Source organism: Vombatus ursinus, unplaced genomic scaffold (assembly GCF_900497805.2).
Source record: "Vombatus ursinus unplaced genomic scaffold, bare-nosed wombat genome assembly UNPS02014821.1, whole genome shotgun sequence".
Classification (NCBI taxonomy): Eukaryota; Metazoa; Chordata; class Mammalia; order Diprotodontia; family Vombatidae; genus Vombatus; species Vombatus ursinus.
In genome coordinates this window covers 31673160-31817338 of record NW_020954599.1, presented here as the reverse complement: position 1 = coordinate 31817338, position 144179 = coordinate 31673160, and the positions used below count along the sequence as shown (strand labels likewise).

At 38.4% G+C, this 144179-nt stretch overlaps 1 protein-coding gene and 2 long non-coding RNA genes across 6 annotated transcripts in view; 2 read left to right on the top strand and 1 right to left on the bottom strand.

Annotated features, from left to right (window-relative positions):
* IRF2 (interferon regulatory factor 2) overlaps positions 1–36391 on the bottom strand; it is a 133414-nt gene extending 97023 nt beyond the window's left edge. The window contains exon 1 of one of the 3 annotated variants that reach the window (XM_027837400.1): positions 36195–36391. Coding sequence is in view for 2 of the 3 variants with exons in the window: in XM_027837399.1 (XP_027693200.1) it covers positions 34775–34781 (7 nt within the window). In the remaining variant the exon portion in view is untranslated. Of the gene's footprint in view, positions 1–34774; positions 35079–36194 lie in introns of those variants that run through there. The other 2 variants (XM_027837399.1, XM_027837398.1) reach the window with 2 other exon arrangements.
* Positions 36392–69787: 33396 nt separating this feature from the next.
* LOC114024486 lies at positions 69788–73080 on the top strand. Its single transcript, XR_003566904.1, has 3 exons — positions 69788–69898; positions 70347–70451; positions 73021–73080. It is a non-coding gene; the product is annotated as an uncharacterized LOC114024486 (long non-coding RNA).
* Positions 73081–74070: 990 nt separating this feature from the next.
* LOC114024485 lies at positions 74071–133536 on the top strand. Of its 2 annotated transcripts, none has more exons than XR_003566902.1 (3): positions 74071–74349; positions 79517–79595; positions 131952–133536. It is a non-coding gene; the product is annotated as an uncharacterized LOC114024485 (long non-coding RNA). The 2 variants fall into 2 exon arrangements; XR_003566903.1 differs by lacking the exon at positions 131952–133536 and adding an exon at positions 83401–83798.
* The last annotated feature ends 10643 nt before the right edge of the window (positions 133537–144179 follow it).

Below are 144179 nucleotides of genomic sequence, written 5' to 3'. Positions count from 1 at the left end.
AGTTGAGAATCTCTGTTTTAAGCATTTATAGTCAACTGCTGATTGTGATTTCTACAGTAAGACTTCACAGTAGCCTTCATGCTTACAAATCAAAATCCCTAACCTTAGCATCAAGTATATAATGAAAACTATTCAAGGGGGGGTTGGAGATGTAGGAGGTGCTACATAGAGGAGAGAGTTCCAAGTAGAAAGCCTAGACTATGCATGAGAGAGGTTGCATTATGACCTTAGGGTCAGTAAAATATGATGTTGGATAAGATGGCTTCTGCAGTCTTTTCCATCTCTAGGAACTTCAAACTTTAAGATTCCATGGTTCTCTATGTTTCTGGAAAGAGTCTTTGGTGTTAATTAAGTTGAAGCAAGATCCAACTTCCCACTGAGGGTTCTCCAGAGGTGAATCTATGGGAAATAGCTCCAAAGTCTAGACCTTGCTGTTCTTCCTGTTTCCTGAGCAAGAATAAAATGTTTGTCCCCATCTCTAAAAGCAGATGAGTCTCCATAAGGACACTATACAGCAGGGGTTCTTGGCTTGGGGTCCATGAACTTTAAAAATGTTTGTTTTGATCAAATTTATTTCAACATACTTGTAATACTTGTCTTCCTTTGTAATCCCATGTATTTTATTGCAAGCATTTAAAAACATAATTCCAAGAAAAGGTTCATAATTTCATCAGACTGCCAAAAGGATCCACGCCACAAAAACTTGTTAAGTGCCACTGTTGTACAGGGAATTCAGAATTTTGTGTAAGGGTGAAACCAGGGCAGGAAAGGGAAGCAGAGGACGGCATGTATGCAACACAAGAACTCATAAAACTGGATGCTATAAAAAGGAGCGAGTTCCCCTTTTCCCTGGACCCTTTCAAGATGAGGCCCGGTGACTCTCTGCAATGGAGAAAAGATTTATACATTAAGAGGGAGACTGGACTCCATGACTGAGTAGGCCAATGTTTAGGAACACACTCTATGCACATGTATATAGCACACATAGTATGAATTTGACAAATATTTGCTGAATGAATGAATATAAAGAAAGGAATAGCAGAGGAAGCCAGTATTGGCTAAACTTCAGAATTTCCTAACCTTTAGAGACATCCTCACTCTTCCTGGCTCCTTGAACTCACGACCACCCCAGCATTTACCTTTATATCCTACAGAGTACCTAGCACCCTGCCTTACATTTAAGAGGGCTCAAAAAATGTGTTGAGTGAATAATTGGCACTGAAGCAATGGTGTCCAACTTGAATAGAAATAGGAGATGCAATAGGAAGCATCACTGGGTGTTGTATACCTCTGCATTAGAACACTCAGACAGAGAGAATGACCAAATCTCAATTATAATTTCTGGACCTCAGGGTCAAAAGTGATGCTTAAGGTGAAGCTCCATATCCACAGTGACCACATTCTATAAAGCAAAAAACAAGACCTATAATGTAAGAAAATGGATGTTGTTTTGTTTTCGGGAGAAAAAAAGTCTTTGTTAAAAAGTAATCTTTTGCCTTGAAATTGAGTCCTACAGCCAAATGATTAACTGAGATGGGGCATCTGAAGGAGGTATGAGGGTTAGGGCCTCTGTTTACCACCAACGCAGCATTAGGGAACTACTTACCAAGGCAAGAATAAAGGAGCTCACTACCTTATTGGAAAGGTTTTGGACCCCATCACAGACCAAGATCTTATGAAAAAGGTCTGGGACTGAAGGCAGAAGACTTGAATTTTTGTTACAGCTCTTCTATTAACTAGCTATATTTAGTTATCTGAGAAACTGAACTTTCTAATGAACTAAAGACAAACAAAAGAGGCTCAGCAAACCCAGTCTCAGACACATGACACTTACTAGCTGTGTGACCCTGGGCAAGTCACTTAACCCCGATTGCCTCACCAAAAAAGCAAAAAAAAAAAAAAAAAAAGAGGCTCAGGAATCAGATACGCCACATCATGGTCCTGTACCTTGGTCTCTTCATTTATATAACAGGAATCAGGTCTGACCTACCTTCTTTACAGAGTGAAAGAAAAAAAATTAATAATGATATGAGAACATAGATTTTTAAATGCTCTGACAGTTAAAAGTCCCCTATCAAGAGGCCCAAAGCTGAATCAGATCGGCCAAAAAAAATAAAACTTCACACCACTGACAAGTTTCCTACAAACTGAAATCTCTCCGTGGGAGGTAGACACAAACACCAGACCCATCACTGGCATAGCATTCAGATAACTGGGCCAACCCCATTTTACAGCTATACCTTGTTATGTCACTGTGGTCTTACAGACTCAGCCTCTACCTCTCACTCCTCTATTAAAAGTTTATTAAATTTGTTCTTCCATCAGGGAACATTTCCTGAGATTCCACAACATTTATGGTTAAATGCTGATAAAATGTATTCCAATTTAAGAATGTAATTCCAATGAATTATATTGACAAGAAAGGTCCTTACTATTTTAAATGGAAATTTCCTTGACCTATTATATATGTCTTATTTGTTTTAGACAACAGTAATTTATAGAAATGCCTCTCAAAAACATAACTAGAGAGAGTGAATTGCTTCAATACTCGTATAGGAAAATAGGATTATAGATTTAGAACTGGAAGGGACCTCAGAGGTCATGAAATCCAACCCCATCATCGTGTGAGTGACAGGGAATGAGGAAACTGAGTCCCCGAGAGAGGAGGGGACTTGCCCAAGGTCATACAGGTAATAAGTGAGAGAGGCAGGATTTGAACCCAGTTTCTCTGACTAGAGAGCCAATATTCTTCCTACTGTGATCTCTTCTGCTGGCACTCATCCCAATAAAGGAGGCTATAACCCATTCAGGCATGTCTTTCCATCCTGTGTCTCAATTCTCATTCATGTTTTTCCATAAATAGTCCACCGAGGTTCTAACTAATACCCCCATCAGGATGCCATCCATTATCCCTCACTCTCCAGGTATAATTTGCCCACCTCCTTGCTATACATAGCTTCGACGCAAATAAGAGATCAGATCAAGGACCTCTCTTGAGTCTAGCACACATCTTTCTATTTTCCCTTCTTCATCTGCACTTTTTTCTTCATTCTCCTCATTTTCTTCTCCTTTGCCTCCTTCTCCCTTTTTTTTTCTTTGAAACTGTGTTTCCCTATCTTACTCCAGCTGATAGATTAACACAATAGGCAGTCCATCTGACTTCAAGCCATCATCTGGGCAATAGGAATTTTTTATCTACTTGGCTCTTCCTGAGCTGACTGTAAGGCTGATTTGCTCTGATCTGGGAGGGGTCTGTAGCATTCCAGAACTCAATACAAAAGCACAACGTCCATTGCAAATGGAGGCATCAGGAGAACTCCACTACTGTGATCCTTCTTTCATTTGGATAATGCTTGAGATGCCTTCTATGATGCCGATGAACACTTTAAATAAACTAAAGTAATAAAATAAAAATAAACAAACTTGGATCAGTGCCCATAAAAATACTCAGCAGACACTATAAAGTTAAAATGAAAATTTCACAGAAAAAATTTCAATGACATGCTTAATATTTAATAATTTAATATTTAAAGACATATACCAGTAGGAATTTAAGGGGGGGGGGGGGGTGGGGGAAGAGGGGAAGGAGAATCGTAAGTGTTGAGACTTTTAGTTCAGCACAAACCATGTGCCACACAAAAGATTTAAGTTATGATCAGCAATGACTATGCAGTCGAACAAGATGAATCTCTCTGTTCTCCAAACACAATTAGTGGAAAGTCTATGTAATTCCACTCCTATCATAATGGATTTCTAATCCCATCACTCTTTCTTTGTGTCTTCCAAACATAGAAAAATATACCTTGTTATGTCACTAAAGCCAAACATATATATATATATATATATATATATATATATATATATATATATGTCTGTGTAAACAGGAAAAGCCAAGTGAAGAACTGGGGAAATCATTTGAATAACCCAGCTCAAAAATGCCTAGACGATTTATGTGTATTTGCTACCTATATTCACTAAAAATAGCAGTTCAGCAACCTATTTCACTGTGAACATGCAGAAGTCCTAAAAGACATTTGTTTGGTTTTTATTTTGAATTATCATAATTCAGCAATTAAATTATGCTACTCAATTTAATTTTAATAAGATCTTCAATAAAGTTATAAGCATACTGATAAAAGAAGGAAGAGGAGCAATCCCAGTGAATTCATTCAGTTCAATCAAATAATCCAGAGACTGATGGTCTCCAACTTTGATAATGGAGCTACCTATTTGGAGTGATTCTGGTGCAGGATGTGCATGACTGGTCCACTCTTTGGAGTAGAAGACTTTAGAGAAACATAGAAAAAACAAAAATTTGAAGGAACCTCAGAAATCATCCACCATGGTACAAAACATGAATTTTCCCTATTCGATCCCTGACAAATGGATGGTCATCTGCCTTCTCTTCGAACACCTGAAGTAACACTTTGTGAAAGCTATTCCCTTTTAGAACAGCTATAATTGTTAGGAAGCCTTTTATATTGAGACTGCATCTGCTTTCCTGATGTTTCCACCCAGTCAGTTCTTGTTATGCCCACAGGAGAAACAGAGGATAAAAACAATCTCTTTTCCACATGATGAGCCTTCAAATATTTGAAGTCAGCTATTATACTCCTACCTCTTCTTTTATGACATGGTCTTTGGATTCATATCTTTCCAGACAATGGATACTCGCTTGGAATTTAACATTGCTATCCAAATTGTTACAAATCTTCCCCCATCTGTGTCATTAACAAAAACACAAGGTATCAATGACAGATCCCTTTAGATCTATTTGACCCATTCTCAATCTAGATAGATTGTGTTATAATTCATCTCATGTCTCCACAGCAATCTAACAAGCCTGTCCAAAGAGGAAATGAGATTGAATGGTTCTAACTTATTCTTATGATACCAATGATGATGGCTAGTGATCACTGATTCCCTTTCAAATTGTTCAAAAAACATCATTCTAATAAGCTATGCTAGAATTTTGCCCGGGATAAGCAACAAAGCTCACTGTTCTATAGTTTAGAGAATCTATGGTCTTTTTCTTTGATGGTAGAAATAAATAAGAGTCCCAACTCTCTTCAGTCTTTAGCTTTTATCACTACACAGGAATATATTAATCTTTAATATCTTCTTTATCTCCATATCCCTAAGGAATCTTATATAAGCATCTTTTCTTCCATCACAAAGTCACAGAATTTTCAAGGAAGAAGAGAGCTAAGCCAGTCCAACAATGAGTCAGTTACAAGGTATAGGCAAGTTTTTGCTTATTTTACTCAAAGTATCTGGTGAATCTCTTAGTCATTCTCATTGAGTAAGTCCCAGTGGCATCAACTAACAATATCCATAAGTATTGACTCTCTGATATGATAGCATCTCAATGAGTCATCCATTCAGTTTATGCAAATACCGGCAGATGGGGTTTTCTAAACTCCAACAGCCTTCTTAAAGCTCCTTGTCCTTTTCACCCTTATCTTTATTCTGTATTAGATTTCTTGCCAGAATTACACAGATTATTCCTCTACCATGCACTTCACTTTACTTACCACCACTGTCTTAAAAGAATAAAACAAGATAAAGCAACTACTCATAGCAGTTTTGCTTTCTGTTCCCTGTTCTTCCTCTATATTATAAACTGCTGACTGTCATTCTCAAATATAAATCCGGATCTTTCCAAAAGCATCAGTACCACCCAAATGCTAAGCACTACTGAGGATTACTAGGTACCTTTCCCCTTCTATCAAATCTCACAGGTCAGCTGAGCATTCAAAACCTTTGAAATGCCTTCCTTGGGCCAATAATTTTTAAAATGTATTTACTGACAAGTATTTAAAAAAAGGCCTCCAGTTAAAAAGTATGATTTTTAATTATTTCAGAATCAGTAAGCAGAAATAGCAAAGGATTTGGAGCCAAGAGGGCTTGGTTTAAATATTGGCTCTGCTACTTTCTGTGTGAACTCAGGAATCCTATTTAGCCTTCTTAGGTCTCAGTTTCCTCATTTTTAAAATAAGAGTGTGCACTAGATGATCTCTAAAGTCCCAATTCTAAATTCTCTGTGTTCTCAAAACACTCTGGTGCTTTTAACTACAATTTTTTAAAAAAAACTTTTCTTAAAATACTTTTTTTAAACTCTTTTTTTGGTCTGTTTTCTTTTGCAACATGGCTAATGTGGAAACGTTTTGCATAACAGCACATGTATAATCTGCATCAAACTGCTTGCCTTCTCAAGAAGGGGGGATGGGAAGGAGGGAGAGAATTTAGAACTCAAATTTTTAAAAATTAACATTAAAAAATTTTGTTTACATGTAATTGAGAAAAAATAAAAATAGACAACATGGACTCAAAAAAAATTTTGGCTTAAAATACAGGAAACCCCATTTTCTGCATTGTACTACTTCTTTAATTTAGCACTTTTAACTGTAAACTTTTCTATCCCTAATCACAGTCTTGGTCTTAATCGTTCTCCACCTCTAATCCATCCTCCATACTGCTGCCAGATTAATCTTTATGCATAGATCTGGTCATGTTGCTATTCTGCTCAAAATCTTTTCTATGGCCTATTGAACAAAATTCAATAAGTTCAAAGTTCTCCTCTGCCAGAAATTTTAGACACTCTACAAAGCAGTACCATCTTACTTTTCTAACCTTATCTCATATATCTACTAAAGTGGTCTGCTTTGTGTTCTCCCCATACCCCAACATGCCCAGTGCCTTTGCTATTTCTTATGCTGTCTTGCTTTTCATTTTTTCACATATTGAATTTCTAGACATCCCATGATGTTGTTGCTGTTTTTCCATCATTTTCAAAGAGGATCAATGACATCATGAGGTTGATGTCTTAACTCATGGGTGGACTGGATATAAGTGAGGCAGAGTGGCATAAAGTGATCAGCTTCCCTCTTTCTCCCAGACTCACTGAAGTGCTGTGGCAAAACAAAAGTCAGGATAACTAGCAATGGCCCAGGATGCAGTGGATGACCTTGGCATCTTTAATATCTGACCAAGCTTTAAGCGCTCCACAGTGTTTGCTTCAGCCACCTTCATGGCCATGGGAACAAATTGTTCTCATCTACCCATTCGGCGGGAGAAGTCTTCACATGCTCAGGGTAGACATCCCCCTAACTCACCTACAGGTCTGAAGGCCTGTCAGTTACCCTGGTTTGGCCCGTAGGTTGAGACGGTTTTATGAGGACGTGGCTGCTGTGCATGCTACATGTTTCTTGGAGACACAGGTGAAAGGTGGACACCAAAGGTGGATGAGCAGCCCTGAAAGGGCTAGGCAAGCCCTCCCACCAGAGGTGCTGGTCCTCCTAGAACACCTCATACACCCCAGGCATCCCATAAAGCCTAACTCAAATGCCAACTTCCACAAAACCTTCTCTCATCCCTACTTCTCATAATAAACTTCCTTCTCAGGTTGCACATAGCCCTCTGGGGAAAGTGGTGGATACACTACACTTAGCCATCACTAATTCTTTATTCTCTCTATCCATTTAATCTGGAATAGTCTCCTCTTCAAGTTCCCCCTACCTACCTATCTTTTAAAGGCCCAATTCAAATGCTACAATGTCCATGAAGACTTCACTGACCTTTCCATCTGGAAGTTTCTTCCAGAACTGAATCTCCTAGCATACTCTACTACCTTTATGCATTTATGATATGCTAATTTGTATTATATTACCTATGAACGTAAATTATTTCCTCTACATAATCATAAACTACTTAAAAGTAGGGACAACTTATTTTGCATCTCCCCCAGTATCTTAGAGTATTGCTAATAGTATACAAATAAATCCAAATCAAGAGACATTTATTAAGCACCTACTACATAGCAATATGATATAGTGGAAAGAGGGCCAGCCTTGGGGATCAAGAAGACCTGGGTTCTAATTCTGCCTCTGACACATACTAGCTATGTGACCATGTTTCTCCTCAATAATATCTTTCCTTCACTTCCCACATGCAAGTCACTCTTACCAATGTGCTACAGCCTACTCAGGCATTTTCCCTATTCGGTTGGTTATAACTTTTGATTCTTTCAAGAGCGTGGTGCACAGTGTCTTGTAGCATTGACATAAGAATAACAGTGAAAGATGAGCATAGCCATATGCCATCACTTAAAACAACTGCACAATTTCCCAAATGTTATCCAGTCTGATCTTTTCCTCCTACTCATGTCTGGAAAAATGGTATTTTAAAAACTCAATAATATCTTGATTCTCCCATTTAAGTCACACAGAGTAAAAGAATGTGCCCTCAAGTTCTGTGAGGAGAATATTTCCCAGTAACTACTGCCATAATGAATGAAGTTGAATTTTCCCACTTCACAAAAACCCAGGAAAAGAACTAGAATGAGATTTTTTTTAAACTGTGCTTCTGAGATTGTCTATACATCATAAAGTGGGGCATCAAAGTAATTACAAGGATTGTTGAAACAAGACAATCTATTATAAAAAAGAAAAAATTGGCCCAAATTATCCAATGTGGCTTTTTGTGTTAACTGAAATTCACTAGATAACTAGAGTCCTCCATTTTATACTGAACTTATAGACAGTCATGGTATCTTTAAGCTCACAAGCAAAATAGAAAAAAAAATAGTAAGAAAATATGCATGGGGGGGGTCTCTTACTATACCTGTTAGTTGTCACAAGGCCATTCCCCTCAAAACCAAATGGACCCAGTGTGTTTCAGAAAAAGGATATAACTAAGAGTTGACAAGGGGATGGAAACAGTGAGTCATGATAGCCGGGGGGAAGCTAAAAGAGGCTTAAATTAAAAGGTTTTCTTAGTTGCATAATTCACCAAGTTATTTAATTCCCTGCTTTACTTGACCATGAAAATTGGGCCACTTAGTCAAATCAACAAGTATCTATTAAGCACCCACTTTGTGCCAGGCACTGTGCTAATCGCTGGGGATACAAAGGGCAAAAGGCAATCCATTCTCTCAAGGAGTTCACAGTCTAATGGAAAAGACTACATGCAAACAACTCTGTATAAATAAGATAAACATAAATAAAAATAAAGATAAATAAAGATAAATATATGAGAAATTAAAGACAATCCAGAGCATAAGAACAATTCAATAAAAATAGCTAAATGCAAGTTCTATGCCCAATGTGTGGCTGGATGAATGAATGAATGGAATGAATGAATGGATGGATGAATGAATGGAATGAATGAATGGAATGGATGAATGAATGGAATGAGTTAATGAATGAATGGAACAGCCAAAATGAAAACTTTTTTTCTCCTTCAAAAGAAGAATTTTTTGCTCTAATTATTTGTTCATTCATCCAATAAGCATTTACTAAGCACCCACTGTATGTAAGGCACTCTGCTAAAGGCAAAAGTCACCAAGGTAACAATGAAACAGTATCCTTAAGGAATGTGCTTTCCATTGGAGGCAATGGATGCCAGGTAAGAATAAATCAAGGTAGTGAGTGATAGAAGCAAAGGAAGGACCCAGATCAAAGGCCTTCTCTAAGCATACTGGGGGGGGGGGGGAGATACTTAGGATCACATGGTTAGAGGTCCTACATTATTTTATAAATGAGGCCCAAAGAGCTTATAAGTAATTTGCTCCAAGTCACACAGGACATAGGCAGCCAAGTTTGGATTCAAATGTAGGTCCTCTGACTCCAAATCCCATGGGGATCAGAGAATTAACAGGAAATTATCCAGGTATTATAATTCCCTCAAGTTTCTGCCTCATTTTATCTTCCCTTAATTGTTTTTTTTTTGTTATGGATAGAGTCCAAAAAAGCTTATTAAGTTCTTATAGCCACAATTTATTTAAAAATTCCCAATCACCATTTGAAGATAAGCAAATAAAAGCTTTTAATCATATGAAAAATTCTGTAATATTTACTACTCTCCAATAATAAATATTCTGACCTCTTTCTATTCTCCCTACACTTTTATATACCCCCGATCATAAACGTAGCAGAATATGGGGAGCAGCAGCAACACCACAAGGTCTTGATACTATCTAGGGAGTTCCCCCAATTCCAGACCGGTCTGCGACTTGTGCAAATGCATTAGAAGACCAAAGATTTAGAGATGGGGCAGTAGTTAAAAGTAATCTACTGCAACACCCTCATTTTACAGTTGAGGAAACTAAGGCCCATGGAGGTTAAGTGACTTGGCCAAGGTCACACAGCTAGTAATTGGAAGAGCTGGGATTTGACCTCTTATCCTCAGACTAAATCCAGCACTCTTTTCAGTACCTTCCACTTTGTACACATATGATTAATACCCATTTCTCCTACTTGAATATTGATAGCTATTATAAAGAACAGCAAAAAAAAAAAATAGAGAAAGTTTTAGGTTTTCTTAAAATCAGTCACTTTTCCCTAAAACCTAAATCTCCTCCTAACTTGCCTATCCCTGGCAAGTAGTCCTGGTAGTGTCCTTTGCCCTGGACCCACTCTTGGAATCTAATCTCGATGATTTTATCCTCTCTGCCTTATGAGCTGTCCCAACTATTAACTCTAAATCTTATCAATTCTCTCTCTTCCATCTATCCTCTCCTTTCCAATCTCAGTGCCACTACTCTAGCTCAGGTCCAAATTACCTTTAATCTGGACCACTGTGATAGCCTTCCAATGCACCTACTCCATTCCAACTCATCTGACACAATGGTCAGATTAATCTTCCTAATACCCAGATCTGAACACGGTCCTTCAGAGTTCAAACAGTGAGTCCCCATTACCTGTCAATATACAAGACCTTTCACAATATGCTATAATTTATATTTCCTTACCAGTTACCACTACCAGCCTTCATGTATCCTATGCATTTGTCAATTAATAACCAATCCTCAAACAGGTCCCATGTTTTCATCATTTCCATTTGTCCAAAACTGTCCCCTTCCAAATTCTGCCTATTGAAATCCTCCTCGTCATCCTTCAAGACACTGCTTAGACATCATCTCTTCTGTGAAGCCAATTCTGATCCCTCCAGCATAAAAGGTTAGCTCCCTCCCCCTGAGTTTCTTAACATGCTGTATCACTCTTACAGTTATTTTCTATTTTGCGTTAGTTATTTGAACATGTCATCTCCTTTCATCAATAAGCATTTATAAAGCACCTACCATGTGCCAAGCACTGCCCTAGAGGTCAAGGATACAATGAAAAAAAAAATTAAACATTCTCTGCACTGTAGGGCCTACATTTTATTCTACTAGATTATAAATTGCATCTTTGCAGTGCTTTACATATTGTAGGTGCTTAATGATTATTTATTGATCTGAACTGAGCAATTAATTTAGTTTTTAAAGTCTTTTATCCAAAAGACTTTTGTGAACTGATGCAAAGTGAAGTGAGCAGAACAAGAAGAAAGTTGTACACAGTAACAGCAACATTGTAACAATGATCAACTGTGGATGGCTTAGCTATTCTCAGCAATACAATGATCCAAGACAATCCCAAAGGACTCATGATGAAGCATGCTATCCACCTCTAGAGAAAGAACTGATACTGTCTGAATACAGACTGAAGCATGCTATTTTTCACTTTCTTTCTTTTTTATTTGCATTTTCTTGTACAAAATGACTAATATGGAAATGTTTTATATGATTATGCATGTATAAACTATATCAGATTGCTTATCATCTCAGGGAGGGAGGGATAGAATTTGGAACTCAAAACTTTTTTTAAAAAATGTTTTTAAAAATTGTTTTGACATGTAATTGGGGGAAATAAAACATTATTTTTAAAAAGATTAATTGAAAATAGAAAAGAGTCTTTTATCCAAGAGAAAGGTTAGTCAAAATTTCACTTTAGAATTATGAGGGGGGTGGAGAAATGCATGAAATTGGGTTTTTAAATTTCTGCTAATTACAAGTTTTTTATCTACTTAAAAGTCCTTAAGAACTAACATACAGTGTTTATGTTGGAAAAATACAATCAAGAAAGCTCTGACACACTGAGCAGCTGGGAATTTCTTTGCTGAAGGGTTGGTTTATTCTTCATTATTCTAGCTGCTGGCCTCATTAAGATGATTCATCTTACCCTGCAAAAAAAGACTACCTAAGCATTTTTTAGGTCTTGCAAAAATAGGTTATTTCAGCTATGGGTATATAAATCTTTACTCTCTAACAATTAAATTAAAGCAGATTGCCTTGTACACAGTAGGCACTTAATAATACTGCCTGAATCGAATTTGTTTGTCAAATAGGAAGCGTGAAAGCTATCGTACAAGGTTATTTTGATCATTAGAATTTTGTAGACAATCCATTGTTGCAGGTCATAAGCTATCTGGTACCCTCTCTCATTTTTTGTCCAATTCTTGTCCATGTCTTTCCATAAATTCTCTATAGAGAAGGTTTTCCTCTGATGCCTTTAAGATCTAAGGCATTTATATGCCTTAATTCTCTTGAGCTATCCATCAGTTGTCTTTCCACCTCACCACATGACTACTCTACCACATTTTCTAAACCTATGTGCCTCAACAATTCCCTTTATTTCACTGGCAAGTCCTCACTATGAACTCAATCATTTACTTAGCATCAATAGGAAAATGGCATTAAAGAGACTTCATTTTATAATAATATACTTTTTTCCACAATTATACAATAATGTATATGTTGTTAACGTTAAGGCAAATCATTGTTTTTGTCTGAGTAGCTCCTTTCCTTACAGTTTAACAGCTTATTAATTGCACACCACTGCTGTTAGTCCTCATTAGGTAAGTTAGTATACCAAAAGATAGGCTGCTAAGTCATTATTTTGTTGTTATTGTTGTTTTTAAATGCTGTTTTGTTGTTTTTAAATGCTGCGACAGGCTCAAAGAGAGAGTAACATACACACTCAGTTGGGCATAGAAATTTATCTTACCCTATAGAAAAGTAGGAGGTGAAGGAGATAAGAAAAGGAAGATGGGGGCTGATAGAAGGAAGGGCAGATTGAGGGAGGTGGTAATCAGAAGCAAAATACTTTCAAGAAGGGACAAGAGGAAAGAAGAAAGAGAAGGATACACGAGGGGAGAAATAAGATGGAGGGAAACAAACAGTAATCATAACTGTGAAAAAAATTTTACAACAAGTTTCTCTGATAAAGGCCTCATTTCTCAAATACATAGAGAACCAAGTCAAATTTATAAGAATACAAGTCATTCCCCAATTGATAAATGGTCAAAAGATGCGAACAGTTTTCAGATGAAGAAATCGAAGCTATCCATAGTCACATTAAAAAAAAAAAACCTCTCTAAATCATCACTGATTAGAGAAATGCAAATTAAAACAACTCTGAGGTACTACTTCACACCTATCAGACTAGCTAAAATAACAGAAAAGGAAAAGTATAAATGTTTGAGGGGACATGGGAAAATTGGAGCACCAAAGCACTGTTGGTGAAGCTGTGAACTGATCCGACCATTTTGGAGAACAATTTGAAACTATGCCCAAAAGGCTATAAAACCGTGCAATATTAGATCTGTACCCAAAAAAGATTTATATATATCTCAGTTGCTTTTGTGCTAGCAAAGAATTAAAAACTGAGGGGATGCCCATCAATTGGGGAATGGCTGAACAAGTTACGGCATATGATTGTGATGGGATACTATGATACTATTGTGCTATAATAAATGATGAGCAGGATGATTTCAGAAAAACCTGGAAAGACTTACATGAACTGATACAAAGTGAAGGGAGTAGAATCAGGAAAAGGGAGTACGGAATAATAGCAATGTTGTATGATGATCAGCTATAAATAACTTGGCTATTCCCAGCAATATAATGATTCAAGACAATTCCAAAGTACTTGTGATATAAAATGCTATCTACCTCCAGAGAAAAAACTGATGGAGTCTGAATGCAGAGAGAAACATACTGTTTTTTTTAAACTTTCTTTATTTTTCTTGGGTTTTTTTTTGTCCGTGTTTTCTTTCACAACAAGACTAACATGCAAATATGTTTTGCATGATTACATATGTAGTTAAATATAAGAATTTGGAACTCAATTTTTTTAAAAGAATGTTAAAAATCGTTTTTACATATAATTGAGAAAAATAAAATACTAATTTTTTGAAGATGCTGGGACAAAAAGCAAAAGCGATCATAACTCTTTGTACGCTAACTATCTCTTATGTAGAACAACAAAACCTAATTTTGTTCAATAAATAAGCCATCATGTTCTTAAGAGAAGGTAGAAATGTACTAGGGTTTAGCTGTAATGTATAAAATTCTGGTGCATGGTATGGTTGATGGTTTTGTGGGAAGGTGGAAAAAGTAGTGAATTTGGAGCCTGAGGATCTAGGTTGAAATCCCAGCTCTGCTACTTACTAACCAGATGACCTTAGGCAAGTTATTTCACCTCCATGGGTCTCAATTTCCTCATCTGAAAAATAAAGAGGTTGGAGTAGATGATTTTATAAGGAATATTCCAAATCCTGATCCTATATATTGCTGATGCTGAGTCATTATTATTATGTGATTGTGTTTATATAATTAGATATATATAATTTCCATATAATTAGATATTACATATATTATATGTATAATGTAATTATATATAATTGATTTGATCTGAACATAAAATTAGAAATATGTATTGAGTGCTAAGACACTCTTCCTACCCTCAAGAACTTAAAATACATTCATTTCTATGTACAGCATTATGCCAGGCCCTTTGGCGATAGAAAGAAGTATAAGCCATTATCTCTAACCTCCAGGAATTTTTATCTTTCTCTCAAAACCTGTTCCCTCTTTTGATTTCCCTACCTCAATGGCAATCATTCAGTCACAATGGAAACCTCAGTGTTATCTCCTATTGTTCATATCCAGTCATTTAGACTCCAAAGGTAACTCTCCAGTGCCCTCATCTGCTCTCACTGCCTTCACCAACCCTCAGCCTAGCCTCCTTAGCACTAATTACTCTAGGTCTTCCCACCTCTAATCTCTTCCCTCTCTAATCCATGTGGTACACTGCCCTATGAACAGATTTCTGTTGTTGTTCAGTGGTTTCGGTTGTGTCTGACTTGTCACGACCTCATTTGGGGCTTTCTTGGCAAAGATATTGGAGTGGTTTGCCATTTCTTTCCCCAGTTCAGTCTCCTCTTAAAATCCTACAGTGGTTCTTAATAAAGTTCAAGGTACCAGACATGTCCTTCCATCCTTATCTCCCTCTACTTTCCTCCAAATAGTCTACACTTCAGACAAAATGGACTCCTTACCATGCCCCATAAAGAATTTGTCCCCTTGTGCTTTAGGGACCCCTCACTCCCAAGCTCCATCTTTTGAAGCCCAACTCCAATGTCACTTCCTCTTGTATCTCCAGGAGGTGATTCTTTCTCTCCCCTTGGGCCTTACAACAGCACGTTGCACCTCTGTCAGGTATTTAGGTCTTCTTTGTTTTAAAGTGATTGATCTACATGTCCTGACCCCCTATTAAACTGGAATCTTCATCAGGGTAAGGACTAATTCTTATTACCTAAAACAGTGCTTTATGTATTACAGACATAATTTTTTTGGTATTACCAACATGAAAGTACTTATAATCTTTTGTGGGGAGATAATTTGTCAATGCACTTCAATGACAGCTTACCATGGGCTATGTACTGAAGGTAAGTGAAAGAAACTAACGCATATCCTCCCACATGAGGTCCAGCCTCCTCTCATTAGTTATTAGCATGTTCCCCCTCTTGAAATTACTTTACATGACTTTGTATATACTATGCATTTACTTATCCTTGAACACGTGCTCTCATAGACACAACAGAATGAAAACCCCTGAAGGGCAAGAACTTCTTTGTTTTTTGGCTTTGTATACCACCAGTACCTAGCATCAGGCCTTTCACATAGGTGGACATCTCTAAGTGTTGCTGAATTGATCTGAATTGAATTAGGGAAAGAGCAGAAGACTGGCATCCAAAGGGTTCCTAATTAATATTTCTTTTTAGGTCCATGACTAAGTACCCTGTAGCAAGAGTGGACTCACATTAATTACCATATAACCTAAATCATGAAAAACAGAACTCAGCTTTCCATCCCAAACCACTTTTCTTCCAAACTTTCCTGTTTCAGTCAAGGACATCTTTAACCTTCCAGGCACCTAGGCTCATAAGCTCAGGGTCATCCTCAACCGCCTCATGCAATCTCACCCCAAATATCTACCTAATCTCTTGCCAAATCTTATCGATTCTTTACCTATGCAACATCTCCCATATCTGTCCCCTCCTCTCCACTCACAGGGCCAGCACTAGAGTTCAAATATTGATCTTCCTGCCTCATGTCTCTTCTCTGCACACTTCCATCCAAGCACCAGGTCACATCTCTACTTTATAATAAACTTCACTGGCTCCCTCTTACCTTTAGGATCAAATAAATGCTTTGGCATTTAAAGTCCTTCACCATCCTGATGCCAACCTATCTTGCCTTTCCAGTCTTACACATTACTCCCCTTCTCATACTCCACCATCCTGTCAAATTAGCCTTCTTGCTATTCTTCACACATTCAATCTCTCATCTTTTTAGTTTTTGCTGTCTCCTATCCCTGGTATTAGACCTGTGTCCAAATTCTGCCTCAGACACTTCCTAGTATGACCCTAGGCAAGTCACTGAACCTCTGTTTGCCTTTATCCATTGGAGAAGGAAGTGGCAAACCACCCCAATATCTTTGCCAAGAAAACCCTACAGACAGTATGGTCCTCAGGATCACAAAGAGTCAGACACAACTGAACAACAACAATCCCTGGAATGTACCCTCTCATCATCTCCATCTCTTAGAATCCCTTCAAAATTCAGCTCAAAATACCTACCACCTCTGACATGAAGTCATTACTTATTCCACAAGCTGCTACGGTCTCTCTCCAAAAAAAAAAAAAAAGTATCTTTAATTTCCGTTGTATACACATGTTGTTTCTTCAGATTATAAGGAGCAGGGTGGGAGTGGAGGGAAGGAATAAGCATTTGTATAGTGCCTACTATGTGCTATGCACTTTTTATAAATATTACCTCATTATATCCTCATGACAACCCTTCAAAGTAGGCTCTATTATTATCTACATTTTATAGTTGGGAAAACTGAAGCAAACAGGGTTAAGTGACTTGCCTAGAGTCACACAGTTAGTAGCCAGATTTGAACTCAGTTCTTTCTGACTCCAAACCCAGCGCTCTATCTGCTGTGCCACCAGGTGCCTTCCTGTAAGTTCCGCGAGGGCAGGGATGGTTTCAATTTTGTCAGCATCCCCAGTGCCTGGCATATACTAAGCAATGAATAAATACTTGTCGACTAAAAAATAGTTGTAAACTTTTGTTATGGCTTGCTCCTTAGGGTCTGGGGGTGTCAGTCACCACTCAAACTACAAATATTTACTAAGTGCATAACATTCCCACGGGGTGAAACAAAAAATCACTTCCATTGCAGCTACCTAGCATAATCAAACAACTGTTTAACATACACATTGCCTTCCCTTTCTTCTCCCTCTACCCCTGAAATCATATAAAAATATGGGCTTAATCATCCGTGGAAATCTTCCCAGAATGAGATTATTTATAAACAGTTGCTGAGAAACTTTTTCTCCCAAGAAGCTACCAAATCTAAATGTAAACTACTGTAAAATGAACTGTAATCCTGGAAACTATAACATGTGAATATCAAATACAAATGCAAAGAAGATGGTTTACACAGTCAAGAAAAGGGGGTGTATGGGGAATTAGAGAGCAAAAGAGTTTCTTCAGTGTTTCTACAAATCTTTTCAGGAGTAGGGGAGCTCTGATTTTTAATGACTACACCAGTGGCATAGAGCAGAATATCCTTACAGTGAAGAAGGATACTACTCTAGGATACATTAGCTACATGTGAATACCCTTGTAGCAACCTCTAAATTATTTTTTCCTGATTCTATGATCATGAAGCAACTTTCTGATTTGTTTTGCTGTTTGGATCCACCCCCCAAGAAGAGGATAACATTTATAAATGATGGGCACTGATATCTTCTCCAATAAAGGCATCCTAATTAGCATGAATCCATTTCCTAGAGCTTTATCATGATCCTTATTAAGTTGATAAAATGAAGTTTCTGTATCTGAAAATCTGAGGATATGAGACTGGGGATTGGACTGGAACCCCTGGATTCAGTTTAAAACTTGTTGGCATCTACCATCTTCAGTTAAAAAACTGGTGCCCATAATTCAGGACTGGTTCTTTATGAAAGTGAATTACAGGATCTTCACAATCTTTGCCTCACCTTATGCTCCCAATAAGGGCAGCTAGGCGACATAGTGGATAGAGTGCCAGGCCTGAAGTCAGGAAGATGAGTCTTCCTGAGTTTAAATCTGGCCTCAGACACTTTCTAGCTATGTGACCCTGCACATATCACTTAACCCTGTTTAACTCAGTTTCCTCATATGTAAAATGAGCTGAAGAATCCAATATCTTTGCCAAAAAAACCCCAAATGAGGTCAATGAAGAGTCTGACATGACTGAAAAACAACTGAACAACAACAAAAGGGGAGTTGAATGAGATGGTTTTTATGGTCCTTTCCACTCTGAAATTACTCTTCAATTCTGTTCAACAAAGCTTTATCAAGTATTTATTACTTGCAAAGCACCTCAGGATGTATGGGTTGTTCAACAACAGCTAAACTACAGCCTCTGCTCTTAAGGAGCTTAAATCTAAATTAAGGGGTAAGATGATAGATGAATATGGTGGGTGTATACAACCTATAGTTCTTTACCAACAATGATTATGTCATCATGGACAGGCATGACTAAAAAAGAAGGTAGGTTGGTCATGTTGTGAGAATGAAACAAGACAAGAACAAATATCCAAACCCATCAAGAAACAAAAGACTTCCAAATTTTGGCCAATCATTCACTTATTTTAGGGTGGCACGTCTAGATCTGAATATGGCACAAAGTGGGAGGAGGCAGTGTCAGCAGTATATTAGAGCGTAAAACTGCACTAAGACTTTTGGAACACCCTGTATAGGAAAAGAGATAAAATGTAAAGCATTTTGTAAACCTTAAAGGACTGTATAAATGTTAGTTATTGTTATACTAAGACGTGGCCTAGAAATTTGAATAGGGTTCACAAACACCACTTCTTTTAAATTAATTGTTCTCTTTCCAATCAACCTTCTCTTCTGGAGCTCCTGTGACTCTTACTTCATCATTTCTAAGAATGTTCTCTGGGCTTCTTTTGGCAGTATCATATGTCCTCATATGTATCAATCAACATTTATTAAGTGCCTGCTATGTGTTGGGCACTGTGCTAAAAGTCAGGGATACAAAAGAAGTAAAACAAAAACAGATCCGGCCCTCGAGGAGCTTACAATCTAACAAGGAGCTTACAATGTAATAGGTAGCTGTCCTCCTGCTTAACAAGTCATCTTTTGGATACAATACTCAGAATACAGCAGCCTTCTCTATTGTTCTTGTGGGCCGACATAAGTCAGCCTCAGTACCTCTGGTCAAGGAGTCCCTAAGCACCATGGCTTCTCAAATCTCTTAACAATCCCATTTCTATGGGCAGTGGATTACTCCCATTGCTCCTTGGAACCAAAGAAGTTGCTCCCACCTGTTAGGGTCTAGCTATACCCTTTTGAGGAAAGTTTTTAGCCTATTTCATAGATACAAGCCTTCAGCAGCTCCTCCTCTTCATTTCCTGCGTCACATCCTAAATCTTCTAATCTCCTGATGCAAGTTAGGATTCACCTCTGCCTTTTCAGAGTCTTTCTCTTTGAAGTATTTTAACCCTTCCCTCCCCTTTCCTCCAATCTTTCAAAGAATTCTTTTTTCTCCTTGGTATGCTAAAGTATAGAGGGGTATTTTCCCAGCTTTTTCATTTTCTCCTCTAGTTGAAGGGAAACTTCCACTTTACATATATATAAATAAATATACATACACACACACACACACACACACACACACATTGCTATCAGTTTTTCACTGGCAAACAAAACAACATGCAATCTCTTCAGGTCATTGCAAAATTCCCTTTGCCTTCCACACCTGCTAGAAGCACAAGCTTCCCACCTATTGTTATTCTTGTTAGCTGGCCTTGTGACTAACTCTATGGCAAACTGCTATGGCCCACTGTCTGTTTGCAATGCATCCCTATTGAGGAGAGAGAGGGGGAGGAGGCTTTAGAGTTGGTTTCCAGGTCTGTCTCTCAATATTACTGATGCACAGTGCCTTGCACAGGGAGTGTGGGTTTGAGTTGTTAATACAAACAGAATCTGTTTTCAGCTGCACTATTCCTGAGGTTCTCCAGCAGAAATCTAATTGTCAATCACTTGGCATCTCTTCCTATTTCTCTTGCCCATCAAACTTCATTCTGTGCCATATTCAAATCTATATGTGCTAGACTAAAATAAGTCAATTTAAATTAGGAAGTCAGATTAGGAAGTCTATTGTTTCTTGATGGGCTTAGATTTTTATTTTTGTTTTGTTTGGTGTTTCTGGTTTTATATATTTGCAATGTAATTTGTTCACACCTCAGTTTGAAGTTAAAAAAAAAAAAGACTAAACTCCAGTTGACAGTTGATTTAAAAAAAAAAACCTCAACTGCCAAAGAGAAAAAAATCCCCTGAGGGACCAAGGTAAAACTGACAAACTTCACTATTAAGATTAAAAAACAAAAAACAAAAAAAAGAACAACCTCAGTGTAGAGAGCGGGGGAAAGCCTCCATTCAGGCTGAATTTAAAAAATAAAAATAAAAAAAGATTGTGGAAGAAAAGGACATTAACCTTTTTCCTCTTTCCCACTCAAGAAAAACATCTCAGCAAGGTCTCCCCCTACCATAAGAAGGCAAACTCAGATTTAAATGAGAATTAAATTAAAAGTTTCTCCTTTCTCCCCATTCAAAGGAAAGAACTTCATTCAACTAAGGAAAAACAGGCCTATAATTAAGAAAAAAGACTAAAAGGGGCAGCTAGGTGGCACAGTGGATAGAGCACTGGCCCTGGAGTCAGGAGGACCTGAGTTCAAATCCGGCCTCAGACACTTGACACTTACTAGCTGTGTAACCCTGGGCAAGTCACCTAACCCCACTGCCTAGCCAAGAAAAAGAAAAAAGCTTAAAGAACACAGGGTATAGGAAAAGGTCTTCAAATTGATTTGATTCCCTAGTATGGGAGACTAAGATCTCAACTCTGGAGGCCTCATCACCAAAAATGAACATTAAAAAAAGAAGAAAAAAGGACTTTTGTGATGCCAGAGATGAACAAGACACAAACAAATTTAGAAGAAAATAACTCAAAAAAATATATAATCAAAACCACAAAGAAAAAAATAGCTTCCTCACAAGAATAATTAGAATTCTTTGAAGAAATGATAGGAGCACAAAAAAAGATACAAAAGAAATGAGAGCTATGGAGGATAGAGAAGAGAAAATGATTAATAGCTTAACAGAAAAGGAACAAAACCTTACCAAGTAACAAATTCCCTGAAAATCAGACTGGATCAAATGGAAATTTATGGTTCCAGAATGCAACAAGAATTCTTAAAGCAAAGTCAAAAGAATGAAAAATAAAAGAAAAGCAACTGACCTGGAAAACAGATCAAGGTGAGATAACTTAAGAGTCACAGGATTACCTGAAATCCATGAGGGGAAAAAAAAGCTGCATATCATATATTTTTTTAAAATTGTGCAGACGTAAGAGAACAAGGAAATGTGAAAATAGAAAGAACTTACCAAACACCTCCCAAAAGAAACCCGGGAATAAATACTCCCAGTAAATAAATAAAAACTCCCAGGAATGTCATTGCCAAAATCTAGAACTTACAAATGAAAAAATACTATAAGCATCCAGAAAGAAAAAAACCAAATTTCAAGAAACTACTATCAGGATCACCTGAGATTTACCAGTTACCATTTTGAATGAGATATTCCAAAAGGCAAAAGACAAAGGTCTAAAACAAACAAAAAAAAAACTTACTCAGCAACAGAGAATAATCCTAGGAGAAAAATGAACCTTCAGTAAAACATTTTCAAATGTCCCTGACAGAAAAAAAGACAGTGTAAAAAGAAACTTCAAAATAAAAATATGGAAGTGAAGAAAAAATAAAAATGTAACTATAAGTGAACAATATGAAGAGATTTTTTAAGGATGAATTGTAAAAGGGTTAATGTCACAAGAGCTTATTGAGACAGACAAGTGAGAGAGAAGATCTATAAATAGTTTTGTTAAGTTTTGAAGATATAAGAAAAAAGAAAATGGCCTGGGTAAGGAAGATATGTTAAAAGAAAATGGGAGAATTTGTTAAGATACATAAATGGGTTGTGCAAGGAGAACACAAGGAAGAATACAAACAGTTTGGTGTACAAATACTTTAAATTCAACAGAGATACTGATAAGAACAGGAAGTGGGGAAAGAAAGATGTAAGAGAGAGGGTAGATTCAGGGAAGAATTAGTCATAAGTAAAACAAACAAGCTTGGAGAGGGAATAGTGAAGAGAAGGTTAAAAGGGGGGGAAAAGGGCACTAATGAACTAAAAAAAGATAGAATGGTATACAATAAGAAAAAGTATAAGGTAATAAGAGAATGGAGAGACATAAATGATTAAATAGCATAACTGTGAATGTGATTAATCCATTATAAAACAGAAGAGGCTAGCAGAATGTACTAAAAAGCAAAATCCAACAATATGTTCTTAGCAAGAAACACACTTGCAACATAAAGACTCACACAAGGTTAAAATAAGGGGTGGGAGCAAAATCTATTATTATGCCTCAGCTAAAAACAAAAAAAGCAGAGGTAGCAATGATAACTTCAGACAAAGCAACGGCAAAAATACTTAACTAAAAGAGATAAAAAGAAAAACTGTATTTTGCTAAAAGGAAAGCCTGACAATGAAGTTATTTCAACATTTAACTCATATGTACCTGATATTTTAACTTCTGAATATTTAAAAGAAAAACTAAATTACAGGGGAAACAAACAAACTATAATCATGAGGCACCTTGATTTATTCATTAGCCTTACATAAATCTAACACACACACACACACACACACACACACACACACACACACACACACAAAATAAATAAGAGAGAAGTTAAGGACCTGAATAGAACTTTAGAAAAATTAGATATGATAAAGCACTGGTGATTGTTGAATGGAAATAGAAAGGAGTGTACATATTTCTCAACTGTAAATGTTTTACAAATTCCATCAGGACTGAGGAAATAAACTCTCTTACAAACAAATACAGAAAGCAGAAAATTATATTGAAGTTGGTCACTAAAAAGATTAAAAAAGCAACTGGAGACTAAATAAATTATCTTAAAGAATTGTTGATTAAAAGAACAAATCATAAAAATGATAGATAATTTCATTAAAGATAATAACTATAATGAGATAATATTCCAAAATTTGGGGGATGCAGCCAAAGCAGTCCTTACAGGAAAATATCCCTAAACACTTTCATTAACAAAACAGAGGAAGATCAGATTGATAAATTGAGAATGTAAATAAAAATACTAGAAAAACATCAAATTTAAAAACCACAATTAAACATCAAGATAGAAATCCTTGAAATCAAAGTAGAAATTAATAAACAAAATTAAAAAGAAAAAAATTAAAAATTAAAATAGGAGTTTGGGGTTTCTTAGGGCAAAAATAGAATAGATAAACCATTAGTTTTTTGGTTAAAAAGAAGAAGAAAACCAAATTACCAGTACTAAAAACGAAAAAGGAGTTCACAATTTAATAAGAAATAAGGCATATTCTTAGAAACTATTTTGCTCAATTACATGCTAATTAAAAAACCTACATGAAGTAAATGAATATTTTAAAAATATAAAATACTCAAATTAAAAGAAGAAGAATGAAATAAGTTAAACAATCTGATTCCAGAGGAAGAAATTGAAGTAACCATAAAGGAACTTCCAAACAAAAAATGGATAGACAAATGAATTTTATCAAATATTCAAAAAACAATTAATTGTGATATTACATAAACTGTAAAATCACACACACAAACGGATTCCCAACAAATTCCCACTAGGATGCAAATATGATCTTGACACCTGAACCAGCGAGAATCAAAACAGAAAAAGAAAATTATATCTCTAATGAACATAGATGAAAACATTTTAAATATTAATATTAGCTAAAAAAGCTAAAACAACATATAACAAGGATAATACACTATGACTAGATTGGAATTATATGAGGGATTCAAGGTTGGATCTAATATTAGGAAAACTATAAGCTCAATAAACCACATTAGTCACAAATTGAAAAAAGATCACATTTTCAATACATGCATAAAAAGCTTCTGACAAAATACAACATCCACTTCTGTTCAACATGATTAGAAAACATAGGAATAAATGGATCTTTCCTTAAAATGATAACTAGTATATATCTCAGACTAAGAGCTACCATTGTTTGTAATAGAAATAAACAAAAATCCTTTCCAATCAATTCAATGGTAAAACAAGGATGTCCATTGTCACCTCTTCCATCTGACATAATACTAGAAATTCTGGCTATAGCAATAAGAAAAAGAAATTGAGGGAATAATCATAATTCAAGAAGAAACATAATTTTCCCTTTTTGCAGATGTTAAGATGGTATGCTTTAAAAATCCTTAAAAGTCAACTCAAAAATTAATTGAAACAATAATTAATGTCAGCCGACTTGATCAATCCACACAAATCATCAGCATTTCAACATAATACCAGAAAAACCTCCTCACACATAGAAAGAGAAATTCCATTTAAAATTACTATACAATGTATGAAATATTTGAGAGCCTACTGTCCAAGATACATTGAAGAACTATAGAAATACATTTATAAGCAACTATTTACAGAAATACAGACCTAAATTAGAAATATATTAACTTCTCATGCATAATCAATAATAAAAGTGACAATATTACTTAAATTAATTTACTTATTCAATGCCATATCAATTAAACTACCAAAGAATTACTTTAAAGAACTAGAAAAAAAATAATACTGAAATTGATATGGAGGAGAAAAGGGCAAGAATCTTAAGAATGATAATAAAGAAATGGGAACAAAGGGGGCCTTGAAGTGCCAGATCTCAAACTATAACAAAAAGTAGTATTTTTTTTTAATTTGGTCAAAAAATAAAGAAATCTATCAGTGGAAAAGATTAGATATATACACAACATAAAGAAGCAAATGTATCTAATACCTCAGTGTTCAATAAACACAAAGACCTCAGCTACTGGGATAAGAACTTATTATTTGACAAAATGGCTGGGAAAATTGGATAGCAATATGGAAGATATTAGATTTAGACCAACACTTCATACCTTAAAGCTCCAAATGGGTACCTGACCTAGATGTAAAGGGCCATATCAAAATCAAATTACAGAAATATGTAAAAAATTATCCACCCAATCTGTGCATAGGAAAAAATGTTTTGAAACCAAACAAGGAAAAGAGAATCATAAATGATAAAATGAATAATTTAGATTACATAAAATGAAGGGTTTGTACAAACAGATCTAATAGAGCTAAGATTAAAAGAGAAATGATTAACTGGGGGAAAAATTAAGCTGCAATTTTCTCTGATAAAGGTATCAATTCTATGATATAGATAAACAGATCAAGCTAAATACAACACAGTATGTATGTATGTGTATAGAACTGAATATATATGTATATATATATTATATATACATATATATTATATATATACACACACATATTATATATATACATATATATACAATATATATATATATACATATATATATATATATATGTCTGTGGAACTGTTCAAATTTATAAGAAAAAGAGCCACTCCCCAATTGCTAAATTGTCTATGGAGACGAACAGGTTGTTGTCATAAAAAAACAAACAAACCCAGGCTATTAATGCTCTAAATCACTACTAATTAGAGATATGCAAATTAAAACAATTCTGAGATTCTACCTCAAAACTGTCAGTGTGGCAAAGATGATAAAAAAAGAAAAATGATAAATTTTGGACAGGACCTATGGGAAAATAGCTACTTTGATATACTGTAGGTGAATCTGTGAATGGGCACAACCATTCTGGAAAGCAATGTAGAATTATACTCAAGAAGTTACTCATTAGTGCATACTCTTCAACCCCCTTAATATCACTGCCAAGCGCATACCCAAAAAAGATCAAAGAAAGAGGAAAAGGTCTTTTACGTGCAAGAATATTTATAACAGCTCTTTTTGTGGTGGCAAAAAAACACCTGGAAACTAAAGGGATGACCATCAGTTGAGGACTGGCTAATTAAGTTGAAGCAAAGAAATAGATGCTTTCAGAGACATAGAAAGACTTGGATGAACTAAAACAGAGTAAAGGAAGCACCACCAGGAGAATAATTCATACTATATCTTAAAAGTGAACAACTTTGAGGACTTTTATAATTGAAGAATGAAATGAGCAGAACCAGAAGAACAATTTTTATGATGACAACAACACTTTAAAAAACAAACTTTGAAAGCTGTAAGAACTATGATCAAGAGAATGACAGTTCATGATTCTAGAAGGCTGATGATAGAACATTTATCCACAACAGAGAGGTGGTGGATTTAGGGTCCCTAATGAGGGACTCTGTGTGTGTGTGTGTGTGTGTGTGTGTGTGTGTGTGTGTGTGTATTTTATATGCAGCCATTGAGAGAATATTTTGCTTGACTAAACATTTGTTACAAAAAAAAATTTCTTTTTTTTTAATAAGGTGCACAATGGAGGGGAGAATAAATAGATTTCTGTTCATTTTTTTTTTAAAAGAGAAATTGGGAGGGGGAGGTGTGCTATAGATGTGTGTTTCCTGCACTTTCAGATGAGGTCACTGAATTATTAATTTTACTTAGCTGTTTAACTTTGTTATAAGACCTCTCACAAAGTGGAAGTAATCTGTAAATGTTTGTAATGTAAAAACAGAACAGATTAACGAAAAAAAAAATTAAACCCCAACAACAATACAGAATATAGAAAGTTGGAGCTGAAAGGAACCTTAAAGCATCATATGTCAGAGCTAGAAGACTTGGAATATAGCAGAATGCCAGAATTTAAAGGGGCTTCAGAATGTAGAATGTCAGAGATTGAGTAAAGAGACTTTAAGAAGTTAGAAGGGCAGGGAGTTAAAGTTGCAACAGATCTTATGATATATAGAGTGTTAGAGCTGGAAGAGAACTGAGAATATAGAATTTTAGAGTCAGAAGAGAACTTATATGATGATGATAGCTAGAATCTATTAAAATTAAAATCTGCTATTAAGATTCACAAAACACTTTACAAATATCTCATTTAATGCTCACAAAAACCTCTCAGAGGTGGGTGCTATTATTATCTCCACTTTAGGGATGAGAAAACTGAGACACACAAAGGTTAAGTGCCTTGTCGGGAGTCACATAGCTAGTAAGTGTTAGAATTTGCAGGGGATTTAGAACAACAAATACTCAAATAGAGAATATAGATGTTAGAGCTGAAAAGGACTTTAGAAATTACCTTATCTATCCTCTTATTAAAAACAATAATCTAAAAGAAAAAAGAAATTTGATGTCCACATCTTTTCTCTGGATCTGAATTCAGGTGTGAATTTAAAGGCAGAGATGACAAATCCAGTCTCTTCTACATGTGGTGTCACAGCTTAGATATTTAGAAATGGAAGGAACCTTAGACGATGAAAGACTTAGGCACCAAAAAAGTACCACACAAAATTGATACCTCTAACCTAGCTCCCAACTTTGTCCAAGTTACAATAAACAGCACTACTTTCCTAACTCACAAAAGCTTACGGATAATCTCTTAGGTGAGTCATTATCACTACGTAAAAGCAGCCTGTCCAAAGGGTCTTTGGAGCAAGGCTACTCCAAATTATCTAGTCATTTTCTACTTCATGGTAATAAAGTTATTTAAAAATTAAAAGTATAATTTATTTAAGCACAAGATAAAATGTCTAGTTGCTAAAGATAATGATGAAGATTTTCAGGGACTCATTGAGATATATCCGAAATATGTCATTGTACTACTGGCCTCCTCCACCAGAGGCCTCTCTTGATGTGGTTCATCATAGTGTGGAGGGGGCCATCTCAGGGCGCCCTGATCTATATCTTGCCACTGGACCCAGATGGCTCTGGCGGACAGATTGAGGCTGGTGACTTTGCACAGCCCTCCCTCACTTAAATCCAATTCACTTGCAAGTCATGACATCTCCTTCCTGATGTCATGGTCCTCTTCAAGAACAAAGGACAAACAACAACCTGTGAGTAGTAGTAGCTGCCCCATTGGGGATCCAACTGGCAATGAAGTTCATTGGGCAATGAAGTTCCTTCATTCCTTCCTTTCTTTTTTTCCTTCTTTTTCTTTCTTTTTTCTTTCTTCCTTCCTTCCTCCCTTCCTTCCTTTCTTACAGCTAGATTTCTTTTTTATGGACCATGCCTTAAACCCAAATCACTCTGGTTCTCATTGATTGTCCAATAAGAGGTCCCAGACCAAGCCTCACTTGGTCATTTTTTGGATTCTGATGGCTCAGAGTGAGTGTAAATACCAATTATCTCTATTTTGGTCAGAAACCCAGGGGGTCTTCCCATCTCAGACTGATTATATTTTTTTTTTGACTAGGTAAAAAAGGCCATTCTTTGCCTCATTTTCACCTAGTCTTAATCACTGAACGGGGTGTTGCCTCAGACAGACTGAGACCTGAGGAAGACCTTAGCTTAAAAAGGCCAAGCACAGCAACCAGGGCCATCTCCAGTCTTCCTGATCTACATCTTGCCACTGGACTAGATGGCTTTGGCAGAGAGAGTGAAGCTGGTGGCTTTGCACAGCCCTCCCTCACTTAAATCCAATTCTTCTTCCTGATGTCATGGTCCTCTTCGAGAAGAGGACCTCGAGAAGAGGACAAACAACACTCCAAATCAACCAGTCATTCTCTACTACATAGCAATGATAATTCTCATTTACATAGTCATTTCTGTAGGACCTTAAAGTCTCCAAAGACTTTCCTCACAACTGCTTTGTGTTATGTTTTCAAAGTAATATTCCAGTTTTATAGGTGAAAAGATCAAGGTCACACAGGTCTCACCTTGTAAGATCCGTGCACCCTTGGGGAACCCTTTTCCCTTTGATAAGTTTCTCTGGGAACCTACATTTTGAGGAAGTGCTCAGGTCAAGACTTTAATACCATACCCAAGGCAGCTTCCCTTTCAGCCCCCTTTACTGTGACGGCTCCTTCTATTACAATGCACTGTCTTTCATTTTTATTGTCCTGGCATTAAGCATGGTGCTTGGTACACAGTAAACACTTAATAAATACTTACTGACTTAACTGGGATACTGACCTAAAGTGTACCAGTCTTTCCACTAAAACAAGCTGCTTTAATAATTTCCCTTAAGTAAATGTGCCTGCTTGCTAGCTTACCTCTATATTCCAGGCATTCAGGAGACATCATTTTACTATCCACCTAGACTGTGGCTATCTTCATTTTCTCTGTCTTCAACCACATTCCCCTGTCCAGGTGTCAGAAAAACCCTCTCCTTTCATCTTTGCTAGCTTTTCTCCCTCTCTCCATAAATCCATTTTAAGCAGGGGAAAAACTACCTCAAAATTGCAAAGCATTTGACAAAATGCCATACTATATATATGTATATATGTACAAGTGCTGTATATCTGTTTAAATGCTCAATCCTTTGGGCCATATTCTGTAGGATGTCTGATCCAATCAAATGTTCATTTTGCATCACAAACTGTGAACTCAGAAAAACAATAGTTAGTAGGCTTGAGGAATAGAAATAATCATATTCCAGCATTGGTTCTCAAAGTGTGGTCCAAGAGACACCCTACTAGACCCTTTCAAAGGGTCTGTGAGGTCAGGACTATTTTAATTTCTATAGCATTTTAAGGTTCACAAAGTATTTTACTTCATCGGATCCTCATACTATCGCTCTATTGTCCTTATTATTATCATTATTATTATTACTATTATCATTATTATTATTATTTTAAATCATTTTAAAATGAGGAAACAAACTGACAGAGGTTAAGTAACTTGCCCAGGGTTGCTACTAGGTATCTAAGTCAGGAACTGAACTCAGGTCTTCCAGACTCCAGGCCCAGTGCTATCTACTACACCACCTAGCTATCTCTAATAATGCTAAGATGAGTTCATTTCCAACATAGTAACTATAAACATATGTAAACCACAAAAACAAAAGCTTTTTGGGGGGCTGTCAATAATTTTTAAGTGTAACGGGCTCCTTGAAAACCAGTGATACACTGCCTTTCTTTTACAACCCCTATAGGCCTAGCAGAATGTTAGGCACACAGTAGGCTTAATTTAAAGAAAAAAAAAAAAAGACAACCCTCAATTTAATCTAATTGAATTGAGTCAAATCAAGTTGAATATACATTTTTTCCTTTTATTTAATTTGTTGTACAAGTACAATACAGTACCAACAGTTAGAACTCTATAAATAGTAGTTATTGTTACTAGTAATGATAGATATTTATAAAGTGCTTTAAAGTTGGCAATGTTGAGATTGTATATATTATTTCATTTGAGTCTCATAGCAACCTTGTGAGGTAAATGCTTAAAGGTACTATTATCCCCATTTTTCAGGTAAGAAAACTGAGGCTCAAAGAGGTTAAAAGTAATTTGCTAATGGTCATGCAGCTAGTAAATATCAGAGGCTGGATTTAAAACCAGGTCTTCCAGACTCCAAGTCTAGCACTGTATCCACTATGAAAGTAGAGCAGACATCTTCCACAAAACTATAACTAAAACATTTTTTTTCCTGAGCCAAATAGGTCTCACCATTAAGACAGGTCTAGTAAAAATTCAAATGGGATGGGAGACATTCAACTGTCCATTCCTCCCACTGACAGGTCAAGCTGGAAAGCACCCAGGACCTGGGACACCAATGCAGACAAAGAGGCTCCTCACTCAACCTTTAATTTTCTTTTTTTTTCCCGGTAGACAATGAATCCCCAAAGCCTATAAAAAGGGAGTTTGAGGCTAAAACAAAGCAACAACAATAACAAAACTGCTCTCTTCACAAAGAACCAGTCTCACAAAACAAATCTCCCTTCCTGCTGATCCTTCTCAACGGAAGAGCCAAAATTTCCCTCTCAGCCACAACAGTATTTTCTTTTCAAGGCAGGTTGAACCAACACTATCAAAACTGGTTAGTGATGTTTACATATCAATTATTTAAATGATCAAGGGTTACAAAATCAGAAAAGGATCGACTGCTTTGGTTCAATAGTGTACACACAGAACCAGGGACAGAGAAATTTAGACAATAGAATTTTAGCTATTCAGAGTTCACTAGGGAACATCTCATCTAGCTCCCCTATTTTGTAAATAAGGAAACTAAACCCAGAGAAGTTATACAATTTCACCACTGACACAAGCTAGTTATGGCAAGATCAGGGCTAGAACACAAGTATCCAGACTCCAAGATCAATGTTCTTTCCCCTGATTCATTGTCTTAGTGTCCACAGTAATTTGACCAAGTCTGTTCAGCAGGCTTTGTAAAATGTCAAGTTCAAATGAGCCTGATTAATAATAATGAGATGATGATGATGATGATGGGGGACTCCCCCCCCAGTTCCTATGCAAGCTGGAAGACACCAAAGCAAAGGAACAGAGATGGATGCTATCTTTCATTTTAACATGAGAAAATTCAAACAGTCCTGTATTTCATAATTAAACATTTCCCTTGATGCATTTACATAAAACACTTCATGCTTAATTCTTTACTGTCTATATTTACCCATAGAGAGCAAAATTCTTCCAGTTCTAAATTTTATGTTCAATGTTATAGCCAGGGAAAAATAAGCATTTAATCCAGTGCAATGTTTATTTTCCTGTGTTCTACAAGTACCTGGATTTGTTACTTTAATGATACCTGATAGGATTCTTCAAAAAAAAAAAAAAGAATTTAAGGAATTAATTCCTTTAAATAAATAACTATAAGAAACCAAACCCATTAGGCAATGAGAAAAAAATAAATGCAGATCAAATGCTGAGCTCTCCAAAATTGAGGAAGGTAGTTTGTATTAATCTGTAATTAGTGGTAATGCTTTATGATATTTACCAACTAAACCAAGCAGTGCAGATGACAGAGCAAGGCAGAATGGGGATAGTTCTTATTATGACATCATTGTTCAGGAGCCAGAAATCTGTAGACATGGTGCACAATGCTATCATTTCATTGTGACAACTCAATTTTCTGCCATGGCTTGCCTCAGGTGTACCTGGTATGATTATGATGGCATTTCTAATGTCAGTCCTGAAGTACAGAATGATCTCTTTATTACTTCCAAACCCAAGAAAAAAAAGTGAAGGAGTTGACAGGGATCTTTATTACCAAAACATGTTACCTATGTCAAGTGGAAAAATGAAAACCAAAATCCAATTTTGCTCTAACATAAAAGGTCTTATTATAGCAACACACATCACAGCAATTATACATTATATACTGCTACATTTTAGGGCTTCCCACTGCACTCAACTTCTTGCATAACTAACCTATAAGTTATAATCACTCACTAATCACAAAGTCCTGGTCTTTGCTACTGAAATCAATAACTGTTTTTTCTAAGATTATCAGTTGAAGTTGTAAAGATTTAACTAGCTGGAGTACTCCTAGAAAAAGTACAAAGGTAAATTAAAAATTAAATGTCAAACATCCAGCTTGGAAAGAAATGTATCTCTAGATGGAACATGACATTTTAAGAAAACATGAATGGAAATGCATTGTCAGAGGCTCTACCTGGAATAGATGGCTAAAGGTTTTTCAGAACTTAGCCAACTTTAATGCCTGCATGTCACCAAAAGCTGACAACTATCTGGGAAAAAGCATTAGCTCTCACATTGGCAGTTTTTCCCTCTTAATAGTCTTCCTTCATGACTTTACAAGAAGCTAGCTTCATAGTTACTGATTGGTTGGTCTATGTTTGGATGATACACATGAAGATACCATTTTTAATTGAACAGGTCACATTTTTTTTTGAATGCCAATTAGACTTTATTTAGCTCAATGAAAAGTTGAGACCATTTTCAAAGCTGAAGAGGCTAGTCTCCAAACAAAGGGCTCACAATAAGAACCAGTCATTTAAATAACATACACACATTTAGGCAGTTATTAGAATGTTGGTATGTAAGAGCAAACAAATTAAATATGAAATAGCCTAGCTTCTTATCAACTATCTTCATATAGGACTTGTGACTTTTAAAGTAGGATTTTGTCCTAGAAAATAGAATAATAATAATAACCAGAGGATGAGAGAATAGTAAAGATACCTGTCGAGCTCTTAACATTCTATGAATTCAGAAATTGGATAGTCTGTGCCCCACTCCACCCCCTTTTTTGTGTGTGGATCTGGAATTTCATCCCTGTGAGAATTCTAATGTGGAAATTCCTTCCATCACTGTGGAACAAATCAGCTATAACTTAACAGTCCCAGAGAGTTGCCTGGGGAACTGGGAGGATAATTGATTTGTCTACGGAATGTATCAGAGGTAGCACTTGAACACAGGTCTTCCTGGTGCAGAGGCAACCTTCTACCCACATCAGACTGCCTCCCTATGCTCTATGTTGACTGTCATATGAAAAGCATTTCATGTGTCCAGCAGAATGCAAGGTTCTTGAGGTTCTTTTTGTTCTCTGTAATGCCTTGCACATAGCAGAACATAAGAAAAAAAAAAGTTTGCTGAATTGACTTGTCTAATGGTGAGGCAGCATCATCACCTCTCAGCAACATTCTTTTCAATATTTTGTTACAACCTTCTCCCATTTTGGGAAGGACCCCAGACCATCCATTTGCATCCTTCATTTTCTGGACTTGGCCACCATTCCACATCTCCTCTGCTCCCTGACCCTTCTGTTTCCCCTCCCCTCACCCTTTGACCTCTGTTTTTATGAGTTTTTCCAGGGCCCACACACTGAGGGCTAGGATTGTATTTTCCACTTGTACTTGTACCCCTAGACCAGACCCAGTGTCTGGAGCATGGAAGTACTTAATAAATGCTAGTTGATTGGCTGATGGATTATCATTCCTCATACAAGTTAAACCTCCATCATTCCTGGAGGCCTGTTGTAGTGTGACAGCATCTAAATTCTTTGAGAGTGGAGAATTTCATTTATTGTATTTTTATTCCCAGCAACCAACATGTAAATGTTTGGGTCTGTTTTTTCTTAAAGATTTTTTTTTTTGTATGAGTATCTCCAGCACGTACCTGATCACAGTAGGCATTAATAAATACTCATTGATTCACTGATAATAGATATAGCAATGAATTTGGAATCAGAAGACGTTTATTCTGCAGTGGGATTCAAACACACTGGCTTTGAGTTGGAATCCTGGATCTGCTATCCTCTGTCTTTGGATAAATTACCTAAATCCTCTGAGCTTCAGTTTTATCACTAGCAAAAGAGGTCCTCGACCTTTTTGTGTGTCATAGTCTTTTTTTGGCAATCTGATGAAGTCTATATTTTTTCTATATGCCTTTCTCAGAATAATGCTTTTACATAACTGAAGGAAATGCTAAATCCAGTTAGAGTATTAATGAAATTAAAGATGTAACTTCTTCCCATCCTGGTTCTCAGAAGCGGAAGGGTGGCCTAAGGACCCCAGTATAAGAACCCCTGGACTAAATGATCTCAGGTCGCTTCAAACTCGAAAACCTATGATCCCAAGACTCCAAGGTCATAGGATTTTGTTTAAGGAGTTGACAGAGATCTTTATTACCAAAACATTAGACCATTAGGTTCCGAGGAAAATTAATGGATGACTGAAAGCCTGACCACAACCTTACTAATTCCTGAAAATCAACAACAGGAAATCCAGCTGTCCTCCACCCTCGCTCACCATTCATCAAAGGCACATCCAATCTGATCGGCACTTGGAGAAGGAAGAGGCAGCCAGCCAATGCCTGGGCCACTCTTAATTAGACTGGAAATGCCATTGCTTTCCCAAACCGATGGAGCTTCATTTAAGCACAGGAAATTCCTCTTTTCCCCTTCCCCACTTCCCCGCAGCCCTAGGGCTACCCTGGGGAGGCAGAAGAGCTAAGCATACAGGGTTAAATTTGGAGAAAGACTCTTTTCTCATGCTGGAACTGGGGCAGGGGCAGCAGGCTGGGCAGTGCCCCTCACCCCCTCAAGCAGGCTCTGGTCCCGCCGCCAGGTGTCCCACGCTTGGGGGCAGCTGCTGAGTACCCTGCTCCCTTACCCGGCCCGGCCGGCTCCTCTAGGGCCGGCCTCGGCGCTGGCTCGCCATTGGCCCGCGGGGCCATCCGGCCCGGCCCGCCAGGCAGTGAGCGGGCCCGGGAGCGGCGCCCGGGCAAGCCGGGAGAAGCGGCGGCGGCTCCAGGGTAACCAGCGCCTCTCCCTGCGCGCGCGGAGCCAATGTCAAGTCCCCCGCACCCGAGCCCCTGGGGGAGCTTGGGCCTGTCCCGGCTGCGGTCCCTGGGCACCCGACAAGCTGCGCCCCACGCGCGCGGCGGGGCCTAGCCCCAGGAGCCTGTCGTCTCCCCTAGGTCCGGGGGCTTGAGCCCCATGTCGCCGCTCAGGCAGCCGAACCGGGTCCGGGCTGACCCCCAAGCCCGAGGGCAGGGCCTGGGGGAAGGACGCAGCGTCCTGTCCCCGGGAGCCGGGCGAACAGAGGCCCAGGGCAAGCTCCTCCGGCGGGCTCACCAACTGTGCCAGGGCGGCTCGTCCTCTCCCCGCCCGGCTGGCAAGGGGAGTAGAGGCCTGGAGAGCGACGACCCTCGCCCAGCCCAGAGCCTCCGGGGCAGCCGGACAGATGTGATAGTCGACATGGCCCCGGCCCAAGGACACAACCCCACGGCGGGGACGACAAGCGGGGACGTGCAGCTCAACCTCCGTGTCCAAGGAGGTTGAGAGGCTCAACCTCTCAGCGTCTACAAATCCAAAAGTGAAATTAAACCAACACCACCACCTCCAACCTCCTCCTCCTCCTCTTCCTCCTCCTCCTCTGCCTCCTCCTCCAAGCACCCCGGGGAGCGACTGCAGAGGCAGCAGCTTCCCCTAAAATGCAGAGGATCCACCTTCGAGATGAATATTCCGGGGCCAGGGCATCTCCTGCCACAACATTGTCAACCCCCTCCCCCGCTCCCCCGCACACACAGAGGACACACAGACCCACGTACATGTCTTCATAGACATGCCCCCTGCGAGAATCCCCCAAACACACCAGCAGACATAGAGAGACAGCCCCTCGCAAAGAGACACAACCATTATTTGGAAAATAAATAAATAAATGTTACCTCTCTCTCACTGTGTGCTTGCTTGTTCAAAGCTACCCGTGTAAACCCTGCACAAGTGTTGCTTGGGTTGTGTTAAAAAAAAAAAAAAAAAAAAAAAGGAAAATGAAAACCCGTCAGTGGAAATAATCGCAGGAGCAAAACTAAAAGTTACTCCCTCGGCTTGCCTGAGAACAGTCCAGATCGAAAGCAAAACAAGGAGAGGAAACTGCAAAGAGCAGAGGCTGGAAATCCCCCCCTTTCCTCCTCCTTCCTCCTCTCTGCTCTCTCCGCCCTCCTCCCTCCGCCCTTCCTCCTCGGCCCTGTTTGTTTCGCCTTGTGCAACCGGGGAGGTGGGGAGAGGGGGGTTGGGACTGGGGAGAGGGGGAGGAAGAGGGTGGAAATCGGTCGGCCCAGGGAGAGGTGCGGAAGTTTGCCGCCGCCTCTCATTGGCCTACGGGGCTGCTTTCATCATTTCTCAGAAAAGTCAATTTCATTTTCACTTCCTTCCAACCTGCAACTGCAACACATAGGAGGGGGAGGGAAATCGAGAGGTTTCCATTCAGGCCACAATCAAGAAGCTGTGGCAGAAACTACCCGGCATCTCCCTCCCTATCTGAAGTGACAAGGTTTGAAAAGAGGGTGATTTGGCGAAGAGGGTGATCTGGCGAAGAGGGTGATCTGGGTGGGGCTTAGGGGAGGCAAGAGACTATTGTGTTTGATGAGGATACTGGGGGTTTTGTTTGGTTTTTGTTTAAGAACAGCAGATACTTTCTTATTTGGTGGATAGGCATCCCAATCATGGCAAACTAGCAGCTCCAGGCTTGCTCCTCCTGTGGATTCTAATCCATCTTTTCCCATAAACCCTTCCTGGAATTCTTCCTAACTGGATGATCCTTTTCGTATCTCCCGGGTACCAGTCTATCCACCGCTTAAGCTGTGCATCTCTTGTCTCTCATTCTTGCTTCTTTCCCATCTAGATAGGTCTTTTCTAATGTCTTTTAAACTGCTCCTGGGGACAAATCGTCTTTAGTGTCCAGTCATAGCCTATGTAAACATTTTGTTGCTGTCATGTTCAGTCGTGTCCTACTCTTCTTGATCCCATTTGGCAAAGATACTGGAGTGGTTTGCCATTTCCTTCTCCAGTTCATTTTACAGATGAGGAAACTGAGGCAGAGGGTCACACCTGTCTGAGACAAGATTTGAACTCAGAAGGATGAGTCTTCCTGACTTCTGACCCGGCACTCTATGCACTGCACTTCCATGCACCTTCTTTTTCTTGCCTTTTCACTTCTAATGCTGATTCTTCGGTGTTCGAGATGTTCCTTTCATGGTTTGCAGTCATATAGCAACCCCTGAAGGATTTTGGCGTTGAGGTGGTGGGCTTTTTGTAGCAGTGGATAGTTTGGAATCATTTAAAGCAGTTTGCAATTCAAGGAGGCCTCCCAGAGCATTGGCTGACGTCAGAGGATCTGGTTTCACATCCTGCGATACTAATTACCTGTGTGAACTTGGGCAAATCACTTAACCTCCCTCGCCTCAATTTCTTCCTCTGTAAAATGGGGTAATAGCACCTATGCGTAAAATAACATATGTAAAATGCTTTGCAATCCTAAAGATGCTATAAATGCTAGCTATTATCATTATTATTGCCCGTTAATGGTATAATATGATGGACTACTGACCTAGCTCCAAGACATAGCTTGGACAGTTTTTTCTGCTCTCTGTTTCCCCAATGTCGATGGTAAGACCAATTTTTTTTTCACATTCCTGTTAATTTTACTGACAATGGCTTTGTAACGCTCCGGGACTCGATACAATTTGCAATGCAAATAGGATTTGAAAAATCTCACCATCAACTGACAATCCTGTTTGGGATTAATAATAATAATTATAATGACTCAAATTTATGTAGCACTTTGAGGTTTGCAACATGTCTTATTCTATATTTCATTTGATCATCTCAGAAATTCTATGAGGAAGATGTTATTATCCCCATTTTACAAATGAGGAAACTGAGGCTGAGAGAAGTTAAATGACTTTCTCACATTCATGCAGCTGGAAAGTCTCAGAGTCAGAATTTGAACTGACTCCAAAGCAAGCACTTTTCATGTATGATGCCATGCTCCAAGACACTGGCAAACACTGTAGACAAACATGCTTCTCCCTGTTTGATACATCATTTGATCTCAATATTAAGTGAATCATTGAACAAAGTCATCTTTGTAGTTATATCTATCATAGAGTTGTTTTTTTTTTATTGATTATGATGTACCCTTGGGAGGTACCTTGTCCAAGCAGAGCCTTCAAGACTGTATTTGCTTTGCTGAGTCAAATGCTTTCTTAAAATTGATAACCAAACAAATAAAAAACTTGTGGGATCTTATATCTTCTAAACCTCAGCCTGTTGTGTAACTAAAAATGTGCTCTGCTGCAGAAAACTGTCCACACAAGTCTGTGCCTTTCTAACGTTTTTGTTGAGAATATTCTTGATGCGTAGTATAGGGTGGGGAACCTTTGGCCTCAAGGCCACTTGTGGCCCTCCAGGTCCTCAAGTGAACCCCTTTGACTGAATCCAAACTTCACAGAACAAATTTAATTCTTATGAAGATTTTATACAGATGAAAGAATGGAATAGTCACTGCTGAAATTGTACGGCCAGTCTGGATCTCATTATGGAATTATACAAGAAAAGTAGTTAAATTGTCTTTACCCTTTGTCTCAGCAATCTCACAATTGATTATATCCCTGGAGGAAGTCAAAGACAGAAAGAAAGCTCCATTATATACCAAAATAATCCTATGTAGTAACAAAGATCTAGAAACAAAGTGAGTTCCCACAAATTGGAGAAGATGGGGGGTGGTAACCTATGGTATATGAAGTAATAGAATATTATTGTGCAATAAGAAATGATGAATAGGAAGAATTCAGAGAAACATGGAAAGGTCATGAACTGATACAGAGAGAAATAAGCAGAACAAGAGGACAATATACACAATGACTACAAAAATGTAATAGACAAAAAGCCCATGAAGGGACAGAAGAAGTCTATCTCCCCTCCATCACTAAGAAGCTGGAGGCTCCTGGGTCACAATATTGTATACCTCATCAGATGTGGTCACTGGATTGAATGTTCTTCATTTGTTGTTCTTCTTTATCACAAGAAAATGATCAAACTGAGAGGAGATAGGGAAGGGGTTTAAATGACTGCAGTAAGGTGATTAAAACAAAAAGAAATTAAGAAATTACTTCAATGTGAAGACAAAAGGCATCAAAATATTTTTGAATAAATAAAAGGAAAAAATGGCAGGGGTAGGGAGGGGAAGGAAAGGTTTTGTAAAGATGAGAAGTATCAACAGCTACTCAGTTGCCTTATTTTGTCATTAAAAGTACTGGCTGTGATCTTCAGTTTCTTTTGGAATCATTATTTTCCTTTTTTGAGGTGTCTTGAGAACTAATCCCTGAATGATTTTAAAATTAAATCATCTCAGCACAGATTTCTTCTGTATATATTTGGTCAGGGTCTAGCTGCTCATCCTGATTTCATGGTCTTAAATTACCATTCCTACTTCCCTGCTCAGTGCATCAGGTACTGAGGTGGTAGGGTATAACTGTGTTAATCATACTAATATTGCCCATGAGAATGGAAGATTGTCTAAATGTGAATTATCATTATTCAAATGCCAACAAATCTGTTCCTTTTGTTTTCCTTCTGAACTCTCATCTATGAAATAACAAGGCTTAGCTGTATCTCAAATCTAGCTCCTGTTCTTCTGAAGAGATGGAGGACTGCCAGGCCTTACTGGCAGTTCTGACACTGCCTCCTAATATCCTCCAAAACTTAGAATCTGCCTTGCCCTACAAGATTCCTGAGAGTGGGTTTAACTTCATATGCAATCTAAGGATCTTTGAACCTTACCATCTCACCATCGCTACCTTTAGAATTTGCTGGCCTTTTCCATCTGCCCTACAGCTGAGCTTTCTTTGTTGTGTTGTTTCCCTGAATTAGACTATGAACGCCCTGAAAACAAGGCATGTGCCAGTTTTTCTCCTTGTATTCCCAACACCTAGCATAGTGCTTGACACATAGTAGGTACTTAAGAATTTTTTTTTCATTCATTCATTGTTGCCTCTGACTATTTTTTAGGAGGGGTGTGTGTGTGTGTGCGCGCGTGCGTGCGTGCGTGTGTGTATGTATGAGGGAACCCTGCTACTATTTAATCCTGCTCAGTAATGTTTTTCAAATGAGGTTGTACTCTAAATTAGTGTCGCTCTTGACTGCCAATGTAGTACCATTTGGCAAGTTTTCTAGCTGAGGTGGTTTCTGGATGCTTTCAATATCTACCACATGGTAATTTTTTTTATCCATTTAACATTTATAAAAAGACAAGGGTTCTCAACCTTTACTTTTGTCCATTTCCCATTTTTTTCATAGTTGGCAGCTTGTTTTAAAAGGTTGGATTGGAACTAGTATAATTAGAAGCTCTTTACCTAATTCTCTTATCTTTTCTCTAATTCTCTTATCTTTATCCTTTCTTTTAATACTACCTGAACCTGTTCTCTAACTGTGCGGTGATCTGAACACATATAATTTTGAATGATTCCTATATTTATGTGTACTGACTTTTAGGAGATACTCAATTTCATTTTATGTCACCACAACCAGGGATTTTTAACTTTCTTTTCATTTATTTTATTTTTATTTATTTTTATGCAATTGGGGTTAAGTGACTTGGCCAGGGTCACACAGCTAGTAAGTGTCAAGTGTTTGGTCTGAGGCCAGCTTTGAACTCAGGTCCTCCTGACTTTAGGGCCGGTGCTCCATCCACTACGCCACCTAGTTACCCCTAATTTTCTTTTTGTAAAAAGTATTCATGATATAGACATCAGCCTACAAATCTTTGGCTCTTGTCTGCTTTCATCCTGAGATAGATTTTTCAAGATATCTTGAACTAACCTCCCCAGAACTACTTTCACAATAAAGTCATATGTTGACATGGCTTAGAACACCTTGTCAAATTCTTCATAGAATTTGTCTTTTTCATCTCCTGCAACTGCTATTGGTACTTACTGTTGTTTAGTTGTTTTCAGTCATGTCTGACTCTTCAAGACCCCATTTGGGGTTTCTTGGCAAAGATACTAGAATGGTTTGCCATTTCCTTCTCCAGCTCATTTTACAGGTGAGAAAACTGAGGCAGTTAGGGTTAGATGACCCCTTTTGGGGTTTTCTTGGCAAATATACTGGTGTGGCTTGCCATTTCCTTCTCCAGCTCACTTTACAGATGAGGAAACTGAGGCAAAAGTTAAATAATTTGCCCAGTGTCACATGGCTAGTAAGTGTCCTAGGTCAGATTTGAACTCAGTAAGATGAGTCTTCCTGACTCCAGGCCCAGCACTCTATGCACTATGGCGCCACCTAGCTGCCCCAGTTTCAGTCATGTCCAACTCTTCATGAACCTGTTTGGAGTTTTCTTGGTAGCGATACTGGAATAGTTTGCTATTTCCTTCTCCAGCTCATGTTACAGGTGAGGAAACTACGGAAAACAAGGTTACATGATTTAGCCAGTGTCACACAGCTAGTAAGTATCTAAGGGCACATTTGAACTCAGATCTCCCTGACTAAGCCAAGTACTCTATCCACCTAGCTGCCCCCTAGCTGGAAACTTACACAATAGATGGTCTGTTGGATGGACAGCCTTTGCAGCCTGGTGAGAACTTACATTCTACTGTCACAGCCCTTAAGAGGCACTGGATTGTGACTTTGGTAAATGTAGAATAATAGGATCTTTATGAAAATAATTTCCAATATATTAAAAATACATCATTCTACATCAAACTGATACAACTAATGGAGGAAAATAACCACACAAAATACACTTAACTGCAAAGACAAGAGAGTATCGGTTTGGCTGTTCACAAAGAGAATGAAACAATGTGAGTTCTTCGCTCTTTGTTGCTACAGTATTGCGCATCACTGAGAGGGCTGAGAGCCAGGGCACGATCAAGAGCACTGTATCAATTTCAGCTCTTTACTGGCCATGTCCACTTGCCATTTCTGCGACCATGGACAGGCAAGTCATGTGACCTCTCCAACGCAAGACTTCTTCATTTGTAAAATCCACAATCATTTGTTAGGAGCTTACTGGTGCTCAGGGACAGACACAAGAGATAAAAAGAAAGATAAAAACAGTCCTTGCCTTCCAGGAACTCACATGGGAGAGACAAACATGAAAATAAATGCATACAAGATATATGACATGGGGTGTATGGGGTATTCATGGACGACTGACGCTTCTGGTGTGAGGGCTGGCAGAGCCCTTTATGAGGCTGCCCATCCATCTTTGGTGTCCATCTGTCATCTAACTCTCACCTGTGGCTCCAAGAAGCTATACCATGAACAGCGGCCACATCCTGTAAACTGTCTTGGCAGATGGGTTAAACCAGGTTGAGTATAACTCACAGAGTGTAATTCACATTGGATGAATTAGGGGGATGTAAAGATTTTTCCCGGCAGAATGGGTGGATGAGAACAATTTGTTCCAATCGCCATGAAGGCGACTGAAGCAGAAGCTGTGGAGCACTAAGAGCTTGGTCAGACATCAAAGACACCAAGATCTTCTACTGTATCCCAAGCCATCTCCGGTTATTCTGACTTTTGTCCTGCCACTGGGCTTCAATGACTCTGGAAGAGATAGTAAGGCTGATGACTGTGTGCAACTCTGCCCACTTAAATCCAAATCATACACAAGTTAAGACATCACCTCATGATGTCACTGGCCTTCTTCAAAAATGAAGGACAAACAATAGTAGGCATTTATTAAGTGCCTACTGTGTGCTGGGCACTGTGCTGGTTATAGCTCAAATGGGAGAGACAAACATGAAAATAACAAAATGCATACAAAGGCAATAATGAGACAGCTCTTCTCCTCAAAGATGTTGTATTCTCCTGGGGGAAACAACCTTCTCACAGATAGGAAAGAGCAGGGAGGAACACACGCATGCACGAGTCCACACGTGCATGCACACACTCAGGACAGTTGCCTTGAGTGCAGTACAAATTACTTTGTTACAGGTACAAGTATTAACAAGGTTCCAAATTAAATTAGAGGTACACAAAAGTCAGCATCCCACATTGTCTAGGTTAGGAGATAAATTCCACTTCTAGGTCCCCTGGTTTTGATTATATCTGTCCATTTACTTAGATGCCAGAGACCATTCCTGTGCCAGGACCTGTTTTTCCTAAATATACAAGAAAAAAAGTATTTGTTCTCTTTCTATGTCCACTCTACTTTTAGCCCCTAAGAAGGAAGCAAAGTTTTGGTTTTTTTTTTTTTTTCTTGTTTCCCTTTGGCCAGTGAAGCTCAAGGAAATCAGTAACTCTTGTCTGGTTCCTAAGGAACCTCCAATCAGTTAGCACCTCTTTCTTTCATTTACAACATTCTGCAGGATTTGCTTGCTCTAGAAATCAGCCTGGGCTATTTCTTGCTCCATTTGTCATGAAATGATCTTAGAGAGGCCAGAAAATCCTCAAAATATCCCTCCCTCAGTATCTAAAAGCCCCACTATTAAAGAATCAATCTTTTGTGTTATCATTGTTCTCTATTCTATCAGTCTTCTTTTTAAATGAAAATATTCCTAAGATTAATGTCATAGGTCATTAACATGTTAATATGAATTAGTTTCTCAGATCCTCCTGCAAAAAGAAAGACAAGTAGCATGAAAGCACTGAGGATCTAGAAGAGGGCTAGCCAAAGTTCCCCCTTCTCCTTTTCCCTCCCCTCATGCAAAATTCCCAACCTATTCATTTTTACCTGCACATTTTCTTAGGAACTTTTTTCCCTTTAATTTAAGGCTGAAATTCTTACCCTGGGGTCCATGGCCTCCTTTAGGGGTTGGGGGAAAATGCCTTTTTATTTCACTGTAATTTGTTTCCTTTATGTACTTCATTTTATGCATTTAAAAAAAATTTAGACTTAGGCTTCACAGGATTACTAAAAGCATCCATGATGTTCATGACATGAAAAAGGTTTTGTACCCATTGGAATGCAAATTCCCTTAAGCAAAACAGTATCTTAAGTTGTTATCAGCTGTTTACAAAAATTGTTGTTTTTCCATCTTTGCATCTGCAGCAAAAGGACAACAGGTTGAGCCCAGAATTGAATAGAGGGAAAAGTGGGCTGGCTTGCATTATGGAAATTACACAGTGCTTTTAGTCATCCTGAACTGTTCCCAAGAGAAAGACCCCTTTCTTCAACATGAACATTCTTCCCATGATGCTCCACAGTTGTGAATCACAGAACATAATAACATCTGAGGAATCCAAGTTTCAGGTGACGCAGACGGGCCAGTGTATTTCTAAAGATGATCTCTGTCTAAAAAATAGCATTAGGGGAAATGTCTCATTAGCATTAGAGGAAATGTGTCCTCAGAAGGAGTGAGTAAGCCAGTCCTTGCAGCAAGGATGAGGTATAAAAGACAGACAGTCTGAGGGCTCAGCTGGCACCCATAAAATGTACAAAGTTCATAGGATTTTATAGCAGTGAAGGACCACTGAGTCCAACCCACTTATTTTACAGCTGAGAAAACTTTGACCAAAGAAGCCAAGCAATTTGCCCGCAGTCATATAGTTAGTGAGTATCTGTAGCAAGATTTGAACCCAAGATTTCCTGACTCTTGAGTCCATTAGCCTATCCATTACATCACCTTCCTAGAGAAAGGCCACCAACAAAATAGATCATATCATAATCCAAAAAGAGGTACAGCCTATAGCCTATCTCTGATACCCCTAGTCTCACATAAGACAGGCTGCCTCTACAATAGACACTGGAAATGCCTTCTTTTCCTAACGCCCACACCCTGCCAGGTCCTGGTAATTTCCTTGCCTGTGCTAGTACTTCCTCTTTTATTCAGCAGGACCTCCCCACCCCCCACCCCAAGCCAATAGTACTCCTCCGACTGTGGTTTCAGAAATGGTGAACCAAACAAATTTGCCTAAACAAGAATCTGCCTCCTCCCTATAAAACCCATGAACCTCAGCTGCCTCAGTCCCATAATATCCCTTCACCATGCTGGCCCCTTCTCCCACTGGTAAGTTCTTTCCAACACTTTCATTTTGGTGACTGGCCTAAGCTGGCCATGCTTCCATTCCCTTCCCTGCTATGCTTTTAACTCTCTCTAGACTTAACCACCGAAGCACAACTGCTTCACACCCTGAATCATCCCTCTCTCCCCAACATTCCCCATCTCCCATTGGTGTTTTCCTTCCAAGACCTACATTTTGGAGATAAGACCAGACTGGCTATGCTTCCTTTCCCTCCCAGCTGTGTTTCTCTCTCTCTCTTTCTCACACCAACATGTGCAGTCGTTTATATTTGTATCTCTGGGATCTAGCACAGTGCTTGGCGTATAGTAAGTGCTTAATAAATGCTTGTCACCTTGTCTTGCCTTGCAAATAATCATTACAGTTCTGAATCTGGCCCCCATGTGTCTGCCACTGACATGTTCTTCCTTTCCGTTCTGGCCAGGCCCTGGCCCCGTTGTATTCCTCCTCCCACTCTTGCTTCTCTATCCCTGGCCCCGATCTGTGCCGGCCCTCCCTCCACAAGCACATGGTCCATTTCCTGCTTCCCTTCCCCAGTTCCACAGCCAAATTTGCAATTCCTAAAAATCTCTTTACCTAGAGGTCTGCAGAATGTTTCACTTAGGTAAAGGAAAAACTATCTGTATTAATGATGGGGACAAGGGGTGGCTCTGTGAATTACCTATGGAAAAACACGCATAGAGAATATAAACAGGTGGGAGGAGGGAATTGCGGAAAGACAGCAGAATAAGGTAAGAAATTACCTGGCTCTCCCAAATTCCCCCCCAATATAACTTAAAATAATGCCTCAAAGTGAATTTTAGAGTGACAGAAATAATTAAAACTTGAGATAAAGTAGTCATCCAAACTAAGACAACTTGGAAGGATGTTAGGAAATATCTGACCTACCCGGATGATGGTCTGTACAGGAGTGAAGTGCATATACCTACCAGTAAAAAACAAGCAGCTCTGTTGGGGGGCAGGGGAAGAGACAACTGTGTCAGGAGCAACTAATGCTTTGAAAACTTTTTCCTCACAGGGTGTAAGGGGGTGAGGGAGTCCAGCAGTGATCAGGGAAGATTGTGGGAGGGGAGGAGACCTCCTCTGGACACAGGACTGAGAGGCATTGGTCAGACATAGTCCCAGGCTGTGGCTGTGGGTAAAGAGGAGTGCGCAGATACGAATGAGTACAGTTGCAGAGAGGCAAAGGTCCTGCTGGTTGTGGTCATTCCCAGGAAAGAGGAGTCCCTGGTTTCAGTTACAAGGCAGAGGAGTAAGCTGATATTTGCAGCCACCTGGGAAACCTCAGGGAGCAGGAGTGTTTGTGATAGCAGCCATGCTGGGGGCTCTGGTTGTGGCTCAGGGGAGAGAGAAATATGTGAGGTCACACATAGACCACAGCATGAACCAGAAGAGAAGTGACCACACCTAGCCTTCCTGTACCTCATAGCAAATTGGAAGGACCAAAAAGTCAAAGACCCCCAAACAGAGCTCTGAAAACAGCATAAAAATCCTGAAGCTTGAGATATTATCCCCCACATACCAGGAGTAGAGCCCATCTGTAACATAAATTTAATAGCCAAGAAATAGGCCCTTGTTTAAAATTGAGTAAACAACAGAGAAAGAACCTGACCATAGATAATTACTATGGTGATAGAGAAGATCAGGGTTCAAACTTAGAAGAAGACAATGAAGTCAAAACAACTACTTGTCAAACTTCAAAGAAAAATTGTTAATAGTCACAAGCCCAAAAAGTGTTCTTGGAAGAGTTTTAAAACAATTTTAAAAATCAAATAAAAGAGATAGAGAAAAAATTGGGCAAAAAATCAGAGTAATGCAAGAAAATCAAGACAATTATGAAAAGAAAGTAAACCAACTGGAAAAAGAAATCCAAAAACTAAAGAAAATGACTCCTTTAAAATTAGAATTGGGCAAAGGGAAACTAATGACTTCATAAAATATCAAGAAATAATAAAACAAAATTAGAAGAATAAAAAAGTAGAAGAGAATATGGACTATCATTAGAAAAACAACAGACCTGGAAAACAGATCAAAGAGAGATAATGTAAAGAATTGAAAGTCATGATTAAAAAAAAAGCCTATGCTTCAAGACACTATGCTTCAAGAAATTATTAAGGAAAATTGCCCTGAAGTTTTAGAACTAGAGAATAAAATACAAATTGAAAAAATCCACTGATCACTGCCTGAAAGAGATCCCAAAATGAAAACTCACAGGAATATTATAGCTAAGTTTCAAAGCTTCCAGGTCAAGGAGAAAATATTACAAGCAACTTGAAACAGTTCAAATATTGTGGAGCTACAGTCAGAAAACACAAGATGTAGCAGCTTCTACCTTGAGAGACCAAAGGGCATGGAATATGATATTTCAAGGAACAAAGAATCTGAGTTAGCAGCCAAGAATAACCTACCCAGCAAAGCTGAGAGTAATCTTACAAGGGGGAAAACTGATATTTAATGAATTGAAGGACTTTCAAGCATTCTTAAGGACCAGAACTGAACAGAAAATTCTATTTAGAAATACAAGAGTATGGAAAAATATAAGAAGGTAAACATAAAGACTAATCATAAGGGATTTAATAAGTTTAATATGTTTACTTCTTATATGGGAAAATGATATTGGTAACTCTTAAGAATGTTATCATTACTAGGGTAGTTAGAATATACATAGATAGAGGGCTTGGAGTTGAGTTGATTATGATGGGATGATCCTACAAAATAAAAGTGTGTAGGGAGAGGTAAAATGAAGCAAATTATCTAATATAACAGAGGGGTGAGTGGAAGAACTGTTATAGTGGAGGGGAGGATAGGGTGAAGGATGGGTAGCACAGTAACCTTATTTTCATTGGAACTGGATTAAAGAATGAATAACATATACATCTAGTTGGGAATAAAAGTATTCTTAACTTACAGAGAAATAGGAGAGCAAGGGAATAAGATAAGGGAGGAACTCTTAGAAGGATGTGTGGATTAGGGAGGCAGTGGTTGGAAGTAAATTATACTTCTTTGGAAGGAAAGGGTAAAAAGAGAGAGAAAAGGATAAACAGTGGGAGGAAATAGGATGTAGGGAAATACACAACAAATCATTATCATTATGAATGTGAATGGTAAGAATTCATCCATAAAATGTGAGTGGATAGCAGAATGGATAAAAAATGAGAGACACACACAGAGTAAAAATAAAAAGCTGAAGTAAAATTTATTGTGCTTCAGCTGATGTGAAAAAAAAGCAGAGGTAACAATCATGATCTCAGACAAGTTAAAGCTAAAATAGATTTAATTAAAAAAGATAAGCAGGGAAACTACATTGTAGTAAAAGGTAAAATAGATAATGAAGTGCTACTAATAGTAAACATACATGTACCAAATGCTATAGCATCCACATTTATAAAGGAAAAGGTAAATGAATTACATGTGGAAATAGAAAGGAAACTTGTAACAGTGGGGAACTTCAGCCTTCCCCTCTCAGAACTAGATAAATCTAACTGAAAAATAAATATGTCAAGGCAATGAATAGAATCTTAGATAAGCTAGATATTATAGGCATCTGGAGACAACTGAATGGGAATAGATAGGAATATACCTTTTTCTCAATGATACATTACACTTTTACAAAAACCTATTATATACTAGGGCATAAAAATTTTATAGTCAAATGCAGAAAAGCAGAAATATTAAATGCATTCTTTTCAGATCATAATGCAGTAAAAATTGCAAAGGGCCATAGAAAGATAGATTAAAAATTAAAACAAACTAATCTTAAAGAATGAGTGGGTCAAAGAACAAGTCATAGAAACAATAGATAATTTTATTAAAGAGAATGATAATAATGAAACAACATGCCAAAACTTATGGAATACAGCAAAAGCAGTAATCAGAGGGAAATTCAGATGTCTAAGAGCTTACATCAATAAAATAGATAAAGAGCAGATCAATGAGTTGTTATGCAATTTGAAAAAAAACTGCAGAAAAAAGAAATTTAAAATCCCCAGTTAAAAACCAAACTGGAAATCCTAAAAATTAAAGGTGAAATTAATAAATTTGAATGTTAAAAAAACATTAAATTAATAAATAAAACCAAAAAAACCAATAAAAATAGATAAACTATTGGTTAATATGATTTTTAAAAGAAGAACAAAATCAAATTATTAGAATAAAAAATAAAAAGGGTGAATACATCACTAAAGATGATGAAATTAAAGTAACTACTAGGAGTTATTTTACCTAATTATATGCCAATAAATTTGAAAATGTAAGTAAAATGGAAGAATACTTACAAAAATATAAACTGCCCAGATTAACAGAAAAAGAAATAGAATATCTAAACAAACCTACTTTAGAGAAAGAAATTGAACACGCTATAAATGAGCTTTCTAGAAAAAAAAGTATCAGGACAAGATAGATTTACAAGTAAATTCTACCAAACATTTAAAGATGAACTAATTCCAATATTAAATACATTAAATGGAATAACAAGCAAAGGAGTCCTACCAAACTCCTTTTATGAAACAAACACAAATAGAGAAAGGAAATTATAGATCAATTTCACTAGTGAATATTGATACAAAAATCCTAAATAAAATGCTAGCTAGGAGACTACAACAATATATCACAAAGATTATACATTGTGACCAAGCGGGATTTATACCAAGAATGCAAGTATGGTTTAATATAAATTATTAAAATAATTTATTACATCAGTAACAAAATCAACAAAAATTGTATGATTATATCAATAGATGCAGAAAAAGTGTTTGACAAAATACAACACTCGTTCCTAACATTTGAAAGCATAGGAAGGGGCAGCTAGGATGGAGCACTGACCCTGAAGTCAGGAGAACCCGAGTTCAAGTCCGGCCTCACACCAAACACTTGACACTTACTAGCTGTGTGACCCTGGGCAAGTCACTTAACCCCAATTGCCTAAAAAAAAAAAAATCATATGAATACATGGATTTTTCTTTAAAATCATAAGAAGAATCTACCTTCGACCATTAGCAACCATTATCTGGAACAGAGATAAGCCAGAATCCTTCCCAATAAAATAAGGAGTGAAATAAGGATGCCTATTATCACCAATATTATTCAATATTGTACTAGAAATGCTAGCAACAGCAATACAAAAAGAAAAAGAAATTGAATGAATCAGAATTGGTAAAAAAAAAACTATTTCTTTTTGCATATGATATGATGGTATACTTGAGATTTGACTAAAAAAAAATCAAAACAATAATTTTAGCAAAGTAGGAGATAAAATAAACCCACATAAATCATCATCATTTCTATATTCATCCACAAAACCCTGCAAGAAGAGATATTAAGAGATATTTCATTTAAAATAACCATAGACAATATAAAATATATGGGTATATACCTGCCAAGACAAACCCAGGAACTATATGAATATAATTGTAAAACACTTTTTATATAAATAAAGTCAGATTCAAATAATTGAAGAAATATTAATTGTTTGCAGGTGGGCTGAGCTAATATAAATAAAAATGACAATTCTACCAAAAATAATCTACTTATTCAGTGTCATCCCAATTAAACTACCAAAAGTCACTTTATTAAGCTAGAAAAATAATAACAAAATTCATTTAGAAGAACAAAAGATCAAGACTATCAAAGGAATTAATGGGGGGGAAATTTAAAGGAAGGTCTAGTAGGACCAGATCTTAAATATATTATGTCAGTAATTATTAAAATTATCTGGTCCTGGCTAAGAAATAGAATGATGGATCAGTGGAATAGAATAGGATGAAATATACAGTAGTAAATTATTATAGCACTTTTGTGTTTGATAAAACTTGTTTGATAAAATTTGATTTGATATTTGATAAAATTTGTTGGGAAAACTAGAAAGCAATCTGACTGAAACTAAGTATAGACCAGTATCTTACACCATTTACCAAGATAAGATCAAAATTGGGGCAGCTAGGTGGCGCAGTGGATAGAGCACCGGCCCTGGATTCAGGAGGACCTGAGTTCAAATCCAGCCTCAGACACATAAAACTTACTAGTTGTGTGACCCTGGGCAAGTCACTTAACCCCCATTGCTCAAAAACAAACAAACAAAAAAAAAAAGATCAAAATGGATACGTGACCTAGACAAAAAGGGAAATATAAGTAAAACACAACACGAAACATATTACCTATCAGATTTATACATAGGAGATGACTTTATGAATAAACAATAGAGAGCATTGTGAGATATAAAATCGATGGTTTTAATTACATTAAATATAAAAGATTTTGTACAAATAAAATCAATGTCACCCAGATTAAAAGGAAAGCAGAAAATTGAGGAAAACATTTTATAGACAGTTTCTTAGATAAAGGCTTCATATCTCAAATACATAGAGAACGGAGGCAAATTATAATATAAATCATTCTCCAGTTGATAAATGGTCAAAGGCAGTTTTTGGAAGAAGAAATCAAAGTTATATATAGTCATATGAAAATGCTTGAAATCATTATTGATTAGAGAAATGTAAATCAAAATAACTTTGAGATATCATCTCACACCTATCAGCTTAGCTAAAATGATAGAAGGGAAAAATGACAAATGTTGGAGGAGACGTGGAAAAATTAGGACACTAATACACTATTGATGGAACTGTGAACTGGAATTATGCCCAAAGAGTTATAAAACTGTGTATACCCTTTGACCCAGCAATACCACTATTAGGATTGTTTCCCAAGGTGATCAGGGAAAAAAGAAAAGAACATATAAGTTCTAAAATATTTATAGCAGCTCTCTTTGTGGTGGCAAAGAACTAAAAATTGAGGAAATGCCCATAAACTGGAGAATGGCTGAATAAGTTTTGGTATATGATTGTGATAGAATACTACTGTGCTGTAAGGAATGATGAGCAGGTTGGTTTTAGAAAAACATGGAAAGACTTGCATGAAATAATGAAAAGTGAAATGAGCAGAACCAAGAGAACATTGTATACAGTAACAGCAATGTTGTTCAAAAAATAACTGTGAATGACTAATGTTCTGAGTAACATGAATATTCAAATTAACTATGAAGGACTTATGGAGGAAAATGCCATCCACCACCAGAGAAAGAAAGACCTGATACATGGAAGTATGTGTTGTGTAGTTTCATATACATATCTGTGTCAAATGTTGGCCTTCTGTAGTGCAGGGTTGGGAGGGAAGGAGAGAGACAGCCCAGAACTCAAAATGTAACCAAAAAAAAAATAAGAAGAAGAAGAAAAAAAAACACACATAAAAGTTGGAAACAACGAGAAGGCTATGAGATTACCTATGTGGATTGAGTGCTATTTAAAGCACTACATAAATATTAGCCAATATCATGGATGGGCTCACATGTCCATTTAAGCATTGGAGAAGTACAATATCCCCCAAACCAAGTGGAATGTCTGAAGTAGGTGCTTAAAAAATATTAGTTGCATCAAAATAATAGCTAGCATTTATATAGTGCTTTAAGGTTTGTAAAACACTTAAGGAAAGAAAAAAAACCAAATATTTATTAAGCACTTACTATGTGCCAGGCATTATGTTAAGGGCCCAACAACTGTGGGAGGTAGGTGCTTTTGCTATCCCTATTTTACAGTTGAGGAAACTGAGACAGACAGAGGTAATTTACTTAGGGTTACAGTTCTGAGCATCTGAGTCCAAATTTGAACTCAGGTCTTCCTGACTCCAGGCCTAGCTCCCTATCCACTGCGCCACCTAGCTGTTTTATAAATAGTATATAATTTTATACTCACAACAACCCTGGTAGGTAGGGTACTATTATTATCCCTATTGTTCTAGAGGCATTATCCTCAATTTTGAAATAAAATAACCAAGATTCAAAGAACTGAGGTGACTTGTCCCATGGTCACATCGGGTTGAATTTAATGCACATTTTATTATGAAAGGGTTTCAGCTCCTTCTGAGAAGCAAGTTTTCACATTGGGCAGGATAGAATAAAACAGTTAATAAGGAATTAAAATTGCAATATAGGTGAGGAGCTGGTAAGATAACAATAGGTTCAGGGCAGCTGGGTGGTGCAGTGGATAGAACACCGGCCCTGGAGTCAGGGGGACCTGAGTTCAAATCCGGCCTCAGACACATAACACTTACTAGCTGTGTGATCCTGGGCAAATCACTTAACCCCATTGCCTAGCAACAACAAACAAAAAAACAAAAAAAACAAGATAACAGGTTCAAGAGACCATGTCACAATGAATGACCTACCCCTAGACACTTAGATAACCAGCAGATATCATGGTTGAGCTGTTTCTGGTGGTTTCTCCAATTATGGGGAATAGCAATGGAGCCCAAAGAATGGAAATAGAAAAACAATGTTCTGGTTTTCAAAAAGGAGCATTAATACATAAGGCATAGAAGTCCCTGAAAACTATGCTAAAGTCTGCTATGCCCTTTCCCCCACTCAGGGATCCAACATCATTAAACCAAGAGTTTGAAATTGCTAATAAGGCTTAAAGTGGGGCACATTCTCCGGTGAAAACATGTACAATATCTGGAAGAATGGGCTGAAGCTTAAGAGGATACTCTTCCGGCAAAGGGAAACTCCCAACTTTTTGTATGGCCCAGACCAGAAATAGTTTTATTCTTTGTAGAGCCCTTACACTTATTTATCCCTTTGGGTGCAGCATCTCTACTGGGCAGGACATTCAACTGGGCTCCCAAATGTGCTCCTTTCTTGAATCCATAGTATCACTTTTTTCTATCAGGTGACACACCCCCTGGAGCTGCTTCCTCCCTCTGGTGAGTATGTCTCTGTATCCATGACTATCGTTGGGTGTGTCTATGCTGCCGGGTAGAGGCATTTCCTCTTACTTGTCTAGTAGCTCCAAAAACATGGCCAATGGTGTCAAGGTTGGGAGGAGGAGTGGAAAGTTTCTCCTCTTCCTCACTCCCATCTTCTCTACAAAGTAGAGACGCTTCAACACTATAATTGTTACCTAAACTGCTGGAATTCATCATTATTTAAAGCCCCCCTAAGGTGTGGCTAGCCTGTTTGTTCAGTCAATTGGCTAAGCAAAATGATTAGTCCAAGAGTAGGACTTCAAACACAAACATAAAAAGACAATTGGGTAGGGGATCTGGGTCTATAAATACCTAGTGACTAGCTCCTGAGGGATTTTACTAAACTCATATTTAACACAAATTCTTTTGCATTATCCCAAGATGGCAAGAGATATAAAGTTAGAGGATTCTTTGCATTGCAAAGTGTGCTTGGCTTCTGGTTGAGCCTGCTGTCTGAGATCCTACTGTTGGACAGGGGCCTGGAGACAAGAAGTCTTATTGTCTGAAGCTTTGATCCCTGGTAAGGCACTTAGGGAAGGAGGCCTAGTATCTGGGTGCTCAATGGTTACAGGGGAGGTGGGAATCATATATTCATGCATCCAGATCTAGAAGGAAGCCAAAGAGTTCATCCTGCACAACCTTTACACTCCTCCAGTTGTATTTCCATCACTTATTCCAGTGCTTGGTGCATGGTAGGCACTTAATGATTTGTGGTCAACTTGGCAAGCTACTTATCCCCCCTAGCGAGACTAATCATATGAGAAGGAGCTTATTTGGTTAGTTGCAATTGGGTGGCCAGAACTAAGGTGTGTTTAAAAAGTGAGTTGACCAGAATGTGTCCTTCCAAAGGTTCCCAACAATGTTCTAGTGAAAGAAGGGACACAATGCTGTAGAATGAGAGACCTCAGAATATTTGATATCAACATATGATTCTTCGCTTCAGCGTTTCTTCTTTCATTTTTGGTGAAGGATATTGGAGGTTATGACCTTGTTTTTTGAAAGGTCAGGAGATCCAGGAGTGGAGCCCATGCCAGGCTTTACAGCCAGTGGTTCAGCTTTAAAGCTCCAACAAGAAAGGGCCCAGCTATTGGTGGTAGTTGAAATAAGGACTTATGCAGCAGTGCTATTTCACTTGGACATGAACTTGATGGGACCAATGCTATGCAGAAACCACTCACTCTCCCCAGGGACCAAGGTGGCAGAGAAGAGAGTATGCCCCTGAAATGTTGGGGGGATGGGGAGGACAGGATATGTTTGTATGTTTGTGCTTGCTCTAGCTTCACAGTAAAAACTAATTGAAGTTAGGTAGTTAAATGGAACTGCGTGGTTAAGTGTGGTAGCTAACAATGAGAGGGACACAGTAGAATGGGATTTCAAGCTGATAATCCAACTTTAGGACCTTGAGAGAGAAGTTTACCTCAGTCTGGGAAAAGTGGAGTCAAAATAATCCCTAATCTATAAAGGTCTTCATGAATTTTAGCCAAAAATAACAATCTTTAGAAGGCACTCCTGAGTTTGGTTAGGATGGTCCTTTGACAGGCCATCATTGACACCTTTCCAGTAAAACAGGCACTGCCAAACCTTGTGTTCAAGAATCCAGAGTACTCTCCATGTCATAATGAGGCAACAGAAAAGGACTTTTTGTGTAAGATATAGAGATGATTAATAAAACAATTTAGCCAAGTTGTAGAAATTTAAAGGTTGAGGGAGCTAAGTGTGATAACAATCATTGACAAGCTAAGGAAACCTGCCCAGACAACTGCTCTAAAAATGAAAGCTGTAACTAGAGCAAACAAAAGACATGAAATTTTAGTAACTAATCCCATGTTTACTTCTTATTTATTGAATGTCACTTTGTAAGAAAACACTTCCTTTGTTATTTTTATTCATCATAAACTTCAATTTGTAATAAGTATAATAGTCATATTTTTTTTAATCTGTTCAATAATGGCTGGCCTCCAAGTGATGAATTCTTGTGGTCACACTAACTTATAAAGGCTGTCTATTGAGACTGGAAGGGTTACATTCTGCATCAGCAAATGGAGTACCCACAATGATTAAATCATCCATCCTTCAAAGGATCAAAGTTAATAGTGTAAGTAATGATGTTTGGTGACCATGTTTTCAAAACCAAAAATGGGGACACATGGCTTAACAAAGGTTGTTCCATTTGCAAAACTTTATTAAAAGCACTCTTCGTTTCCTTGAAATTGAAAAGTCCAGGAAAATGAGACATGTGGTTGCTATATCCACATAAAAGTACCAGTGGTAATAATACTAATTCATTCTTAGAATTCGAACATATGGGTATGAAATGTAATATATCTCAGACAGTTAGAGTAGATTTGTTTTCCATATTTTCTTCTGTCTCTTATTTTTGTTAGCAATATCAGCTTTTTCTTGCTCAGTTCTCAGTGACTCTTAAATCTTGGTGAAAGAGTCAGTGGGTAAGGGAAAGAATATATAATGTGAAAGGATCTGGGTTTAGATTTAGACTCAGCTATTTAATACCTATGTGACTTTAGGAAATTCACTAAATTACTCTGGAACTCAGTTTCCTCATTCATAAATTGGTCCTCATTTGGACTACATCATCTGTAAAACACCGTCCAACTGTGATCCTATATTTCCTCCTGTTGTTTAGTCCTTTTCAGTTGTGTCTGACTCTTTGTGGCACTCTATCTATCGTGCCACCCAGCTGCCCATAAACCCCTATTACTGTAGCTTAAGATGAAGGTCTAAAATCTTTTATTTAGTCTTAGACAATTATAGTAAATATTACTCAAAATAAGTTCTAAACACTAATTGTTAATTGTTTGCCTCATGAAGTAATGAGTTCCCCATTAAGGAAGGTGTTCAAGTGGCATCTTTTTGACTGCTTGTCCAGAAAGACAATACCCCTGAATTATGCTTTAGATAGGAGTTAGACAAATGACCACAACGCCACACTTGCCTATCTTATAAAGATATATTTTTTGGGGGTCTGCACCTGTTATTCTGTTGGTATAGGAAATTCCCTTTACCAATGCAGATCAGCAACTGTTCTGCAATTTAAAAAGTCTTGTTGTTGTTGACTGGTTTCAATTGTGTCTGACACTCCGTGACCCCATTTGGAGTTTTCTTGGCAAAGATATTGAAGTAGTTTGCCATTTCCTTCTCCAGCTCATTTTACTGATGGGGAAACTGAGGCAAACAAGGTAAATGACTTGCCCAGGATCACACAGCTAGGAAGTCTCTCAGGCCAGATTTGAACTCAGGGAGATGAGATGAGATTCCAGGCCTGGCACTCTATTCACTGCACCCCCTAGTTGAGAGCACTGAGGTTAAGTGCTTGCCCAGGATCACAAGGCCAGCATGCTACAGAGGAAGGACCTGAACTGAGTCCTTCTGACTCTACGGCCAGCTCTGTATCAAAGTTATCATCAGTGTGTATTTGATGAGCGCCTACTATGTGCCAAACACCAGGGATATAAAGGCAAGAAAGATAGTCCCTGCCTGTGTGATAACAACACAAAATAGACACAAAGTAACTTCAAGGGCAGCTAGGTGGCGCCATAGTGCATAGAGTGCTGGGCCTAGAGTTAGGAAGACTCGTCTTTCAGAGTTCAAATCTGGTCTCAGACACTTAGTAGCTGTGTGACCCTGGGCAAGTCACTTAACTCTGTTTGCCTCAGTTTCCTCATCTGAAAAGTGAGCTGGAGAAGGAAATGGCAAACCACTCCAGTATCTTTGCTAAGAAAATCCCAAATAGGGTCATGAAGATTCAGACATGGCTGAAACAACTGCACAACAAAATTGCAGGGGACATTAAAAACTAGGGAGGAGAAGGTGAGATTAAGAAAGGTCTCTTTTAGAAGTTGAGTTGAGCCTTGGAGAAAGCTATGAATTCATTCTAAGGCAGAGGCAGAAGCGGCAAAGAAGTGTATGCATATATATATAGATATATATGTATAGATATATATAGATATATCTATATGTATATATATAGATATACATATATATCTATATTTATGTATATAGATATACATATATATCTATATATATAGATATATATAGATATATGCCAGGCCTGAGGAGAAGCCTTACTAAGGCAGAGAGACAACAAATGGGTACCAGGTATGGGCAACCACAAGTTAGCCAATTTGGCTGGAATACAGACCAAACCTGGTGTTCTGGGCTGAGCCTCACTCAGGGTAGCCCTCTAGTAGGGTTGGCTCAAAATTGGGATAAACCAAGACATTGGTAGGTAATTCAACAGTCAACAAAAAGAGATTTTTGGTATATCATGAAATAATCACGGAATTTTAGAGTGGGGAAATGCCCCAGAATTCACCTAATCCAACCACATCAAAGTTGAAGAAATTGAGCCCTGGAGGGCTTAAGTGACTTGCTCCAGGTAATTAATGGCAGAGTGAGGACTGCTTCCTGACTCCTAGCTGTGTGTTCTTAATACTATTATGATCTGACTAAGGCAATTCCCTATCTGAGTTTGACTAAGATGGTCTTAGTCAAATGGGTTTTTGACAACTCATTTCAGGTGGGCACATGAGCAGAGACTGCCTCATTAAAGGTCGCTGTTAGCCTTGAGTGTTCCTTCACACTGGAGAAGTTACAGCTCTCAGTCCATCAGCATCCTATACACTCAATGAATTAAATTAATGGTTCAATTTGATAGGGCCATTTTCTCACCATCTTCCACATTTTATCCACAACATTTTCAAGACAAAGGAGAAATTTATTGTAAAATTTAATGTGTTTTCACCATTACTGTCTGGCAGACAAAAAATCTTAAATCCCAGAATAGCTTATTATGAAATGGTGAGCTGAAAGTGACCTTGCAGATCAGCTAGTCCAGCATGGCCTTGCCACTTACAAGTAATTTATTGAGATGTCTGAACCTCATCCAGTAAGCAACGGGAAGCCAATGTGGGTTCTTGAGCAGAGGAATAACATTATTAAGGTGGTGTTCAAATAAAACTAACCTGGCAGTAGTATATAGGATGGATTGGACAAGGGAGAGACTGGAATTAGGGAATCTAGCTTAAAAGGATTTTATCCTTGGACAATAAATTTAACCTATTGGCCTCAGTTTCTTCATCTGTAAAATGGGGAGGAGTTGAACAAAAGTAATCTTCCAGTTCTATATAGTACTCCAGTTTTATTCTATTCAGTATGGTATGACGCATTCCAAACACAAAATGTGCCTGTCCCTTAGGTCCTGCTTGACGCTAATAGTAACCATTCATTTGAGATAAAAAGGACTTTGGAGGTCATCTAGTCCAACTCACTAATTTTACAGATCAATCAGTTAATAGGCATTTATTAAGTGCCTTGGAGGCAGCTATGTGACACAGTGGATAGAGGTCAGGGCCTGGAGTCAGGAAGACTCAGCTTCCTGAGTTCAAATCAGGCCTCAGACGCTTTGGAGCTGTGTGACCCTGAGCAAGTCACTTCACCCTGTTTGCCTTGGTTTCCTTATCTGTAAAATGAGCCGGAGAAGGAAATGGCAAACCACTCCAGTATCTTTGCCAAGAAAACTATAAATGAGGTCATGAAGAGTTGGTCGTGACTGAAGTGACTGAACAACAACAAAGTGCCTACTATGTGTCAGGCATTGTGCTAAGAGCTGAGAATACAAAGAAAGGCAAAAAAGATAGTCCTTGCCTTTGAGGAGCTCACAGTCTAAAGGGAGAAACAACACACAAACAGCTATATACAAACAACAAGCTTAATACAAATAACCTATACACAGGATAAATAGATAATCAACACAGGAAAGAATTAGAATTAAGATGAAGATGAGCAAACTGAGGGTCAGGAGAGTTAAATGACTTTTCCAAGATCACAGGGCAGAAAACAGCAGAGCTGGGATTTGAACATAGATTCCCCAAATGCAAATCCAACCCTTTCTCTATACCACATTATTTCCAAGCTAGTTTCTGAGTCGTGTTAGGGGTAATAGATTGAGCTGGAAGAGACTTTAGAGCTAATTGAGGCCAACTCTCTCATTTGACAGATGAGGAAACTGAGGCCCAGAGAGTTTAATCACTTGACCAAGGTCATAGCAAGTGGCAGAGGCAGGATTCAAACCAAGATCCCCTGAATCCATCCAGCATTCTCGCCAATGCACCACATTGCCTCCTTATTGAGCACCAACACAGACAGTATCTGGAATATGAATATATTACTTTAAAATGTACTTTACATAGAAATTCCTACCAGAAAGAAGAAATCTTCCACCTCCCCCTAAGGACAAATACTCCCTTCTACCAGAGTGGTGCCACTGGAGAGCGATCCCACCTGGATGCATATTCAAATGAAATTTATTACCATTCATCAAAAACCTGTTCCACATTCTAATTTCATCATTCCTTTGCTGGCACCACTATTCACCCTGTCTCCCACATTTGTAAATTTGCAAATGTCCTTGACTCTCCCTCCCTTCTCACAGCCAGACAGTTATTAAGTCCTGTTGACTCTGTACCTGCACTGTCCCTCTCTCTACATCTCTGTACCCACTGCCACCATCCTGGAATCTAATGAAATAATAATTGTGAAGTGCTTAGCCCAGTGCCTGGCACACAGTAGGCATGATATAAATGCGTATTCCCTTCCCTAAAAAGAACCACCACTCACCTAGACTACCTGTTCAATCTTGTCTAATACTCCTCCCTCCCATAGTTTCTACCCTCCAGGTACATTGAAAGATTCTCTGAGTTATGGTGGCCCTAATGAGTGAAGTAATTGTCCCTTAGAACTCTGCCTTGGTTAAAACACACTCAACTATTATGTTCTGAGCACTCCATTTTAGGAAAGACAGAGACGAATGGGAGTGTGTCCAGAAGACAGAGTCCAGGACAGTAAAAGAAATGGAGATCATTCCATCTGATGATTACTTGAAGAAAGTAGGGCTTTCAACTTGGAGCAAACAAGAGCCTGAGGATGGGAAGGGATAAAATATTAGTCTTCAACAGTCTGACAGTCACTTGGAAGAGGTAGCCAAGTTGACTCAATGAACAGAGTGCTGGACATGGATTCAGAAAGACTCAAGTCTCTGTCTTTTTTGTGTCCTGGACACCTCTGGAAGTCTGGTGAAGTCTATATGCTCCTTCTTGAAACAGTAGTCTTAAATGTATAAAATAAAATGTATGAGATTATGAAGGAAACCAATTATATAGTTATAAAAAAAAACCTTTTAGTTCACAGCTCCCAGGAAAAGAATATCTGAACTTGATGGTGTCTAAGGTCCCTTCCAACTCTTAGATTGAGTGATTCAGTGCAGTTGCCCAATAGGCCATGGCCCTATTTTCTACTCAGACTTTGTTCTCTAAGAAAAAAGGGAACTTGAGGAATGAGAGAGGAAGAATGCACTGACTCATCCTTCCCTCTGGGAGACCCAGCTATGTGGAAGTAGTAGGGCAGAGAAGCCCCTGACTGGTCCTACTGTCTGATAACAAGGGCTCCAAAGGGTCCAGGCCAGATAAAGAGGATCTTCTTCTATACGAGGGGCAGAGCAAGGGTGCAAAAAAGAGTGAAAAGAATGCTGGATTAGGTGTCAGATGACCTGGGATCAAGTCCCAGATCTGCTATGGAATAGAATAACATTTATTAAACGTTGTATCAAGCACTAAAAATACATATGTTAAAAAAAATTGAAAAATCCCCTTTTCAAGAGCTCACATTCCAGTTGGGGAAGACAATATATTATATCTATAGATGACATAAAGATATATACAGATATGGCTACAGTGTATATGGAAAGGTCCAGTGGTCCTTAAAGGTTTAGGAGCAAGGAAAATTGTGAGGCTCATGGGTTCTTAAGGTGCATTGTTTGACTGGGGTTCACACTGGAGCTATTACAGGATGGTTCCACAATAATCTGGTGGGCTCCACTATCCACTAGTGACTGGGCAAGTCAATTCACCTGTGAGCCTGTTTCCTCTGCTATAAAATAAGGGAGTTGGACTGGCTGGTTTCCAAGGTGCTTTCTAACTCCAGATGTTATTATGCAGAATTTCCAGCTAAGAAGACCTGAGTTTGAATTCCAACTGTTACACTTACTTCCTCAGTTTCCTTGTCTGTAAAATGAAAGGGTGGGAATAGATAATTTTTTCGTACCCAGATAGAAGGGTACTTTGAAAGATCATCTGGCCAACATTCATTTTTACAGATAAGGAAACTGAAGTCTAGAAAAGTTAAGTAATTTGCCCAAGGTCTTCTTGTAACCTTCACAAGAATGTGGATATCTGGGCCTTTCCTGGGTATCTCCCTTCCCTGTTACATTTTTAAGTACCCAAAAAACTATTTCTGAGGCCCTATTAGTATAAAATTTATGTATACAAACCTTCCTTTACAGCACACGATCTTAACTTTGGGGTTTTAAATTTTGATTTTACAGTCCTTTGACTTATTGGTTCTAAGCTAATTCCTGATTTTAAAAGGTTCTGGGGGAATCCCCTGTTCCATCATATGAAATACATGTGTGTACATATATATATATATATATATATATTCAATAAAATCTCTTGAAGAAGCTCATCATTCTCAAAAGCTATAGGTCAGAAAGACCCTCCAAGAGTTTATTATAATATAACAAATGACTTCTTGGGAAAGTGAACTGACAACCATAGGTCAACTCCAAGGAAGCCTGGGCAAGTCTTAAGCATTTTACTCACAAGCTGCCTTCATTATCATGGTTAAGTTGACAAATTTAACTTATTCATTCAAAAGACATTTATTAGAAGCCTGCAATGTGTAACTCATTGTACTGGGCAAGGAAGAGATGGAAAATAAAAGCAATTTACATACATTATCTCACTTGAATCTCATTAATAGTTACTATTATACCCATTTTAAAAATGAGGAAACTGAGACTCAGATAAGGTAAGTTAGTGTTAGTACTTCTAGTACTTAATCTACTATACCATGCTTACAGTTGTTAAGACATACTCAGAAGAATATGAGTCCTTTTCAGATCATAATACAATAAAATTATATTTAATAAAGGACCATAGAAACAGATTAAAAATTAGAGAATAAACAACCTAATCTTAAAGAATGAATGGTTTGGAAAACAAAACAACCAATAATTTTATTAAAGAGAATAAATAAATGAAGATCCCCAATAAATAAAGATCAACTTATTTCAATATTAAATAAATTATCTAGAATAATAGGCAAAGAAGGAGTCCTACCAATTCTCTTATGGAACAAATATGGTGCTCATACCTAAACCAGGAAGAAGAAAAGCAGAGAAAGAAAATCATAGACCAATTTCACTAATGGATGCAGATGGAAAAATCCTAAATAAAATACTAGTTAGGAAACTACAACAGTATATCACGAAGATTATACATTGTATGTATACCAGCAATGCAGGGATGGTTTAACATAAGGAAAACCATTAACATAATTGATTATATCAATAACAAAAGTAATAAAAAATCATTTGATTATAACAATAGATGCAAAAGGCTTTTGACAAAATACAACACTCATTCTTATTAAAAACACTTCAAATCATAGGTATAAATGTAATTTTCCTTAAAATGATAAGAAGCATCTACCTAAAACCATGAGCAAGCATTATCTGTAATGGGGATAAGCTAGAAGCTTTCTCAGTAAGATCAGGAGTGAAACAAGGATGCCCATGATCACCAGTATTATTCAATACTTTACTAGAAATGCTAGTAACAGCAATAAGAAAAGAAAAAGAAATCTAAGAAATTAGAATGGACAACGAGGTAATACAATTATCTCTTTTTGCAGACAATATGATGACATGCTTGGAAAATACCAGAGATTCAACTAAAAAGTTGGTTGAAATAATTTTAGTAAAGTAGCAGGAGAAAAAATAAACCCACATAAGTCATTAGCATTTCTATATCACCAACAAAACCTTACAAGAAGAGATAGTAAGAGTAGCAAGAAGAGATAGTAAGATAGAATAATTGTAGACAGTATAAAATATTTGGGAATATACCTGAGAAGACAAAACCAGGAATTATAAGAACATACTTATAAAACATTTTAATACAAATAAAGTCAGATTTAAATATTAGAGAAATATTAATTATTCATGGATGGACAGAGTCAATATAATAAAATAACAATTCTATCTAGACTAATCTACTTATTCAATGCCATCCCAATTAAATTACCAAAAAAAAATTATTTTATTGAGCTAGAAAAAAATAAAAATAAAATTCATTTGGAAGAACAAAAGGTCAAGAATATCAAATGAATTAATGAAAAAGAATGTAAAAGAAGGAGGTCTAGCAGTACCAGATCTTAAACTACATGATAAGGCAGTAATTTTATCAGTTATCAATTATCTCATCCTAGCTAAGAAATGGAAAGGTAGATCAATGGAATAGAGTAGACACACAATACATAGTAGTAAATGATCATAGTTATCTTGTATTTGACAAATGTAAAGATTTAAGCTTTTGGGATAAGAATACACTATTTGATTAAAAAACTGTTGGGAAAATCAGAAAACAATCTGGCAGAAATTGAGTATAGATCAATATCTTATACTATTTATCAAGATAAGGTAAAAATAGATACATAAAGGGAGATATAAGAAAACTAGAAGAACAAGGAACACATTACCTATCAGACTTGTGGACAGGAGAAGAATTTATGAATAAAGGAGAGAGCATTTTGAAATGTAAAATGGATAATTCTGATTACATTAAATTTTAAGTTTTAAACAAATATAACTAATATAGCCAAGATCAGAAGGAAAGCAGAAAATGAAGGGAAAATTTTATAGACAGTTTCTTGAATGAAGGTCTCATATCTCAAATATATAGAGAACTGAGACAAATTTATAATAACATAAATCATTCTTTAATTGATGAATGGTCAAATAGAGCAGGCAGTTTTTCAATGAAGAAACTGAAACTATATAGTCATATAAAAATACCCTGAATCATTGTTGATTTGAGAAATGTAAATTATAACAAGTTTGAGACATAATCTCATACTTATCAGATTGGCTAAAATGACAGAAGAGGAAAATGACAAATGTTGAAGGGGATATTGTAAAATTGGGACATTAATACAAGGTTGGTGGAACTGTGAACTGATCCAACCATTTTGAAGAGCAATCTGGAATTATACCCAAAAAGTTATAAAAGTATGTATACCCTTTGACTCAGCAATACCACTATTAGGTCTGTTTCCCAAGGTGATGAGGGAAAAAGGAAAAGAACCTATATGTTCTAAAATATTTATATCAGCTCTCTTTGTGGTGGCAAAGAACTGGAAACTGGGGATGCCCATCAATTGGGGAGTGGCTAAACAAGCTGTGGTATACAACTGTGATGGAATACTACTCTTCTTTAAGAAATGATGAGGATGAGCTGGTTGATTTTAGAAAAACATGGAAAGATTTCCATGAAATAATGAAGAGTGAAATCAGCAGAACCAAGAGAACATCATATACAGTAACAGTAATACTGTTCCAAGAACAATTGTGAACAGCTAAGTTTTGAGTTATTACAAATACTCAAATTAACTACAAGGGGCCTATGAAGGAAGATGCTATGCACCTCCAGAGAACTGATAAACAGAAGTATGTATGGTAAGGTTTTACATATATAAACATGTGTGTATTATATATGTGTGTATGTGTACATATATACACACATGTATGTGAGCACACGTGTGTGTCTGTGTGTGTGTGTGTGCCAAATGGTGGTCTTCTCTAATGTAGGGTAGGGAGGGGGGTAGAAAAAAAAAAGTGTACATCAGAGAACAAAAGAAAACTCAGAAGGAAGCATAGAAAAGTAAGTAGTTTTGAAAACAATGTAGTATTTATTACATAGCTTTTTAAAAAAAGTAAACTGTAGAGATTTATGGTTTCATATTGAATCCTCCTTTTGTGTTGTGCTGTATACAAAGAAATTTTTTTTATCTTTTTGTATTTAAGTTCAAAATGAATAAAAAACTAAAAAGCAAAAGAATATGTTTGGAGCAGATTTGTGATTTCATCCATGTACTAAACTCCCAGTGAGGAAATTCTCTCCATAGGTGCCAGTCTACCACCCCTGCAATAATCTTACTGAGTTACCTAGAACAGTGAGATGTTAAATGACCTTCCCAGGTTCAACAGCTGATATGTTTCAGAAGCAGGGCTCTTCCTGTCTTCAAGACCAACTTTCTACCCACCACAACCACAATGCTTTTTGTATTTTTTTTTTCAGCCAGAGACAAGTTTTATTAAAAGATTCGCCATATTGGCCAGACTCTTAAGGGATCTGAACATTTGTGAGCCCTTGGCTAGACTCTTAAAAGAATCTGAGCCCACAATGCTTTTTCTTATGGGCAAGAAACTCTGTCCTCTATTTTTTTTCAGGAAACAGGTAATCAATATTTGTTTGAAATCTCTCGATACTGGCTTATCCTGTTGTTTTCCTCCATCTATACTATAACTGCCTCTCATGTGAGTAATGCAATATAATTCTGATACATATTTGAATGGGCCAAGCACGTAAGAAAAGTCCACCAAAAAAAGGTCTAGAAGTTCAAATGAGGGCAAGATCACTACTGTCTGGGCCTATAAAAGAAGGCTTTAGTGAAGCAAGTAGATGGGTGGATAGGCTTAAGGGATAGAGACCTGGGTCTACAGTCAGAAAGTCCTTAGTTCAAAATTTGCATTCAGATAATCACTAGCCACGTGATCTTGGGTGATCTTGGGCAAGTCATTTAACTTCTACTTGCCTCGGCTTCCTCCATTGTAAAATGGGGATAATGGTGCCTACCTGCCTCACAGGGTTGTGAGGTTCAAATGAGATATATGTAAAGAGCTCAGCACAGTGCCTGGCACATAATAGGTGCTGTACTAATGCTAGCTACCATTATCATTATTAATTAGAAAGCATCATTTGAGCTTTACAGAGGAGGTGACCTCAGAAAGATGGGTAGAATTTCAATAGGTAAAGGTGTCGTTCCTAAGAATGCTAGTAAATGTCCCAAAGGGACTGCGACAAAGACTAAAAATAAAATTAAGGCAATATCCAAATATTTGTTGTTATAAACAGGGTGTCTCCAAAGCCTTAGCTCAGTTTTGAAACTAAAGTTTGAAACTACACTAAAGCTTTTGGGACACCCTAGCTATGAAACACTTGGCTATCTGATTAAAATTTTCATCTAGATGTTTGTGTAGGTGCAGCTTTTTGCCCCCATCTTGTGTCTACTACCAAGAAGCAATTCAGTGCAGACACTGAAAACCAGCCCACATCAGTTAAGCACTACCAGAAGCATAGCCATGTATTTGTACCAACCCATGCATGGCAAGCCCTCTTCGCTTCATTCACAATTTTGTACTTTAGGCTGACATTTTGGCAGAGGGCTCTGTGATCTCATGGGGGGAGGGGGAGGAGGTACTTCCTCTTTTCAGTGCAGATCTCATGCCTGCCTTACCTTCTCATCCTGTGTGGTTTTTGTCTGTTTTTGGTCAATCTTCTCTAAAGCTGCTACTCAACACATGGGAGGCCTACATGTGGTCCTTCTGTTATTATTTTGTGGATTCCGGTACAATAGTCACACTGTTTGTTATCCCTCTCACTGTATGGCCAGTCTACCTCCTTATCTGGCTGCACTTATCACTACAGATGGTCTTTTATACTACTTCTCATATTCAAGTTACCTTCCATAACATTCAAAGTTTTTACTTCCCATTCAATTTGGGGTCTAGTTCATTGTCCATCTACAGCACCTCTGTAAGATAGATACTGTAGTAACTTAAGATTCCAGCCGTGGGTGGGTCTGCCAAAATCTACCGCTTTCTCATTTGTAAAATGAAGGGATTGGACTAGATCAGGATTTGTTATCTTAGGGTCTGTGAACTCAATTTTTAAGAATATTTTGTTCACTGCATTCCAGTAGAATTGGTTTCCTTTGTAACCATTTGGTTTTTTTTTAGGTGGCACAGCAGATAGAGGGCTGTTCATAGAGTCAGGAAGACCTGAATTCAAATCCAACCTCAGACACTTAATAGTTGTGTGTTCCTGGCAAGTCACTTGACCTATTTGCCTCAGTTTCCCCATCTATAAAACAGAGGTAATAAGTACCTACCTCCCAGAATTGTTATTAGGGTAAAAAGAGATATTTATAAAATGCTTCACAAACATTAAAACACTATTAAGTGCTAGCTCCCATCATCATAATTATTACTGTTATTATTTTATGCATTCAAATCTGAGAAGGGGTCCATAGGCTTCACAAGATGGCCAAAGGGCCAAAGGGATCCATGACACCAAAAATGTTAAGAACCCCTGGCCCAGATGATCTCTCAGGTCCCTTTTCATACTATCCATTGGGTTTGTCAATCGGTCAATCAATAAACATTTATTAGATACTTACTATTTACCAGTTACTTTGGGTGTCTTCCTACAGGTTTTAACCTGGGCAAGATACGTTTTTCATCTACTGTTTTCCCAGTGTGAACTGTTAAGCCTATCTCTTTTAAACAACTCCAGATATCAATGGCCTCCATGTGTTCCAGAGCTACACACGAGCTTCATAATTTATCAAAACACACACACACAAATGGAACAACAGAATCTGTACTTGTTAATGACTATACTGATATTCATATTCCAATTCAATTCCAAAAGCCTCTATTGAGTTCTTGCTGTGGGGAGACAATGGGGGAGGGGGCCAGGAAGGGAGAGAGACAGAAAAGACTCAATGAATATACTAGATCCTTATTTAGAGATAGACAAAATCAAGGTCAGGAAACAGGCCAAGAGAAGTAATTTTCCCAAGGTCACACAGTTTGTGGTATAGAGGAAGAATTCAAACCTAGGCCTATTAATTACATTATTTTGATCCATATCCAGAGCTTTTTTCTACTACACCCCAGAATAAGATCTATACACATAAAGCTATTAGAAAACAATTTCAGGGCAGCATATAAACAAAGAAGGAAGGAATGAGATTATAGATGTTATAGACATATATAAATATACATACATATATACACACACACAAACGTTAAGTGCCAAAGGTTTCCTAAAATTATTTCTTAACAAAGACAAACCCCAAGAGCTGCAGTGCTTAACTATTTAGGTGGATCGCTAAGTTATACTGTTTGCAATAGGAAGCAAAGAAATGAAGCCAAGCAGTGTCAATAATTCAGCACTTCACACTTCAAAAGGTCTATAATGTCATCACTATGTGCCCTCCTTTCACGGCAGATCAGACTTTTTATGCCTTACAAAATGGCATCACGAGTTGCTGCTCTTTTATCTGCTCAACAAATGCACTCTTTTAGAGATGAGCCTATCTGAATCCAACTAAGGTTGTTCTCTGATAACAGATGTACATGGTCATTAGAGATTTAGACCTAGAAGGGACTTTAAAAACTTAATGAGCCCTATCCCCTCACTTCACAGATGAGGAAATGAGACCTCTGGTCACTTGCCCAGTGTTACACAACTAATAAGCATCTAAGATGGGATTTGAACTCAGTTCTTCCTTTGTTTTTGTTCATCCTTCCCTTCCAAGAGGAACAATGATGTCAGGAGGGTAATGTCTTAACTTGCATATGAATTGTATTTAAGTAAGACTAAGTTGCACAAAGTCATTAGCCTCACTCATTCTTCCAGAGATATCAAAGTCCAGTGGCAAGACAAAAGTCAGGAGATAGCTTGGGATGCAGTGGAAGACCTTGGCTTCTTTGATGTCTGACCAAGCTTTAAGCACTGCACAGCACCTGCTTCAGCTGCCTTCATGGTCATTGGAACAAATTGTTCTCATCTACCCATTCTGCCTGGGGAGAAGTTTTCATAAGCTTGGGGAAGACACTCTCCTAACTCACCAACAGGTTTGCCATCTTTCTGTTTCCCTCAGCTTGGTTCAGGCTGTCTGCTGAGATGGTTTTACCAGGATACAGCAGCTGTGCATGCTTCTTAGAGCCACAGGTGAGAGCTGAGTGCCAGGAAAACACCAAAGGTGGATGAGCAGCCTTGAAAAGGGCTCCACAAGTCCTCACAGCAGAGGAGCTAGTCCTCCCTGAACACACCCCTCAGGTCTTCCTAATTTCAAATTCATTGGCTAGATGTTAGTAAGTCTATATCCAAAGTCTGTCCACTTGGCAGGATCTTCCCGAGCTTACATTCTGCTGGCATAACCTCCGGCAATGAAACTTCAGGCCACGATGAAGTCTTAGAGCAGAACTCAGTAGAGTATATAATCAATAACCACTGATAAACGAATACCCATTTTCACTTCCCAAATACTTAAAACAAACTTCTGAATTCTGAATTATTTAGGACCCCTCCTTTCTCACCTATCCCACTGGAAATTGCTGAGGATTCACCTAATCAGTTTCTTCTGCGGGTCATTCAACCCTCAACATCTGAGTTAGAATCTCAAGGGTAAGAGCTGATGCTGGCAAACATTCTAAATCCTATCAAGCTGTGTTATGCATCTGTAAAGAGAACCAGTCTTAGAATTTAGAACAACAGCATGCCATTGTGGAAATGGGACAGGGCTAAGAAACAGAAGTCAGGATGTTGGTTCCAATCCCAGTTTTACCACTTTCTGCTTGTGTGACCTTGGGTAAATCCTTTCATCTAAGTCTCAGTTTTCTTTTTTTTTTTTTTAGTGAGGCAATCGAGGTTAAGTGACTTGCCCAAGGTCACACAGCTAGTATGGGTAAGTCTCAGTTTTCTTACCTACAAACACTGAGGCCCTTTACAGTTCTATTATCTATGATTTTATGAATTCTGGTTAGAATGGCCTAGTTTAAGACTATGACTTCCTAGGATTATAGATAAATCCCTTACGTAAAAGCAGATGATCTCTTAAATTCCATCTCAATCCTATGATTCTATAATTATAATGATTTCAGGGATGTGGAAGGGAGGGATTTCTGGCTAGAAAGTTAAAAGAGGATCTTCTTTCCTGGAATGTTTCAAAACTTGAATAAGTGTGGAAATGAACCAAATAGAAAACTATAAAGATATTTGGTAACAAAACCGTGGGCAAGTCTTTTCAAGTCACTTTGCAAATCTTAAAGTGCTATTTAATGCTAGCTAGTATTATGCTTATTATTATTATTACATTGCATTCAACACAGAAGCAATTCCTATCATATTGAAGGATGGGATTCAAATGGATAAATTCTCAAGTTCTCCCTTAACCATTTCAAATCTCTTTCTCCATCATACCTCCAACTCTGTCATACGCTCCCTATACCAGTGATTCCAAATATCCCCTAATGCCACTGTACAAAGAGTATGATAAATTTTTTAAAAAAGGAATAATTTGCAGTCCCAAATAGAGTGCTCAAGAAATTGAATTTGATATCTATTTATGGAAAGAATATGGAAAAATATTATGCATTTTTTCCAAATGCACATGGAACATTTATAAAAACTGATAATGCTGTAAGATACATACTAGTGACAAAAGGCAGAAAAGTTAAATATCATATTATCAGATAATAGGGATCGTTCTATGATTTCATTGGTGAGGAAACTCCTCTTTGCCACTGCAGGCTGGCACCTTTTCTACATTTTAGAGGGCTAGAATAAGTGACTTCTCAGGGTCACACAGTCTGTATATGTCAGAGACAGGACCTGAACCTAGGTCTTCCTGGTTATGCTAATTCTCTATCCGCTATATACCAAAGCCTTTCATCTCAGTTAAAAAAGCAATAAAAATTTATCAATAAGAGAAACAGAGCCAAAAGATGCAGGCTTAGGTACAAACTAAAATTATGTTAAATAAAGGTTTACTTACAGATCAAATTATAGAAAAAATCATAAAGATATTGATAAAATATATAACATTTATAGAATATAGCCATAGGAGTACTAAGAGGCTATTTTAAATCCTTTAACAATTAATATTCATATGCTATATGGACCAGGATGTATATTCACAAGTGAATTTTTTCCTTCACAGAATTTTTTAAAAATATACCACAATTTTTTTTTAATAGAGAAAGGTGACATTTTACCTGATTCTTTTGAGAATATAAATATGGTCCTGATTCCCAGCATAATAAAACTACAGCAAACAAAGAAAACTAAAGACCACTATCATTAATATGTGTAAAAATATGAAAATATTGGAAAATAAAGTACAACAGTATATATTATAATGATTAAATAGAATTTACATTAGAAGTGCAAGAATATTTTATTAGAAAATTTTATAATGACATCAGTACTAAACATGAAAACAATGTGATCTTATAAAGAGAAAAAGCCTAAGATATTTCATCCATTAAAAGAATTTTTCATTCATGAGATTTTTAAAGCATTTGACTCCAAAAGCTAGCAGTATATGTGTTGACAAATATTAGAAGTTCTCCAACTATGAACAGGGTGAAAGCAAAGATACCTACTTTCACCATCATTAACTCAGTTTTAGAAATGTTAGACATAATTTTTTAAAAATTAAGCAAACAAGTATAGACAAGGAAGGCTGAAATATCTATTATTTTGGAGCTACAGAGGCAGCTAGGTGGTACAATGAATACAGTGATGGTTTGGGAGTTACAAAAACCTAAGTTCAAATCCTGCCTCAGACACTAATTTAAGGGAGTGACAATGGACAAGTCATTTATTTTCCTTACCCTGTTTCTTCATCTGTAAAATAGAAATAATAATAGCATCTACCTTGCAGAGCTATTTTAAGATTCAAACGAATATATTGTATATATGCAATATATAATAGATTTATGTGATATATTCATAATACATTAACATACATAGTCATGTATATATGCTCTTTAAGCTCTTTGCAAAACACTTTACATCTATTCTCATCTGAAAATCACAATTCTGCAAGGTAAATGCTGTTACTGTCCATATTTTAGATATTACTTGATATTAAAATATATATTTATATATAATGCCACATACATGAAATAAGGTTACATAAATAACCTTAAAGAGTTACATAAATGTTAAGTATTTTTCTTCTTATATACAGATGATGTTATGTTGAAAGCCAGAGAGGGAAAAAAAGAACACCAAACAGAGAAAAAAAGAGAAGAAAACCAAAGGAGGAAAGGAAGGAAAACAAAAATGAAGAAAACAAAAAGAGGAAAAGGAAAAGGGGAGGGGGGGAAATAAAGGGAAGGAGGAAAGAGGGGAAAATCTCATCCTTAACCCACTTACTTTTCTGGCCCCTCATCCCTGTGACGAGCCCATTTTCTGCACACCTCCCATCCCTAGGATGAGTGCATCCTTTTCATCCCTCCCTACCCCCATCCTGATGAGCTCATCTTTTCTAGCCCCAATTCCTCTGATGTGCCACCCCTCCCCCATACCTCTGATGAGCTCACTCACTTCTGGCACAGCATCCCTGTCATTGGCCCATCCTTTTCTGACCCTGCATCCCTGTGATGAGCCCATCTTTTTCTTCCCCCACCCCTGTCCCTCTGATGAGCTCATCCTCTGCTAGTCCCCCATCCATCTGATGAAATTCTAGCCCCATCCCAGTCACTTCTGTTCCCCCATCCCAGTTCTGAGCCTCTGTTCCTGCTCGTCCCTATCTCTGTGGTGAGCGCATCCTTTTCTACACCCCACCCCCTCAATGAGCTCATCCCTTCTCCCCTCCACCCACCCCAGGTTTGGGTCCGTCCTCTTCCGCTCCCCTCCCCCACCCTGGGATGAGCAGCTCTCTGCTCAGGGTACCCCGCACGCCCCTCTCCTCTCCGGGGTCCCTTTCTCGGGGAAGGGAGACCGCACAGCCCGCGTCCATCCCGGCCCGGGCTCATCAACGTGCCGAGGGCGGAGGCGCCACAGCACGTGGGGCCAGCCAGGGCCCAGGAGGCGGGAGCAACTGCGCTCCCTCGGGCAGCCGCCCAAGCTCTTCTTCCGGCGGCCCTGCGTGCCGGCTTGAGAGCGTGGGAGCGTGCGCGTGCGTGCGTGCGCTCCACCGCCCTTCGTGCGTGAGGGCGCACTACGGGGCGTGCGCGCGCAGCCGCCCAAGGAGCCGGTGCCGGGGCTGCGGCCCCAGAGCAGCTGTAGTCCCTGGAGCCCGGGGTTGGGGGGGAGGAGAGGACGCCTCGCGCAGGGCCGGAGCCCGCAAACGGGGTTTGAACCGAATAGTGCGAATCCCGGATTCCTCCTTTTCCTTGACCGATGGAGTCACCAGTAGTTTGGACTTGGAAAGAAAAACCTCCTTTTTATTTATTTTCTCATATGTTCTGTTCATAACCTCCCTGTTACGGGCGTGACAGCAAACTTCCCCCATCACCCCTGCGGCCATCCCAAAATGAGCTTTTGTTTCAGGGAGAATCTCAGCGTCGTTAAGGTACTGATTTCGCAAATGAAGTCTGACCCCCTGGCTAGGAAGAGATAGACATTTGTATTCCATATGCATAGATATGCAAATTTGTTAGATTATATATTTATGTTATTATATATGTATATATCTACCAAATATTCATATATTGAGGTATAGTGTATGTATATATACATGCTTGCATGCACACATACACATACATGCATATGTATGTATATGTGCATATACATATATATATGTGGGTGGGTGGGTGTGTAGAGTTGTGTCCAACTCTTCTTGACCCCATGGATCATCCTATCCATGGTGTTTTCTTGGCAGATACTGGAGTGGTTTGCCATTTCCTTCTCCAGTGGAAGAAGGGAAACAGGCTAAGTGACTTGGCAAGGGTCACGCAATAAGTGTCTAAGGGCAAATTTGAACTCGGGTCTTCCTGAACTCCTGGCCAAGCACACCATGATTGTGTATGCATGTGTATGTATGCATGCATGCATGCGTGTGTGTATACATACATATACATGCATACCATATATTTACATTTATATATTTAAATGTATAGGAGACATCTAGGTTATCTACATATCTGTGCATATCTGTGTGTACTTATATATGCATATAAAAGGGAATGGGGTTTTTAGAAGCTGAAAGCCTTTTGACCCTGCAAGCAAAGACCCATCTTATATCGAAATATAATAGATATGTTATACAAACATGTTGTATTATATATACAAGTAAATATATATACTATTAAATATATCCTATTAAAGCTTAAAACTGCACTAAAGCTTTTGGGGTATGCTGTATATAATATCTTTTCCCTTCAATGTATATGTATATATAGATAATCTGCATATAGAATATAAATATTTATATCTATGTATTTATATAGGTAGACTATATAGAGGTATATTTTTATGTATATCTAGTTCCATATATACACATATGGATATCTGTATGTAGAATATGTCTACATAGATCTAGACATCCATATCTAAATAAATAGTTATATTTTAAAATATCTTTAAATATATCTTTATATACCTAGATATCCCTCCATATATCTAGATATATAAATAAATATATTTTGATATATAATGTGAATATATAATAGATATATAGTATATATTATCTAAATATGTAATGAATGTATAGCATAGATATAAATGTTATATCTAATAGCTAAATCTCTAAAATATACACATAATCTATTATAATTAACATAATTATAATATAATATAAGTGTATAATAGATACATGTTTTATGTCTAGATGTAGATTATCTAAATTTAGATATATTTAGATATGTTCTATATATTAATATTTAGATATAGCTATCTACATACATATACATACACATGAAATATATTGATGGTAAAGGTCAATGAGTAATGACTTCACATCATAGTCTGCATGCTGTTTATCCACTTGGTTTTCCCGTGTGGATGATTAGGCCAAATTCTTTTCAGTGATTATGAATCTTATTTAAGAAAAAATAATGAGCCTTGGATTTTTTTGCAATCAGCCCAATATTACTAGACAAGAAGAGTGTCTGGATTATCTCACTGTCCATTGGGAGTCCATCTTTGATTTGGGGTGTTCTAGACATCTCTATGATCGTCTTCCCCTTACAGGTATCCTGCTTTAGGGCTCATTTGATATTAAAAATCAAGAGAGTAATCAAACAAGGTATCTCTGATAATATTTTGATGAATCCTGTATGATTTTAACGTAGGTGTGGGAGCCACTTTGTTGGAGCAAATTTAAGGTTGCATTTTGTACTACTACTTTTTGATATTTGACATTTATCAAGCTCATAATGGGCTCTTGTATTTTCTGCCCATTTCAGGCAATTGTGGGACTCTGAAGATGTTTAATATAAAATAGTTGTGAAAGCCTACCCCTTCTCTCCTCCTGCCTTCATCAAGGCTACATTTCATGTGTGTGGAGCATTCTCAGAAACGTTTTGTAAAGATGAGAAAGCAGGAATGTAGTTCAGTGGACGTTGATTTTTTTTTTTCTTAGCTGCTTTTGGAGGTAATAATAAGGTATATGATTTTTTTTTCTTAAGCATTTGGTATCTCTCCCTATTTGAAAGATCTCAAGAATCAGTCGCTCAAAATTATGTCACCTTTAACATGTATACTTGGTCTAGTCCAACCCGTCTTCTTATCTTTTTTTTTTTTTGGTCGAATTCTACTTCTTTATACAGCCTGTATTAGAGTCCCAATGTGGTATCTTGATTCTCAGCAAAAGCCGAAACAGTTTGTTAGAAACCTTTTTGAAGATCTTTTCCATTTTTGTGACTTTGTTGCCCTTCCAATTCTACAGTGCTCTTAGGTTAATCTGGCTTAATTAGTTCTCTCAAAAACCTTTCTTTAGGGGCAGCTAGGTGTTGCGGTGGATAGAGCACCGGCCCTGAAGTCAGGAGGACCTGAGTTCAAATCCAGCAGCACTGGCCCTGAAGTCAAGAGGACCTGAGTTCAAATCCAGCCTCAGACCAAACACTTGGCACTCACTAGCTGTGTGACCCCGGGCAAGTCACTTAACCCCAATTGCCTGAAAAAAGAAACCTTTTCTTTAAAGTTCTGTTTTCCTCCACTGCTTTTTTCCCCTCTAAACTTTTTTTCCTCTAAAACTGTTTTATGAAGCTATAACCTTATAGAATCATGGACCTAGAGCTGGGAAAGATCTCTCCAGAGGCTCCTTGAAGTCCAGCTCCCTCATTTTATAGATAATGAAACATGCGGCCCTCACAGGTTAAATGACTTGTCCGGGTCACACAGATAGTAAGTCTCAAAGGTGGGATTTGAATCCAGGCCTTTTAATTCCTAAGCTATGGCTCTTCCCTTGTACCATGATGTCTCAAGTCTATGAGACAGCTTAATATTCTGAACTGGTATTGCCCTTGACGGCCGTGTCTCTTTGTTTGACAAATTTAAACAGTTGGTTTAAATGTTCGTATTGGAGTTCCCTCAATTGTACGTCATATTTTTATTATTTTTTCTAGGTTGGAATTGATTTTTATTTTTGCTCTAACAAATTAGTAGTCTGACTATGTACGGATTAAAAAATTACTCTCAGAACTCAAAATGGAAGTGATTGTTGATAAATCAAAATAAAATAATAAAAAAAAATTTTAAAAAATAAGAAAAAAATTACTCTCATGTCAGTAACTCACTGTTTTCTGTCCATTAGATTATAATCAGTTTCATTTTTTGTGACATCATATGATCCCACTGGGGGAGTAGAATGATGATGGCTCTGGAATCAGAGGGCCTCAGTTCCATATGGGTGTGGGAGTATACAGACAGACAGACAGACACACACACACACACACAAAATGATATGTGTGTGTGTGTGGTTTTTTTATAAATGACTTTGTGAACTTGAAGTCAAGAACATCTGGCTTCTAATCCCATCTCTTGTCACTTGTTACCTGTGTTATGTTGGGCAGCCTCTCTGGGCCTTGGTCTCTTCATCTGGAAAATGAGAGTTGTACTAATCAGTGGTGTCAAACTCAAATAGAAACTGGGGTCTGTAAACCAGCACGTCAACCCTGAGAGCCACATAGTGACTTAGAAAACCACATATTAACATCATGTTCCGTTGTATTTTTATTTATTTTGTTAAATATTTCCTAATTACACCTTAATCTGGGTCCAGCATGTGGCCTGTGGACCAGGTGTTTGACACTTCTATACTACATGACTTCTGAGGTCTCTTCCAACTCTAAAGCAGTTTCCTCTTTTCGAAAAAAGTATTCATGATCTATACAGCATAAGATTTATAGCCTACAAGCTTTAGCCTTTTGCATTTCTTATTACTGAACTATGTTTCCCAACATATTTTTCACCATCCTATATCACCCTGCCTTTGCATTGAAGTCACAAGGTATAAAAGCATGTGTTGGTTTGATTTGGAGCATTTCATTTGTATGCCTCCCCATTCATAACTAATGGGCCGTCCTTCTATTTCTCATCTCTACAAAACATTTCTGAGAATATTCCACACACATTAAATGTTCTTTTGATGAAGGCAGAAGGAGAGAAGGGGTAGGCTTTTACAAATATTTTACAGCAGACATCTTTATTTGTAAACTTAAGGATGGAAGGAAATCAAAGTGTTAGGAACATAACACTCGGGAAGTTGTCGGAGCTATGTTGACAGTTTTGTAGGGGCTGTTTCCCCAGTTGGCCAAGGAAATGGAGATCAGCTTAACTTGGGAAAGAGTCAGTGACTGAATAATCCAGATTTCCAGGGTCTTGATTATAATAGAAATCTTAAAGTAATTGACAACAGAGTTGAAAAGTTCTAAGTTGTTATTTGAAATAAGTTTTTATTGCTTCATTTTTTTCCATTACCATAATTCCTCTCAGTATTTCTTCTCTTCCCCCTCCAAAAGAGCCTCCCATACAACAAATAGTATTTTGAAAGACAAAAAAAGGAGAGAAAAAAAATCACAATTTATTTTTTAATAATCTGCTCTGCTACATAATCTGCTCTACTACGTAATTCTTTTTCATTTATTATTCCTTGTACTTAAAAATTTTACAACTTCTTATAAATTATAAATATTTTAAAATCTCATTTTCATCTCATTTCAATCAATTGCTTCTACGTATCTGAATAAAAACTTGGGAAGATTGTAAAACAGTATGATGGAAAATGGGGTTAGCTGAAGATTTTACAACATCATACATATAAAGCCAGAGGAGACCCTATAGACAGGTGAGAAAACTGTAGCCTAGAGAAATGACTTGACCAAGGTCATATAAGCAGTAAATGGCAGAGATATTTGAATCCAGGTTCTCTGAGTCCAAAGCTCAAGGTACATCATCCTAAATTCTTACTGAATCAATGAGAAAACAATTGTAAGTGACATTTATATAGGACTTTAAAATTCTCAAAGCATTTTCCATACATATCTTCCTTTGAGCCACACATTTTTTCTGTTTTTTTGTGTTTTTGCTAGGCCATGGGGTTAAGTGACTTGCCTAGGGTCGCACAGGTAGTAAGTGTTATGTGTCTGAGGCTGGACTTGAGCTCAGGTTCTCCTGAATTCAGGGCCAATGCTCTATCCACCGTGCCACCTAGCTGCCCCTTGAGCCACATTTTATATTTGTACAGATGTAGAAACTGAGTTTTAAAGAGGTTAAATGACTTTTCCTTGTTTATACAGCTGCTGTCAGAGGTAGGATTTGAACTCAGATGTTTGTGGCTCCATGTCAGCATATGATCAAAAACTCCATCATGAAAAGGTAGGACATAATAAAATACCATACTTGTTCCAATTGCGGTAAGCTAAGAGACTTTGCTGTTCTGTAAAGAATCTTGTAAACCCTAAAGCACTACATAAATGTTTACTGGGGGAAGGGGAGGGGGGGAATAAGCATTTACAGATTGTCAGCATTTCCTGTATCCAAGTGCCGGGGATGCAAATGGAAAATTGAGACAATCCTTGTTCTCAGGTAGTTTACATTCTGATAGGGGAGCCCAGACTTAGGGAAGGTTTCAGCTGCAGGTCAGATGGAAAGATCCCATGGTCCCTTAGGGTTCAGTGGCAAAGCAGGTGGTCTTGCCTCTTCTTTAGTGTCATTTCCACTGGTAAAATCATGCCATAACTTTACACAGCAACAAAACTCAGTTTTAAAAAAATGGACGATTTTGGTATTACCTTTTGGGCATATAGTCATCCTTTCCTTCAAAAACAATAGAAAACTAGTTAAGTGTAAGTATACTAAAAATGTATGGTTCCATGCCCCATTAGTCACAATTGCTCCTTTAATTAGTTTTACTTGGCTATTTGTAGGAATTTTACATTAACTGGAAGTATATTGGGGGCTTGTATCATGCCAAAACAAAATGTAAGTATTTTGGATAAATAGACAGCCAGAGAAGAGAACATTCTCACTACAAAAGTCCTTAGTATTGTCAAATGATTTAACAACAGAAGATTTTTTGGTGGAAATAACTATTATCTGCTTTGCCCAAGGCCTTTCATCTCCTCAAAGTGTTGTCTCCTCCTGGAAGGTGAGCTCCTTGAGATCAAGGACTGTCTTGCTTTTCTATTTGTATCTCAGTGCTTTGCGCATAGTAAACACTTCACAAACACACACACACACACACACACTCATTTGGGGCTGTATTTCCAAGTTCTTCATCCCCAAATATCAGAGCACTGAAATCATAAAATGTCAGAGCTGGAAGAAAACTTAGAGGTCATTCCATGTAACCCTTAATTTTGTAGATGAGACCAGAGATGTGAAGGAAGTGCTCAAGGCCACACAGCTAATTACTGGCAGAACTGAGGCAATAAATGAGGCCCCAGCGCACAATACTGCCTCCCCAGTCATCATCAGTAAATTATTATTTCAGGAAAAATAAAATTGTGATAATGTCATATCATAATCAATCTCTAATTGACTAACTTTGGAACTAAATAAAGAACAGGCATAGAGTGTACTCCAGGCTTTTGGATCACTCTCCTAACTCACTAGAAGAACCAGCTAAAGAATGGGGGCATCTGGGGGCAGCTAGGTGGCACAGTGGATAGAGTACCGGCCCTGAAGTCAGGAGGACCTGAGTTCAAATCCGGCCTCAGACCAAATACTTGACACTTACTAGCTGTGTGACCCTGGGCACGTCAATTAACCTCAATTGCCTAAAACTAAAAAAAAAAAAAAAATGGGGGCATCTAATTACTGCTCCCCTCAAGATACACGGGGTCACCCTGAGATGTTGGAGGTGGTTTCAAATACTATTGCTCCTGAGTACCTATCCATTGAGTTCCCCCCAATATTTAACCATTTAGTCTCCCTAATGTCAATTAGCTTTTGCAAAGGGATATTTACTGAGAAAGTACAACAGAATCTGAAGTACAGTAATATAGGGCCAAAAAAAAGGAGCCCTCTACCCTCTGCAAACACTCACCTCCTGGGAAGAGCATCCTAAAATAGAGAGCCCCTCCCAGATCCTCTCTTTATTCATTCATTCATTCATTCATTCATTTATTCATTTATTTATTTTTTTTATTTAAGGAGGGGACTCAATGTAGACACCCCATTATTTCCCACCTGGTTGTTCACGTGGACTTTACTGTTGTCTCCAGAAACTCATCTTCCTGCTAGGTCAAATCAACTGAGACTCTTACCTTCTCTGCACTTCCTAACTCTGGGGCCTTTCTCTCCCTCTGATTGAAGAGGGTAGAGGGTGGACATCAGAGGGCTCCTCCCATATCCTCTCTATAACAGCAATCAGCCCAAGGCAGACACCTCATCATTTCCCACCAGGCTGCCAGACTTCGTCATGTCCCGAAACAGGGTACTCTCCATTCCTTCTTCTCTCCCCCTTTCAGCTTCTCTTTCTCTGTTGTCTTGCACCGTTAGATTGTGAGCTCCTTCAGGGCAAGGACTGTCTTTTGCCTGTCTTTGTATCCCTGTGGCTGGGCACGGTGCACAGAGTAGGGCTTAATAAGTGTTTATTGACTATGCAGTTGGTTCAGACTTAAAATGATGGGTTCACAACATTCCATGCCAAACAGCTGACCCACATGCATAAGCTTCCTCATAGACCCACACTTGAAGCACAAAAGTACTGAAACTAAGGTGTTAGGAGTCCTGGCACTGGGAGTTCTTTTCTTTCCACAGCACAGTGCCCCATCAAGTTCATGTTTGGGCCTGGCATACCCAAAGGATGAGTCATCCTTCTGTTTGGCTGTGAATTCTCAGTCAAGCAGACTACTTCCCAGGGCTGAGTCTTCAACAGACTTGCCTGCTGGGCTCCTGGCAGACCCTTGTTACCATCTCAAGTTGCTGGATTTCTAGTGGTAGTTCTGACGTTTTAACGTTCACAAAGTTGCTAACCTGGTCTACTCTGCTCCTGGATATACATTTACCTAAGACTGTCTTTTGCCTCTTTTTGTATCCCCAGCACTTAGTACAGTACATAGTGGATGCTTAATAAATATCTGTTGAATTTATTGAACCAGGACAGAATAAACAAACAGGTGCCATGTATTCATAGACACATTGTTGTTGCTATTTGTCCTTCATTCTCGAAGAGGACCATGACATCAGGAAGGTGATGCCATGACTATAGCAGCTGAGTTGAGAAGGGGCTTCTCTCTCTGTGCCTTGAGTGGGGGGTGGTCCCCTCCACCCTCTACTCTCCCGCCCCCAGCCACAGCAGCACACAACAAGGAGACCTCTTCACTAAGGGCAGAGAAGGGAATGAGAGGTTGTCTGCCTGCTCCATGTTTATGCACACTTAGTTCTGGCTCAGCAGCCAATTAAAAGGCTTTTTATCACCATGAAGTAAGCTGACAGGAAGTTGTCAGAGGATACCAGTATGTACTCTGAAATGGAAGAGAGGGTCCTTCCATTACACATACCCAGAAGCAGGCTCCCCAGGACTCCATGTGGGTTGGAATCAAGCAGGTTAAAGTGTCCATGCTGTCAGGGTTAGACCCTCACTAAAGCTAACAACCCAATGTCCTTATCTATTGGACTTGTGTAGACATCTTGGTGACTCTTCCGTTCCCCACCATATATATGTATTTCTTTTCTTTTCATATCATGTCTCCCTCATCCCTTTTCTAGTGCATTTCTTTTTTTCCTTATCCCTTGTTTTTCCCCTTTGCCCCATACCTATACTTTGGGTCTCCCAATGCCCTTTAGGAGTAAATCGAAAGGGCTTGGGAAGTGTTTAGTGCTATAATAATAACTGAAAGTTGTATAGTGGTTTAAGGTTTGCAAAATAGTTTATATCCCTTGTCTGTCCCATTTGAACCTCACAACAACCCAGTGGAGTAGGAACTATTGCCTTTATGATTCCCATTTTACAGTTGAGGAAACTGAGGCTGAAAGGGTTAATGATGTGCCAATGGTCATAAAGTTTAATATATGACAGAGGCGGGATTTGAAACCAGGTTTCCAAACTCAGGGCTCAACCTTCATCCACTGTGCCATGCTGTCCCTATACAAAAAAATATGAATGTAAGGATGGAGTCAGGAGGATGTGTTAATTGACGTGGTTTTGGTCATTTTTGGTCATTGTCACATACAGGACAGGCAGGGCACCTGAGCAGCAGAAGACAGTAGGTACCAGGTGCCTGGGAAGTCAAACCACCTCCACCACCACGTCTCCCCTCGGATCCTGGCAACATTTAATAATGACATTAAATAAGAGAAGAGGCATTAATAGCTGCTTTACTGCATCCTAAGGACCATGGCTGTCTCCATCTCAGTTGCAGCTGACACCTTCTCTCTGTCTTCCTATTTCCTCTGTTAGGAGGCTCTATGAGGCTCCCTACAGGAGCCCCTAGGGACTACCTTAACTTTTCTAATTGAATCCCCAATACTTAGCACTGGCTTGTGCACATGGTGGATTGTTGTCCTTTGTTCTAGAAGAGGACCAAAATGACATCGCTCTGCTAGAGTCAAGTTTCAGTGTGTCCGACTGTCGCTGATCAAACCAACATGAGCTCAGAATGCTCTACCACAAGTCAGGCACAAACAGTCCGTGTGAACATTTGGGGTGGGTTCTTTAAATCTGCGCATCTCGCATTTCTTTTGAGTTGCTTCAGTTCTCCTTTCTCATAGAGACAGCACCTTCTCTGATAAGGGCACGCTGTGCTGGGCAGTCCTGTGCCAGTGTCTCCGTGTCACACAATCAATTCCAGAGTTAAGAGAGACCTTGAGCGTGTCCTTGTATCACTTCTTGAGACCGCTTGCCCTCTGTGAGTTCTCCATAAAATAGTCTTTTTGACGAGTGTATGTTTTTCACCTGCTAAGTGCTTAATAAATGCTTCAATCTTTCATTCACTGTTCCTTCTTTGTATCGAATAAAATCACAATAACTTTTCTTCAGGACAAAGGAATAAGAAATTTACCCTCAAATGGCCTGGGAGAGAGATTAATCTGTTCCCTCTGTGCTTTATAGCTAAAGCTGCTCTGCCTTGCATTGTTGGGGGTCTTAACTTTCTTTTCAGTCAGTTTCTCAGCTAAAACTTTTTCATATAGGATTTTTTTTTTCTGGTGGCACAATATATAGACTTCTGGGCCTCAAGTCAGGAAGACCTAAGTGCAAATTCAGCCTCAGATAACTTACTTGGTGTGTGTGACCCAGGACAAGTCACTTCACCTTTATCTGACTTTTCTCAACTGTGAAATGGGAATAATGGTATCTACTTCACAGGGTTGTTGTGAGGATCAAATGAGATAATATTGGAAAAGCACTTCGCACAGGAGCTGGCACATAGTAGGCACTATATAAAATGCTTATTCCATTCCATGTTCACCTTCTGTCACTCCAGAGCTCATAAATATTCTGTCTCTATGTGTGTGTGCATGTTCCTTATTTCACAAGCCCCATCACCATTTGTCTCTTCCAAAGCAAAAGCAGGCATTTGACAAACAAAAGTTTTGGGTTTGGTTAGGAGAGAAAACTTTTAAGCCCTGGATAAGTAAAAATGAAGATGTTAGATGGCATGATTGTGGCATGTTTTATACAGTCCCACAGTTAGGAAGGGTAACAGTTCAGAGGTCATCCTTCGCAGGCACCATTTCTTCCTATCACATGGAACGCTTTGCTACTGGCTTAAGGTGTAGGAATTAAATGCTCCATTGAGAATATTTCCTAGTTCCTTTGCTTTCTCAATACCCAAAATATAGTCTTGGAACAGTTGTGTGGGGCCTTGGGCCCAAAGAAAAATATTTTCTATCTTACAATATAGGCTCCAGATAAAGCCAACCTAGGATTGAATTTAGATGAAGTATTGAGCCCTAAGAAATGGGGAGAATACAAAGAAATATGGGGAAATCTTTGAAGTAATACAGAATAAAAGTAGAATCATAAAAACATACAGAATGCAACCATGCAAAAATATAGTAATAAAATTATAAAAGCAACAAGATAGGAATTACACAGAGAAAAAGAACAGAAGAGGACATGGAAACAAACAGAAGTTGTTGCTATAATTCTGTTAAAATTAATATACATCCTTTAAAATTGTAAATATAAAAGCTTATAGATTTATGTATAATCATTTAACATTAATTATTAAGTTTAGGATTTTTAAAAATTAAATACCAGATTTTCAGAAATTGGCCCATGTGGGAGAAAGAAAAAAAAATGCTATTGCAGCTTTGTTATTACCTGAATCACCCTGGGCAAGTCACTTCACTTCTTTTGGCCTCAGTTTGCTCATCAGTAAAATAAAGGGGTTGAACCAGATAATCTCTAAGATCCCTTTTACCTCTGGATCTAGGATCCTGGAACCCTGTGATCTCTAAGCAGCCTTTCCCTTCACCCTGACAAGGTTCTCTAGAAACAATAGCCTTCTGCCACTATTCTGAATCAGGAAACATCTGCACCTGCCAGAGGGTTAGTGAGTCTCTACTTCTTACCATCAAAATAAGAAGGGGGAAAAATCACTTTTTTTTTCCATCTTTGTTATCAAACTGTCAAGTATCTCAGAGTACTGAACAACTGAGTCATAAACAGTATCTCTCACTTGTCATGTTAAGACTTGTTTTCCAAAGATAATTCCAACAAGGCTGGCTCACACCATAAACTTGGATGCAGACAATGGTTTCTTCTTTGTGTGTTTTGCCTGATAGACTGAACCACAGGAATTTCTCAAAGAGCAAAACTTTATTTCAGTGCCTGAGTGCTGTTATTCTACAGCACAGTGAGGTATGTTCATTTGCACCTGTGCATGTCAGTGACAGATTTGCTTGATGCCAACCACCATGTTTTGTTTTGTTTTTTTCAAATCTTATTGGTTCACCCATGGTAAAATTAGTAAGATGTCAGTCGTTTGCCCCAGATCCCCACAACACTAAGTGTGAGTAAGTCCCACACAACAGAAGTCAGTTCTGTGTCAGACACAACTTGTGGAGGAGAACTCGGTGATAAGTGAGCAGAAAATAAAAAAGACGAGAAGAAAACAGGCGCAGCTCTCATCCCCTCAGCTCACCCTTTCACCTCTTTGTTTCTCACTCATTATGAAATACAGGACAGAAAAATGAGTTTCAGCTCAGTGTGGCCTTGCTAGGCATATCTAGATATCAAACGTTACTGTCACATGCATTATTTCAATGACATTCTTACCCAAGGGTACACATTAAGTAAGTTTAGAGGAAACCTTTCACTTTTTGGAGAATCTGAAATGTCCTTGACCTGCTAGTTCTTGGGACCCATGATAAGTGAATGTCCCAAAAGCCTTGAAGGCAGGCAACCAAGAGTGGCCACGTATTCCTTCCTCCTATCTTTTATTAGGTCTGACTGCCCTAGCCTGAAGAAGAACCCTAAGCGTAAGTGGATTTCTGTAACATATACTTCAACACTGAAGTACTAAAATATGTGTACATACATGTAAAAAAATTATATTTTCTTTTTTCCCTTGTAAGTATTGTAAGTAATAATAGTAATAATAACTAGCATTTATCACTTCAAGGTGTGCAAAACACTTTTCAGATATTATTTTGTTTGATCCTCTCAACCTCAGAGGTAGGTGCTGTTATTTCCATTTTGCAGATGAGGAAATTAAGTCAGACAGATGACTTATTCACAGGTAATAAGTGTCTGAGGCTGAACTTGAACCTGGGTCTTTCTGATTCCAGGTATAGTGCTCTAGCCACTAAGCCATCCAACAGTGACTATTTGTGTTGCCTTCATGCTAACCATATTGGAGAGATGAGAATACTTATGTAGGTGAGATATTACCATGCTGTTCCAAAGAAACAGAAGAACAAATGTCACTCAGAATTCTCAGCCTACAAACAGTGCAAGCTAGGTGGCGCATGGATGAAGTGCCAGGCCTGGGATCAGAAAGACTCATCTTCCTGAGTTCAAATCTGGCCTCAGACACTTCCTAGTTGTGTGACCCTGGGCAAGTCACTTGACCCTGTTTGCCTCAGTTTCCTCACTTGTAAAACAAGCCGGAGAAGAAAATGGCAAATTACTCCGGTATCTTTGCCAAGAAAACCCCAAATAGGGTCACGAAGAGTCGAACGCTACTGAAAACAATCAAACAACAAAAAGTCTTCCTGAGGACTTCTCTGACCATGTCATTCCTCCACCAAAAAAACAAACAAGCAAAAAAAAACCTTCAGTGGTTCTTCGTTGTCTGCTATATGCATTGCAAGTCACTTAAAACTAGCATTCAAGTCCAGTCACAATCTGACACTAATATCCCTTTCTGGTTTTATTATATACTAATTTGTTTCATATATTCAATGTTCTAGTCCAACTGAATTACTCTGAATTTATCATTTGTGGGGTGCCTGCTGTCCTCATGCCTTGGATGATTCCTGTAACCCCTCCATCTCTATTTGATAGGGGTTGGGTTTTTGTTTTGTTTTGATTGGTTGGTCGGTTTGATTTGGTTTTTTTTTAAAGACTGGGTCTCCCCATCTCACCCAGGATGAAAGTATTAGGGGTAAACATGGAACCAGTCCCACAGCTAATTAGCACCGGAGCTTGGGTGTGCTTTGTTTCTGATCTGGGCCAATTTACACCTCCTTAGACACCCTGGTGGTCCCTTGCTCCCAAGGGGTCACAATATTAATGTCAAACAGAGTAGACTCCTGATTGGCCTAGACCAGTGTAGCTCAGAATTCCTGAGCTCACCTCAGCTTCCCTGGGGCTAGGATTACAGGTGTGTATCACCATGCCCAACTGTTTTTGGATGTTATTTTTTTTTAATTTGCAAACTTTTTCCAACACCCCCAACCAGCTCACATTTGGATGGGCATCAAGGACAAAGAGGCATTTGGTAACTCAACCAAGAAGGAGGGCATAATTTTTTACTATTAGGGTGCCTTAAGTGGCTTAGAGGTTTTCCTATTTAGAAACAGTATTTCTTTGTCTCTTTTTTTCCCTATGATTTGATTTGACAGCAGCAGCAAGTTAGTAGGACTCCCTCTAAAGAACTGTGGATCCCAAAAGCATCTGTCCTTGGTTGAGATTCTAAAACATGGTGGTGACTAAGGCTATGGAGAAATTCCTTTAATGTGTAGTTGGTGAATCCTACTCGGAATCGTATTCTTTTACTTCTTTCTAGCTCATGACATAAATCTTTTCTGATGACATTATTTGTCCTAGTTCAGGGGTCCTTAACTTTTGGGGATAGCCTGGTGAATCTTCTGGATCTCTTCTCAGAGTAATGACTCATTACCTACATTCATAATAGAAGGAAATGCTCAATTTTAATTAGAAGTTGGTGAAAATAAAGATGTAATTTTTTTCCATCTGAATTCACAGAACCCCTCTAATCTGGTCCACGAACCCCATGTTAAGAAATCCCATCCCATATGAACAGGCAGTTTTCATATAAAGAAATTAAAGCTATTTATAGTCATATGAAAAAATGCTCTAAATCACTATTGATTAGAGAAGTGCAAATCAAAACGACTCTGAGGTTCCACATCATACTTATCACACGTTGCTAACTGTGAACTGATTCAACTTTTTGGAGAGCAATTTGGAACTGTTCTCAAAGGGCTATAAAAATGTGCATACCCTTTGACTCACCAATACCACTTTTAGGGCTGTATCCCAAAGAGATCACAAAAATGGGAAAAGGACCCACATGTACGAAAATATTTGTAGCAGCTCTTTCTGTGGTGGCCAAGAATTGGAAATTGAGGGGATGCCCATCAATTGAGGAATGACTGAACAAGTTGTGGTATATGAATGTAATGGAATACTGTTGTACTTTAAGAAATAATGAGCAGGCAGACTTCAGAAAAACCTGGAAAGACTTACATGAACTGATGCTGAATGAAGTGAGCAGAACCAGGAGTAAACATTAACAGCAACATTGTGCCATGATCAACTTTGATAGACTTAGCTCTTCTCAGCAATGCGAGGATCTAAGCCATCTTCAAAAGTCTCATGATGGAAAATGCTGTCCTCATCCAGAGAAAGAACTGTGGAGTCTGAATGCAGATCGAAGCTATTTGCTCTTTTTTTCTTCTGTTTTGTTTTGGTTCTTCTTTCTTGCTGTTCCCCCTATTTGTTCTCATTCTTCTTTACAACATGACTAATGTGAAAATATGTTTAACAGAAATGTAAATGTAGAGCCTGTATCAGACTGCACACCATCTTGGGAAGAGGGGAGGGAGGGGGAGGAAATTTAAAACTCAAAAGCTTGTGAAAGTGAATGTTGAAAACTAAAAATAAATTAATTAATTTAAAAAACAAGAAACCCTATCCTAGACAGTAGTTCTAGCAAAATGTAGCGATCTTTTTTTTTAGTCTATTCCCCTTATTAACTCATTTTAATTCACATATGATGCAGCATGGAATAGTGGATAGAGGCATGGTAAAAATCTGGATTTAAGCCCTTCTCTGATACATACTAGTTATGTGACCATGGAAAAATGACAACCTCTTAGCATCCTCTGGAAACTCTGCACTGGCCATTCCCCATCCCTAAAATATACTCCCTCAATTCCAATTTGTAGAAATCCTCTTCTTCAAAATACAGCTCAAGGATAGCCTTCTATATCAAGTCTTACTTGACCCCTCAGTTGCTAGTGCCCTCCCTTCCAACTACCTTGTATTTATTTGTTTTTGCCTTATTTTTATTCTGTGAGTGCTTTTATGCAGTGTTTTCTCCTGGGAACACATTCATTTGGGAAAAGGTTGCTACTGATGCTTGTAGTGTTATTGGATTGGTTTTTTAAAATTTCTTTTTCTTTTCCATTTAAAAGTTTTTGCTAAGTCTATGATGTTTTTTGCCCAGAATTCTATTATTCTATTATATCTATTATTATTATTATTTTATTATAGGCTAGACTTGTATTGGTTGATGTCAGAGGTGCTCAGTTCACCCTGAAATCAAGGGCTTGAGCCATTTGAGTTATACTTACTGGAAAACACACCTTACATGGGGTTGGTGTTGGCTGGCACATGTATGACATGAACATTTTGCATACTCTGTTGTGGGAAATGATTAAGCTTAAAAGTCTACCTTTGAATTTGAAACATAAGGAACTATTCAGCTGAACTTCTTTGAAGGTTATTGGATTTTAAAACGTGGGTTATTGTTGACTAGTCCTTCTACCACGATTTTCCTGTAACCTTAATCTGCTTCTCCATCCTTAATCCCTGAGTAGGCGTCTGTCACAGAGATATGTTTCCTTAGGTGGATTTTCATGTCAGAACTGTCTATCTCTTACCTTTCCAGGCACATACTAGGAGTTTGCATTGATTAGTTTTCTGAAATGTTTGGACCTGTGTACACAGCTGGCCAAGCTGAGCTGTTTCTGAAACATTGAACTGTGATGAGTCATCCGTTCCATGGCCCGTTAGTTTCCCACTCTATTTTCTAAGCCTGCTACCCCTCTCATTCTGACTGCTGCAAACCCACTTATTTTCAAATTTGCTCAACAGCCATTACATACAAACCAAACCTAGTTCATACACAGGATGCTAAAACAGTATATGCAGTGAGGAACAAGGATTAAAAAAGAGATAATGATATAAGATGTTTTCTTAGATACTACTTATGTGGAGAGAAGATATGCCACAAGTCTGGCTGCCAATAAAAGTAAATAAAATATTCTGATATCCTCCATCATTCCCAATTAAATTAGGGGAATCCAATCATTCTAACTGATAATTTTTCAGTAAAATATATCACATTTTAATTTGAAGACACCAACGTGACATTTGACCAGTACAATCTTAGGTGGCAAAAATCTTAGACCTGACAAATATGTGTAGTGAGTATGTGTGTGTGTGTGTACACACATATATATATGCATATGCATAATTTATGTGCCTGAAGGAAAAATAAAATATTAAGTTTTAAAAGAAAATAAAATTCAATAACAAAACAATTTTATTAATATCCAAAACCCTTTAAGGTATCCTGAATTTCTTTCAGAATAAACATCTCTGCCTACTTTCTTAACCTCCTCTAAACCAACCTTTGCTCAAATGCAAACATTTTTATTTTTTTGCTTTGTTTAATCACTAGTTTTGCAACAATAGTATTTTTATTTTTAAATGCAAATATACAAACTCAGCCATTGTGTGGGTTAAATAAGCTTTAATAGTCTGACCTGAAAAACCACTGCCGTCACCCTCCCACTATTTATAACATTATTTAACAAACATATTTAGAACATTATTTATAATGGGCAGCTAAATAATTGGGCAATGGATACAGCACCAGGCTTGGAGTCAGGAAGACCTGAGTTCATATCTGGCCTCAGATATTTACTATCTGTGGGACCCTGAGCAAGTCACTTAATCCTATTTGCCTCAGTTTTCCCATCTATAGAATGAGCTGGAGAAGGAAATGGCAAACCACTGTAGTGTCTTTGCCAAGAAAATCCCAAATGGGGTCACAGAAAGTCAGAGACAACTAAAATAACTGAATAAAAAAATTAATTAATTAATTAATTAAATTAAATAACTGAACAACCATCATGTGGCCTCAGTTGATACAGCTGCTGGAAGGAAAATTTCTTCTTTCTTCTCTCTCTGCCCCTTCAAGTCCTACCACTAGAGTATTCTGCACAATCTACTTAACTTCTCACGACCCTAGACAACACTCTAAGACTACAAACTGTGGAGCAGTTGCAAATCTACATTGATACAAGGAGTTTCTCTGAGAATTCTCTATACTAATGAAATCACAGGTCTCGATTGGGTGGAAGAAAAGTTGTTAGTGCTGGCAAAAATCTTAGAGCTCATCTAATCCAACCCTGTTGTTTTGTAGGTGAGGAAACTGAAGCCCAGAAGGAATATCTGATTTACCCAAGGTAATAGAATTCGTAACAGAGCCATGATTAAAAGAAAATGTAGTGCCATAGAAAGTGTATATCTTTGGAATCAGAGAATCTGTGTTCATGTCCTTGCTCTGATACTTCGTGGCTGTGGAAAGGCTGTTTATCCCCTGTGGGCCTCAGCTTCCTCATCTGAAAAATAAAGGGATTGGAGTAGATGGCCCTGTGAGGTCCCTTCCAGGTCCAAACTCTAAATTCAGTTCCCTTCCCACTCTACCCTATGGTCTACAATGGTGTTTTTCAAACCTTTGTGACCCTTCTGTGTCCCAGTGCCAAGACCATGGTAGTCACAGCTTCTACTATCACTTTCATCAAAAATTCCGCACGAATCCTTCACTATGCCAAAGATGTTGTGAAACTACAGTCAGTGCAGTGGAGAAGAAACAGCAGAACTTGGATAGAAAAAGAGGAAGGCATTGGAATCACTGGAAGCAACCAAGAGGATCAAGGCTTAACATTTCATTTAGTAAATAGAAGCATGAACATAATTGTGCCGTCACCCAGTCACCTTACATAAGATCTGTGTCTTAAGCCCACTGGTTTCCTAGTCTGTGTTTGGGCCCACTGCAGTCTTCATAGCCATGGAAATATATAAACAGAACCAATGGATATTGAAGGCCTGAGGAGACCTTCTCCCACTAATGGTTATAAGCTCTGAGCTCACAAAAAGGCCAGGTTCAGCCCTAGGGAAGCCTTCCCTCTGAAGAGGGGGATCAAGCTTTTCCTCATAGTCTTGGCTCTTTATCAAGCCCTAGGGAAAATTCCTTAAAGCTTAAGTTTTCCATCAGGTCTTAATGTATAATGCAAATCAAGTATTTTTGTTGTGATTGTTCAGCCCTGTGTCTAACTCTTCCTGACTCCATGGACTATATTAGCACTCCAGGCCTTTCTGTCCTCCATTATCTTCTGATATCTATCCAAGCTGATGTTCATTATTTCCATGACACTAACTATCCATCTAGGCAGCTAGGAGGCACAGTGGATAGAGTGGATGGAGTGCTGGGTCTGGAGTTAGGAAGACCAGAGTCTTCTGGCCTCAGACACTTATTAACTATGTGACTCTGGGCAAGTTACTTAACCCTATTTACCACAGTTTCCTCATTTGTGAAATGAGCTGGAGAAGGAAATGGCAAACCATTCCAGTATCTTTGCCAAGAAAACACCAAAAGGGGTCACAAAGAGTCAGACATGACTGAAGAACAACAAATCTATCCCTCCTCAACATCTGCCTTCCCCTTCTCCTTTTGCCTTCAATCTTTCCCAACATCAGGGTCTTTTCCAATAAATCCTGTCTTCTCATTATGTTGCCACAGTATTGAAGCTTAAGCTCCAGTATTTGTTCTTCCAAAGAATAGTCTGGGTTAATTACTTTAAGTATTGATTGATTTGATCTCCTTTGCTGTCCAGGAAACTCTCAAAAGTCTTCGCCACAATTTGAACATGTTCAGCATTCCTTACAATCCAACTCTCAGAGCCCTACATTACTCCTACATTACTACTGGAAAAACTATAGCTTTGACTATGTAGACCTTTGTCAGCAAGGTAATGCTTCTGCTTTTTAGTATGCTGGCCAGATTTGCCATAGCTTTCCTTTCAAATAGCAAGTGTCTTTTAATTTCATGGCAGCAGTCACTGTTTGCAGTGATCTTTGAGCTCGAGAATATAAAATCTGACATTGCTTCCATTTCTTCTCCCTCTATTTGCCAGGAAGTGATGGGACCAGTTGCCATAATCTTAGTTTTTGTTTTTTAAATGTTAATATTCCAGCCAGCTTTTACACTCTCCTCTTTTACCCTCTTCAAGAGTCTTCTTAATTTTCCACTTTCTGTCATCAGAGTGGTATTGTCTGCATATCTGAGATTGTTCATATTTCTCCCAGGAACCTTAATTCTGATATTTTTGGTTCATCCAATCTGGTATTCCACACAATGTACTCTGCTAATAAGATAAATTCAGTGACAATATACAACCTTGTCGTATTCTTCTTCCAATCTTAAACCAATCAATTGTTCCATGTTCAGTTCTGACTGTTGCTTCTTGACCCATATACAAGTTGTACTGGCCGCACGCCGACCTTCTGCCAGCCGTGCGCCGGTACCCACTCCTTCTATAAGGAGTACACTACCAGAGTCTTACCCACACCCGGGTCTTCGGTCCTCAGCCGGATCACCACACAGAGACGAGCCATCGGGAGGCGCCAACACCAGAGCTTTATTCAGAGGCCAACACAGCAAGCCATCATAGCAAGCCCAAGCAGCAAGGCCAGAGCAACAGGGCAGGAGCCAGGGGAGAGCGCGTGTGTGATCTGACCACGCTTGTTCCTAAGTACCTACCTAGCCCCTCCTCCCCAGCCCGCTACTAGCCAATGATTGTAGGGTCAGATACCGGAAGGGGCTGTCTGAGTTTAGCACACCAAGGGGGAGGGAGTGACGTAGGAGGCTAGGATTGGATACAGGAAGGAGGCATCTGGGATTGGCGCATAGACAAGAGTACGTGACCTAGGAAGTCAGGCTCAGACACTGGGAGGAGGGGTCTGGGTCAGTGCTGCACAAAGGGACCCAGGAAGTCAGGAAGGTCACAAGAGGCATCTGGGGATGACGTTGCATATAGGGAGGGGACTAAGCAGAGGGAACTCAGTCCTCTGCCATCCCACTCCCACGTGGCACTGCCCCTTGCCTCAGGAGCTCAAGCTCCGACTACTTCCTTGTACCCAGCTTATCTCACAAAGCATTGCCCAATTGCCTCAGGGCTTCTCCGTATCCAGCCCATCCCAGTACACACGACTCTGCCTACCACAGCCCCTGCCTTGACTTCCAAAATACCCAGATCCTACCCTACCCTTGCCACAGCGCCCAACCTGGTAGCTGCCAACATCAGACAGTCCCTCACAACAAGTTCCTTAGGAGACAAGTAAGATGATCTGATACTCCCATCTCTTTGAGGAATTGCCACATTTTGTTGTGATCTACGCAAAGGCTTTAGTGTAGTCAATGAAGCAGAAATAGATGTTTTTCTGGAACTCTCCTGATTTCTCCATAACTCAGTGAATATTGGCAATTTGGTCTTCCACTCCCTCTTTAAAAACCAGCCTGTACTTCTGGTAGTTCTTGGTTCACATGTTGCTAAAGCCTAGCTTGCAAAATCTTAAGTATAACCTTACTGGCATGTGAAATGAGCACAATTATTCAGTAATTTGAACATTCTTTTGCATTGCTTTTTTTTCAGGATTGGGATGTAAAGTGATCTTTTCCAATCCAGTGGCCACTGTTGAATTTTCCAAATTTGCTGGCATATTAAGTGCAGCACTTTACTTATTTTTTGGCAGTGGTAGTGGAAATATTTTAATACAATATTTTATTTTTCCCAATTATATGTAAAGACAATTTTTAACATTCATTTTTTTAAAAAATTTGAGTTCCAAATTTTCACTCTAGCTCTCTCACCTCCCTTCTCCCTGAGACAGTAAACAATTTGATACAGGTTATGTATGTACAATCATGTAAAACATATTTCTCTATTAGTCATGTTGTGAAAGAAAAAACAGGCCAAAAGGAAAAAAAACCCAACAAAATAAAGAATGTGAAATTAGTATGCTTTGCTCAGACCCCATCAGTTCTTTCTTTGGATGTGGATAGCATTTTTCATCATGAGTCCTTTGGAATTATCTTAGATCATTGTATTACTGATAATAACTAAATCATTCACAGTTAATCATTGTACAATATTGCTGTTACAGTATACAATGATTTCCTGGATCTGCTCACTTAACTTTGCATCAGTTCATATAAGTCTTTCCAGGTTTTTCTGAAATCAACCTGCTCATCATTTCTAACAGCACATTAGTATTCCATTACAATCATATGTCACAGCTTTTCAGCCATTCCACAATTAATGGGCATCTCCTTAGTTCCCAATTCTTTGCTACCACAAAAAGAGCTTTTGTAAATATTTTTGTACAAATAGGTCCTTTCCCCTTTCTTTTTTTTTTTTTAAATCTCTTTAGGACGCATACCTAAGTAGTGGTATTGCTGGATCAAAGGGTATGCACAGTTTAATTGCCCTTTGGGCATAGTTCCAAATCGCTCTCTAGAATGGTTGGATCAGTTCACAACTCCACCAACAGTACATTAGTGTCCCTGTTTTCCCATATCCCCTCCAACATTTATCATTTTCCTTTTCTGTTATATTAGCCAATTTGATAGGCGTGAGGTGGTAAAGTGCAGCACTTTAACAGCATCCTCTTTTGGGGTTTTAAATAGCTCAGCTAGAATTCTGTCACCTTCACTAACCTTATTGTTAGCAGTGCTTCTTAGGACCCACTTGACTTTATTCTCCAGGATGTCTGTCTGTAGATCAGTAACCACACCATCATGGTTATAGGTAATGTTAAAATCTTTCTTGTATAGTTCCATATTTTCTTGCCACCTCTTCTGGATCTCTTCTGCTTCCGTTAAGTCCCTACCATTTTTGTCTTTTATCATGTCCATTTTTGCATGATATCTTTTTTTAATCCATGTCTATTTTTTTAAGATATCTGTCTTTCCCATTCTGTTGCTTTTATTTTTTTTTTGCATTGTTTGTTCAAGAAAACCTTCTTATCTCTTCTTGCTAATCTGTGGAATTCTGCATTTAGTTGGGTCTGTCTTTCCCTTTTTCCTTTCCTTTTCTCTTTCCTTCTTTCTTCAGCTATTTGTAAAGCCTCGTCAGGCAATCATTTTGCTTTCTTGCTCTTCTATTTCTTTGGAATGTTTTTTGTTGCTCTCTCCTGTATTATATTGTTAACCTCTGTCCATAGTTCTTCAGGTACTCTATCTACTAGATCTAATCTCTCAAATCTATTCATCACTTCCATATAAGGGGTGCTATTTAGGTCACACCTGTACAGTCTAATGGTTTTCCCTACTTTCTTAAATTTAAGTCTGAATTTTGCAATAAGAAGCTCATGATCTGAGCCATAGTCAGCTCCAGGTCTTATTTTAACTCATTGTGTAGAGCTTTTCCACCTTTGGCTGCAAACTGTATAATCAGTCTGATTTCAATATTGACCATCTGGTGATGTTCATATGTAGAGTTGCCTTTTGGATTGTTGAAAAAGAATGTTTAGGGGCAGCTAGGTGGTGCAGTGGATAGAGCACTAGCCCTGGAGTCAGGAGGACCTGAGTTCAAATCCAGCCTCAGACCAAACACTTGACACTTACTAGCTGTGTGACCCTGGACAAGTCACTTAATCCCAATTGCCTAAAATAAAAAAAATAAAAAGAAGTGAGCATTGAATACACTAGTCTTCCTAGCTTGATGGGCAATCCTCTTTGACAAAGTGGGTATCTTGGGGACTGGTTGTGCATATCTTTTAGCAAGGGGCTGAAATCCCTGTCCTATCCCCACCATGGCCAAAGTACATGCCCCAGTGAGATTGTCTATGTTACAGGACGAAGAGGGTAAAGGGGAGGATCCACTAGATGGAGAAGGAAATTCTCTTGACTCCGTCACCACTGCCTCTGATTCTTTCCCTGATAATGTGCTTTCCCAGCCCATGCCCTGTTGCTTTAGCTCCATACAGCTGCAAAGTCTCATGAAGTCTGGTCCCAAATCAGGGAGCAGGCAATAAGTATGTGCCAATGGTGTGATGCCACCACAAGAGAGACAGAAGAAGCTGTGGGATTGTGGGCTGTGTAACGGGGGGAGAATGAGAGAGGGGAGAGAGTGGCCTCCCTGGCAGAGGAATGTTATGCTGAGATTTCTACTACTACTACTACCACTGTCTACTACATCAATATCTACTCTTACACAGGGTGAGATTTTAAAAAGAATCTTCAGCTGTTCTTCTGACTTCCGGGATTATCACCTCATGGCTCAAAACAACCGAGTTATTTTATTGATATATACTACAAAAGAAGGAAAAAGAATAACCAAATCTGGAATGTGCTAGATTCTCCTGAACACAAATGAGTCAGCAATGCTATGATGGGAGGAGGCTTAGTAAGTAGAGAAGCCTCTCTGAGGCAGTGGGAAGATGGAATTAGTGAACTTGTGCTACCATCATCTTATACTGCCACGTGCTCAAAAGTTTTTAACAGAGTTTTTTAAATGGAGTCATCCAGACTGACTCAGCACAAATAGCTAACTTACCACAGTCCCCCCTTTTATGGTAACCATGCTCATGGTGCAGCATCACAATTGGACTTACATTGCTCCTCTGTCCTCATCTCTGTTGCATGTGCCAAATCAATTTGAGTAAGCATTAGTGACTATAAGCTAGGGAAGTTAAATTTATAACAGGAAACAGGTGTAGTGTGACCATGAGTATCACAAAAACCATAATCCCGTGTTTCCTTCAATGTTATAAAAGTTGAATATAGTTAAGTAGAGTCATGGTTTTAGGTATCCCTTAAGAAGACAAACCTTGTTAAATGAGCCCTATAGGCAAACTAGGTTACAGATTAATCTACATTTAAAAGGCTTACAGTGGACTCATTTGAGAGAGGAGATTTACATATTATCAGTTAGCTAGGGTAACTGACAGCAAATTAATTCACTTTAGGAAACTCAAACTTTCTCTTGTCAAACAGTTAACATTATTATTCCATAATTCAGGTTTTGGTCAGTTGAAGTTAATATAAACAGAAGACTTTCAATTGACCAAAAAATTGCTGGAGAAATGGCCCCAGTCCTCAAACAATAAATAAAAAGAATTAGGGCATACCTCTCTTCTAAGCAAAACATTAAGCACTTTGAGAAAAAAAAAAAAACAACCCAAAGTAATAAACCTATGATCATCAGTATCAAATAACGTCAAGTCTCCTTGTAACTCACTCCCTTTGTCCATGTAATCAATAAATTTTGAGTCTCAGATGTCCTTTGTAGTCATCTGGTCCCTGGAAACATTGTCCCCAGAACATTCTGGAATAGGTTTTGTTCTCAGGGCAGCTCTGAAGGGGGTTTCTCCTAACAGATCCACTCCTCTGGTTCCAAGTCACTTGCAGAGATTCCCCAGGCAAGTCTCCTAAAATCTGTCAGTAAAAAGGCTCAACATAATTTAGTACAACTTTCTAAATTTCGTTTTTCCAGGAACCATTCAGGGAAAGCCAGTTCAAACCTTATGGATTTAATTTTATTAATGACAGAGCTATAAGAACAACATCAAATTAGGAACCCATAACTAACCTGAAACTTCAGAGAATTTCAGGTTTTACATACCACTTCTTTCTATCTTTACATGAACCTTGTACCTGTTATGGACAATGCTATCAACAAGCTGAAGGAAGAGTCTTTAAAAAAAAAAAAGATCCATGAGAGTATGACTTATAAAATGAGTCCTGTCTCTTAATGTTATCAGAGAAAGACTTCAAACTGAGGGTGAGGGGGTGGGGGGTGGGGGAAATGATTGGAAATTTCTTTAAATCCAAGTTTGAGACTCTATTACTAAAACATCACTCAAGGTCTGTATATCCCACTAGAAACATTTGAAAGCCAATTATATACATATATATGTATGTATGCACACACACATATAATATATATCCTAGTTCTTAGAGAAAACAATCCAATCTTATTGCTTTCTTGAAGTTTTACCCCATTAAATTTTAAAAACTTTTCCATCTTTGCAGCAAAGTTCCACATTATTCACAGGGTTCCATGGCCAGGCTCAAAATTTGCCAGGTGGGAAAATTTCCTGTTCAGGAAGGAAACAGCACAATGGAGAAACTGAGTCAAAAGGCTCCTACCTTTGCCTATGCAAAGTCATCCCCTTAACTTTCTCAGGCGCAGACATCCACCTGTAGCAATTCCCAGATAGCATTCCCTTTGGACAACACGTTCTACTTGCATGGTGGACTATTTGCTAAATGACAATTCAGACAATCACACCTGAAATCAAAACTTAGAACAATGTAAAATTAAAGTTCTAAGATATTTTACCTCAAATAGCAGATTTTATGCTATTACAGCTTAGGGTTAGGTTATTGCTATTTTTTTCATGTTGCAATAACAGTTGACAATAAGCACATCTTATTTATCCTTCAATTATAAATAAAGAATAATCACATTCTGGAGTTTTACACATACGGTGAATATGTGATAGCTCACTCAAACCCCCCAGAAAAATGCTGATTACAGTAAGTCTCCAGATTAACATATCCTTATGTCTGTTAACCCCTAAGGCATAAATGAAATCTTTGAATCTGAGGTCTATTGTTACTAAGTTAGTTCAAAAATGTAACTTCAATTCATATTATTTATTAGCAAATGGAGAAGGAAATGGTAAACTGCTGCAGTATCTTTGCCAAGAAAACCCCAAATGGAGTCATGATGAGTCAGGCATGACTAAAATGACTGCACAAAAACAATTTTATAATTTTCACAAGTGATGGTCTTACAATCTCAGTGCACTCTTTACTATAAGGAAGCTTTCAAATCTCCCCACTTTGCTGAGAGTGGTCCTAGTTTCTCAGACTTCATTACCTTAGAATTTTACACCATGCTATCAATAGAGCTGATAAGATTTTATGACCTAAATAGAAAGTCCCAAGGAGCCACACAGATAAGGATAACTTAAAGGTGTTTGCTACTTTTAAGACATTATTATCTGTTTTAAAGCAAAATACACCGCATCAAATATTTAACAGTTTTCGAACATTTTTGACATTATTTTAACTCAATTCATAATCTAACAGCATCCAGATAAAAAAGAGAAGTTACTTTTCTAACAGCATTTCTAATGCAATGATTTCCCAAATTTTGCAATGTAAAAAAAAATTAGAAACACAATAACATACACAGTATCATGTCTTCAAAACATGAAACAGAACTTGTCACCAGTCAGATGACATCAATTCAGTTGAATGCAGTTCCAAATTTCCTTACATAAAAAATTGTTCATTCTGTAACTTTTGACATTTAATACCGATTACATTTTCAAGACTAATACATTTTACTTACATTTATATGGTGCTTACCATGTGCCAGGCACTGCACTAAGCGCTTTATAATTATTGTCATTTGATCATCACAACAACCCTAAGAGGTGGGTGCTATTATTATCTCTTTTATAGATTAGAAAACCATGGTAAACAGAGGTGAAATAATTTGCTTAAGGTCATGCAGCTATTAAAATTCTGAGATCAGATTTTAACTCAGGTTTTCATGATCCCCTGCATTTTCCCAGCATGCTGCCTTACTACCAAATAGCAGATGTATTTTGCACTAAGTTCTGATGATCGCAGTTATCCTGATAGAAAATGCATCTCATTGTAAATGAGATCACATTATAATTTAGTTTCAGGACAAACTTTAATCAAATCAAATCTGGATTTACAATCACAAATGGTAACATTCGCAATTGCAGTTTTCCCAAGGGCTATTAGGTGCCAACACTTCAAAATTCAGAGCCCACTGCTTTCAATTAGCTCACTTTCAAAGATTCCCACCTCCCCATAAACCTTTTTGGTTCCTTTAAAATCACCCAGTGAGTCAAGTCAATTCTCTTGTGTTCTAACCAACCCCGCCCAGATGCTTTAAGAGGGTAGATTAAGTGTACATCTTTGCCTACTATTCTTTTCAGTTTTAAACCCTGAGTTAGGTCTGAGAGGGGTTTCAGGTGGCAGTCTCAAACTCCCACCCCTCTCCTTTGAAGCCATGAGGTTCTAAGGATTGGGACACACCCTGCAATGGTCCTTCAAAAACAGAGGTTTTGTATGTTATACTCAAATAATTTCATGCTGCAAATTTATTTCTGTGGTTTCCATTTAGTAAATGTCATAATTTGGTAGAATACCATCTATCTGAAATTGTTAACAAGCAGTGTCCAAAAGGTTTCTTATTTCCTTCTTAACTCAGTAAAATTTAAAAACAAAAACAAAAAAAAAAACCTCCTTCTCAAGCCTCTTTCTAAAACCCTTTACTTTACCTTACTCTCTACTCACATGGTCAGTGCAAAGGGACTCTACCTTTTTTTAAAATATTTCACCCATCCTCCTCTTATCTCTACTTGCTTAAAACTTCTCTTGAAGTTATATATGTACACGTGTACATATATATAGTACACGTGTACATATATATATGTATGTGTGTGTGTGTATCTGTCTATCTGTCATCCTCCAGGAAGGGGAGAAAAGTGTGCACTGTTTACATTCAATCTTAATCCTAGCTTTAAACTTTAAAATTTTTAGATCCACTAAAATGTTTTAGCAGTTACAAAAATATTTAAACCATAATTTGGAAATTTTTCAGTAAAGATCATACATTTCAATTATAATTGTTAGTCTCTAGTTTATAATGCCATAAATTTCTACAAATCAGGAAAAAGATTTCCATCCTTTTCTTGTCTGTCTTTATCTCTGCAATCTTCAATCTAACCAGGGTTATGGAAGGAGAAAGAAAGAAAGAATTCCACAGTTTTTCCTCCTCATTTTCCACTGAAAGTCTAATCAAAAGGCAATAAAAATGCCAGCTTGACATTATTGACAACTGGGAGAACTGTTTGAGACCTCAGTCTTTTTCACCCTCTAAGCTCCCCTTCTGCGCTGTTTCACCACAGTTTTTTTGGTGACAAAAGTGCTCACCTCCAAAATTCTCCAAGTTAAAAAGACCTTGTGCATGTTAAAGAAATTCTGAAATGGAAGCCCCATCAACCCTACCTCACTTCCTGCATCACTCCTTTCCTGGGGCCCATTGATACTTTTACTTCTTCCTCTGAATATTCCCTACAAAAGTAGTTTCTTAAGAGTGCTATGATCTTTGCTTTTTCCTTTTTTTTTTTCTTCTAGCCTCTAGTTTTTCAAGTCTGGTTTCTAATGTGCACAGTTAGCAATAATCAGGAGTCTCATATTTATCTGGTCAAATTTGTTTCCCACAATTATAAACCTCAGTTACCAAGTCCAGTCCATGCTGGACAGTCCTGGTTAAACTGGCAGTCTTTTCCTTTTCCCAGGCTTTTAACAGCTTGCCTAAGCAGAAATCAGCAAGCAGGAGGCTTATTCTGTGCTGATCCCATGTTGATACTAGTACCCTTTTGATGCAACTCAGTATTGGGTAAGGACCCACACTGACCCTGCCTCTTTTTATGCGTTAAGCTTATTTGAGCACAGATAGGAAAAAAAAAAATCAAATTTTGAGGATGGGACTTATTTTTTCTTATCCTTTCAGATTCTTGAGAGTTTAACTCTCTAACCACTGGTTAACCACTAGGGGAGTCCAGTCAGACTTGTGATCAGACAAAGGCCTGAATGCGGGCTGCAAGTCAGAGCAGGCTCTCTCAGTGATAGCTACATAGGTGAAGGGTCCCCAAACCCCTGCCTGGCCCATCAGATTTGTGGAAAGAAAATCTAGGTTATGATCTCACCCAGATCAATTTAGGTGACCTCAGGAAGTAAAACAAAAGGAATTTATTAGCACACTAAATAAAGCAGGATGCATTGGTGGACCAGCCAGGATTCAATCTGTGGGCTACTTTTTATAGACAGGAGTAAATAATTTTCATATAACCTAAAAACAGTCTTGACTGGTTTATGTTTCAAATGAGGAGATGAGACTAGGGTCACCTCAGCAACTCTGTCATTAACAATATCACGGGGAGATGGCAGGTGCCACCACCATCTTATCCTGCCACGTACTCAGAAGTTTTTAATGAGGTTTTTAAAAAGGAGTCAGCCAGACTGACAACACAAATAGCTGACTTCCCACAGCACTTTTACAAAAATTGACCCTTTGCTAGGGCATAAAAACATAATTATGGAAAGGCAGAAATATTAAAGAAATAATTAAAACATTCTTTACAGAGCACAACATGAAAATTAGAATCACGAAGGAAAATGAGAACAAAGTATTTAGACTTAGAGACTAACAATTTAATCCTAAAGAATAAATGATTAAGAAACAATCATAGACATAATAAATAAATATATGAGGAAAATGATAACAATAAGACAACATGCCAGAATTTATTTGGATGGAGTCAAAACAGTTCTTAGGCAGAAAATCATTCTTAGATAAATAATTTTTTAAAGTTAAAAAAAACCTATTGCAATGTGTGTGTGTGTGTGTGTCCAACAAAACCCAGCAGGAAGAGAGAGAAAGAGAAATTCCATTTAAAGTAACTGTACACAATGTAAAATCCTTGGGAATCTTCCTGCCAAGACGTATATAGGAACTACGTGAACACAATTACAAAACACTCTTCACACAAATACAGAGCTAATTTTTTTAATAGTTTTTTTTTTTGGCTAGGCAGTGGGGTTAAGTGACTTGCCCAGGGTCACACAGCTAGTAAGTATCAAGTGTCTGAGGCCAATTTTGAGCTCAGGTCCTCCTGACTCCAGGGCTAGTGCTCTGTCCACTGCACCACCTGGTTGCCCCCAAGACAGAACTAGTTAATTGGAGAAATATTAATTGCTCATGGATAGACTGAGGCAACATATAATAAAAATGACAATACTACCTAAATCAAATTACTTATTCAGTGCTATACCAATCCAACTACCAAAGATTTTCTTTATAGAGCCAGGGAAAGTAATAACAAAATTCATCTGTTAATGTGTCCTGTGGGTCATTTATGTTTAGCTTTACTTTTTTGGGTAGAAATAAATTACTTGTCCCATACCTGATTCATATTGTACAGTGAACTTTTTTTTTTTAATACCCACACTCCATACCCCACCCCAGCCTTTTTTTGGAAAGGCTTTAGATAAGAGCCATAAATAAAATCATCTTAGGGAGAGCCAAGGTGGGGCCCTTAGCAAGCCAAAGACTATGAGAAAAGGGAGACCCTTCTCACGTTAGAGGCCAGGCTCCCTAGGACTAAACTCAGTCTAATACCTATCTAGGGACAGAACAGGGAGTAATAAATGCCCTAGCCCTTAGAGATGGGTAGCATTTCTTCAAGATTAGATAATACAGCTAATAGACTTAAGAAATCAGCCCTTTCTGTAACTTTGGGAGTCTGAGTGTCCAAACGGCGTGAAGACCAACTCACTTCTATACTCAGGGAAATGAAGATTTCTGAAATCTCTTTCTAAATTCACTCATCTAGGGTAAGTGGACCACAGGCACTTTTGAATGCTTCAGTCATGAGTGGCCTAGATAAAGATAAACACAAAGGTTGATAGCATTCCTTTGGTGTCAGGGGCTTCAGTTAAAGACTCATTGGTCATTCCAGCTGCTCCTGTTTTTATATTTCCCCTCTACCCTCTGAGAAGAAAGGCCTCATCTGTCTAGATTCATCCAGTTTGATTTCCTTCAGGACTGGTCTAATCTCTTCTTAGTCAGGCGTGTGTCATAAAGTCATAGAATGTTGGATATAGAGTTAGTGCCAGGGCTTCTTAACCTCAGGGTCTGTAAACTTGTTTTCTTCTTCTAATATTTTGATAACTATTTCAAAATTGTTGGTCTCTTTCATAGTCTTGAGTATTTTATGTTAATCATTTAGAAATGTTATTCTGAGATGGAATCCATAGTCTTCACCAGGCTCCCATGTGTGTCCACGACGCACAAGAAGATGAAAAAACCCTCATCTCGTGTTGGGCAGCCAGGGGGTTCAGTGGATAGAGAAATGGGCCTGGAGTCAGGAAGACTCTTCTTCCTGACTCCAAATCTGGCTTCAGACACTTGCTTGCTGTGTGACCCTGGGCAAGTCACTTAACCCTGCTTGCCTCAGTTTCCTCATCTGTAAAATGAGCTGAAGAAGGAAATGGCACACCACTCCAGTATCTTTTTTAAGAAAACTCTAAATGGGGTCACAAAGAGTCAGACATGACTGAGAACGACTGAATAACAACAACATCTGGGGAATCTGCGGCCTCAAGGCCACATGTGTCCCTCCAGATCCTTAAGTGCGGCCCTTTGACTGAATCCAAACTTCATTGAACAAATCCCCTTAATAAAAGGATTTGTTCTATAAAACTTGGACTCAGTCAAAAGGCTTCACCCGAGGACCTCGAAGGTGACAAGGACACTAGATTCCAAAGTATCTCCTTTATTTAAGCGGTGAGGAAACTGAAGCATGCCTGTTTATCCTCTGTGCCTTGACCATGTCGACCTCACTCTTCGCTCTGTGGAGGCTTCATTGTGGTCCCTTAATGTCCTTTAGCTTATTAACACTGGAAAGTGATTTGGGAGATAGTTGCCATGAAAAGGAGTATGAATAACAGTGCCTGGAAAGAAGTCTAATATTTCACTGAAATTCTCATAATTTCCAAGCACTAGATTTTCCATGCCTGACTGTAATAAAAAAAAGCCATAAGTGTTAAGGTGCAGGTGTATTCTGCTGGTCCAGCTTGCCTCTAGGTTATCAGCCCTCTGGCAGTTAAGGTCCACTACCATTTGGCTCTGTTCAACAGTCCCAGCATCTGAAAATGACCTCTCTCTTCCATTTTACTTGGAGCACTTGTCTGGATTTTCCCTTTGCCCTCATAGTTTACATTTATAAAGTGCTTTATAAAAGACATTGCACATGCCTCCTTTCATTTGGTCGTCTGAACAGCCCTGACAGGGAAGCATGTTATCCATTTCTGACAACCAAGTGCCCCCACAGGACAGGTAAGCCACCCCAGCTGAAGTAACAGGGCTCCCAGAGGGAGAGACAAGAAGGCAGCATGTACTGGGTGTGAGAAATGAAAGAGTTAAGTTTCCACATAAGTAGATAAGAAATCTGCACAAACAGGCTAGCTTCTCTGTCGGGGGTGGGTGGAGGGAGTGAAAACACAATTCTAGGCACATAATGTATGTTAGGGGTGGGGCACATAAGGAAGATTGTAACCCAGAAGGATTAGGACCAATCCTGATCCAGAAGGGAGGAGTTAGGCAATTGCTAACTATAAAACTTGCCCTGGCTTCTTTTACCTCGTGCATTTTCTCTCCTCCCAAGAAAGTGCACCTGCTTCTAGCAAGAATTGAAATGACGCACTTCAGCCTCTTTAATAAAAAGTCTTTGAGATACCAGTCTTTGGAAGTGAATCTGGGGTCATCTTTATAACACAGGGGAAGTCAGAACACCACCACCACCTTGACCCATCATCCTCCCTCCAACCCTGATGGAGACAGCTCATGACCCTGAGCCCAAGAGCGTTTATTATAACTCCTTGAAAAGGAGTTACTACATGAGACGCAAGGGCCTACCTGTGCAGCCATCTGAGAGGAACTGCATCCCCTCCAATGAAATTCTGTTGTGAAGAACCTGTTGTTTCTCATGGTTTTCTTGACCAAACATATTTGAGAATAGGCATAGATCCTGACTGTGATGACCTAGGATGGAAATCAATATTGAAACCCCTATGAATGTGAGTATAGCATAATTTATAAGTCACTTGGAAAATAATGCTGCAACTCACATTGATATGATTTACAGTTACTAAGTGCTTTATCCAGACTGCAGACTTGTCTCTCACATGGAAAAATGATTTTTTTTCCTCCAAAGATGTTTGATAGGTAGATTTAAGTTTATGACTTAAAATAGGAGATTGTTTTAAAATAATCAGATTGCTCTTCACCAGCTGTATTCATATCTCAGACTGAATTTCTTCAGATCGGTTTGCAACTCATTTGATATGAAAATTTCTCTCATTTTCCCACAAAAGCCTCAAAATAGAAACATTCTCTGTGTATGGTAGACTTCCTTTGCCTGTCCCAGGGTATGGTAGTGTTTATTCAGCTTGATAATCTACATTTTATTGTTTTACTAAGGTTCTATATGAAGGATGGAAAACAAAAGATCCTGTTTCTTTTAAAGTCAGTAAACAGGGAGGGTCCATGTGTTATCTTTTTCCAGGGATTCAGCAACTGGGAAAGAAGTCTGGAGGTAAAATGGGAATTAGGACTCCCAGTCTTGTCCTGGAATTAGGAGAGCTACCAGCTGTGGGCCTGAGGCCAGACTTTAAAAAAGAAAAAAAGTGATATGTTTTCAGACTGTGATCTGGAGTCAGAAAGGTCTTTCTTTGGCCTATGGACATCAAATTCTTTTTTTTCTCCCCTAAAACTTAAATATACAATAAGAAAAGAAAAAGAAACATATTATAAACTTAAATATTATAATAAATACAAAATAAGAAAAGAAAAAAAAACATGTCATGTACACAGCAGAACGTAAGAGGGGATTCAAAATATGTAGCAATAAATTTCCATTTCAAGAAAGCCTATGTAATAAGTACTGCATGTTGTGTTGAGAGCTATCCATCTTTTCTTTGTTTCCTTGTAAGTTTTCTTTTGTTCTCTGCTGCTCACTTTTTACCTTGTTCTTTTTCCCTTTTCCACCCCACCCCCTACAACAGAAGGCTACAATTAAGCATGGATATATTTATATATAGATATATGCATATACATATATATACATACATACATACATATATAAACATATATAAACAAATTCTACTCCTGACCTTTGTTTTTATGTTTGTACATATCTCCTATTACTTAACCTTCCCCCTTTCCAAGGATCCCTTTTTTATCCTCCCATTCTCACAAATCTAAACTCCCTTCTATACATATACATACCCCCTTTGACCTATTCCCTCACCCTCCTCTCTAAAAATCCATCCCTTTTCATCCCAAGGATCCCTCCCTTATCCTCCCCTTCCCATTAATCTAAACACCCTTAACCTATTCCTTCACCTTTCCTTCTAGAGATCCTTTGCTATCCTCTCCCCCTTCCCTATCCCCTTAGTGCTTTATTTCTTTCTGAATTTGGAAGACGTTTATGCTCTTCTAGATAAATATGCATTGTTCCCTCTTGAACCCATTCCCTATGAAATTAGGTTACCAGAACTAACAGCCCTCCTCCCCATCTAATTCCCCTGTGTCAGTGCTTCCTCTCATACCTTATTTGTATAAGATAATTACTCATTTTAGCTGTTCCCAAACAGTTTTACTTTTTAAAGTCATATATTCAGATCTACCCAATGTTTCTTAAGAACTACCCAAATCAAAACGACTGAAGTACTGCATCACCCCTATCAGATTGGTCAACATGACAAAACAGGACAATGATAAATGTTGGAGAAGATGTGGGAAAATTGAAACATTAATGCATTGTTGGTGGAGTTGTAAACTGATCCAACCATTCTGGAGAGCAATTTGGAACTATGCCCAAAGGGCTATAAAAATATGCATACCCTTTGACCCAGCAATACCACTTCTAGGTCTGTATCTCAAAGAAATCATAAAAACAGGAAAAGGACCCACAGGTACAAAAATATTTATAGCAGCTCTTTTTGTAGTGGCCGAGAATTGGAAATTGAGAGGATGCCCATCAATTGAGGACTGGCTGAACAAGTTGTGGTATATTAATGTAATGGAATATTATTGTACTATAAGAAATGATGAGCAGGCAGACTTCAGAAAAACCTGGAAAGACGTGTACAGACTGATGATTAGTGAATTGAGCAGAACCAGTGTACATAGTAACAACCACATTGTATGATGGCTAACTTTCATAGACTTGGATCTTCTCAGCAATGCATGGATCTAAGACATCTCCAAAAAACTCATGATGGAAAATGCTATCCACATCCAGAGAAAGAACTATAGAGTCTGAATGCAGATGGAAGCATACTATTTTTTTTCTCTTTTTTTTTTTTTGGTTGTTTCTTCTTTCTTGTGGTTTCTCCCATTGGTTCTAATTCTTCTTTACAATGAAGGTTTTCTCAGAAGTGCTAGCGGCTAAGAGATTGGGAAAGCCACTTGTAGAAGGTAGGATATGAATTGAGACTTTATTGAGGTCAAGGAAGGTAAGGTCATTCTAGACATGAGGGGCAACCAGTGAAAAGGCATGGAATCTAGACTTCAAATGACCTATGCAAAGAACGGCCAGGAGGCCAATGTCACTGGATCCTAGAATAAACAGAGGGGAGTAAATGAAAGGGACATGTTGTGAAGGGCTTTAAAAGCCAAAGAGAGGATTTTCTATTCAATCCTGAAAGTAATGTATTAGAGGCAGCAAGTGGCATAGTGAATAAAGCACTGGACCTGGAGTCTGGAAGACCTGAGTTCAAATGCAGCTTCAGATACTTACTAGCTGTGTGATCTTAAGCAAGTCGCTTAAAAAAAAATCTCTGTTTGCCTCAGTTTCCTAAATTGTAAAATGGGGATCATAGTAGCACCTACCTCCCAGGATTGTTGTGAGGATCAAATGAGATAATATTTGTACAGTGCCTGGCACATCGCAAGCACTATGTAAATGCTAGCTATCAGTAGTAGTAAGTTTGAGGACAAAGGTGACAGTCACACCTAGGCTTTAGGTGGATCACTTTTGTAGCAGAGTAAAGGACAGGCTAGAGTGAGGAGAGACTTGAGGCAGGGAGACCAACCAGAAAGCTATTGCAATAGTCCAGTCTTGAAATGAGAGCCTAAACCGGGTGGCAGTTGTGTTGGGAAGAGAAGAGGGCAAGTGCAAAGATGTTGTGAAAATAAAAACATACTGGATAAATGGGAAACATGAGAGTAAAGTCAACAATGACATTGTTTGTGAGCCTAGGTGACTGGATGGATGTTGGGACCCTCAACAGTAATGGGGAAGTTTTTTTTTTTAAAGAAGTATGGCTTTGTAGGAAAAAATAACAAGTTCCATTTTGGACATGTTAAGTTTAAGACATCTACGAGACAACCAGTTCAAGATGTCCAGTTGCCAGTTGGAGATTCCGAATAGAGATGAGGAGAATGATTAGGGCTGGGTAAATAGATCTGAGAATCATATGCATAAAGATGATAATTGAATCTGTGGTTGCGATGAGATCACCAAGTCTAATAGTATAGACAGAGTTTCCCAAACTTATTTCACCTACAGCCCTCTTTTAAAAAAATTATTCCCTACCCCCTTGGAAATCTACTTTCTTTAACCCTTTAACATGTGTCATTTTAAAAAAAAAAGTATTTTTAAATGATGCATCTTAAATTTAATGATTTATTGTAAATTTGTGTTTTTTCCTGCATTGAAATTTTGATGATGCAATACTGCATCATGTAGCCATATAGTATCATATCGTAAACAAATCATTACATGCACATATTCCAACCAATGCATGCTGGACTTCCCAACAAGGTGCAACATGCCAGTACTTGCTTGTTAAGACCTGTTGGTGGACTTGACCACTAATTGCATTTTGTGTGTTTATTTGGAAAATAATATAATCACTACAACTTTAACTCTGTTACACAACAGATGAAACACATAAGAACAGTTTTTCAAGAATTTCTTATCTTCTCTTTTATCCAGTGCTCTCCAATTGCACCCGAGGCTCCTACTACTCTCCTAAACCATTCCAGCTCCCCCAAGGGCAAGGTATCACCCATTTTGGAAACCTATGGTAGAGAGAGAAGTAAAAAGGACTTGGGATGGAGCCTTAGAGGATGCCTACAGTTAGCAGGTTTGAGCTGGATAAAGACTTAAAAAAGAAGACAGAAAGCAGTCAGATGGGTAGGAGGAGAAGCAGGAGTAGATGTCATGAAAACTTAGAGAGAAGAAAGTATCAAAGAGAAGAGGTTGATTGATGATATCAAAAGCTGTGTAGAAGTGAAAAGAGATGAAGATTGAGAAAAAGCCATGAGATTTGGCAAGAGATCTTTGGAGAGAGCAGTTTCAGTTGAATGGTGAGCTTGGAAGCCAGACTACAAAGAGTTCCTAAGAGACTGAGAGGAAAGGATGTAGAGGCACAGATTGTAGACATTTCTCAAGTTGTTTAGCCACAAATAGGAGAATAGCTAACAGATAATAGATCAAGTGAGGGTTTTTTAAGCATAGGGGTAACATGCATAGGTATAGGTTTATATTTTTTATGTATTTATATTTTTATAGGTAGTAGAGAAGCTGCTGGTAAATAGGGAGATACTGAAGTTATGAGGGGATCACCTGTGCACGTAGAGGGGTTTACCTTGGCAAGAAGGAACACATTCATGACAAATAGCAGTTTAAGCTGGCTGAAGGACAAAGGAGGTATCAGTGGACATAAGCCTTGCAGATTGTGATGGAAAAAAAAGTAGAATTGTAAATGCAGTAGCAGTAAGGGATTATGAATAGACAAAATTACAAATTTCCATCCCTTCCCCCTCCCCGATCTTCCTTGAGAACTCTGGTGAATGTCACTGTTCACTATCAGTGGAAATACTTAAAAACAAGGAAGATAAGTGAAAAATTAATGAAGAAAGATGAAAAGGGGGAATGAAAACATTTTTTGCTTGTCTTTGTTTTATATAAGAGCAATAGAAAGAAGCATTGTGGGTCTAAGGAGGCTCTGGCCTCATTTTAAAAAAAGCGTGTGTGTGTGTGTGTGTGTGTGTGTGTGTGTGTGTGTGTGTGTATATTTGTATAAGACAAATGACAAAAGATAACATTCAGTATTGGTGTGCCTGGATAAGAATGTTATTGTATAAATTGTTTTTCAGGGTCTGCTCCTTTCATTCTCTATCAGTTTATACAAGTCTTTCCGTATCTTTTTGGCATCATATATTTCCTCATTTCTTACGGCACAGTAGTACTTCATCACATTCATATGTAACATTCAGTTATTCCTCAATCGATGAGAATCCCCCCCATTTTTTGCAGTCACCCCCCCATCTCCCAAAGGTGCCATAAATATATATGTATACACACATATATTGTACATACAGGACATTTTCCTTTTTCTTTGAACTCTTTTGGGTATAAGCCTAGCATGGTATAGCTGGGTCAAAGAATCACTATTGAGTAATTTTTGGAATGTAATTTCAAATATCTTTCCAGAATGGTTGTACCCCTTTCATAGATCCACTAACAGTGCATCAATGTACCTGTTTTCCCCGCAGCCCCTCCAACATTTATAATTTTTCTTATTTTAATCTTTGTTACTCTTGAGCACCAAACCTTGTATTCTGATAAGTGTAAGGTGGAATCTCAGAATTAGTTTACTAGTGATTTGGAGAATTTTTTTTGTATGTTTATAGATAGCCTGCGTTTCTTCCCTTGAGAAATGCGTATTCATCTTCTTAGATCATTTACCACTTGGGGAATGGCTCTTTTTCTTATAAATTTGAGTAAGTTCCTTGTGTATCTTAGGAGTAAAACCTTTATCAGACAAACTTACTGTAAAACTTTTCCCTAATTAATTCCCTTTAATTAACTTTATTAGATTTGTTTGTGAAAAACTTTTTTCATTTTATATAATCAAAATTGTCCATTATATCTTCTGTGAAAATCCTTATTCTTTGTTTGATCATGAACTTTCTCCTACCCATAGATCAGATATGCAATTTTTTTGCTTATAATGTGACTTTTTATATCTAATTTGTATCCATTTGCAGCTAATCTTTGTATAAGGTATGAGTATTGGTCCAAACCTAATTTTTTCCATCCTAGTGTCTAGTTTTCTCAACAGTTTTTGTCAAATACTGAGTCCTTATCCCAGCAGCCAAAAATTCCCTGAAGGACTAAAGTGAAATTTACAGACCTTGGTGAGGTTAAAAAAAAAATACTAAGGAAAAAAACACCTCCATGTGAAGAAAAAAAAGCCTCTCTGCTCAGGCTGACAATTGATTTTTAAAGCTCAGCAGTGAATTAACCCAGTAGCAGAGATAGTGTTCTTCAAGCAGAGGTATGACTTTTCTATTGGCTATGCCACACCTAGAGGTAAATTTGGTGGGAGGAATTTTGTAGCAATCACTAAGTTTGAGTCCACTCTTCTCAGGGACCAAGATGGTAGAGGACAGTGTACTCAGTTTTGCAATATATATGCACACACACACACACATACACTCTTTGGGTTTGGCTATATCTTTTCAGTAAATATACCTTTGTAAAAGTTAATTAATGGTATTTGTCAATGAGATATCAATAGGTAAACTGATATTGGGGTTGCTAATCACTGGTTAGATGATATTGAGGAGATGGTAAAGGAATGGCTGATATGGAAGAGAATAGATCAGATGGAGGCTCGAGAACAAATACCTTGGGGTTACCAGAGAACTCTCAAGGGAGTATAGATGGCCTTGCTCTGGACGCCTGACCCGCCAGTTCAAGTGGGGCTTAGGAGAATGAGCTCAGCATCTATAAGTGCTGTTTCCCAAAGACAGAGCCCAAACTTTCTTTGATAGTCAGTATGTGACAATGATTTCTGAGCTTTTCTGGAACCTGGAGCATGTCTTGATCATGCTAGGCCCTAGCTTTTCACAAAAGAATTTATCAAGCACAAGGAACCAGTTATTAAGGTTCTTTTGAACTCTTTTGTGCATTTCCATAAACATAAGTATGTCATACTACTCATTCACATTTGTGTGTTAAGGATCACAAAGTTCTTTCTGTGATGAAGCTATTAAAATTATTATTATCTTCATTTTACAGGTGAGGAATCAAAGCCTCTAAAGGACTGACTGGCCCATTATCAAGATAATAAGTATTTGAGGGATGACCCAAACTCAGGTCTCTTGACTTCATCCTGTGCGCCATCCACTATACAATCCTTGCTTTTGAGGTTTTTAACTTTTTCCTGCTGGAAGGTAGGCTTGAGGCACTTCCAGACGACTTGGCCCACAGAGACAGTTTGTATTCAGAGGCAACGTGGTATACTGGAAAACACACTGGCTTTGGTGTCAGAGGACCTGGGTTCAAGTACTGCTTACTCATTCAAATCATACTTACTGCCTTTGTGGCCTTGAACATGTTGTTAAACTTTCTTGACCTCAATTTCCTCATCTTTAAAATGAAGGGGTTGGACTATAGAGCCTCTGGAGATTGTTTCAGCTCTAAAGCTATGATCCTTATCCCTAATTCTCCCCATTCTGAATATCATTTTGTGATACTTTCACCCACTAAATTTCCCTATCAGGTCTCTCTGTCTAGTTTACTCCTAAACACGCGCGCACCTGCACACACACACACACACACACACACACACACACACACACATAAACACACACACCCCTAAGCATCTAATCTCATTTGTGCCGATTGAACTGACAACATTGTCCTCATTCAACACCACTAACCATTCTGTCCCTCTAGGCCTTTTCTTCCAGATATTTTCTCAGCTGATGGCCCACTCCATCTGTCTTATCCTTGACTTGATAACACTCTGAGCTGTTGACTGTTCTACCCTTGACCTAACACCACCATTAGCCATGGGCTATAATCATCCTGAGGTAGTTTGCTGACACAGCATAAAGCCCTTTACCTTCTCACATGGACTGACCTAAGAATTCCACAAATTCCCTGTAATTCCGCTAAAACCCCCAAATTGGATTACAATGAATCTAAATGGGAACTTTGACCTCAGACATTAAAGACAATAATTGGTACATATGTATGATTACCTATGCTATGTCTTCTAAAAGCAGAATCATAGAATATATTTCCCTACTGATGACTGAACAAATTATTGTATTGGACCAAATTAGTCCATACACCTCCTCCTCACAAAATCTGTCTCACATATAACTTGAATGTGCCCCATATTAGTTTATTTTTCATTGTATACCTATAGGTTTCTCCTTTCCTTCTTTCCAAAGAAATCTTATTTTAGGGGTCTGGCTTCAGGAGCAACCTATATTTGGATTAAAGTGTTAGTTCATATAACTTTATAGACCTATGTAAATCTTTTCACATTTTATAGATTCCAAGGTTCTCCCTACTGAAATCTAATAACTCGAAGTACCTTGATGGACTGGAACCATGAGATAAAACAAACACAATGTAAATTAATAATCAACTATTATGGCAGCTGTCTAGATACCCAAGCAAAGCATTTTTGTGTAAAAGACACCCCCAAATTCCCTTACAGCATTCTACATCCTATTTGTCCATGAAGTTATGACCAGGAGAGTTCCCTCAAGTTTCTGTAGCTCTATAATTAACCACATACTGGAGTTTTAGGAGGAGGCATAGTTATGAACTGGTATTGATCCCTACCATCTAGTGACTCTGAGCTCATCACTGGGGTTTAAGCTTACAAAGATTTCATCCAGGAAAAGATTTTTTACTTGGGAAGAGTCTGGTTATCAAATGGAATATATAAGCTATCTTATAGGTGAGTAATGCTTTCATTTTTATTACCTTTTATTTAATCTGATTAAATGCATTACAAATAAATAACTTTGCAAGAGGTGAATCATCAAGGTGATGAGATAGTCAACCTGTGATGTGACAAATAGCAAGGGATGAATAGATGAGAGTAATAAGCTGAGGAATCTGATTGGTGGAAACCCACGTACACCCCTAAGGCAGATGAGACACTAGGCCATTCACACAGAGGCAGAGGTAAAAGTGATGCACACCAGCTACCTGAGATCCTGATTAAAGAGTAGGTAGGTTGACTAACTCTCACAGCAACCTCGGGTGGAATATAGGCCATATTATAATACAGATGAATGCAAAGTCCTTCACTCAGGCTTGAAAAATCAAAAGCATGAGTGTAAAGTTTGGAAAACCTGGTTTGAAAGAAGTTCTAGTGCAAAAAGACTTAATGGTTTTAGAATCATAGATTGAACAATAAAATGGACCCTACAAGTCATCAAATCCAAACCCCTCCCTTTGTAGACGGGAAAGCAAATGAGAGGTTAAAGTCCCACAAGTAAGTGCCCGAGCTAGTATTCAAACCTCGGTTCTCTAATGGCAGAGCCATCCTTCTTTCTAGTGTTCTTTCCACATTGCCTGTGGGTGAGCGTAAATTCAATCTAAAACAGAAGTGTGATGTAGTAGTCTAATGTCTCCCAGAGGCTACATTAATAGAAACACAGTGTCCAGTACAAGAGAGATTATAGTTTCACTAAGCGCTGCCCTGGATAGACCATGTCTGAAATAGTGCTTTTCTTGAGCTGCCATATTCTGGGGGGGGGAAATTGACAACTTGCCACACATTCAGAGAAATGTGGCCAAGATGATGAAGGAAGAGAAACTTTGGTGTGTGTGTGTGTGTGTTTGTGTGTGTGTGACAGTGGTTCAAATGGCTAAATACTATTGGTGTAGCTGGTAGTTCTTCCTCCATTATGTCCTTCCAGAAGAATCTTAGAGGGGGGCGGAGCCAACATGGCAGAGGGAGAGCAGTGACTGTCTTGAGTTCTCTCCCAAAGCCCTCCAAATACCGAAAAAAATGGCTCTAAACAATTTGTAAAGCAGCAGAACCCACAAAAAGACAGAGTGAACAAATTTGCAGCCCAAGACTGCCTGGATGGTTGATCAGAAAGGTATATCGCGCCGGGCGGGGAGAGGAGCGCAGCTCAGTGTGGGCGCGCAGGCCGCAGTGACCCTGGAGCAGGCCGCAGAGGACTGAATCACGGGCAGCTGTGGCAGTTTCCAGACTTCTCGACCCCTGAACTCGAAAGACAACTTAGAAGGTCAGTGGGAAAAATCTGTGACTGCAGTGAGAGAGGAGCTAGGTCTCAGCCTCAAGTCTCCAGCACAGCCTGGGGCCCATGGCTTTTTCCTGAGCTTCCGGCCCATAGACTAAGGGGGAATCAAGTGGCTGATCAGAGGGGGATTGCAAGGATCTCTTTGCCAGTGCTGAGACAGGAATCTCTTGCTTTGCCTGTGCTTGGATCTGGATCACAGTTCTGAGGGGTGAGCCCTGGGGTGAGGAGGAGCGCTGATGCAGTGGAGCTTGTTGTGGTGGTGGAAAGGAAACACCTTGCCCCTTATCATAGCACCTTGGAAGAACTGAAAATTTACAGGACCCTAGAAGTACCTCTGAAAACAGCTATACAAACCCCAAAGCTTGGGACAGTACACTCTTCACATTGGAAGCAGACTTTACCTTAACAAAGAGTTTAAATCTCAAGTAATTGGCCGGGATCATGAGTAAGCAGCGCAAAAAGAGTCAGACTATATTATCTTACTTTGGTGACAAAGAAGATCAAAACATACAACCAGAAGAAGACAACAAAGCCAAAGCTCCTACATCCAAAGCCTCCAGGAAAAATATGAATCAGTCCCAGGCCTTGGAAGAGCTGCAAAGGAATTTTGAGAAGCAAGTAAGAGGAGTAGAGGAAAAACTGAGAGTGATGCAAGAAAATCATGAAAAACAAGTCAACAGCTTGCTAAAGGAGAACCAAAAAAATAGTGAAGAAAATAACACCTTAAAAAATAGCCTAACCCAAATGGCAAAAGAGGTCTAAAAAGCCAATGAAGAGAAGAATGCCCTAAAAAAGCAAAATTGGTCAAATGGAAAAGGAAGTCCAAAAGTTTACTGAAGAAATTACTTCCTTAAAAATTAGAATAGAGCAATTGGAAGCTAGTGACTTTATGAGAAGTCAAGACACTGTAAAACAAATCCAAAAGAATGAAAAATTAGAAAACGATGTGAAATATCTCATTGGAAGAGTCTCAGAGCTCAAAATATTCAACAGGATGTCCAATTGTGTGATAAAAAGTGGAAGAGTCCTTATCTCTCTTCATTTCCAGACTCTTCAATAATTTGTATCAAATTTGGTGCCTTCTGAAATGCCTTATATTTAAGGCATTATATATTTTATATATGTATATAATATATAACATATATTATATATATATAATATATATTATATATATATCCTATATTTAAGGAAAGCTCTTTCTTGAGTTCCAGTCCCACATCAGAAATTGCCTATTAGACATTTCCATTAGGGAATTTGTTTCATTTGACTATGAATTCTTGTTAGGAATTTGTTTTTATTCTCTTTTTTTTCAATGGGTAAGAGGTGAGAAGGAGGGAAAAAAACTAAAATTAATTATTCAAGGAATTAATAAATTGGTGATTAAAACCTAATAAAAATAGAGAGGTGGGGGAGTGCTACAGATATGGAGTGTTGCATGCACTTTCAGATAAGGTTACCATATTGTTTTACTTAATTGTTTTAATGATAACAACAGCTAACATTTATACAGTGTTGTAAGGCTTGCAAAGTACTTTATAAATATTATCTCATTTGATCCTCACAACTACCCAGTGAGATTGGTGCTATTATTATTCCCATTTTACAGGCGAGAAAACTGAGGCAAATAGAGGTTATGACTTGCCTAGGGTAAGTGTACACTACTGGATTTGAACTCAGGTCTTCCTGACTTGATCCGCTGTTCCACCCAGCTTTGTTACAAGAGTCTTGTCATGGAGTGGAACCAGTGTGTAAATGTTTGTAACATAAAAACAAAATACATCAATAAAACTTTAAAAAAAAATGCTTGTGGATTAATGGATTCATTGATTGATATGATTCATCTTCCTTTGCGTTTGAAAACCAGAATCATCAGTAACGAATGAAAACAAAGTACTCTTCAACAACCACTGAGCCCTGTGGAATAGATACCAGACAGTGAGTTAGGCAGACAGAGGGTGTTTCTAGGAGGCATCCTAGGATCATTGTCCCAAATGTACAGGATCACTCCATGAATTGAGGAGTTATCTTTACAGAACTTATTTTTAGCATTATTCCTGTTACCAAGGTTCTCCAGCTTCTCCGTCTCATTATTCCAAAAGGCATCCTGTAAACCCTGATTCCTCCTCACTCCCACCCCTGCACTCACAATGTTCCATAAAGATCATGAAAATCAGTGCTTTAACAACTATTTTAATCCGAAAACTCATTCCTGTGTTACCCCAGCGCCATCTGCAATGACAAAAACAGTTCTGAGGCCATAGTGTTTGCAACAGGGAGAACAGGACAAACTGGAAATAGAGGGGACAGGGAGAGGAAGGTACACCATGAGAAAGACATTGGACTCCTGGACAGCACTGAGAAAGAGAGGACCTGGCATGTAGACCCAGTGGAGGACAGCGTTTCAACATTCCTATAGTGCCAGAGAGCCTCTGCCTCTCAGCTGGTGCGCAGCACTCCGTGTCTGCTCGCGTCAGAGAAGGCACCGGCTCTCCACGAGCAAAGCAGAATTGTAGAGGCTCAGAAAAAACCATGAGGCGTGCAAATTTAGAGGCATCTCCGCTCCAAATGTTCCTATGGATTATCTGTGCCCAACTTGTGGTAGAGCCTTCTGAGCTTGCATTGGTCTGATCAGCCATAGTCGGCCACAATGTCCATTGACCCCGGCATTGTGATGTCATTTTGATCCTCATTGATTACAAAGGACAAAAACCAAACCAGCACTCCTTGGGTCTATTTGCTAGCTCACTCCTAGAGCCCTAACACTGTGTATATTCAGAATAGGCAAAGGGAAGAAAAGACCCACATTGTCCATCTGCAGGCTAGCCAGCTCACACCCATGCATCTAGCTAGGTCATCCAGCCTTATCCTGTCTCTCATCTGGTTTGCCTCTGCATGTCACCTCTCCCAGATGGTCTATGGGAGACTCCAAAGAGGAAACATTTGGTTCTGATTTTCCACTCCTTTTTGTCCTATTCCGTTTCAAGAGATTTGTGACTCACACCACCTTCTTCTAAAGCCCATGTCTCACATCCATCTGGACAAAATGCATTATTTAATTAAGTCTCCATAAGAGAACTCAGTGTTCATTTATAGTCTCAGAAACCAAATAAGATTTTGTTGAATCTAGTCATAGAAATCCACATATCTGTTTCCACCATTTTGCTGAGTTATTGTTGTTATATATGAGTCTGATAGGGTGTACTTTACCCTGAGGCAAGTTCATGGTACAATAAATTACAAACCCTTAGGCATTATCTGATGTGTTTGTTCCAAACTACAATATTGCCTTTTATATCAACAAACATCTAGGTAATGTTGCTAGGAGTGGTGAGTTGTTTGGGCTGTTTTTTTTCTTTGCTTTGACTTCCTTTTTTCCTTCTGAGTTCATGTTTATAAAGAAGAGAATCATAAAATTATAGCACTCCAGAGCTTAAAGGAACTTCAGATCCCATTTAATCCAAGAGAAACTTTGGATTTAAATATAAATTTATTTGTATTCTGAATATAACAGACATTTTTAAAAGGGCATTTCCATATACATGGGCAGCTATGTGGCATGGTGGATAGAGTACTGGGCTTGGAGTCAGGAAGTCTCCTCTTCCTGAGTTCAAATCTGTCCTCAGATACTTACTGGCTGTGTGGCTCTGGGAAAGTCACTTAACCTTGTTTGTCTCAGTTGCCTCATCTATAAAATGAGCTGGAGAGGGAAATGGCAAAGCCACCCCACTATCTTTGCCAAGAAAAGCCCAGATGAGGTCACGAAGAGTTGGCCATGACTGGAATGACTTGAACAACAATTTCCATATACATAGTAGAAAAGAAAAAGAAGATTGTACATGAAACTACACCTCTTTATTGCATCCTGATTGTTTTTCTTTTTAAGTATATAAATTCAGGCAGTGGTTTTCAAAGCTGTCCTGTTTGTCTGTGCTTCTTTCTAACCTTCTTTCTTTTCTTGTCTCTGAAATATGTGAGTCTTGTAAAACTTCACCAACAAGTGGCCATGCAGCCTCTGCTAAAAATAAATAAACAAACAATGAGAGGGATCCCTTTACCTCTTAAGGCCAGCCTGTACTTTACTTTTGGATCATTACTATTATTGGAAAGTTTCTCATTTACATCTAGTAGTAATTGACCTTTCTGCAATTTCCATTCTACCTATTGGTCTTGTCCTCTGGGGCCAAGCAGTGAAAGTAGTTCCTCTCATATGTAACATCCCTATGATTTAATATGAGAAAAGCACTGTGTTAAGCATTGGAGATATAAATGGAAAAGCATGACAGTCCCTGTTCTCAAGGAGCTCACATTAGAAGCCCTGGGGAATAGCAGTGACCAGACCAATGTGACGCAGGAGCAGCAGTGCTCAGACTCGGCCAGTCCAGGTGCCAGTGCGCTCTGAGGGATGTCAAGAAAACAGTCAACAAGCATTTATTGAGCTCTTACTATGGGCCAGGGATAATGATAAGTGCTGGGGATACAAAGAAAGACAAACACATGGTCCCTGCCATCAAGGAGCTCACAGTCGGAATGGTGGAGTTCACAAGTAAACAACTATATGATCTATACAGAGCAGATGGGAGGTCATCTCAGATGGAAGACACTAGTAGTAGGGAGAAGGAAAGAGGCCTTTTGCAGAAGGTGGGATTCAAGATGACTCTTGAAGCAAAGAGGGGAGCCAGGAGATGGAATTAAAGAGGGAGAGCATCCCAAGCATGGCAGACGATGGCCAGTGAAAAGGCAAGGAGTATGTTGTGGGAGGAACAGTAAGAAGTCCAGAGTCCCTGGATCAGAGGAGAGGAATGAAGCTTGTCAGAACTGGAGAAGTAGAAGTGTCCAGGATGTAAAGGGCTTTAAAAGCCAATCAAGGTTTTATATTTGATCCTAATGGTAATAGGGAGCCAGGGTGTAAGGGTGTTTAGGGAAGACCAGTACCTCTGATGTAAGGGCTGCTTATCCATCTTTGGTGCTCACCTGATTTACCTAACTCTCACCTGTGGTTCTAAAAAGCTGTAGCATGCACAGTGGGCACACCCTGGTAAACCATTTCAACAGATGGGCTAAACTAGATTCAGGGTAACCTAGGAGTCTCAAACCCATCAGAGAGTTGGGAGGGTGTCTACCCCAACCATGTGAAGACTCCCTCCTGGAGAATGGGCAGATGAGAACAATTTGTTCCATTGGCCATGAAGGCAGCTGAAGCAGGTGCTGTGGAACTCTTAGAGCTTGGTCAGACTTAGAAAACACCAAGCCATCGCCGGTCATCTTGACTTTTGTCTTGCCACTGAACTTTGATGACTGGAAGACTGAGTGAGGCCAACTTTGCGCAATTCTTCTTCACTTAAATCTAATTTAAGTGTGAGTCAGAAGGACATCACCCATACCATTTTTACCTACTTCAAAGTCCTGTGATGACAGGCGAGTGACAAGGAAGTAGGTATGGATACACTGGGAGCTGTAGTCACACATGCACACAGGCAACCCAGATTATTAGGATTGCTTCTCACCGAACTGAAACAGAAGTGGATTCAGCAATTCTCTGAGTGTCTGAGCAGCCTTTTTTTAGGGGCCACTGCTTACCTCCTGTCATGAGAAAAGGGCTAGAAGAGGTGCCCTAAAAATTGTCCACTTTACCTAACCTAATTCTGGCCTGCTAATTGCAGCAGGCATGGATCCTACCCTGCAGTCAAAACACACAAAAAATACAAAAAGTTTTGCAAAGATGATTCCACTCACCACTGGTACATGGAATATGCACATGCTTATGGACAACATGAACTCCAGTAGACCTGAAAGATAAACAGCTATTATTGTGAGAGAACTCAGTAGGTATCACATCCAAATAGTAGCCCTGAGTGAAACAAGACTGACAAATGAAGGCCAGCTCACCAAAGTCAAAGCTAGATACATGTTTTTCTGGAGTGGCCACAGTGATGAGGAGCATCATGAACCTGGCATAGGTTTGGCAATCAAAACTAATCTAGTCAACAAGCTTGTATGCCTCACAAAAGGAGTGAATGATAGGCTTATGACAATGCAGTTGCCACTTGCAGGAAAGCACCATGCCACCATCATCAGTGCATGTGCTCGCACCATGGCAAACCTGATGAGAGCAAAGAAAAATCCTGGAGACCCTCATCATCAATGTGCCTAAAGAGGCCAAGCTTGTGATTCTAGGTGACTTTAACACTGGAGAAGGCACAGTCTAGCAGACGTGGCAGGGAGACCTTGGGAGGAATGGAGTGGGAAACAGCAACAGCAGTGGTCACTTACTATTAAAGACTTGCACGTCTCATGACCTTCTCATCATCAACACTATCTTCCATTTACCTAAATGCAACAAAACTGTGGATGCACCCTCACAGCAAACACTGGCATTTAATAGACTATGTCATTGTAAGGAGAAGAGACAGACAGGATGTAAGAGTGATGAAGGCAATGTGTGGCACAGAGCACTGGACCAATCATGTGGACGGACTTATCCTCTCCAAGCTAGACATTAGCACTCAACAAAAGCGGAGGCCCAAAGGTAAGAAGACTACTAGAAGACTTAATGTCAGCAAATTAGAGCTCTTCTGTGAGCAGAAACAGCTTGCTGCACACTTGGAGGAAAAGCTGAGCCAACACACAGTTGGCAACAAGGGAGCAGGAAAGGATTGGGCAGCTTTCAGAGATTTGGTGGACAGCACTGCATTTACTCGTCTGGGCCAGAACACTCATGAATGAACATCAAGGTTGCTTTGATGAAAATGATGGGGATACCCACAGTTAATAAGTGCAGCCTTGATGAAAGATAGGAATGGGTCAGGATATAATGGACTTTGAAAGCCAAACAGAGGATTTTATATTAGATTCTGGAGGAAATAGGAAACCACTGGAGTTCATTCAGTAGGGGTATGACATGGTCATATCTGTGCTTTGGGATATTGATTTGGCAGCTGAATGGAGGATGGATCAGAGTGGGGAGAGTTTTGGGGCAGCTATTACATGATGATGATGCAGTTTAGGGGTTCAGCGGTGCTGGGACCCCAAAATCACAAAACGCGGGTCCTGCCCGAAAGAATTCGACCCAAGCCTTCTTTCAGCCAAAGCAAGGTTTATTAGAACATCCGTCATATTGAACAGATTCTTAAGGAGTCTGAATATGAGTAAGCAGTGTATAGATTTTAAGAATCTAAGCATCTTAATGGAGACAAGATGGACCTTATATACAGAAAGACTATGGGAGGGATCTAGGAGTGGCCAAATAGTCTATGAGATAATAGAATTCCAGGGACGTGGACCACGTGGCCAAGGGAGAATGGAGAAATGGCCTGGGGCCATAGGGAGGTCCACAATGAAAGGCCAGTTGATGGGATTATAGCTTCAGGGGACCACCAGAGATTTGGCCATGCGGGGAAAGTCCAGGGTTTTTCCTTTCTGGGGCCCAGATTCCAACCTCATCAATGAGGACTCCTACCAGGGCAGTGACAGTGTCAGAGGAAAGGAGAATGGGATTGGTTATATGAGAGATGTTATTATACACATAGAAATATGTACCTAGTACGGAGGTACAGGCCTGGGACAGACCTGAGGAGTGGAGGAATTAGAAATCATAGTGATGAAAAACAGGGTAAGGAGTCAGAAGTCAGAAGGAAGATAGGAAGATAAACAATTATGAACAGATAAAAGAATTTCAGAGTTCACACACATCGAAGTTGAACACTTATAGGTAATAATGGCAAGGTCAAGAGTAGGACCATTTCTGTGTGTAGCTGATGTGAAGTGGAGGAGTTTGCCATGGAATTGAGATTGAGGAATTGGGAAGTTAAAGTATTTAAGGGAATATCAATATGTATGTTGAAACCCCCTAGGATGAGGCAGAGAGAAAGAGTGTAATTCAGGCACTGAACTTATTGAGAAAGGAGGGAGAATGTCTTGGAGTCAGGTCCCTAGCACTCCGTTCTGAGATACTAGTGGGCCTAGAAGATCTAATACTGTGAGATCTAATACTCAAAGAAAAACACTCAAGATCTAATACTCAAAGATCCAGAGATGGGAGGTGGCCTAACCCAGGGAGATGTTCATCAACCCAGGAACTCAAGTGACCCAGGGTGAGAAGAAGCAGGGTTGATCAACCTACTCAAAAGTACATCTGGAAACAGAGCCTGGACCTGGCACAAAGCCTCAATAGAGGCACAAAAACAGGAGAGATGAATAAGACAAAGAAAACACATCAGTATTAAAAAACATATATATTTTAACTCTAGAAATCCTCCCCAAGGAAGGAAAGAATAACTCCATATTGTTGTTTTTTGTCTTTTGTTCTGGAAGAGGACCAATGACATCAGGAGGGTGATGTCTTGACTTGCAATTGAATTGGGTTTAAGTGAGGCAGGCCTGTGCAAAGTCATCAGCCTCACTGTCTCCTCCAGGGTCATCTGAGTCCAGTGGCAAGACTTAGGTCAGGATAACTGGAAATGACCCAGATGCAGTGGGTCATTGGCCTTTTTAAGCTAAGGTCTTACCTGGATCTCAGTTGGTCTGAGGCAACACCCATTCTATGATTTAAGGCTAGGTAAGAAATGAGGCGAAAGATGGCCTAGTTTGCCTACTCACACACACACAAAAAAATCAAACTGGGAGGGGAAGGACTCTCAGGGTTTCTGGCCAGAACAGAAACAATTGCTATTTACTTTCACTCTGAGCCATCAAAACCTAAACAATGAGTAAATGAGGCTTGGGTTGGAACCCAATTGGTCAATCAGGGAGAGACAGAGTGATTTGGGTTTAAGGCTTGGTGAAGTAGCTCCATTTGAATCCCAATGGGATTTATCAAAGCCTGGTTTTTCAGACTCAATTTCAGAGCAGAATGGGAACTTTGAAATGCAAATGCAAGAACTCAAAGAAATCTGGAAAGGTAAATTTATTTGAGCAAGGGAAGGGACTGTACGATAATGGGCTGCTATCATTCAAATAGAGAGGAGAAAAATGTCCCTTCAGAACTTTCATGTCTTCAAAGGGCATTGAGGGAGTTAAAGTTTTTAAAAAAAGAGAGGAAGAGAAGGGAAGCTAAAAGGAATATTCTGGTGTAGAAAGGAGGAAGAAAAAGAGGGTGGACTTTTATATTTCTCATAATACGGTTGGTTGCATGAGTGTATATATCAATATGGAATAAGGTGTGGGAGGAGAAAACATCAGATGGACTTTCAATCTTACTTGAAACAGAAGGGAAAGAACACACACAAGAACAATTTGATTTAGAAATACATCAAACTTAGAGACTTAATGCAGATTGAAGTACACTGTGTTTTTTTACTTTATTTTTCTTGGGTTTTTTGCCTGTGTTTTCTTTCACAACATGACTAATATGGAAATTAGTTTTGCATGACTACACATGTATAACCTTTATCAAATTGCTTGCCTTCTCAGTGGGGGTGGGGGGGAGAGTATGGAGAGTGGGAAAGAATGTGGAACTCAAAATTGTAAAAAATGAAGTCTAAAAATTGTTTATTCATATAATTGGAAAAATATTAAAATTGAACAAAAAAGACGTTATCTCTCAGCAGATATTTGCTCATATTAAGTATATGCAAAATGTATTTATCTATATAAGGTATCTTCTGGTGGGAAGGAAATAGTAGGTATCTTATAATTAACCTTACCTCAATACTGAAAGGAAAAAAGGGTTGTGTAAGTACAAATAAAATTAACTTAGAATCCCCTCCACCTGCCCCCACCCCAAAAAAGAAATACATCAAACTCACAAGGGAAGTTAGCAAGGATAGGGATGGATTCTCAAGAGGGATGATGATACAAGGGAGGAAATATCCATAAGCCCAACAAACTTCCTGATCCTGAAGGAAAGGGAAGGAGGGGGTGAAAGAAAAAAGAATTAGAATCTAAGGGATGCCCATCAATTGGGAAATATCTGAACAAATTGTGGTATATTGGTGTAATGGAATATTCTTTTGCCATAAGAACTGATGAAAGAGACTTTCAGATAATCCTGGGTAACTTGAATTGTCACAGAGTGAAGGGAGCAGAACCAGGGGAACAGTGTATCCAAGGACAACAACATTGTAAAGAAAAACTATTTTTAAAGACTTAAGAATTCTGATTAATGTAATGTGCTTCAGAGGACCTATAAAGAAGCATTCATGTTTCCTAACTGCTGAGAGATAGATGATGGATTCAGGGTGCAAAAAGAGACATATGTTCTTAGACATGGCCACTGTGTGGATCTGTTTCATTTGATTATATTTATTTGTTACAAGAAGTTTTTTTTATTTCAGCTTTTTAATTGGAATGAGGAGAATGATGGAGTTAGCAATAGTGTTTCCTCAAAAAGAAGGACCAAAAAAACCTTTTTTTTTTTGTTGGATGCAGAGAAGAAAACAGAAGCACACACAAACTAGAAGGATTTGAAAATAATGTGGAATTTTTTATATTATTTTTAGTTGGTGATATGGAATGGAGATTTATGATCTCATATTCAGTCTTTTTATGTTCTGCCATGAATATAGACTTTTTTTGTTATTTTAAGTTTAGAATTTTAAAAATAAAATTTGTTTAATTTTTAAAAAGTAGAAAAAACCAACAGCCACCAATAATGGAGAAACAATGAAATCCTTTCCAGTAAGATCATGGATAAAGTAAGCATGTCCATTATCACCATTTGACAAACTTCTAGAGATGCTAGCTATAGCAATAAAACAAGAAAAAGAAATTGAGGGAATAAACATAGGCAATAAGGAAATAGAATTATCATTATTTGCAGATGATACTATGGTCTATTTAGGAAACTTTAGATATTCAACTAAAAATAATTGAAACAACCAAAAAATTATCAAGATATAAAGAAACCCATCAAAATGACCCTGAGGTACCACAACACACCTATCATACTGGCTAACATGACAAAACAAGAAAATGATAAATGTTGGAGAAGATGTGGAAAATTGGAACACTAATGCATTGTTGGTGGAGTTGTGAACTGATCCGACCATTCTGGAGAGCAATTTGGAACTATGCCCAAAGGGCTATAAAACTGTGCATACCCTTTAACCCAGCAATACCACTTCTAGGATTGTATCACTAAGAGATCATACAAATGGGAAAAGGACCCACATTTACAAAAATATTTATGGCAGTTCTTTTTGTGATGACCAAGAATTAGAAATTGAGGGGATGCCCATCAATTTGGAAATGGCTGAACAAGTTATACTATATGAATGTAATGGAATATTATTGGACTATAAGAAATAATGAGCAGTTGGACTTCAGAAAAACCTGGAAAGACTTATATGAATTGATGCTGAGTGAAGTGAGCAGAACCAGGAGAATACTGTACACAGTAACAACAACATTGGGTAATGACTGACTTTGATAGACTTAGCTCTTCTTATCAATGCAAGGATCTAAGGCATCTCCAAAAGACTCATGATGGAAAATGCTATCCACATCCAGAGAAAGAACCATGGAGGCTGAATGCAGATGGAAGCATACTGTTTGCTCTCCTTTTCTTTTGTTATTTTGTTTTGATTCTCCTTTCTCGTGGTTCCTCCTATTGGTTCTAATTTTTCTTTACATCATGAATACTGTAAGAAAAAAAGATATATAGAAACCCATTGAAGTCATTAGCATTTCTTTATATTACCTACAAAAGTAGGAAGAGAAAGCAAGAAATAAGAGAAAATTAATTTCTTTTAAAAAACAAAAACAAAAAATGACAGAACCAGAAAATATTTAGGAGTCCACCTACATAGAAATCAGATACAAAGCAGCCTTTAAAAAAAAAAGACAAATCTAAATATCTAAGGAAATATTAATGGTTGAACCATGTAATAAAAATGAAAAAAAATAGAAAAATCTATATTAACTTACGTATTCATTGCCATATCAATCACACTTTCAAAGGATTACTTTATAGGACTAGAAAAATGATGAACAAATTCATTTGGAGGAACAAAAAGTTAAGAATCTCAAGGAAAATAATGAAAAAAAGATGGGAAGAAAGGGAGCCCAGTGCTACCAGACCTCAAACTATCTTACAGAGGAGTAATCATTAAAATGATTTGAAAAAAAAAAAATGATTTGGTACTGATGATAAAGGAAGGGTGCTCAATAGTGGAAGAGATTGGGTATACAACATACAAAAGCAAATGAACGTAGTAGCGTAGTGTTTGATAAACCCAAGACCCCCATAAACTTGGGAAAGGAAAGAAAGAAAATAAGTATTTATGGGATAAGCACTGCTAACCACTTTTTACAAATATCTCATTTTCCCCTCACAACAACCCTGTGAGGTATTATTATCCTCATTTTACAGTTGAGGAAACTGAGAAGCAGAATTTCCAGGGTCACATACAGGTAGTAAGCATCTGAGGTTGGATTTGAACTCAGGTCTTCCTAACTCCAGGGCCAGCACTCTATCCACAGTTGCCTCTCAACTGGTAGAAACTTAATATTTGACAAAACTGCTGGGGAAACTGGAAAGCAATTTGGCAGAAATTAGATTTAGAACAATACTTCGTGCAGTATACCAAGATAAGCCTTGGATGGACATTTGATCATTATGACCTATAAACAAATGAGAAGAGAAAGGAAAGAAATATATTTCACAACTATTGATAGAAGAGTTCTTCACCAAACAAAAGACTGAGAGTAACATAGAAAATGAAACAGGTAATTTTGATTACATAAAATTGAAAATCTTTCACAAAAAAAAATCAATGCAGTTAAAATTAGAAGGGAAGCAGTTACCTGGGGAAAATTATGATGGCAAGTTTTTCTGAAAAGGGGTTTGATATCCAAAATATATTAAGAAACTGATTCAAATACATGTAACAACAATTCTTCCCATAGATATATTGTCGGGGGTATGAATTGGTGGTTCTCAAAACAATCGAAACACAAACTATCAACAACTATATTGAAAATTCTCCAGATCACCAGTACCAAAAGAAATACAAATTAAATAACTTTAAGCTTTCACCTGACATCATTAGATTGCAAAGATGACCAAAAAAAAGAAAATAATAATTGTTGGTGTGGATGTGGAAGAACAGGCACTAATGCATTATTAGTGGAGTTAGGAAGTGACACAGCCATTCTAGAAAGCAATTTGAAACCATGCCCAAAAAAGTTGTAAACCATACGTACCTTTCAACCCAGTGATGCTACAATTACGCATATAGCCCAAAGAGATAAAAGGAAAGCAGAAGAGGATTCTTCTGTACAAAAGTATTCCTATTAACACCTTTTTTTTTTAAAGCAAAGAACTAGAAAATAAGGGGAAAGGTGTGTCAATCAGGAGATGGCTGAACACATTATGGCATATGAATATAATGGAATATTATTGTCCCATTAGATGTAATGAAAAAAGGCATCCTGGCCTAGTGAATAAGGCCTCTCAGTTGAGAAGGCCTGGGTTTATTTAAGTCTTACCACTAACACATACTGGCTGTGTGATGGGCAAGTCTCTCAACCCCTCATAGAATCCAGGTGATTCTATGAAACTGAAAGTTGTAGAAAAAGTTTCAACCTGAAAAGATTTTCTCACCTGGCAGTTCTCTTTACTAATGAGATCATGGGTCAGTCCCTGTCCCTAAGAAATGATGAAAGGGATAGAGTCAGAGAGTAGGAAGAGCTTTTCATTTTGGAGAATTGGAAGGGAGGGCTCGTGATTGTGATACCTTCTCCCCATAAGAAAGAGATGAAAGAAATGAGTATCAGTGAAGAATTTCTAAAATGGCAGAAGGGAACACAGAGAAGTTCACAGACAGACTAGCAGGACAGCTTTGGAACTAACGTGTTGAATTTATTACTTATGTTTAAAAAAAAGCTGCATGTAATAGAAATTCACAGCTAAAGATACAACCTTTGTACAAAGAAATTTTGGGGGGTGTTTGTCAGGTTCAGGATAGCAAAAATTTTTAATTAAAAAAAGTTCTAGAATTTTTCCCAGAAATGAATTCAAAATCACTGTCGTATGTAGTTTACAAACTCCACCCTCTCCCTTTCTTGGAAAATCAAAACATTTGCCACTCTCCAGTCCTGTGGCACCTCTTCCATTCTCCATGATTTTTCAAAATTCACTAACACTGACTCAACAGTCATACTTCCTGGTATTTCCAGTACTATAGGATGATTATGATGTGACTTGAGCACATTAAGAGCAAAGAATTACCCCCTCACTTATCTTCAGTTTCAACTGCCTATTGACAACATTTTTTTTCTATCTTCTATACAAAGGTTATTTTCCTTTGAAATGAAATCAGAAGCAAGTTACAATATTTTGGCCCCTTTTTGTTGTACATTACCACCTTCCTATCTGCCTTATGTAGGAATCCCATTCCCTCTTTGATTTTTCTCTTATCTTCCATATAGATTTAATAAACACAAAAAAACATCCACCTCGATAACATGGAGAAGTTTCAGGTCCTAACATGAACTCCTATAACTTTTGTCCCTTCTTGCATAAGAGGACACAGGGAAATTCAGCATAGAAAACTAACTAATATTATTTTCACCTTTTAGAATTGAAAGAATTATCTGCATTATTAAAGCAACTAAAGATTGGTTTAATCAACTATGGAAAATTTATTGCATGAAACACACATAACCATCATCCAGGGAGGTGGCAGCTGTGGAGGGAGGACCAGCCACAACTTCCCAGCTGCTACCCAAAGGGCAGGCAAGTCAGCCCAGCTGAAGCAGCAGGCACTCTGAGGGAGAGACAGGAAGCAACATGTGCCAGGCCACCATCCCCACCACCGCTACTTTGATTCTCATCCCCCCTCAGATCCTGATGGAGCTGGCCCAGGACCCTGAGCCCAAGAGCCTTGGGAAAAGCAATACTCCCCTCTCAGTGTCTTCAGTCATCATCCTGGGAAGTAATTCCTGTGGAGATACAGCCTGGACACCACTCCTGCAGGTGCCACCAAGGAAAGAAATTTTTTGCCATTGTCCAATGCCAAAGTCCTTGGCATTGTCAAATTGTTTAACACCAGAAGCCAATATGATTTTATTAGTGGAAAGGTCATTAAAGAAGAGGCATTACTGCTTTGTGGTGGTTTTGCTGCTACATCCTAAGGACCATGGGACCTTTCCATCTGACGGTCAGGTGAGAACTTAAACAAATGTTGTCTTCCCTATTAGAATGTGAGCTCCTTCAGTGGCGGGGACTGTCCTTTGGATTTGTATACCCAGAGCTAAGCACAGTGCTTTGTATAAAGTGCTTAATAAATACTTCATTCATTCATTCATTCATTCATGTAGAGAGTATTCTGCCCATCTTGGTGACTTTAATCAGGTTTCAAGAAGGTGAACCTATGTTTGAGACTTTGGAGGGTGTGGTTGTGCTCATTTGGCACTTTATGCAAAGGGCTAAGGACATCTGGCCTTGGATACTTGTGTACTGTCACAACTCATTGACCTTATGAGTCAGTGATTGGCTATCATGTATCATAGCCATTCCCTTTGTAATGAGTCTATTAAAGGGAATCTTCTGGACAGAGTTGGCTTTCAGGCTTAGAACTGAAAGAACTATTTACAGACCAGTGAACCACAGCAGAGCTAAGAATGGACCTGGGTCCTGTGGGTGAGTGGGGAAGGCCTCTGCATCTGCACAGCCTCTCCCTTGGGAGCTACGAAGAGCAAAGTGACATTGTCATTACCCATTCTCTCACCCCTGTGGTCTAAGAGGTGGTGGTGAGAGGGAATGGCGGAGTGTCTGAGCCTTGTGACCCTTGGAGAGGATGGAGCACTTGGCATAGCCTCCTGGTTGGAAGAGGAGGGATTTCCTGAACAATGCTGAGCTCCTGGAGAGTTGTGGGATTCACATGTATTAGAGAATGAAGGAGGCATTCCTGGGCAGTGCCAGGCTCTTAGAGAAAGGAGGATGGATCACACAGCCCCAGAGCTGAGGTAACAGCCAGGATGCAGAGGAGCAAAAATCTGGATTTTACCGTCTGCTACTACCCTGAATTATGTGGACAGTTCATGTCCAATAAGGAAGAAGATTGCATGTCTAGCAATTGTGGGTCAGTCTTTTCCCACTCTTCATGGCCCCATTTGGGGTTTTCTTGGCAGATGTGCAGGAGTGGTTTACCATTTCCTTCTCCAGCTCATTTTACAGATGAGGAAGCTGAGACAGAGTTAATTAATTTGCCCAGGGTCACACAGCTAGTTAAGTGTCTGAAATTGGATTTGAACTTGGGTCCTTCTGACTCCAGGCTTAGTGTTCTGTCCATGGAGCCATTTAGATTCTATATCTCTAGCAAACCCAAGTTCATTTCCTTCTGGGGAGAGTCTAAACCTCAAGACTGGATCTTGGGGCATAGGTGAGTTCAGCAGAATGCTGTTGAATGGGGTTAGCTGCCTAGCTATGCCAAATTCATTTCCCTTCTTGGGTGGAATACCATGTGGTCTATAGTCTAGTTGACTATCTAGCTTCCTGGGGTATGAGAGGATTCCCTGGAGAAGGAAGAGAATTATATCTATTGTTTATGGACTGTATTGGGTCCTTTGTGTTTCCTGCATTCTATCTGTGGAATAAAATAAAAGCTATCCTATGCCCAGTATGCGCTGTTACCTTTAGTATTTGCACAGGAATTGGAGTCCTTTTTTACACCTAGACTTGAACTTTCCTCAGAGATTCTGGGGGTGGGGGGCAGGGAGGACGGACAAACAAACCACTGAGTGGGTGTGGGGGATGATTGAAAGATAAAAGTTTTGGGTTTTTTTTTTTTAAGTCAGAAAGATGAAGGGTGTTCTGTATAAGCCCAGAGCTTGGGATACTGAGACGTGGCCTACACATATTTCTCAGACTTTGACATGTAGTTGGATAAATAACCCATCAGATTAGATCTTCAGCATTCATCTTGTACACACACTCTGGGTGAGCAGCACTCAGAAATTAGTGATAAGAGGAGATGAAATTGATTGTATTTGGGAAATTATGAAGTGCACCCAAAGTAACTGCTGCTGCAAAATCCCATAATGACCGTATTGTCCTGACAATGTCACATGAATGAAGAGTGGAACACCAACATCTCGGGGTGGCAACATGATACAGTGAACAGAAAGCAGAAAGACAAGAAGACTCGGGTTCTAGTCCTGCCTTTGACATATACTGGCCACGTGACCCTAAGGAAGTCCCTTCCCTCCTGTCACCTCCCCTCCCCAGGCAAGTCTCTAAGATGATAAATTGCAGAGGAGGTACTGATCTGGAATGGTAAAGGGAGTTTCCTCACTTGGAAATCCCCTCTACTGATGAAATAACAGGTCCAGGCTCTATCCCCTCTTCCATCATTTCAGAAGAATCAAAATTACAAATAATGTAATGGACAATAGAATGGTACAAGGTGGACATAATTAGACTTCTCTGTGACCGATGAAGGTGTTTACATATTTTTTTAAAAGTTATGTAAAACATATCATTGAAGACATATGACCAGAAAAGTTGGGCTTGTCATTTAGTTAGAGTAAGAGGCAGCTCACCTCCTGAAGAGCACAAGGCTACTTTTTGGATTCTTCAAAACCCTGAGGAAGGCCTCCAGTCCATTGAGTGGATCTTCCACATGGGCTTTATTGAAAGACAAGCACAAACATGTGTATGTGTGTATGTGTATATGTATATATGTATGTATGTATGTATATATGTATGTAGATAAAATCATTCTATGTGTCCAATGGTAGCTATCTCTAGAGTGGTGGGGAGGGAAGAAAAAAAAGAAAGAAAGAAATTTGCATGATAACTTTATTATATATTTAAAAGGAACAGCAAGTTGTACATAATCGTATTTCAGTTTCATGAGCAATCTTTTTTTATTATACTATGTTTTGAAATGCTTGTTTTATTCCATGAATTAAAAAATAAAAGAAATAAAAATTTAAAAAGAAAAGAAAGACAAGCACAAGTATTCCACGAGATGAGACAATATGGAGGGGGTGGTATTGCCATTGGTGGAAGAAATATCTGCACCACTGAAATCATGAATCCATCAAAGTCTCATTGTGGCTTAGGGAAAGAGCCCTGGATTTGGGGTCAGGAGTGATGTCTGGTTTTCTCTCCTAGTTCTGAAACTTCCTAGCTCTGTGACCCTGGGCAAGTCAATGCTACAGCTTCACATTTTTCATCTAGAGATAAAAATCCTTGCCCTACCTCAATGCTGCTGTCAGGAAAGTCTTTTATAAACTTAAAACACCTTGTAAACAGAAGTTATTTATTAATGATGGACGATATGACTATATAGTGATTGATAAGTATAATAATATATCTCCTAAATTGTTCGTATTAAGTGATGAGTAACATTAGGTTCATATCACTGATGACCATGAATAATCTGCCCAGCTCGGCAGAGCTTCGACCATGTTTTCTGTGATAAGGCAACTTACTCTAGGAAGTGGGCAGTGGCCCTGACCTCCCAGATGACATGGTCTCTGGCCAGCACTAGATGTTTTCTGACACACATGGATAATCTGCAGTGCAAATAACCTAAATGTACATAATTAGATTCTGATTAAAATCGTAGAAATAGTTGGTGTTTTTTATACAATGTTATACCTTCAAAAGTACTTTCATATCTCTCTTCATGTTTGGTTGTGACAGCAGCCCTGGGAGGAAAATGAGGCACTCTCATTATTATTACCACTTTGCCGGTAAAGCAACTGAGTGGGGCACAGAGGGTACACACACACGCGCGCGCACACACACACACACATATACACATGCATATATGTACATATATACATGTGTATATATGCATGTGTGTATATAAGTGTATATATGCATGAATATGCACAAACATGTAGATATATAGATTAGCATTTTCTTGAAGTGTGGTCTGTGGATTCCTGGGAGTCCCTAAAGACTCTTTTATAGAGTTCAGGGGGTCACAACTATTTTCATAATAATACTAAGAAGTTATTTGCTATTAGAAGGCTTCTTCCTTTTCCAGCCACATGTTTGTGTGAGGTCAGATTTTCTTCCCACTTTACCAAAACAACATCTTGCAACAGATTCAGTGCACAAGTAGATAGAAGAATCCAGCTGTCTTCTGTTGTCAGACATCAAAAAGATTTGTAGAAATATGTGAAACAATGCCACTTTTCTTATTAAATTATTTTGTTTTCATTAAAATATGATTTGTTAATATGTAATAAGATTAATTAATATTATTTTTAAATGAATTAATAAATATATATTTTAAAAATTTTATTCGTTTTAAATCCTAATATGATAAGCATAACCCACGTAAACAAGTTTTAAGAGTGCCCTGACAGAGGTAGTTAGGTGGTGCAGTGGATAGAGCTCTGGCCTTGGAGTCAGGAGGACCTGAGTTCAAATCTGGCCTCAGACACTTGACACTTACTAGCTGTGTGACCCTGGGCAAGTCACTTAACCCTGATCGCCTCACCAAAAAGAAAAAAAAAAGAACACCCTGACAGTAAAAAGTTTAAGAATCTCTGCCCTGGGTAAACAGAGACCAACACACCCGGGAATCATATCCTTAAGGGATGTAGCCATACATAAGATAACTGATGTCCATCCCAGACCAGGAAAATAAAGTATCAGAAGTCATATAACAAGTAGCACTAGAATGGTAGTAACAGTGATTTTCTGGGGCCAAGGTTCTAAGCAGCTATGCCCTGACAAACACAAGGCAAAGAACTTCCCTGCCTGCCAACAGAAGTAGAACTAGGCACACCATCACCAGCACAGGAATCAATCTTTTACCAGTTTTATTCTTTGACCAGTAATTGAACTCTAGGAGAGGATCAGAGAGGGAGAGTGAAGGCAGCTAACTGGTGCAGTAGATTGAGCTTTGGACCTGCAGTCAGGGAAACCTAAATTCAAATCCGATCTCAGAAACTCACCACCTGTGTAACCCTGGGCAAGCCACTTAAAATCTGTCTGCCTTAGTTACTTCGTCTGTAAAATGGGGATCTTAGTAGCACCTAGTTCCCACAGTTAACGTGAAGATAAAGTGAGATAGTATTTGTAAAGTACTGTGTAAACCTTAAAGCACTATATAAATGGTATCTAAAGCACCATGTATGTTGTTGTTATAATTATTACCTATAAGACAGCCCAGGGGCAGCTAGGTGGCGCAGTGGATAGAGCACCAGCCCTGAAGTCAGGAGGACCTGAGTTCAAATCCGGCCTCAGACCAAACACTTGACACTTACTAGCTGTGTGACCCTGGGCAAGTCACTTAACCCCAATTGCCTTGTTAAAAAAAAAACAAAACCAAGTATTCTGAATACACTGCACTTACTCAGTTAATGTATATAATGCTAGAGATGCCCAGAGGTTATGAGGGATTGAGAGATGAGCTCTTTGCTCAATTCTGTTCCTTCTCAAAGAAAGCTCCCTATGACACCGTGCTTAGTTTTTAAATAATACTTGGTATAATCATCAGGAATGGTGAGGATAATGATGATAGCATTTTAAGGTTTACAAAGAGCTTTACAAATACTTTATTTGATCCTCACAACAACCCTGGGAGGTAGGTGCTACTATCATATCCCATTTTATGTATGAGGAAACTGAGGCAGACAAAGGTTAAGTGACTTCTTCTTACACTTCCAGGTCATCATAAACATTTAAATCCATGACCCTTAGCAAAGGTGAAAAATGTAATTTGTATTTCATGTTTTGCACATAATATGTATTGCATGGCAAGGATGCAATGTGGGAAATGAGAGGTTAATGGTGCATGCCAGGAGTGGAGCTAGCCTTCTCAGCTGAAGTGGTATGTGTAGGTGGTATATTTGCATCCATGAAGATAGGAGCAGAGGGGAAGGAACACTCTAGGAGTCAAAGGCTAGCTTCAAAACTGATAAGAGGATGGAATATTCTTGGGTAAGACAGAGAAATAGACTAGAATCTCAGGTAGGGGTTTCCAGGACATGGTGTCTGGGATATGATTCAAAGAAATCAATTCAGAAAACTGGATCTGGTGCTTTGACAGAATGTCCTCTGCTTCTTTACAAGAGTGCTGTCAGCCTCCTAATTCCTGATTAATGAACCTCAGCTGCAGATTGTCTTCTGTTCAGGGACCAGAAAGTTTGTTTGATATCATGGTATGTTTACCCAATCACTAGCAACCAAGGATGTGCTAGGGCCAGCTCAGACTGTCTTTAGAGAGCTGCCTGTTAAATTTTCAGTCTAAGCATTTATACTTAAAAATTTGGCAAATGCTACAAATCAGGGGTTGATTGTTTTCTTGATTGCCTAAACTTAAGAAAGTGATAGAGAAAATATTAATAATGAGTCAACTTAGAAATGTGTTCTGTGAACATACCCCCCCCAAGAGCCAGTTGTTAAACACTTACTAGCCCACCAGTGATCCACTACCCAATGCTTGTATGTCGTGTATTGAATTTGAAAGTAAAGTTCTACAAATACTATACTGATTTTTTTGCTTGGCAGTTTTAGGGAGTATTTTTCAGTATCTATTGAGATATTGAGATATTCTTAGGATTTCAAGAAACCAGGTTCAGAAAACCCTAGAATTAGATAGAGGAAAAGGAAGGGAATTAGCATTTATTAGTGTGTGCTGTATGCCAGGCACTGAGCTAAGCATTTTACATATATTATCTCATTTGATAGATATGGAAACTGATTCCTGAGTTTGGAAAGTTCATGAGGCTCTTTGCAATCGTAGTTGACTTTTGTAATATACTTCATTTGAAGCATTAGATTCTGACATCAAAACTTACAAATGGAGATCCTAACTGTAATTTCACATAATTCAGATTTCCTTTTTGATTGTGCTTTTAAGTACATTAAGGCAAAAGATACAGGTAACCAAAAAGTTGATTGAAAATTTGTGAGGTTTTCCTAGCTTGGAAGAGATGGGGCTATCTTAGACTCTTAATTAGATGTTGGAGTTTTTTGGGGTTTTTTTGTTTTGTTTTGTTTTTTGTTTGTTTTTGCTATAGTGATCATTTTAAATCTCTCTTTTGAAAGATACAGGGAATCTGTGAGGAGGACAGAAAACAGTCACTGCAGTAGCAGCTGCTAACAGAGGAGAACTGACCCTAAGCCTTGTAGTTCCCTGGCTTACCTCTCAATTTATTAAAAGAATCCAGTAATGAGTCACTGAACTATGTTTACTCAAGAATCTACTAGAATGATGGTGAATTTACTCCATTCTCTGCTTCTGCCTTTTATTTTCTTGCGAAAGGCAAATAGGCAGCATTATTGACTAAGTGTTTTTCTGCTCCTTTAAATTTGCTTTGTTGTTGTTCAATCATTTTTTCAGTTGTGCCCAAATCTTTGTGACCCCATTTGGAATTTTCTTGGCAAAGATACTGGAGAGGTTTGCCATTTCTTCTCCAGTTCATTTTACAGATGGGGAAACTGAGGCAAACAGGGTGAAGTGATTTGCCCAGGGTCACACAGCTAGTAAGTGTCTGAGGCTGGATTTGAACTCAGGTGTTCCTAACTCCAGGTCCAGCACTTTATCCACTGTACCACTTACCTGGTTGTTTAAATTTTAATGTTTTTCTCAGATAAAGAGCATTTGAGTCTTGAGTTAGTGTCTGCAGAATTTAGCCACTGGGAAGTCTTACTGCCACCCTGGGAACTAATGATCACCTGGGAGCTCAGAACCTTTATAAATGTTATTAATAATGTGTATTGTTATGGTTTCTAACTTCACAGAGGGACAAAATGTTATGTGGAGTTGGTATCCCTGCTCTGCTCTGAAAACCTCAAAAACGAATATCATCTATAGAGCACTTAGAATAAGGAGCCTTTGTCTACCACACTCTTGTGAGTTACTCAAGATGGGGGGGCAGGTGGAGAAGAGGTAGGGAACTTAAGGAATTTTACACCCTTGGACATCCCTGATGGCTGGAGACCCAGCTGTGATCAGAGAGAATCAATTCCACTAAATCCCTGAAAGGGAAGAGGGAAAAATGTTCCTAGATCCAACTGCCCTCCACATTGACACTTGCTGGCTATTAAGTGAGAATCCCATCCTGAGATTACCTCCCTGCCTTTTTTTTTTCTCTCTTGTTTTGAGACTTTAAAACTTTTCCAAGCAGAGTGGTTTGTGTTATTAACTATACCTACAGTGACACCTGCTGGCTATATTATTTATTTGACATAAAGAACTAAAACAGAATAAAGGGACAGCTTTGGGAACAGCAGCCTTATGAAGAAAGGATGGTTTAAAATATCTTTCTTTTGAGACATTTCTCTCTTGCTTTCTTTCATTCTCTCTCTAAATATAACCAAGTGCTATATTTGCATACTATTGAATATAGCAAATCTGAAAGCATGTGATCGAAGCTAATAAAATGAAGCCAAAGATAGGCAATGATAAAAGCATCAATGGAGAATGCCTAAGAGATATTAAAAGGCTGGTGAATGCAATGAAATAGTTGAGGAATATGAATAAACAATTCTCAAAAGAATTACATGATATTTTAAAATATAATATTGTATTTGTCCCAATCACATATAAAAACAATTTTTAACATTCATTTTTAAAAATTTTAAGTTTCAAATTCTCTCCCTCTTTCCCTCCCTTCATTCACTTCCCACTGCCTGAGAGGGTAAATAATTTGGTATATGATATATGTGTAATCATGCAAAACATATTTCCACATTGGTCATGTTGTAAAAGAAAACACAAAAAAAAAGCACAGAAAAACAATAAAGTAAAAAATAATATATTCCAATCTGTATTGAAACTTCATCAGTTCTTTCTCTGGAGATGGATAGCACTTTTTATCAGAGTCCTTTGGAATTGTTTTGGATCATTGTATTGCTGAGAATAACTGTCATTCATAGTTGATCATCATACAATATTGCTGTTACTGTGTACAATGTTCTCCTGGTTCTGCTCACTTCACTCCACATCAGATCATACAAGTCTTTCTGTGTTTTTTCTGAAATTATCCTGCTCATCATTTCTTATAGCACAATAATATTCCATTACAATTACGTGCTGCAACTTGTTCAGCCATTCCTCAATTGATGGACATCCCTCCAATTTCCAATTCTTTGCCACCACAAAAAGAGCTGCTAAGAATATTTTTGTATAAATAGGTTCTTTTCCCCTTTTTTTTTTGTTTGGCAGTTGGGGTTAAGTGACTTGCCCAGGGTCACACAGCTAGCAAGTGTCAACTTGATCTGAAGCTGAATTTGAATTCAGGTCCTCCTGACTTCAGGGCCTATGCCCTATCCACTGCGCCACCTAGCTGCCCCAGTTCTTTTCCCTTTTAAAAAAAATCTCTTTTGGATACAGACCTAGTATAGTGGTATAGATATGCACAGTTTTATAGCCCTTTGGCCATAGTTCCAAATTGCTCTCCAGAATTGTTGGACCAATTCACAACTCTACCAGCAATGCATTAGTGTTCCAATTTTTCCACATCCCCTCCAATATTTATCCTTTCCTTTTTCTGTCACATTAGACAATCTGATGGGTGTGAAGTGCCTCAGAGTTGTTTTAGTTTGCATTTCTCTAAATCAATAGTGATTGAGAGCATTTTTTCATATGACTGTAGATAGCTTTGATTTCTTCATCTTAAAATTGCCTGTTCATATCCTTTGACCATTTACCAACTGAGGAATGACTTATAAGGTATTACACGCTATTGACAACCATATGAAATAATGTTCCAAATCACTGATTCAAAAAAACCTCTGAGATTTCACCTCAAATCCAGCAAACTGGAAGAGTTGGCAAAACTTGGAAATAGTCAATGTTGGAGGGATTATGCAAAGATGTTGTCATTGCTATGTACAGAATTCAGCCACTACCACCAAGTTAATTCAAGCCAACCCATGATTTCCCATCCCCCTTTCCTAGTTGTAGGTGCCAACTCTCTTTTAAAGGGTAGCCACAGTAAATGTCAACCAGAGTATAGGAAAGGGCAGCTGCATGTGCTTTGATCCTGTTTTAGAAATGCACATCTACCAGGATTATAAATTCATCTCTGAGACAACACTAGCCTTTTAGAATTGTACACCTGTAAGGATTATCTTCTTTTATTATGAAATTCATCTATAAAAACAGGGTACAGTTTCCACTTTCAACCCACTTTTGCCTTGGGTGCTACAATAAACTCTAACAAGAATTCAGAAAAACATGGGAAGATTCGTGTGAACTGATGCAAAATTACATGAGCAAGAACATAACAGTGTACACAATTTTACTCCAATAATGTGAATAAACAGAACATTAAAAGGAAACTGAACACTGAATAATTGTAATAACTAATCTTGGTTCCAGAGAACAGATATGGAAACAAACCTGAATTCTCTTGGCAGAGACAAGGAACAAACAATGTTGCATATGTTGCCATATACAGTGTATCAGTTATTAACTATTTCTTATTGGTATAAGAGAGGACTCAATTCCAAGGGGAGGCAGAAAGTGCAGTATATCCAGAAATTGCTGAGATGTTCATACAAAGGTATCAATAAAGCAGAACAATCTTATAGAGGGAGGTCACGAAAGATTCTCCACCTTAATGCTTCATAAAACAGAGATAAATGGTAGGAATTAAAACAATTTTAGAGAAAGTTTGGCAAGAGGTCCAATTAAGTCAGGTAATCTTGAGACCATCTAAGGATGAAACTCAAAGGCAGATAAAATATAGAAAAACAGAAAAGATCTGTCCACAAATTTTCTGCAACAATTTTCTCCATCTGTGAGAGTGGAGCAACACAATTTAATTCTAATGTCAGTCTACACTAAGCTCCACAGTGAATTAGACACAGCAATACAGAAAAAAAAATGCAGCTAGGTGACGCAGTGGATAGAGTGCTGGGCTAGAGTCAGAAGACCTGAACATTTACTAGCTGTGTGACCTTGGGCAAGTCACTTAATCCTGTTTTGCCACAATTTCCTCATCTGTAAAATGAACTAAAGAAGGAAATGGCAAACCACTCCAGTATCTTTGCCAAGAAGACCCCAAGTGGGGTCATGAAGAGTTGGATACGACTGAAACAACTGAACAACAAAATACAGAAAATAAAGATGGAAATAATGCCTAAACTAGACAAAGTACATGCAGAAAAGTGATGTGCTGGAGACATGGGGGACACTCCTGTATATATGGGGCAAGGACCTATATGTAAGACATGGAAGGTTGTGTGTGAGGAACAGGAAGAAGGTTGTTTGGTTGGGTTATAGAGTGAAGTGCACAAATGAGAGTAATGTGTAAAAAGTCTGAAAAGGTAGTTTGGAGCCATATTGGGAAGGCTTTTCAATGACAAACAAGGGAGTTTTTATCTGAGGCAAAAAGGTGGCTAAAGCCATAGAGGGCTTGGCCTGGAATCAGTAAGACCTAAGTTCAAATGTGTCCTCAGACACTTACTAGCTGAGTTACCCTGAGCAAGTCACTTAAATTCTCTCTGTTTCAGTTTTTTCAAATGTAAAATGATGATAATTATCTGGTAATAAACCACATTTAGTTTGGGTAATTATGGTTAAAAAAAAAATAATCATCAATGGTTTTTATAATCTGTGGTGACACCTAGTGGTAGAGTTGAGTAGATGGAGCTGTCATGAATGTTCTGACATGGATAGGAGCAAGTTGGACAGTGACAGGAAAAAATGTTTTATACATACGTACATATACACACATCTATTGGGTAGAGTTGCATATACATTTTATATAATATGTTGTAAGTTGTTAACTAATATATATTAGTTGCATATTTCTTATATATGTGTGAATATTAGCAACTAAATACCTCAATAATCTTGAAGATTTTTATACTTTTCTCTTTAG